Raw genomic sequence first — 141,247 nt, 5'->3', positions numbered from 1 at the left:
GTGAGAGAGATGGGAAGAAAGGCACTGGGGTGAGGGCCCGGAGAACCAGCGAACAGCTGCGGCCAGAGGGACCCATAGCGATGGGTTATACGGGGGGAGCTGTGGCTACCACACTATTCACCAGTTCTGGGAACCACGGCTGATTTTGCCATATCGGTGCCACTAACAGAACAGATTCTCTGTCCTCTCTGATTCTGCAAGGCATGCAAGGCAGAAGTTTCACTGAAGGAAAGGCATACTTGCATACATTTGACCAGCTGTGAGCTAGTGCATCCACTCCCAGGGTAGGAGTACAAGAAGAGAAGAAGGTCTTTCACCAGCCGCAGCAGCGGCCACGAGTTCACACCCCCTTGGTGATTAATAAATGCTACCACCGTCTTGTTGTCCATCCTGATGAGATAGGTGCCGTTGGAGAATTGTCCAGGAGAAAGCACTCGAGCGCTAGGCTGTACAGCAAGGAGCTCCAGACAGTTTATGTGCCACAATCTTCTCCATTTCTAACCATGTCCCAAAAGGCTGGTCTGCGTCCGTGCATACGCCTCCCCAGCCCCTGCTAAATGCATCTGTCATAACAGTCTTTCTCCTTATCACTTGGCCAATAGGAACACCCGGTGATACAGAGTCATATGAGTCAGAGCATCCCAGCAGTCACATGTAACTTTGATGCGCAAGGTGCCCGTGCGATTGAATTCAGCTGAATCAGCTCCACTCCTAAAAAGGAGATGTTCTGGCTCTGTACCAGCATGCTCTTTTGTGTATTCACATTAAGTCCTAAGCTATGAAGATGAGCGGGAGACTGAGCTTGTCACTGAGAAGCGTGCTCTCTGATTGGGCTAAATTAGCCAAATCCATTGATATAGTCCAGGATGCAGATTCTGCTCTGCTTCAGAGGAGAGACAGCAGCATCAAAGTCAAGTCATGTCTGCTTTATTGTCAATTCTTACATATGTACAGTACATGCATACAGAGAATTGAAATTGCGTTACTCTCAGACCCATGGTGCATACAGAATAACACTAACAGTAGAGCCTAAAAAATCTAGATAGATACAGAATCCAGAATACAGCAGATCCATGCACCAGGGATAAACTGAAGGGTAGGACCATGAATTGGTACGCTAATCCCCTCGAATACAAATCTCAGGAATTCCTGTGGTGAGGGGCTACCTGAATGTGAAAAGAGATAATCATGTGTGAGAGGATTTGTCGCAGCACAATTCACGGTCTCAAGTCTAAGATTGGGCAGAGTCCGCCGTCTAACAACTGTACAAGAAAATAACGACATCAGAAACCAGCACTCTCCATACACAACATTCACTTTCTCTACATCACATTTTGCAAGGACGTTGTGTATTTCCTCTCGCAGAACTGAGGCATTCGGCTTCCGTACAGTGGACATTAACACACATTTGAAACAGGGCGGCCTGCAGAAGAACTGAAGCGTGTAGCTGTTCTTTATTGATTTCATAACCCACTCTGATACCCCTGCCTGTGCCTGGCACGCTTCTGTAAACTGTGACAGCAGGCGAGGCGGACTGCACACCGTGAGGGATAATTCGCCATTGGGGGGCGGGGAGTTTAATACCACACGAGTGTGAGAGTGAGTGATGGGGGGAGAGAGAAGTGAGAGGAGGAGAACTGCTCTGATTGTCGAGGTGAGTTTTTGTGTTTTCAACTTTTGCACGGCATAAGGGGAAAAGTCAAAAAATAAACATGACAATTACTTTCTCCACCCGCAACAGACTTCTTCAGTGGCTCGTCTTCGGCGCTGGGTGCAGCTTTCCTCCTCCAAGAGACAGTGTCAGGAACACGGCTTTGATTTCAGTGCCGGTGGCCTGCCGTATCTGTCAGGGCTCTTTGGCAGAACGTGGCTAATGGCCTTCGACTGTTTCTGGCGCCTCAACGAAGTGCGCCGTGAATGTCTCCACTGCCGCTCCGAAGAGTCCTGAGTGCATCCAGAAGGGCCATTTTTAACTCCTTGAGTCCTTTAACTTGGTCAAAGTAAGCCACAGGTGACAATCTAGCACCACAAGATTTCACATGTAGCGGCCAATCGCTCGAGCTGTCACCTTCATCACTCGGAGGGCCAGGGCTGTTAAACACACCCCACTTGGTCAGCGCCGTCCACAGATGACAGAAGGAAGGGAACCGGGTTGTGCACTCGACAACAACGTGAGCGGCGCGTCCATGACTTCAATATCTTATCCCTGCACCTCAGGGAAAAAGGAGGGTCGGGCCTCCGCGGGGTGTCCTTTCGTCCACGGTCCGACTGGAGGTACCACTCGTCCAGATGGCTTCTGGATGGCTCGGCAGGAGGCGCCCACTCCAAACCAAACTCATCAACTGCCTTGGACAGGACACGTAGGAGCTCGACATCACTTTGATGGAGGTCCCCCACATTGCTGCCATGGGGCGCAGTGTAATCCAGCAGGCTGTTGGACCACTTCTCGCACAGACGCTGCCACCGAAATGGCATCATCCTCCTCTTCAGCGCCCTCCATAGCACCAAAGGACACCACATCTTGAGTGATGGGAGAGGGGTGGAGAACAGGGGTCATTAAGCGCACTGGAAGGGTACCTGCAGCAGGGGGGTGAGGAGCACACAGGCTCGTCACCTGACCCTGACAGGACCCCATCAGAAGCTTGGGCACTTTCCTCCTTAGCTCGAAAGAGGCTGCAGAGGAAGAGAGCGGCAGGGCTAGTTGGGCGAGTTCATCGCCTTGGACGATGGCCACATGGAGCCTGAGATTCTGGAGGCTCATATTCGATAGGCTCTATGCAGGAAAGGCAATTGCAAGTCATCCTTGTTGTCCTTGTCCGAAGCTCACCGGAACACAGCAGGGGAAGAGAAGGTGTGTCCGCTGCAGCGTGTAAATCACGATGAGTAGTCTTGTTGATAGGCTTCTTGCTTCTCATAGAAGGTTGGCTGAAGGAAAAGATTCTGAATGGATGACGTAAAAGCGCTGCCTTATATAAGAGTGGGAGCTCCTCATATTGACATATATATCAACGCCACTGGCCAGTTTCACTGGCGATTCAATAAGGCTTTAGTAGTATTTGGAGGAAGGGATATTCCCAAAGCAATGTAGAAGTGACTAAATCAAAAGGGAACCATTTTTGCATTTTAATAAAGACCTATATGTATTTGCTAACCTTGAGCTCACTGCCAGGCAGTGTTCCCACTCCGTCCTTCCAGTCCATCGCCCCGTACACATCAAACTCTGGAGCGGCTGTGCTCGGGCCTGACAACTCCATCACACCCGCACACAGCTAATCTGAAAAACACCACATAATAACCCACACAACCACCAGATATAAGTGACGTGACATTCAGCCAAGTATGGTGACCCATACTCAGAATTAGTGCTCTGCATTTAACCCATCCGAAGTGCACACACACAGAGCAGTGAACACACACACACACTGTGAACACACACCCGGAGCAGTGGGCAGCCATTTTATGCTGCGGCGCCCGGGGAGCAGTTGGGGGGTTCGATGCCTTGCTCAAGGGCACCTAAGTCGTGGTATTGAAGGTGGAGAGAGAACTGTACATGCACTCCCCCCACCCACAATTCCTGCCGGCCCGAGACTCGAACTCACAACCCTTCGATTGGGAGTCCGACTCTCTAACCATTAGGCCACGACTTCCCCTACAATATATGAGCCTTATTCACAATATACCACTAAAGGTCATTAAGAACCACACTGAAACTCTTCTGTGCTCTTTGTACTTCATCTATACACACACGTTGTGTGTTTTTACTACAGAGAAACAAAATTAAATTCTGATTTAGTTATTTAAGGTTTGTATGCACATGTAAACATGCATGTAACTTCAGCATGCACAGTCTGAATCAGAATCCATATCGACTGAATCTTATAATTCACTGGTCACATTTCATACATACATACATATATATATATATATATATACATATACATATACACATACATATATATATACACACACATATATATATACATATACATATATATATACACATACATATATACATACATATACATATATACATATATACATATACATATACATATATATATATACATATACATATATATACATATACATATACATATATATACATATACATATATATATATACATATACATATACATATATATATATATATACTGTTTTGCATACAAATGAAAGCCTTTTTTTTTTTAGATAACTGCATTGTAACATGTCATTTTAATGACAATTAAATCAGCATTAAATGTCTTTTTCTTTAGTTTTTGAAGTAAATATGGCCCAGACATATTCTTAACTGATCAGATTCATCCATATACTAATGTTAAATCATTTAAAACACTCTGAATTATTTTGCAAATTATTTCAAATAACAAAGAACAATTAGAAAGCTTTATCTAAACAAATGAACAGTGAAAAAGTGTCACCTGAAATTTTCTTCTGAAATTAGCATTTTTCTGAGGCTCCTATGTTTATGTTCAGTTATTTCACTTTAATAGCAATGAAAAGAACCCACTCATTGCCATTAAAATGAAACCTACTGAAACTAAACATAGGTCATTTTAGAAGAAAAAGCACTTAGAGGCTTTTGCATCTGAACTCTTCAATTACATTTTTATTCCAGTGCTAGTTTACCAGTTATCATCTAATGAATAGCACTGTTTTGCGCATTAAGACAGTATGCATTTGTAAACTGACTTTAATGCATAATCTATAAAATAAAAACATTAGAAGAAGACTGTTTTCTTATCTGTCCTTCAAATCAATGTCAAACCTTCTTTTGCCTGTGTTACCCTTGGACAACCACGAAGCAGCACAACACAAACACTGTTTAGCACTATAACAAGCTAAACTGGAACACGGCATAATCATTGTATTAACAGGCAATCTTTAGGACACACAAGCAAGTTTCAGGCGAGTGTGTGTCTGTGTGTGCTAGTGCCGCATGAGGCCTAGCGCATGCGTGTCATTCCCGGATCCGCCAGCAGAGAGCGCTGCTGCCTGCCCTTCATCCGCGGCGCTGGAAACTTTCAAGCCCCTGTTCAACAATGAAATCGAAAAAAGAAATGCACGCAATATTGTCACATATTGCAACATTTTGTCAGCGCATCGCGTGTTTTGATTCATTTTAACATGGTTTCGCATGAAATGCATAGGTCAGAGTTGAATAACTGTCGCATATCCGGACGTTAAACGATTTTCGCAGCTGCAGTTGGTATTTATAGGTATTTGTTATGTTACATAATTAAACAAAGTTCATTTTCTCAATAAATATTTGAAATATCCGTGCAAATGCTTTACTTTTCTATGTGAAGTGCAATATTTCGACATCTATTTGAATAACAGTTTTTTTTTTTTTTTAATAATGATTTAGATTAAATTCGAAGACAACGACAGTGATGATAAAATGAAATGCATGTTAATTTTCCACTCTGCGCCGGGTTTTCTTGTTAAACGCGTGTATTTTCAGGTTTGTGTGTATTTCTTGCGTGCAGCTCTATTGTATTAAATAGTTTCCTCTGAATGAGGTGAAATGATTCAGCTCGACGGCGACAGTGCAGTGTTATTTTCCCCTAAACATCGACGACGATGAGCTGCGATGACATATTTCAGACGGCACAGGATCAGATATTAAAACACTTTTCTTTAATGTGTTTTAAAGGCAGTTTCTCAAAATGGCGGAGCAGGAATTATATTCACTATATAATTGAAAGACACGGGCCTGGCGAATCGCGACATTATTGCTGATCAATGACATTTAAAGTGCATGATTGAGCCGATCGCACGAGACGTGTTTTGTTTGGCACGATCAGTTCCTGTCGTTCCCAGCACACAGGAGCGAATGCACTACTGCTTTGCATTATTCTACACAGACTCATAAACACATGCTTTATTCCTGCCATCAGCCGCTCATGTACACTTTGATCCTTTCTATCGACTGCGTCTATTTTGAGTGTCATTCATTCGCGTTATTCTTTATTTCATACTCTCTTCCTGCTGCTCATATTATTGATGACACCACGTCCAGGCGTTTTCTACTTTAAATCTAACTTTCGTTCTGATTCCTTCGCATTAAACCTCCCGCGAAAGTCTGAGACGGTGCATAAAGGTTAAATACAGAGTATAAAATGCGAGACGAGCAGTTTATTCTAGCGTGCGATTGTTTTAATTTGTCTGTTTCTTACCCAAATTCTCCCACGAGTACTGAGAAATTGGCCAGGCGGACTCCAGTGCGCATGCGCAGTGCAGCCGTCGCGCTTCACACTCGCCCGTCATCATGACAATATCGAAAGTTTTGCGCTGAAACAATCGCGACGGATCTCGACGGGTGCCACCGAGCCAGCAGCCTCCTCCGAAACCCGCTTGCGGCTCTCTTAACGAGCGGCCACGGAGTCCGGTGGCGTAAAACATCGCCATTGCTGGTTTGTTACTAAAAATAAATTCCTGCGTGCGACCCAGCCTTCCAAAATGTATAGAAACGTCTCAGTAAACGCGAACGATCAAACTCTTGTGGTTTAGTTGCCCAGAGATGGAGAATTGCGACGCTGTGCTCCAGTCTCAGATATCTATGAATACTGAACTAAACAACACTGCACTGATCCTCAACTACTAAACAACACTAAACCCTGCAGTATAGAGCAACAAAATAACCCCACACTACACAGAAATGTTTGGATTCGGAACTACATAACACTACAAACTATACTGAGCTTCACTGTAAAGAACAACCCTGAGCTGTAGACTACATTTAAACATTAAACTACACCAAAATAAATCACATTAAGCTGTTTAGAGCAACACTAGATACTATTAAACTAAAATATACTGAATTATAGCATACTAAGTTCAGTCTTACAATGAGTGAGTGTTTGCAAACCTTCATCTCTTGAAAGTGTGTTTAAGAGTGTGAATGAAGGCACGTATAAACACCTAACACAGGCTCACAACACACAAATGATGCTGACGAAACAGAATTTATCTTATAGCTATGGATAAAACACTAAATGATGAACAATGATCAAATAAACTGGCAATATACAGTAGGTTGCCCAACCAAGCAGAGCTGGATTTATTTATTTATTATGTCATTTGTGCCGGTTAGGACTGCTGCACTCCTCTTTAGCACTGGATCTAATCAAACTATAACTATATATTGCATGCCTGCAGTAGCTGGTTTTGGTTTTAGTTTTAATTTGGATACTTGAAATGGCTCAGTGTCACGCTAACATAAAGAATTTATGTTGCAAATTGAGTTCAAAGGCCAAAGAGATGTTTGAGGTTTTAATTACAGCATTGTCACGCTATATACATTTCTGCAATCCTCTGTTACCTTGTTTCAGGTTCAGCGCTGGACCTGTCTGCAGTTAGTGCACCTCTACATATTAAAGTCTTCTATTAAACTTCTTATGCTGGTCTTGTAGGATCATAGAAGATCACTATTATCACTGACATTTGAAGCCAGTCAACTAATCTTTTAATATTTCTTAATGTTTAAGCAACTTTTTTCTTTTTCTTACCCTTCGCTCTTAAAGGAATAGTTCACCCCAGAAAAAAACATCTTATGAACATTAACATCTTATGAAGCCAAAAGCCACATGTGTTTGTAAGAAGATTTGTTAAGAGCTGTTTTGGCTTGTAAACGGTGCTTGATCTGTGCAGATTTCTCTCCTGATTCAGACCAGACCACTTTCTCTCTGGAGGAAATGTTAATATGGATTATAGACTCATATTTTGAGTGGATGCAACTGTTTGAAGTTTGAAAAGAACATGTTAATGATTGATTTGTTTCTTGTCAAACTGTTAACTGCTGGACTGGAGTGATGTGGATTATTGTGATGTTTTTATCAGCTGTTTGGACTCTCATTCTGACGGCACCCATCCACATCCATTGGTGAGCAAGTGATGTAATGATGCATTTCTCCAAATCTGATGAAGAAACAAACTCATCCACATCTCGGATGACCTGAGGGTGACAACATTATCAGCTAATTTCCATTTTTAGGTGAACTGCTCCTTTAAAGGTCCTTTATCCATGAAGAAATGCAGTTCTCTAGAGTCTCACACATACGTTTGAATTAAAATGTGGACAAAAATTTCAGTTTTCATTCATTTATTTATTTATTTATTTTTAATCAGAGTATCAAAAGTGAGCATTGAAATGAATAAAGAATAGCAACGTTTGGTAAAATTTCTTTGAGTGAATGTTGCTGTTTTTGCCACAAGAATTTCCAGTAGCACTTATAGGGACCACTTCTCACTATTATCTACTTGCTTATTAGCATGCCTATTATTAACATATTTGCTGTTTATTAATACTTACAAAGCACATATTTTGCATGACCATAATCTATATCCCTAATCCTGCCCAATATCTAAACTTAACAACTACCTTACTAACTATTAATAAGCAAATTAGTAGTGTACTGGGGCAAAAGCCGTAGTTAATGGTTTGTTAATAGCGAGAATCGGACCTTACAATAAAGTGTGAGCGAATTTCCTTTATTTATACAAATAATTATTTAAATTTCAACACAAGCAGGTTCATTTTAATGATTCAAAAGTTGCTTCCTAACAAGAATGACCCAGATTTTATTTTAAACAAGTAGGCCCGGATTGTTTTACCCATGCTTTGCAATTGAAGCACAGTGTTAATCTGAAACCTGCAACATTTCTGAAAAGTGCTCATGAAGTTAGCAGAAACAAACCAATGTCCTTACAGCCAACTGTGCTAGCGGGATGCTAATGAAAGGTATTCTAGTACATACTGTAACCAGGAGTATTTTTAGTGTGTGTGGGTAATTAGTTAGTGTAGCCCGGGCCTGGAGGTGGGCTTTATCCTGCCCAGATTTACAGAAGCGTTTTACAGTGTTGCTAATCTTATTAAGAGCAGCCATGACATCTGCGCAGATCCAGTCTTATGCTACCTGTGAGAGCGCCGATCAGAGAATCGCTGGCCATTCATGTTGTTGGACTACTGCTGCCGGTGCTGTGAGACCACGCTGATCAAACGTCATGCCCAACATCTGCCCATCAACAGCAGGCTGCATGACACCTGGGTAAAGCCTGACGCTCCTGAGGGATCTGCTGAGTCCCTGCAGTTCATTTATAACAGCAGCCATGTTTCTATAGGCCAGACAACTTTTAATGTAAATCTGAAGATTCTCTGCAAGGATTTCTATTGTAAAAGAGTGACCATGTACAGGAATAGTTCAGGCCTCTACAACAATTCAGCGTGTTAAATTAATAATTAAGAGCAACATGTTGTAAATTCCTCTGGTATCTGTGCATCTGCATTTCACTCCTTATAACTGATTGGACATGTTGTATTTATATATGTATTTTAATGTATGTTATTATTGTTGATGAGCTCACCAAGCAAATTCCAAACAAGTAGGTTGTTTGGCAATATATAAATAAATGTATAGATGTTTCCCGAAAGCACTGAGTGTGGTTGTGTTTGTGGCCAGGCTGTTCTTCAGAACCTGCTGATGTGTATGCTGTGCTTCTACTCTCTCTACTATATTGTGGTCAGTCTTTGCATCGGCATTCTCAGGTGAGATTTTCCACCTTGAGCAGCACAACTTCCTCTCTCTCTGTCTGCCTCTTATGTGGTGATGTGTCTACTGACTTCCTGTAGTACAGAAAAAAAAAAATATTCTACGTCAGTATTTCTCAACACTAGTAATATTAGTCACATGGACCGTCATATGCAAATCACTGCTGATGTTCTCTATATGCAATGTATTCACAAAGTTATCAGTTTCATGTTCAACCTATGTACAGTTTATTATGTTGGGCCTGTGCTGTTTTTTTAACAGACTTTTTTTTTCTCACATTTTGTGCTATAGCAAGAATTTTGTAACTGAGAGACTGTTACAAAATATGTTTGTGTGTGTGTGTGTGTGTGTGTGTGTGTGTGTGTGTGTGTGTGTGTGTGTGTGTGTGTGTGTGTGTGTGTGATTTTGTTGTGTTTGTCATTTTTAGTCATTTTTGTTTTTTGTATAATTTTTATTTCAGTTTCAGTTATTGTATTACATCAAATTCAACTAAATTAAAACTAGAAATGTTGCCTTGGTAAGTAAATGAAATATATAGAAATTATTAGGGCTGTCAAATGATTAATCACAAGTTTTGTTTACATAATATATGTGTGTATACTGTGTATATTTATTATGTATATATAAATACACACATGCATGTATATATTTAAGAAGAATATGTTATGTTTATATATTAAATATATTTATATATAATATAAAATATAAGAATATAAATATATAAATGTATATACATGTAAATATTTTCTAAATATATAATTTATGTGTGTGTATTTATATATACATAATAAATATACCCTGTACACATACATATATTATGTAAACAAAACTCTTATTTTGGATGTGATTAATCGTGATTAATCGCTTGCATTACAGAGTATCAATAGATATATATATATATATATATATATATATATATATATATATATATATATATATATCTATATATATATATATATTAATATCAGTTGACACTTATTTATATCCAAAAAAATGAAAAGTTTTTTAATGGTTTTAATTTTTGTTCCAGTTTTAGTTTTAATATAACCCCGGTTTTTCGATCTGCACAAAATGACCATAAGCATAAATCATAAGCATGATATTCACTGTAGTAGAGCAGGATCAGTTTGTTTTGTGTATTGGATTTGACCCGTCATAAGCCATGTGTTTTTTCAACCTGATCTCATGAGAAAATGTTTTATGAGGTGCAATTTTGTATGAATTCATACCATGTAATTTGTATGAAAACATATGATTATTATTTTCTTTTAAGGTTTGTATGAAGCTCTACCCTAAACCTAACTCTTAAGGAAATTGTATGAAAATACAATTGGGATTATATGAATTAAAGAACTAAAAGCAGAAATAATTCAAGCTGTTTGGCCGTTTGTCTGTGTGTTGTTGTCAGGGTGGAGGAGGTGGACAGCTTGTTAGCACCGTTTGACTACACAACTCAACCGTCATGGCAGAGTCCCAAGTATTTAGGTAAGCTGGCTTCAAATGTAAAGTATATACTTTGTGTTGTGTAAAGCTTTAGTCATCTAAATACTGGCTCAAGATTGTCATGTAGAGTCATACAAGCTTTGCATTATGTCTTCTTATTTCACCATTGTGTGCTGATTATAGGCCGATGCTGATTGCTGATGTCTAGAGCAGGATGGCAGACTGCAGATTTATGTTTACAATGTGACAATTCAGTGGTGCTAAAGCACTCATACTGTACATTAACAACTATTGAAACTGGAAGTTAAGAGAGAAAATGGCTTACACTCAATAATAACCAATAAATGGCCAATTATGGGTCTAGTTATGGGTCTATGGATGTGCAGTTCAGTGGTTAAATAAGTTTTGATGTTACATTTAGTCATTTAGCAGACGCTTTTATCCAAAGTGAGTTGAGCAGGTCAGGAGGGAACAGTTCATTTAAGCTTCTAGAGGCACATACCGGTAATAATAATGTTTCTGATCATGTGTGTGCTGTGTGTTGTGCAGTGAGCGTGATCTCCACCGAGGTGACGTATGTTCTGGGCGGTCTGATATTCGCGTGGATCGTGGAGGAGTGTGTGTGGGACTACGCCATCACTGTCACACTGCTGCACGTCGCTCTGACCGTAGCAGGTGAGAAGACTTGAGATTACACATATCTGCTCAGATCAGTTTGATCAGTTAACAGGAACCCCTGATAAAGGAACATTATGAGTGCAAATCAAACAATGCTGTATCATGCTGTCAACAAGCACAGAAAAATAATCTCTCGTCCCACAGTTTGTGAAAATCATGTTTATGGAAACGTCCTTGCAGTGGAAGACTGTGGGCCAATTTTCTTATAATAGAGTTGCATACGGGTCAGTTGTTCCTGGGGTTCGGTAACATTACAACTTGGAATATAATTTTTTTTTAACTACACATGATTCATATTCTAAATACCCCACATCTTTAGGCACATATCTGACCTCCAAAATAAAGCAATAAGCCCCATGAAGCTGTGGTTTACAGTGAATTCATAAAACCCCCTTAGCTGTTATAAATTCACTGTTAACCACGGCTTCACGGGGCTCATTGCTTTTATAAAATGGTTATTCCATATACGTAGTATGGTCTCACAGAATAAAACAGAGCAAATAAAGTGTAATGAAATTAATAAAAACAGTATTCTTCCACCAAACAATGTAGTTCCTCAGAAACAGTTGTGGTTCCAACAAAGTGGTTGCCGAGCAACACACAGAAGTAAACAAAGGTGTATGTTTGTAGAGTAATTAACAACAGCTTCGAACGCAGCTCAGCCAATCAGAATCAAGGACCGGAACTATCCGCTTTATAAATCTTATTTTCCCACCTCAGGCATTAAAGACCTTTTATTTTAATTTTTTTTTTTTCAGACACCTTTTTTCTCATCTCAAAATGGGATTGGTTTAAAAAAGATTTTTACACAGAATATGTTATAAAAGAAACATCTACCTACTGCTCACGTGTCCCTCATAATGATAACAAATGTAACATTTAGCACAATTTTCACATTTTTATAGGACTGAAGCTAAAAATATACAAATTATGTATATATATATATATATATATATATATATTATATATATATATATATATATTAGTCTTTAGATCATTTTAGAACAATTTTATTGTTTTAGTCCATAACATGTCAGATAGTAATCAGCAAGAAATGCTTTCATGTCGTTGTGTGCATCATCCCATGTTTACTGGCTTTACTTGGTCACAACAGTCACTGATCAAACACAGGTCTGCTGATTGAAGGATCAGGTGTGTTGAGCTCCAAGAACTAATTCAATTCAAAGAAGAAGAAAAAGTCAAAATTCTCTTTTGGTTCCTTTGACCATAAAAATGTTTTTGCTTGGATCAAGAGTGAACTTTTCCTGTACTGTGGAGTTTGAGTGAATTAGACAAAAGCGTTGCTCACCAACAGGGCCAATATAATGAATCCTGCCACTGGCCCAAACTTAAAATCTGTAAAAGCCTTGTTGTATTAGCTTCATGTTATTGTGAGTCTGCAGTCAGGCGACAGAGATGTGACAAAAAATACATTGACTTCTATAGACAGTTTTTGTTTTTCTGTTCAGTACTTTATTTGTATGATTTAATAATGAAGGCAAATGTCTGAATGATTGACTGGTGATTGATAGATGTGATTATTGCAATTAATTTGATCTTTTTTATATCTAATTAATTTGTTTACAAAACTTTATCTGGTCTTAGATATTTTCATGGCATGTACTTATAGTATTTGCATTGACGATATGCATGTGTTTGTGATAAATGTTTTGTGAAACAGTATTTCTGAACCTGTTTTGACTGTGATTTTGGTTTCAGTTATGGCTGATTTTCCCTCGACAGAGCACTGGTGGATTGCTCTCGGTAAGTTCTCTCTTATGGAAAAGTTTTGTCACTGAAACACTCGTCATTTTAGCCTTTGTCATACAGTTTACATAAAACCAATTAAACATACAGAATATATAACCCAGAAAATGAATAATTACCAAGAATTCACTGCTGAGTCGGTCCTCTTTTCTCCATGAAAGGTTATGGGTCATCAAATCTGGTAACACTTCAAGGCTTGTGTTTTTGCGCTGCCTGCAGATTACTGTAATAATCATAATAAGCGCACACACTATTTTAGTCCTGACCACGGTTTTGAGTAGTTACTGTCAAAGAGCCTGTCCCAAGATGAAGCGATCTGGGCAATCAAGACTTGTTTCTGTAGAGCAGTGGCTGAATTCTGAATTGAAGTCCACAGTGTTATTAAATGTAGCTAGTGTTATGTTATAATACTTAATTACAACAATTAATTTGAACTCAATAAATTCACAAAATCCTTCTAACCTTTGGGGATTTAAGACAAGTCTGAGGCTATCCTAACTTATCTATGATGACTATTTAAGAAGTTGAATGCAGGTGTGTCGGAGCTCCAGAAGCAGGATTGGACTCTCTGTTAAAGGTCAAAGGGCAGGCGTTTTTTCTGATCATTTGTGTCACGCTTTAGAGACCGGGGCTTTCATCTCGTATTAAACACATGCTCAGTGCGTCCCAGTCTGGTAATAATGTAATGCTGACGGTCTCTTGCAGGCTCTGGGTTGCTGATGATGATTTTTGGGGGGCAGCTCCTGGCTTACAGACTCTTTAGAAGTAATTTTGTGCATCCAGCAGATCTTCAGAATCTCTGACACGCTGTGGAAGATGTACAGCGATGACTTTTCTCAGTTTTGTATTTCTTTTTTTTACATCATGGGTAGTTTGAAATAGTTTTGTTATTCCTACACAATATTTTGTTGTGAAACTGTCTGCTCAGGCTGATGTAATAATTCCAGTAAACCATGTTATTTTGGTGGCCTTTTGGTGAAATGTCACAAGAGTCCAATTGATTTTGACTCAGATGCAAATGTGATTCACATGCAAATTTACATTTGCTTCACTTAATGTATACAGCAATGTCTTATATGTTAAATTATTGGAATTTGGAAGATTTTGGGTATTTAAATCTTGTGCACTGAATTATTTTGGCCATTTGAGACACATTTTTTGAATCCTAAAAGATCCTCCTGACATTCTGTCATCTTCGATTGCTAGTTTGACATGTTCGCCGACAGCTGATTAATGACCATTGCAATTAAATCTTATGAAGTTTTAAGGTACAGTGGCTTCATTTATGATGACATCAAATCAAGAACCACGAGGAGCTCAGAACATTAAAAAAAAAACAGCACTTGCTCCTTTAATACAAGCCATTATCAAAATGAATGCAAGATTTTGAGATTGTTTTTGTTTGCTAGACTTCACTTGACTGTCATACAATCTGACAGCTGAGTACAGTGTGACACGGTTAATAGCTGACATTATGTTTGTACAGTCTGACTAGCAACAATCATCAAGCACTAATATAAACCATATAGTGAGAGACTATTAAAATCTGTCGAGTTCTTTTAAAAAAATTAAAAGTAGGAAGTGACATCATGTTGACCCTTTCTGTAGCATGACAGTGTCAAATCTAAACCTATTTTCTCAAATGAATTATTATTATTATTATTATTATTATTACTATTTTCCAAATCATAGTGTTGACTGCATTCCTCAGTCTCAACCATCAACCCTGTTATTAAAGTTGTGAAGAAAAATTATCCAAAAGAATAATGATATCTACAGTATACTTCTACAGAGAAGCAAAAGCAGTTCAATTTCTGTCGCAATGCCAAAGATCTACAGGCAAAGAAACCGTATCGTTTCTCTCTTGATTTTGTGGTGAAATGAGACCTGGATGTGTTTTAGAAGAGGAACTATGGATGTAGCACAGTTAATCTGAACAGATGCTGTCCTCTAATCGGTTTGGATTAAGTGCATGAAGTATTACCGATTCCTCAGGCACACGTTAGATCGGTCGAAAACGTTGCCAAACTCAAAGTGTGTCCATTATCTGCTTTATTCAGTGATCACGGTGCACACTGAGCACCTAGCAATAGCTATTTGTAAAATGTATGCATTTGGTCACTTTTAGCAACTTTTTAAAAGTGACTCAACTCATAAAAACCACACATAAAGAATAAACTGTTGAACGAAAACTATCTATCAAAATGCAATGTGTAATTTAAAAAACAGGTAAAATGCTGTTGAAAAACGAATACAGAAAATTCCTTCATGTCAACACAGTACACTGTGCCCTGATTTTCTGGACTTTACTTACAGTGTATAGCATTTAAATTACTGCCAATACACTGCTTTAAACTATCACTGTTAATAATGTGTAACTGCTCAAAAATCAGTAACTTTTCAGAAATAAAAAGTATGTAATAAAAATGTGTTTATAGGTCTATTACTTTTACAAATAGTTTATATTAAATGTTTATTTATATTATTTATATTATTTTTACAAACAAGTCAAAATGAACGTATTTCAAATTGTATTCTTTGCTGAGATTTGAGTAATTTCAATGTGTATTCTCTACGCAGTTTTGCGTCATGTTTTCATGATGACATCACCGTCCAATGATGTCACAACGTCATTTAGCAACTAAACCACCTGCCTTTAGCAACCTTACCTGATAATAAGTTGGCAACACTGGACTGATTCAACACAAACGTGGCATGAAGTGCATTAGCGCAGAAGTGTGGTCTGTGTCAGGTTTTCTGGAGGCGTCCTGTGTCTGGGGATTTTCTCCTGGTGTCAAACCTTCATCAATGATTTAATGAGATGATGATGCGCAGGAGGAGAGGAGCGCTCAGTGCTGCTGCTGACCGGCCTGAGGTCATGGTGACCAAACTCGTCTGTTACCTGCAGCTCTGGTAAGTGCTCCGGCTCTTCTCTTCTCTTCTCTTCTCTTCTCTTCTCTTCTCTTCTCTTCTCTTCTCTTCTCTTCTCTTCTCTTCTCTTCTCTTCTCTTCTCTTCTCTTCTCTTCTCTTCTCTTCTCTTCTCTTCTCTTCATTTAGATATTTGAGCCATGCTTAAAAACCAGTGTATTAGACGAAGTGTGTCAGTGTGAGTCAAATGCTGCAGGATCTTTACTCTTTACTGTATTCATTATGTCTGAAGTCTGAGTGTGTTTGAATCTGCTGGTCATTTTTAATGGATGCATGAAGTGTGCAGTTTGACGTTCATAGAGAATGCATTAACAAGCAACATCATACAGTTACTAACCACCCCTAAGGAAAATCAACCATGGTTTTACTGTAGTTAAACTGTAGTAAACATGGCAGTTTTACTACAAATACCATGGTTAAACTATGGTTAATTTGTGGTTACCATGTTTTTTTTGGTTTATTTGTAGTACAACCATGGTTAATTTTCGTAAGGGACAATACTGACGGACTTTAACATCTGTTTTGATTGTTAAGGGTGAAGTGCATCTTTCTTTCCGATCATCAGTGACACTTGTTTTGGTATTTTGTTGCATATTGCAAAGACATTCAGATCCATTCAAATGTGACTCAAGTGTCCAGATACGTAAATTATCTAAATATTACAGAATCCTTCTTTTTCTTTACAGTAGAGGCCGTACACTCTCAGAAAAAAAGGTACAAAAGCTGTCACTGGAGAAGTACCTTTTCAAAAGGTATACTTTTGTGTGTACCTTTAGAAAAGGTACCACCCCAATGTACAGTTTTAAAAATAACAACTTCTCTGCCTAAACCTTAAACAATTGTTGAAATAATTACAAACGTTAATGTGTTTGACAATGCAAACTTCATGATGGTATTTTGTAGATAAAGTGAGCTTCACGAAAGATGCAGCACTTTAGTTTAGGGAGCAATTATTCGCTTATAAGCATGCCTATTACTAGCATATTGTCTGTTTATTAGTACTTATGAAGGACATATCAATGTCTTATTCTGCATGACCATATTTTGTATCCCTTAATACCTAAACTTAACTATTAAGCAGCTAATTAGGAGTTTTCTGAGGCAAAAGTCCTAGTTAATAGTGAATATGTGTTCCTTAATGTAAAGTATTACAAATGTCATACATATCAACAAGAAACGTCTGAAAACAGCAGTCTATAAAAGGCTCACTGAAAACACAAGATCCTAGCATGTGTTGAGCGGCCGCGACACCTCTGCTATGAACAGATAACATTTCAGTCTATTCTTCATCTGGCCTGTATCTGTTTCACCCTGAGAAATGAGAAGAGTAGAGCAGAAAGATATTTCTTTGCATGCAAGTTTGAGCAGCACCATTCTGCATTGGATTATAACCCCCCTACCTTCTGGATTTAAATGCAGACTGGTCTGAGATGTGTTGTATAGATGCACCTTCACTCTTTCGTGATGTTGTGTAACTGGTTGTATCAGGGAAACACTGGACCAGTTTCCACAAGAAGGGTTGTTTTTCCACAAACGCTGCTTCTGCACCCTCTGATTGTTGGGATAAATTATGGGTAGGGATAGGGTTAGGTCTATGCAGTGTGTGCCGTTATAAGTCATCACAGCCTTGTTTTCATCCACATTAAATTCAATATGTCGTCTAACCTGGCTAAAGGAGCGATGCTAGTAATGCTGACGTAAATTGTGTAACCCTGCAGCTCACGCAGTTTCTCAAGAGCTGAGGTTTCCATGCAGATAATGTTGATGATGTTACAGTATCTCCTCTAAATCTGAACATGCTTCCACGTGTCTGCGCTCATCTGCTTCACGAGCCGTTCACAGAAATATTAAAGCCTATTAAAAATGATAAAGACTCAACCCATCATAGATGCACAATTATAATGTTGCTCTCTAGAACTGCCGGTGATGTGCCATCTGACTGATGGTGGTACTGCTGACAGAAGTAGGTGAAGCTGGCTGTAAACTCATGATGTGTTTGTTCTTTGTGTGAAGTCACATGGTCAAACAAAGAGAGGCTAAACTCTAGCAGAGGTGAGTCTGAACACTAGAGGGCAGTATCACAGCTCTGCAGATCGGATGTGTCTTTCCTTCTGTTTAAATCTCCTTCCCATAACTGATAGATTGATGCATGCTGGGTCTTTATCAAAACATTGCTCTGTGTTTGAGTCGCCCAAGATGTCAACTTCTGGCCTAAACAATGCCACTGTATTAAACTTTAAGGATCACATCAGCATCTACTCTGATTGTATGTGATTCTAGACAAAGCAACTCTTTTGACTTGAACCAGGTACTAACCAGCAGCAACACACAGCCCTAGCAGCCATCAGCACAGTGAAAAACACTCAGGAATCACACTGCAACACCCTAAAAACCAAAAATATATATATCACTATTGCTATTATTACAGTGTGTGTCTGTTTTATGCAACCAGTTAAACTTTTTATTCGTTTACCAATGCAACCAAAATATAACACATAAAAATATTTAATTGATTGTAAATTCCAATTGGGACACAGACTACAGTAACCTTTTGATTGATTACATATTATTCACACAATATTAATAAATTATTCTTAATTTATTGATTCTACCTAATTCTCCATTTTCATCTTTTAAATTTTTCCTTTTTTAAAATAGCCTATTGCTTATATACATTCAGACCGTTTTGCCATCGCTCTTTAACTGATGCTTAACTATTAATTAGTAAACTATTTTATGTGCATCTTCATAACTGCTCTTTAAATCCATTATTGATGTTTCAAAAACAGCTATTTATTTTGAAACACGATGAATCCTGTATGAGACTATGTTAGTGTTTTCTGCATGTCGTGAATGTGTCTGATGACAGAGCACTGACATACAGCTGTTGAAATAAACGTGCACTTGTGATCTGGACCGTATCCTCACACATGAAAACAGCTGGCAGGCGTTCGTTCGTACAGAGACAGATGCGCTGAACAAATAGCTGTGATGCTGATGGAAACGTGCAGGCGTGTTCGATTGTGTTCTGACCAGTGTAAGGAACTAAAGTAAATAAATAATGGTTTCCAGTCAGTGTGCCTCGGCTGAACGTCATGTTTCCTTCCCTGCACTCTCGGCTCGGCCTAAAAACAGCCAGCAGCCTCACCTTTACAGAGAGAGGATGTAATTTAATCTGGACCTGGGGCACACTGTTGACACACAAAAGGCAAATTACAGGCAAATGGAGCGGACCTCATAGCTGCTACAAAATACTGACATCCAGCTTTTGGTTTTCAGTGTTGGGTCACGTTATGCATGCGTGTTAATTAACCAAATCATCTGACACACTTGCATCAGTGCTTTTGTTGAATGCTGCTGCATGCCTTTATTGTGTGTATTTGTACAATCACATTAGCAGAAGAATATTTTGGACCGGAAAATCTCTAAACAGGTGTGTCTGAGATCCATTTACACAACCATTTTCTCTCTAGAGAGAAGAAAGTAGAGATAGAGCTTGCCTTATTTTCTGTTTTATCTCATTTATAATTATGAAACTACTGTACTGAAATTCAGCCTCACAGAAAACTGCTTTATTTCAAAGTTATTTTGCACATCAGCTTGACTGTTAGACATGAGGTTAGACATTTAACATGAAGTTGTTAAATTAATACACATGAGTAAGTATCTGAGATACAAGCTGAGGTAAATCACTGGGGGTTAAGAGGTGCTCTGTGCAACAGTGTCAAAATATGATTTAATCTCTGAGGGTATGACTGAAGTTTACTAAAATCACATTTCAAAACGTTATAGATTTATTTTTATTATTATTATTATTTATTTTTTTTTTTTTTTTAGAGAAGCACAACCGGTTAAAGTTTACATGAAAAAAATATAAAAGTAAAATATATAATTCTGTTTCGCTAAAGACGTATCTAATGTATGCATACGTACGTTGCTTAGTAACCTTTCTGGAGCGTCGGGTTATGTAATTATATTCATGAACCAAGCGTGCTCATTTAACAGCGACTGCGTTTCAGCCAATCAGCAAGGCTTGTTGGGTCAGCGTGACATAACCTCATTAATATTCATTAGCCGACTCTTCCCCGCACTAGGATTGGCCATCGTGACGCCGCGGGGGCGGAGATGTATAACTCTGGATATTCATGTTGTTAGGGGAGAGTCGAGCCGTAGTTCGTCCGAAGTTACGCCGAAACTTTCCCGATAATGCGGCGCTAAAGATGAGTCGACAGCAGGACGAGCAGGGCGTCGTGTTAACCGCTTACACCAGCAACAGCGAAGCCTTATCGGCTATCAGCTGCAAAGAGCAAACGGAGTTTCCAGGAGCGAGGTGAGGAATCGCATCAGCGCTTTTATTTATTACTAAGGGCAGTGTGCACTATTTATGGCAACTGTATCCTAGGGCTGTGTTTCGAAACCTATTCAGCTGCCTAACTAGACCTTCTCAGAGTCTGTGTCTACTCTGCATGGGGTTCATCCACAGATCTTATCTTTCTGGAGATGCAGTTTATCAGTTTGTTAAGATGATAATCTAATAATGCTGTTTTAGATGTAGTGATGGTTGTTCAGTTGTAGTTACTAGTTCGTGTTTTGAGGGATCTTGTATTATATTCAAGAGCGTTTGTGTTTTAAGTAGCGACAGACCGATATTAAATTAAATTAAATTAAATTTATATATATGATATTTATATATGATATATCGAATTTATCGAGACTATTCCTTCATGCATTTAAACCTACAACCTTTCAGATATCAGTCCAGCACACCTTTAACCACCAGATTTGTGTACAGCATAATATGGGTTTGTCAGCGGCTGATGATGCTGATATGGTACAGTAGTACAACTGAACTACAATAATGTGATGTACAGTAACGTTACCAGTCAAAAGGTTTTGAACCGTAAGATTTTTTATTTTTTTTTGTAATTCTCTTCTGCTCACCAAGCCTGCATTTATTTGATCCAAAGTACAGCAAAAGCAATAATACTGTGAATTATTTTTAATATTTGAATATATTTTAAAATGTGATTTCTTCCCATGATTTCAAAGTAGAATTTTCAGCATCATTACTCCAGTCTTCAGTGTCACATGATCTTCAGAAATCATTCTAAAATGATGATTTGCTGCTCAAGAAACATTTTTTATTATGATAGACAGCAGAAAAAAAAATATGTTTACAGCCTGATACAAAAAGTGTTTTTGATCTATATGTAAATTTGCCCTTCATGACAACTGATAGGGGGGTGGATTCTTTTATAACTCATCCGTTTAAATTAGAGATGCACCGATTGCAACTTTCTTGGCCGATTCTCGATTTTTTTGTAAATGTGATCTGCCGATTCCAATTTTCTTATAACTATAATTATAATGGACAGCATATACAAACAAAAATGTACTTTTCTTCAAAGCAAAATTGTATTTTTAAAATAATAAAAAAAAATATTAAACATTACAATTTCCCAAGTTACAGGATTTTCTCTCACTCTGTGCTCTGTGTGCTCTGTGACTGGAAAGAAGTAGAAATAACAATTAACTGAAAATTAGTTGCTTTATAAAACAAAACAACTTTATACATTTACCTTTTTCTCTTTTTTACTTGTCTTACAAAACTCAAAAGATCCTATGAATGAACAAAACTGAAGTGTACAATACTCTTCCAAATAATAATAATAATAATAATAATAATAATAATAATAATAATAATAATAATAATAATAACAATAATAGTGCAGTAAGTGGGTAATAAATGTTGCCAGCATATGGATAGGCAAAATGCTACTTGAGCATTAATGGCAAGTGGCTCCCCCGTGGTTTATTTTAGCCTTACAAGTTTCACAAATAGCTAATTCTTCACTCACAGTAAAAAACTTCCACGCCAACAACATGTTTGCATTAGGGCTGGGTTTTGACACAAATTTTACTGTTCGATTCGATTCTCATTCACAAGCTTTCGATTCGATTAGATTACCAATTCAATTCGATTCAATATCAATTATTTTGGATATATATCAGGTACAGTACTTGCCAAATTTTCTCAAGGAAAAAAAAAATGTCTCAACTAATGCTGTAAAATATACATGAGAGTCATTTGGTACTACATTACTATAATATTGAAGGTTAAAACTGACTGATTTATAAGCTATAGTATACAACTGTTAAAATTACACATTAAAGTTTTAAAAATAATAAAGTTACAATTGCATAGTAATATTTCTACTTCAATTCATATTTTTTAAATATAACATTTTTAATGGTGGATGTCATAAAAAAAAATGATTGATTTATTCAAACATAAATTAAACATAAGAACAGTAAAAATGATAATGAATATGTTATATGGTGCATATATTTAGCGAAATACCCCTCTCTACAGTTTATTTTTCTATCTGATTAATGAGTTTATGGTCACCGGATATGTTTCTGAGGTAAATGTGACGTTACGTGACATTGTTTATAAGACTTTACACTTACGTCTTTGCGCGGCTGAAACACTGATTGAGAGATTACATGAGACAGGATACGGATTGGAAAGTTGTACTCTTTCTTTTAACTTACCTTCGGATGTTTAGTCATGTTTATTTTGAGCTGAAGCTGGTATTAATGTGGAGGAGATGATCATGTGCACCTCGCGCTGCTGCGTCTGTTGAACTGAGGCGCTACAGCGATCTGTCACTCCAGATTAAACAGCGTTTATTGTTCGAATACTGCAATACAATGGACATGAATTGAAACCTGAGACTTTGTTTCATATTAAAAGCACCAAAACACAATGCTTATTGCGATTTATTGGATTGGAAGTGCCCTTCAATGTTCTGTCCATTAACTGAAAACAGGTTACACTAATAGATTCTTGGGATTTAAGAATCAATATCGTGCCATAAAAAAGAGAATCGATTAATATCTATATTTTGTACCCAGCCCTAGTTTGCATGCGGATAGGCTCAAAATCGGAAAGACGTGAGAATGATCCCGATCCCTGGCCGATCGATCGGCGCATCTCTAGTTTAAATTATATTAAGCCTTAAAGTTCCGCATAATTAAGGGCGTGGCTACTTGAGTGACAGGTGGATTGCCGCTCTGCTCCAGAGTGTGAAACGGCTTTAAAAATGTCTTTACAAATTTGTATTTGTCCAGAAAAATTAATTATAGGTAGGACACTGGAAATCTGGCAATTAGATGTTTCAATGAAAATGATTTCAAACTTGATTTTTACGGCTATTTTGAAGTTCTTACTCTGCCTTTGCACTGTCTGCAAAAAGTGAGATGTCACGCCAAAGCAACAGTGGCGTGTCCACAAGGGGGGCACGGGGTGGCAACTGCCACCCTAGAAATGAGCTTTGCCACCCCAAAGCAGCGTATGGGATCGAAGTGCATTTAGAGCGGAACAGTGTGATTTTGACAGAAGTAGGGATTTTTTTGAAAGTCTGATAATTCTGGTTTTCGCTCGCTCTCAGAGTGCTCAAGTACCGCTAAATCACTAGCACAATTAATGCTGTAACTATAGCCGTTCTAAACTAGTTCTGCCTACAAGGATTGAACTGCACACACACACACAGACACATAACGGATCGCGCTGTTCGATTTTTGGAGAGGTGCACGTCAGGCTACGCCGTACTACACATAGCCTACGGCGTAGGTGTAAATTGGGCTTTAGAATAATTTCTGAAGGATCATGTGACACTGAAGACTGGAGTACTGAAGCAATCAATTACATTTTACAATATATTCCAATAGAAAGCAGCTATTTTAAATAGTAAAAAATATTTCACAATATTACTGCTTTTGCTGTATTTTGGATGAAATAAGTTCAGGCTTAGTGAGCAGAAGAGAATTCTTTAAAAAAACATTAAAAATCTTGCTGTCTAAATGTTTTTTTTTTTTCATTTAAATAATTTTGTTCCTCCTAGAGCTGCATGGTTCAGTTGAGAATCACATTTTTTTTATGTCTCAATAGAGATCAGGATTCTCCCATGATTCTGAACTAATTAAAATAATGTGTGACAAAATATTATTGCTGCAGTCTATTTAAAAGTGTTTAATTAATTTGAATGAATTATTACACATTTTATAATATATGTATTTAAAGGGATAGTTCACCCAAAAATGAAAATTTGATGTTTATCTGCTTACCCCCAGGGCATCCAAGAGGTAGGTGACTATGTTTCTTCAGTAGAACACAGATTGTGATTTTTATCTCCAGCTGTTACAGTCTCTCAGCAGTACAGTGCTTGTAAATAGTAACAGAATCTATGAGAGAAAAAAAAAACATGCACAGAAAAATCCAAATTAAACCCTGCGGATCGTGACGATACATTGATGTGTAAAGACACAAAGCGATCGGTCTGTGCAAGAAACTGAACAGTATTTATATTGTTTATTACCTCTGATTCCCGCAGTGTCCGAACTGTTAGAACTCTTGTGAATGCGCTTCACAGCAGCCTGCATCATCTTCTTTTTGTTGCTTGACGGCGGATCGCAGACTGATGAGTGCATCCAAGATGTACTTATCTCTCAAGTGGACCATTAACACTCCTGATTGAGATTGTAGATAGAGTGTTAATGGTCCATTTGAGAGATAAGTACATCTTGGATGCTCTGGGGGTGAGCAGATAAACATCAAATTTTCATTTTTGGGTGAACTATCGCTTTAAAATATAAAATATTTAGTACACTATTTTTTTATATTAAAATGATGAAAAAGTGGTTTGAATGAATGATTCAGTGACTCTAAATACTAAATGTGTTTCATTGCTGGAGGAATCAGCGTTTTTGAACGAATCTCTTAGATGAATGATTCAATCACAAATACATTTTTAACACTTGTCACTTGTCTCCACCTAGTGGCGAAACAATGCAATAGCGACAAAGGTTATTTGAAGTGCTAGTTACTTTCAACAGGTGATTTACCCTATTTTGGTCACTACCATAGACATCATAGACAGTATGTCGCTCGTGAAGCGGGAGGCTGGCTGTTATTTGTGTCCTCAGATGGAGCGCAGGCGTCTTCCTCGTACAGCAGCTGTGAGCAGAAGTCCCTCGTGGATTCTGCAGGCCAGAGCTCAGCGGCTCATGCTGCCTGAGGACAAGCTTTCTGAGTGTGTGTGTGTGTGTGTGTGTGTGTGTGTCTTTGTTTAAGTGTTTGTGGGTCTGCTCTGCCAACTGGCCTGCTTGCTCAAGCATCTGCGTTTTGCTGGTTGTTTGCAGACAGAGTGGTTATTCAGATTCAGCATGGAAGAAGCATGTTTAAACAAGACACTTCTATTTTGGATCTAACATTGGACTTTTTGGGTGAATCCCACAAAAAATTGTCTATAGCTATGTTTCCATCACCCTGTTTGTATGCACATTTTTAAGAATGGCATCAGAAATGAGTGATGGAAACACCAAATTAAAAAAAAAAAAAAAAATCCCTTAATTCACAAAAAAATGTTTGTGCTTGCTTGAGGTGGTTTTTGAATTATGCGGAAAAATGTGAATAATAGAAGATGGAAATGCATTTTGCAAATAAAAACCACTGTGCACTTCAAAAAAAGTCATATGACTGCACAATGGGATGGCAAAACCAAAAAAAAAAAAAAAACTAACCAGTGGACTGGTTTCGTTGCACAGCATCTGAAATGTTGTTGTGGTCATTCTGAAATGCCCAAGCAAATCTGTCATCAAAGTACTTCTGTATAATTGTCTTACACAACTGTATTCCCAAACAGCAGGCATCCCTCTCCAAAAGCAATGACCACATTTATTGTATTTTGTCTGCTTGCTCTGAGGTGTAAGTCATTTATTATATATAAAAAATATTATATTCAGTGGCTTCTCCTACTTTTCTTAGTGATATTTAGGGCCAGTTTATCAGGAAGTGACTGTTTTGTTCTCTCTTTTTCGTTGGATGAAAATGGTACTTATTCACAAATGTTTAAAACTTTGGATGGAAACCCGGCTTATGTCAATAGTTCAGCCCAAAATCAAAGGACAACTGATATTTTGCTATTAAACATTTTGTGTGTGTGCGTAGTGAAAGATGAATTAAACTGTTTATGTTTTAGGCCTTCAGTTGATTACTCTAATAAGAAATTTCTATGTAATTATAAACCCTATAAATTATTATTAACGTTCAAATTATATTAATTTAATTGATTAGACAGGTAATTAAAGTATTAAACCGAATCCAGTAAAATTAAAACAGAAATTTAAAACAGAATTTAGTAAGGAAAAAAAAAAGAAATTGTGATTTCATAGGGCCTTAGAACAAAAGACTCTTTCATGGCTGCAATACGCTGTGTTTTCAGCCAACTTGGCTGTGGGCGGAGTCATACAGACCAAAACAAAAACAGACATTCTGACACAAAACACACATTTCAAAGCAGAATAATTGACTGTAGCGTTAAGAAATGTACTGTATCATGTTTCTTAAATGTCTGCAAACATACTATAGTGTTTATATGCTTTCACACAGTCAAATAATTACATACAACACCTGCAGTTGAAAACTATGTAGGGCCCTATGATTTCCACGATGCGAAAAACCCAGACGGAATCGCGGAATCCAGGTATAGGAACTTGCAATATCACGACAGAATTTGTCAAATTTTGAACGATTTAATCAAAAGTAGGTCATTACACTTAAATCAAATTCCAAAATGGACTAGTATCTGAATGTTAAGCCACAAAAAGAATATTTAAATATGACTTCATGTCCTCTGTGCCTCTGTACTTTATTGTTCAAGGAATAATCACACATTTCTTCCATGTTTTAATTTTAATTGTAAATCCCCTTTGTTTGCCAAAAAAGTTAGTTTAATTTTCAATAATTAAAAGATGAATGAAATTAATGTTTTATGCCTTCATTTGATAACCAGAAAAATTGAAATACACAACACAGAATTTCTGAGGGGGAAAAAATTATAAGGCTATTTTAAGAATAAATTTGAATAATTAAGTTGTTTTTATGCATTTAAATATTTAGGCATTCTAAAATACAGAATTTGGTAACAATAAACTTATGCTGAGAAAAATAAAACATTTCATAGAGTCCTAAACATGTAATTTTTATTTTTGTTAAACGTTTAATACATAGATGTGAAATTGTATACGTTTTATGATTTGAATCAATTAGCCATGCTTTCTGATTAATAAAATTAATTTTAACCATCAAAGAAGAGTCGATAAAAATTAAAACGAAGAAAACAAAAACATGGAATCCAGAAAAAACAAACAAACAAACAAACAAACAAACAAACAAAAAAACGGAATTTGAAATTCGGAAAAAAAATAAAACTGATTTCATAGGGCCCTAACTATGTGAGTGGACTTGTGTGTAGTGGGTTTTTTTCACAGCTTGGCGTAGCCAGTGTATACTCATAGCTAACAACGTGTTTTGATTTCAGGACACTCTGTCATTCAGTGTGAGGCATCACTGTAATGAACCTATACAGTATCATCAGGTTATTCTGGTGTCATTGTCAGTCCATGCAGATGTAGTTCATGAGATCTGTAAGGTTAACTGTCCCATGACACTGTGTGTGTGATGCAGATGATGAGGAGTGTGTGTGTTGCTTTGGTGGTGTTGTTTTGATGGTTTAACCTGCGCTGACCTGGTAAACTTCATTAGGCTTTCTGTCTTGTGTAGCTGTACAGTTGCATAATGAATATTTCATTCAGCGTGCGCTGCATGCTTTGTGCTGAGTGTGAGTGATGATGATGTCTCTGATGGGCGCTGGACATTCAGCAGGGTCAGAACCCAATCAGAACTGTGACTGTGAAGACATCTTGTGTACACACTGCGGATACACACTATACAAAATCAACAAGCGTTATCGTAGCCTGGCCTTTATCTCTGCACACAGCTCTTGTGCACCTCCATGTCTGTTTTGGAAAGTTCACCTGAATGTAATAAAAGCTGAGATTACGTGTGATATGACGATGCTCGTATGAAGTGTGTCATGTAAATTAGAATATATAATAAAAATGCTGCATATGCATATCAATTCTTTCATTGAGAATCAGCTTTAAATTCTTCCTGCAGGAAACAGTGGTAGGCAGGAAATAGTTTCCACTCACAGCACTGAGCGTGCTGAGACCTGTAGACTCTCAGACGGCTGTGAGTTTCAGGATGATGTGATAGATGTGATAAACTAAGCTGAGCATCAGATACACGCAGTATAAAGTTCACACTCATGTATCAGCATGAGATCGCTGTGCTCCTCAGCGCAGATCACGCTCTGACTCAAGTCCGGCCAAACTCAGATTCTGAGCCGTTCCTATGGAGACAGCAGCAGGATTTCAGAGTGTGTCCCACAGGATCAGGAAGCCCAACTCATATTCCATAGCCAAAAACAGACTTGTTTCCCATAGAGGAGTGTGAATTCTACAATCGTCTGTGTCCCCAAGAGACCAGCTGCCGAGTCAACCAGTGCTAAACTGCCATTATGTGCAGCTGCGTTGATTATTTATTAAATGTAAATGCACAAGGGAACACAAGGGAAATAAATTGTAAGGACAAGTTTTAATTGAATGTTTCACACACATAGAAAGTGGATTTCTTTAAGCAGACACGCTCTCTAAAAAGTGGGTGAAATATGGACAAACCCAGCAATTGGGTTGTTTTCAAGAGTGCAGCAGTACAAATGTCTGAACTACCCAAATAAACACATGCAAAGAAGGAAAGGGACACAAGCTAGTACTTCTTACTATTAACTAACGAACCTTATTCACTAAAATGTAGAGTGTAACAAAACAATTCACTCTTGTCATGATTTGGTTTGATAAGCGATTCTCTCACAATACTTTTTGAACAAAGCCAAAATAGAGTTAAAATGGTGTGCTTTTTAAGTGATTACTTTTAACATGTGTGACAAACTGTTAACAAAATGGTAAATTTTTATTACATCAGCTGTCAACTTGCTTGCACTCTGTGTGCTTGACTACATAATTATTCATACATTTTTTATTTATTCATGAATAATAATCATAAAAGCTGAAAAGCTGGGCTTACCATATTTGATGCTAAATTAAATGTCTCAACTCTCATTTTGGAAAACTATACATGATACATAATATTTTTGCTACCCACAATTCATATTATGTTTTTGTGTTGCAGAATATTATGAAACGATATTCTGTTACACCCCTATTAAAATGTGAAGTTTGGAATGAGAGTAGCGAGACGTAACAAAAAAGGGAAAGTTGTAGGTTGCATACTGCATATAAATATAAATATTAACACAAAATTACATAACAGATTGGAAATTAAAAATGTACCACCAATGTAGTAACAGTTTCATTGCTTTGAATACCATGGAAAACAGTTATATTGAATTTTTTCACCCACATAATGCATTCAACGATACAAATTCCCTTGTAATTTGTGGAAAAAAGAAGATGAAAATAACACGAATAAGAAAATAAAATGAGAAAATAAACACGTCAAAGAATTAAAAGAGAGCAAAGATAATTTATAACCTCCTTAAGCAATACAGGTTTAAAGTGAAAATAAATTCCATCCTTTATCATCCTCTATCAGTTGTGATGAATGTTCAGTTTGACTTTGAAATGCATTGCATTATGCACGTTAAATGTGATTCAAAAGCTCACTTTTTAGACAGATTTCATCAGTTGAACATGAATGCACACGTCCTCCCTGTCTGAAACACTACATGGCCTCTCACCGTCACCAAGCAGCCACATTCCACAGGTATGCTTTTGGTTGTCATAGCAACAGCCCATACTCCCGCATTGCTTTGCCCCTTGACTCGACTCCATTGAGTCTAACTGCAGAAGTTCAGTCTGTGCGCTGCTGTAGGAACACACATTGTGTTAGTGTTCTGTCTGCTGCTCTGCCCTCTTTTGTTTGTGTATGTAAATGCGAAATACGGTGGTGCTTGACCCTTTTGTCCTCTTTCTCTTTCTTTATCTTTGGCTGAGGGCACGGGTTTCACTGGTTTGTAATTTACATTTACATTTAGCCATTTTGCAGACACTTTTATCCAAAGCGACTTACAATTGGGGAATACATAAAGCGATTCTTCTTAAAGAGGCAAACAGACACAGGAAGGGCTCGTAATACCAAGTTTCAGGCATTGTTCAAATAAGTACAAGCTAGAAAGGGAAGGAATAAATAAAGAAAAAAAATGTGAATGTTCTGGAAAGTGATTTTGAGCCTCTCTGTGAAGGTACCACGAGGCGTCGCTCATTAGCAGATCTCAGACTTCTGGAGGGGATGTAGATTCGTAGTAGTGAGTGGAAGTAGGCGGGTGCTGAGCCTGTTCTATATGCAAGCATCAATATCTTGAATTTGATGCGGGCTGCAACCGGTAGCCAGTGCAAGGAGATAAAGAGAGGTGTAACATGGGCTCTTTTGGGCTCGTTGAAGACCAGACTTGCTGCTGCATTCTGAATCATTTGTAGAGGTTTGATTGTGTTTGATGGAAGTCCAGCCAGAAGAGCATTGCAGTAGTCCAGCCTAGAAATGACAAGGACCTGGACACGAAGTTGTGCCGCATGCTCTGTTAGAAAGGGCCTCATCTTTCTGATGTTGTGCAATGCAAACCTGCAAGATCGAGCAGTCTTTGCAATGTGGTCTATGAAGGTCAGCTGGTCATCAAAGATTACACCAAGATTTCTGACTGAAGTTGATGGGGTAATTGTTGATGGACATAACTGGATGGTAAAGTCATGCTGTAGAGTTGGAGTGGCAGGGAAGACAAGAAGCTCAGTCTTTGCCGGGTTGAGCTGTAGGTGATTTTCCTTCATTCATGCTGAAATGTCTGCCAGGCAGCCTGAGATCCGTGCAGCTACCGTTGGATAATCTGGTTGAAATGAGAGATAGAGCTGTGTGTCATCAGCATAGCAATGGTAGGAGAAGCCATGAGCCTGTATGATGGGACTCAGTGATGTTGTGTATATGGAGAAGAGGAGGGGTCCAAGAACTGATCCCTGAGGAACCCCAGTGACCAATTGATGTACTTTAGATACCTCCCCTCTCCAAGCCACCCTGAAAGACCTACCAGTGAGATAGAATTCAAACCAGCGAAGTGCGATGCCCAGTGATGAGACGGCAGACAGGAGGATCTGATTTGGAATCAGCTTTTGCAATCCGCACGGCTTCCGTGACTGACAGTAGCGCAGTCTCAGTTGAATATCCACTCCTTAAACCTGACTGGTAAGTGTCCAGTTTGTTGTCCTGTGAAAGAAACAGTGATACCTGGTTGAAAACATCTCGTTCAAGGGTTTTCGCTATGAATGGAAGGAGAGAGACAGGTCTGTAGCTGTCTATAAGATAAGTGTTTAATGTAGGTTTCTTGAGCAGTGGGGTTATCCGAGCCTGCTTGAATGCAGTGGGGAAGGTGCCTGTGAGGAGAGATGTGTTGATGATGTGTGTGAGTGCTAGTAACAGTGTAGGAGAGATTGCTTAGAGAAGGTGTGAGGGGATTGGGTCTAGAAGGCGTGTTGTAGGATTGCTGGAGAGGAGAAGTTTTGATACTTCTGCCTCAGTGAGGGAACAGAATGAGAAGATGGGAGTTTTAGCAGTGAATGTGGTTGGTTTGAAGTCCTGTGCACGTGTGGGGCTGAGAATTGACTACTGATTGTTCTGGTTTTGTCGGTGAAGAAAATCATCAGCTGTTATAAAAGTGCTGGGAGGTAGTGGAGGAGGACAGAGGAGAGAATTGAATGTTTTGAAGAGATTACGTGTGTCTGGAGCACTGTTGATCTTGTTTTGGAAATTTGGAGATTTGGCAGTATGGACTTCAGCAAAGAAAGATGAAAGCAAAGACTGATACATACTCAGGTCTGATGGATCTTTAGATTTGCGCCATTTTCTCTCTGCTGCCCTGAGTTTGGTCCGATCCTCACAAAGAACATCAGATAACCAGGGGTTATAAGGGGTAGCCCGTGCTGGCCTGGAGGAGAGAGGACGAATATCGTCTAGACAAGAGGTTGAAGTACAGCATGAAGTGTTAGTTGCTGCTTTCACATCCAGAGATGAGAAATGGGTAGGTGAGGGAAGAGATGAGAATACTACAGAGGAAAGATGGGAGGGTGAAAGGGAGTGTAGGCTTCGTCTAAAAGTAACCGACATAGGGGTTGGTGGCACACAGGGAGCAAAATGTAGTTTAAATGTAATGCGCATACATTTAGTAATGTGCTGTGTGCTGTCTGACCTTTAGCATGTAGAGTCCGCTCCGTTCCCCTTGGTTAATAGCTAAACCATCAACCGAGCATCATCCACATTTATGACAGAGGAACGGTTGTTGAAGAAACGCAAGGGGAAAAAGCAGCCCTCTTGTTTAATTTGAGATCCATGTGTTTACGGTGACTGTTTTCAGATGCCAATATTAGCTACTTTTATTTGACTGGCTGCAAATGCAAATTCAACTCAACCAATGTAAAGAAGTCCGATTTGTTAAAGAGTAAATGTTTGATTTGTTCTGGGTGGATGGCGTCGTCTTCTATTTAAAGACTCAATGTCACATTTGGTAGTTGTTATATGCTAGTGTACTCCTAAAGGGCACATATTAGGGCCTTTCGCACCGCAGGAACCTTTTCATAGTACCAGAAATAGTTGTGGAACTACCCCTTTTTGGCGTTTTCGCACCGCTGGAACTGGGTACAATTTTAGTACCGGACTCCTTTTTTCGAGAATGAAATTAGCTCCTACTCTGGAGCAGGGTCTAACCAGCACAACTGGTACTACTCGTGACGTAAGTATACATTGATTGGCCAAACATGTATGAAAACGCCCTCATTCGCCATGATTTAAAAAGCTGTGTAAACATACTGGAAACATTGTGACAACTTATTTCGCAAGTATGGAGAACAGCGATAGATGGATGGACCCTGAAGTGAAAAATAAAAGTAAATAGGTGTAATCTGGGAAAATGAAACAAAACACTCTTTATATTAAAATACACACACAAAAAAAAACAAAAAAAAATAATAATATATAAAAATAATAAACAAATTAAATAAATTTATTTTACATTTATAGCACAGCAATGATGCAGCAACATATTATAGATAAGACAGAAGAAGAAAGGCTATTAAAAATCTTTCATTGCGAAAAGTATTATGACACGAAAGACTCAATACAGAGCAGCACAAAGCACTTATGCGCATCCCGTGTGCAGAATGATGGGCTTGAAGCAACACGGTAACACGATTTAGAATTAGGACTTAACCCCAGCAAGATAAAGTCCTTTTATGCAAAACCACTGATGTTTATCTACAGATCAAGTATAATAATAGGAACATTGTATCATCCCAGAGAGAATTTCGTCTTCTTGACTGTCGCAAATGAACGCGACGCGCAGTTTGAATGCTGAATGGAGGATGACTGACAGCCACAGCGGAGAGAAGAGTTTGTGAACTTGAATTTAATGACTTAAATATTCATCTGTACCTCACATTTAACTATGGAACACTCTCAGAACACTTGAAATATAGTGCATGGAAAAATTATGGTGCTTTATAATGTTTTGTGCCTTTTGTGGGGCTTAACAATAACACAGAATAGTATACGCACTGTATATCATTTGGATCGGTCTCGACTGACCGATACCACGATCCAGCAGAAAGTGGCAGTATCAGAGCGATACGGATACTGAATATCGGATCGGCGCACCCCTAGCACAAAGTACTCCACAGATAATTTATTACATAATTTTGAAAATGCCCATTTTGAGTGGAAGCAGAAACATGCTGTTTTAGTGCATGTCTCTGTAAATGCACCCTCTTCCAGAATTGGGATGTGCCTTTACAGCTCATACCTCAGATACTCTGCTAAAGAACATCTGCTTGGTTTTTATTATTATGTCTATCATGCTGAAAATGTGTTTTAAAGCCATATCAATTTAAACTTCTAACATACGGTTTCCTGAGCAGACACATCTGAAGCGAACGCACAGAAAGCATCTGTCGCATTGCATGTGAGTACTAAACTAAGTTCTCTTTCATGTCTTATTGTGCTTAAACTGTCAAATACACACACGTTTATGTTAAAAACACTTGAGTCACAAAAACACAGTCTGTTATGTTTGTGATGGGAAACAGCTGGAAATGAAATCACATTTTTATGTTAGATCTGTGTATTAAGTGACAGCAGCGTAATATACAGTACATACTGCTGTCTAGGCTGTTAATATACGTTTACATTTACATAAACTCATTTAGCAGACATTTTTATCCTAAGCGATGTACAAATGAGGACAATGGAAGCAATCAAAATCAACAAAAGAGCAATGATATGCAAGTGCTATAACAAGTCTCAGTTAGCTTAACACAGTACACATAGCAAGGTTTTTTTTTTTAATTATATAATAAATAAAAAAAACAGATAAAATAGAAAATGAATAGAGCAAGCTAGTGTTAGAAGCCTTTTTTGCTTTTGTTAATTGTATAATAAATAAAAAGAAAACAAAGATAGATTACAAAAAGATTAGAAAAGCTAGTGCGTTTTTTAAAGAAAACAAGCAGTAAATGAATAGAGTGTAAGTTTAAAAGTGAAAAGTGTTTTTTTTTTTTTAAAGAAATTAATTATAATAGAGTGCTAGAGTTAGAGGGTAAAAAAAAAACTAACAATAAAATTTTTTTGGAGGAGATGTGTTTTCAGCCAATTCTTGAAGATGACTAAGGACTCAGCTCTGGGACTGAGTTGAGCAGGTCATTCCACTAGGAGGGAACATTTAATTTAGAAGTGACTTTGTGCTTCTTTGGGATGCTACAATAAAGCAACGTTCACTTACAGAACACAAGCTTCTAGAGGGCACATAATTCTGAAGTAATGATTTTAGGGAAAGGGGTGCAGAGCCAGTGGTGTTCTTGCAGGCAAACATTAATGCCTTGAAATTTATGCGAGCAGCTCTTGGTAGCCAGTGCAAATTGATAAAGAGATGTGTGACGTGCGTTCTTTATGGCTCGTTAAACATTAAATTAGTTCTGGATTAATTGTAAAGGTTTGATAGAACTGGCTGGAAGACCTGCCAAGAGAGCATTGCAATAGTCCAGCCTGGACAGAACAAGAGCTTGAACAAAGAGTTGTGCAGCATGTTCCGAAAGAAAAGGCCTGATCTTCTTGATGTTGTATAAAGCAAATCTGCAGGACCAGACAGTTTTAGCAATGTGATCTGAGAAAGTCAGCTGATCATCAATCATAACTCCAAGGTTTCTGGCTGTTTTTGAAGGAGTTATGGTTGATGTGCCTAAATGGATGGTGAAATTATGATGTAATGATGGGTTTGCTGGAACCACAAGCAGTTTTGTCTTGGCAAGGTTGAGTTGAAGGTGATGGTCCTTCATCCAGCAATAAATGTCTGTTAGACAAATTGAATTGAGGATGAAATGAGAGGTAGAGTTAAGTGTCATCAGCATAGCAGTGATAGAAAAGGCATGTTTCTGAATGACAGAACCTAGTGATGCCATGTAGACATAGAAGAGAATTGGTCCAAGAACTGAGCCCTGAGGCACCCCAGTAGTTAGAGGTTGCGACTTGGACACCTCACCTCTCCAAGATACCTTGAAGGACCTATCTGAGAGGTAAGACTCAAACCACTGGAGTGCGGTTCCTGAGATGCCCTTTGCCAATTGATAGCTTTCAGTCACGTGGCCGGCTCGAAGACCTGGAGGGCAAAACATCCATAGAACTGCAGCACAAGCCTCTCAATTTTCCATCTGTTTCACAGCCTCAAATATTTAGATCACCTCTCAAAAGAATAAAACAAAGGTATGTGAACAAAATGCAACTTTTGGCCATTTGCAATCCATATTAAGCACCCGTGGCAATATTTCAATCATTAAACAGTGCGACAAACATTGTAAAAACACTTGAAGTGCCTTAATATATTTAAAACAGTAATGTTAAAAGATCAAAATTCAGTAATCACTATATTAATGATGCATAGTTTACAAAGGAAAGCAGATGAGGTCAGAATATGAACCCAATCTGCTTAATGGTTCAGTGTTTTCCTTATAATGTTTTTTTTTATTTTTTTATGGGAAACCATTTAACGTGAAACTTTGCAAATTGTGTTTATATTCTGGGTTCATATGCTTGCCTGGACAAAATATACACTATCAATAAGGTGTTTACTGTTTTTTTCTACATTACTACTTAATGCAAACTGTGTAAAAATAGCTGGCGGTCAGTGAAGCAAAGCTTTGTTTGCCCTCCAGGTGGGCGTTCCTATGAGTGTGTGACGTCACAACACATCAATAGGGTTAACAGGAGGATCTGGCAAGATAATTATTGAAGATTTGGAATAATATGACCCAAACAATAAAATAAAAACAGAAAAATCACTCCCTGCTCTGGACTGAACAACTTCTATAGCTGGAATAAGAAGACATTTCTTACTTGAATAATGCTAATACACCATTGTCCATCAACAGTCGCGAGAGGGGCCTAGGGCTGGGCGATTAATCAATAACTCTTTCCCCCATCAAAGCATGTACAGTATTTCTCCCTTCTCTAGAATGTATTTCCACCCGTCTTTATTGTGGTCCTGCAGGTGGAGTAGATTTATTAACTGTTTTGTTTTTTGAATGTTAAAATACTTTCTCATATCCGTTCATATGTTGATTTCTCCTGAAAAATAACACTTTGACTGTCACACATTCAAAGTGAGCATTTTGAACATCACAAGCAGCCTCTCACAGCAGCACTGACTTCAGTGGAGAGAGTTTGTGAATGGCAGACTGGAGAGTGTTCATGACATCCAGTAGCTCCTGTGTCCAGCAGCAGTGAAGAGTGCTGAGCTTTGAGCTTTTATTCATTCGCTCATCCTGAGAGGGAATAAAGCAGCCTGTTTAAACCACCCTCCCTCATACAAACAGCCAAACAATCAGCCTGACAATGGCATCTTTATGTCCTCATACCACAGAGGCTTATTTTCTGCACTTCCGGACTCGATCCCTCTGGCGGGGTGAGCAGCGGGACTCTTCATACCTGCTGTGTCATGCATCGAATGAGAAGAATGGCTCAAAGCTCATATGCTGAAGAGTCATATTCTGGACTATTGTAGCATTTCTCCCTGACGTCCACTTACAGTATAATGCTAGTCAAGGTTTCTTAAATACTGGTGTTTTTCTAGAGCAGTAACAGCAAAGGGAGTGATGTAATGGAGTATAAATGTAATATAATTAGTGTTCAGATGAGTGAATATGTTTGTTTCTCCTGCCTTGTATCAGGTAACATTTAGTCTGTGCTTTTGTTTTTCTTTATTATCATTTCTAATGTAGATACAATTTAACGTCTACCTTAAAATGATAAGAAAAAATGGTATAAAAATAAAAATGGTACGTTCACTGTATTTCTTTGCATTGGACATTGTTTGGAGGACAACATTGGGCAGGATGTGGAATAACATTTTAATAAATAATAGAAGAAAATCTTTTATATTTTTTATATTTAAACATTTTTAGATTTTAACCTAAATAAAAAATAAATACATAATTGTTAGTTGCATCCCTAATGCAAACGTATTATTCATATTTAATAATTTTCTTAATTATTTTTAATATTTAGTCTAAGCATCTTTAGTTTTTAAATACATAAATACAAACATAAATGTGTAATAGTTAGATGCGTCTCTAATGCAAACTTTGCTTCACCAAAATTCAGAAATAGGGATAAAAAAGAATGTACACAAATATGAAACAAATAAATTGAGCCTGATGAGCCATGTAATATTTGTCTTGTAAGAAACAAAACACAGATCTAATAAGGCTCTTATAAACATTTGCAATCTTGGTGTTCAATGTTTAAAAATGGCCTTGAGGTCTAGGTGATAATTATCAGTCAACTGAAATAATCATTACAATCATGACGTTAACATCATTAATAATACACTTCCTCCAGACTATAACCAGACGCTGATGATTCATTGAGTCCGGTGCAAACGGAGAAGTTGCTGGTTTTAGAGTGGTCTGTGTTGGGGTTTGAGACAGCAGTGATGGTGTGAACATGAATGCTGACTGCTGGAGTGTGATTAAAGCATCTGAATGTGATGTTGATTTGGTGTATTTCACTCCTCTGTCTCTGTGTTCACGCAGCCGCAGAACCGGCCAGTACAATGTCCAGCGGGGGAAAGCGGCCGGTGCGGCTCTGGGCTCGAGCTCTGGGAAAGCACCGTACCAGCGCTGCAGCTCCCAGGACTCTCTGGACGAGCAGGCCATGGTGGACTACTTTAAAGAGGTGGAGATCATCCAGCGCAGCGGAGACGCAGAGACGCAGGAGGACCTGCAGCTGAAGGTGGCTGATGGTAAGAACCGCTGGCTGCACTGCTTTGAAGTGCCCCTATTGTGGGTAATGAAAGGTTAATATTTTGGTTTTGGGAGTCCCCAACAACAGGTTGATATTCATGCATGGTCAAAAACACTTTCATTGTCTTACTTGCTCAACAACTCCAAAGCGATTCGCGCAACGATTAATTTTTCCAAAAACCTAATTTGCAAGACGCTAATCTGCGGTGATTGGTTCGATTGCATCATGCATGTAACGCAGCGTTTGTGAGCGCAGTGCTTTTTCTGTGTACAGCGTTACCAGGGAAACTGCTGTTTTTACTTGGGCTGGGAAAATAAATCGATGCATCTTGAATCAAGAAATCGATTCTGAAATTTTCTGAATGCATCACGATTCTTTCTCGAGTCGATTCTGAGCTTAGTTTTGAACAGCAGATGGCGCTGCATGCTTTATCCAATCCATTTCAGAGAGAATCAAGATGCATTCACGAATTGATTCTGCATCGATTTATCATCACAGCCCTAATTTTTACCGCTCCAAAAGCGGCACCTAGTGGCAAAGAATTAACTTGCATTTTCATTCAGACCAACGCAAAAAGACCATTATGCCAGTATGTTGTGGGCGGACAATATGTTAATGTTTCATGTTGATGTCAAGACTCGTTTCAATGATTCAGAGTCAGCACTTTCTTTTGAGATAACTTTATACACTTTCAGATTTAAAACTTTGCAGGATGTTTTCATTCACTTAGAGCTGTGTTACACACTGCATTTCAAAAATCCATAATAGGGCACTTTAACTGCAATACAAGAGTCAACTACCAGCTCTGTACAGAAAATAAAACCATTTCTAGGGTCAGATTGAGGGATCTAAAATATGATGCAGAATAAGGCATTAATATGTGCTTTATAAGTACTAATACACAGACAGTTTGCTATATATATGCTATGACAAACCACGTTGTCATTAAAATTAATCACATGAAGAGTATCACATTTAAATTTAAATGATGATTAATCTACACAAAACCCAAAGTTCAGATGTAATAATAATGCTTATAATAATAGTAATAATAAAAATAATGCAGCTGAAATAATGTGTTATTTTAGTATTATTGATATACTATTATAGTTTTTGTTAATATTTTGTATTGTAATATATAGTAAAAACATTATTATAACAATTGCTGAAATGAAATGTATAATGACCGTAATATTCACTAAACTAGAAATAAATATTTTGAAAATAAATAAATATGAAAAACATAATATGAACTGTTTTTATTTTAATATTTATTTTTTTTAAATTATTATTTATTTAGTTATTTAGTTGTATATATAATATCATTTTAAAGTAATTAATTAAATAAAGTTTCCTTTAAAAGTTTTTTCCCCCAAGATTTTTCTGGATTTAGTTTTAGTTAACAATATTAACCCTGTTTTAAATGCCTTAAATCATCTGGATTTAGTCAGATTGACCGTTTAGACAGTTTTTGTGTCTCTGTATGTGGATTAAACCCTACAGACGTATTTAAAAAAAAAAAAAAAAAAAAAAATTCAAACGTGGTGAATCATTCGCACCATTATTTTGCGTTGCTCCATGTAAAAGGCTATATTCAGGGGTGTACATAAGTGGTCCGCAGGTGTGACCAAAATAAAAATGTGCTATATAAATAAGTTCTGGCTGACAGCTGTTAATACACAATTGCCATTTTAGATCGACAAACTGTACTATATAAGATTTCTTTTCAAACCGAAAGCATAAAAGCGGAAAAGCTATCCCATGATGTTTTCAAAGCACAATGCAAAACTGTGACATTCATTCACTGATGCTCAATAAGCAGCAGCGCTATATCCGGAAGCGTGTATACTTACTTGCCGGTGTCGTGCCGAAAATTTATCGTCTGCTGAAAACTGATTGCTGTCTGTAATCACTTTCTGGCAAGTGTAAAACTGCATTTTATGGGTTTTATTGACCATTTGAAGGCATTTCAACAAGTAAAAAGGACTGCATGAGGTAATCTATCAAATATAACAACCATGAATGAAATCAAGTCATTCTGAGGCAGAAAGAACAGTTCACTCAATAAGTACAGTCTGCAATCACTTTTTGGCAAGTGTAAAACTGCATTATGGGTATTTCAACAGGTAAAAAGGACTTATATTTGGAGGGTTATATTTGACAGATTATACCTCATGCAGTCCTTTTTACCCGTTGAAATACATTTAAATGGCAAATGAAACCCATAAAATGCAGTTTTACACTTGCCAGAAAGTGATTACAGACAGCAATCAGTTTTCGGCACGACACCGGCAACCCGCCAAAATAAAAGCCTTCTGATTTTAAGTTTGAAAATGATGAAAACACTTTTATTTATTTATTTTTAGACGCTTTTATCCAAAGCGACTTACAATTGGGGAATACATAAAGAGATTCTTCTTAAAGAGGCAAACAAAGAAAGTAGTAGTAAATATTAGCATTTTATTTTTAAGTTTAGTATAAAATTATTGTATTTGTATTTAATACTAGGGCTTACCTTTTATTTTTAATAATATTATCACACATTATTATTTAGTTTATTATTAAAAAAAATAAATAAATAAAGTGCAATAATATTCTAACTATTATTAATTAATTTTTTATAGTTATATTTAATGGGTCCCTCCATATGCAATGTGAGGACCAAACCGAATCTCCAGGTTTTCTTATGAGAACCAGGCTGAAAAAATGTTGTGCACCCCTGGCTATACTGCAAAAGATTGTGATGCACTGTAAAACCTGACAAGTCACAGTAACTCAAACCGTTTGAGTAAACAGATTGCCTTTACTTAAACCATGTAAGTTTTAAAACTTTGCAATTATGTAATCAAGTGATTAATTAAGTGCTGATTGAGCTTTAGTGATGAACAGCTGCTGTTAACAAACAGCATCACCAGCTCCACTTATTAATAACCAAGACTGACTTTATTTCTGTCAGAAGTCTACAGAAGATCTTATTGAGAATTAACTAAGGTTTAGATGTTGATTTATTGTTTAATTTGAAGTAACCATGTTAGAGATCAGTGTTTGCTTTAGTTGGGCTCTTGACCCTTGATTTCTGTCTTAGATAATTTTTTTTGGACGTTGTAACCCATGTGCGTTTTGAAAACATGTTTGTTATAACTCAAAAACCCCAGAGAAAATATTGATCAGGTATTGGTTGTTATACAGCATATTGGTGATGATAATCATCAATTATGGAGCTGTTCAGAGTCCAAAATCTTACTAAATAAGTGTTCTATAGTTCGTTCAGTTGATTACAGTGAAAGCCATTCAAAAAGTCAGTGGTTTTTTCATAATCATTTAATATAAAGGATTTTCCAAACAGTTTGGTCTTCTATGATGTCAATTAGTCACACACAGACATCAATAATCAGAATATGAACCTCAACAATGGTTACGAAAAAAAAAAAAAAAAACATGCATGCAATGCATGCTGGGTACTATTGTAGTAAAAAAATTAATCCATGGCTCCTAGCATGCTCTGCTGCATTGTTTTTTTTTTTTTTTTTTTTTTTGTTTTTTTTTATGGTCACCATTGTTGAGGTTCATATGCTGATTATTGATGTCTGTGTGTGACTAACTGACACCACAGAAAACCAAACTGTTTGGAAAGTTCTTTATATTAACTGATTATCACAGAACCACTGGCTCTTAGAATCACTTTTACTGTAATCAATCCAACTAATTACAAAACACCTATTTCATCAGAGATTAAACTCCAAACACTTCAATAATCAATGATTATCATCACCAATATACAGTATAACAACCAACATCTAGGTACAGGCTAGATAAAAAAAATGCTAACCTGAATGCACTGTAAGTTGCTTTGGATAAAAGCAGCTTCTAAGAGTGTGAGTGTGTGTATAACACCTAATGATATTTTCTCTGGGCTTTTGAGTTACAACAAATGGTTATAACAGCCAAAGAAAAAACTACTAGACAGAAATCAAGGGTCAAGAGCCCAACTAAAGCAAACACTGATCTCTAACATGGTTACTTCAAATGAAACAATAAATCAACATCTAAACCTTAGATCTTCTGTAAACGTCTGACAGAAATAAAGTCAGTCTGGTTATTAATAAGTGGAGCTGGTGATGCTGTTTGTGGGGTTGTTTAATCAGATCTTGAGAGATTAATGTATTTTATTTATTCAGTTTATTTTATCTAAGGCTGTGTCTGAAGTCAGTTGTAGTTCTTGTGTTTCTCTTTTCTTCAGTAATTCTGTTTGTTAACAGCAGCTATTCATCACTAATGCTCAATTATCACTCAAGTAATCACTTAATTATTTAATTGCAATGTATATCTTCTTTCAGTGAACTCAACAGAATTAAGTTCAGAGTACTCACAACTATTAGTTTTAAAACTTAAATGGTTTAAGGCAATCGGTTTCCTCAAACGGTTTGAGTTAACATAACTTGTCAGGTTTTAGTGAGGCTGTGTCTGAAGTCAGTTGTAGTTCCTTTCTCTCTTTTCTTCAGTAATTCTGTTTGTTAACAGCAGGGGTTCATCACTAATGCTCAATTATCACTCAATTAATCACTTAATTACTAAATTGTAATGTATATCTTCTTTCAGTGAACTCAACTGAATTAAGTTCAGAGTACTCATAACTGTTAAGTTTTAAAACTTAAATGGTTTTAAGGCAATCGGTTTCCTCAAACGGTTTTTGAGTAAACCCAACTTGTCATGTTTTTAAGAATATTTGTTTACACAAAAGGTTTGAGTTACGTTACTTGTCGGGTTTTACAGTGTGTTTATTTTTTAAAACTTAAATGGTTTAAGGCAATCGGTTTCCTCAAACGGTTTGAGTAAACCTAACTTGTCAGGTTTTTAAGGATATCTGTTTACTCAAACGGTTTGAGTTAAGTTACTTGTCGGGTTTTACAGTGTGACTAATGGGTTTCTTGTACATTTCTAACACATTTTCTGCTGAGTACAGCATGCTACGTGAAGACATGACTTGCACTTGGGCTGATGATACACTGGGCAACCAGGTGAGACACAGAGCCCAGGACGGATCTAAAATATCCAAAAAGAAATTTGTTACCCGTTCTCAATGGGAAAGTGCCCAAGCAACGTTGCTCAAAAAAAGTTGCACGGCAAAATTGCTTAAAAAGTTGCTCTGTGTAAAACCAGCTTTAGATATGTCACACCGTTGAATGAATGAAATTATTGAATACTGAAATTGTATCCCTCACTTCTTTATGTAAATGGAGAATTCAGTCATACTGCTTGACCTGGGTAGCCTTATGAAGTGTATACTTTTATACCACAATATTTCATTTGTTCTTGATTTTTGCGTGTCATGAGTGCATGTGTGTTGTGGTACCAGCAGAGACATAGTGTTAAATATATTCAGCATATTTACGCTTTGAAACCGAACACTTTTCAAAGGCACTGCATGTGGCGCTGTGTTTATGTTCCTCCATGTGTGAGAACAACAATAGGCTTAACTTACAGGAAGAGCCTACAGTAAAAACCTCAGACAGAGATCAGTCGGGACATCAGCGGGAATTGTTTGCCCCTAAAGGAACAACAAACTGACTTTCTTGACTTCTGTGAGTGTCTAAATTGTGATGTTACCAGAAAAGGAAGATATTTCTGTTTGGTGTCAGCTGGATAAAACAATACCACATAAAAAAAAACACAATACAACACAATATCACATAAATAAGAATTTCAAAACACCGCTTGTGTGATTAATAAGAGGTTTTAAATCATTAATGAGGAGAATACAATAAAGCGAATGTTGAATCCCAGAGCTGTGTGTCAGAAATGTCCGGACTTAACTTACATACAGTACAGGTCAAAAGTTTGGAAACATTACTATTTTTAGTGTTTTTGAAAGAAGTTTCTTCTGCTCATCAAGCCTGCATTTATTTGATCAAAAATTCAGAAAAAAAAATGTAATATTGTGAAATATTATTACAATTTAAAATAAATTGTTTTTAAATTTATTATACTTTAAATTATCATTTATTTCTGTGATGCAAAGCGGAATTTTTAGGATCATTATCACATGATCCTTTAGAAATCATTCTAATATGATGATTCATTATCAAAGTTGGAAACAGTTCTGCTGCTTAAATTTTTTCAGAACATGTGATACTTTTTTAGGATACTTTGATGAATAAAAAGTAAAAAAAAAAAAAAAAAAAAGCTATGTTTTTAAAATAGTAAAATATTTTGTAATAACAATATACACTACTGGTCAGTAATTTGGGGTCAGTAGTTTTTTTTTTTCTTTCTTTTTTAAAATAAAATCAATACTTTTTATTCCGCAGGATTGTTTTAAATTGATAAAAAGGATAGTAAAGAAAATATATTATTAGAATATATATTATTAGATATATTAGAATTAGAATTTTTTTTTTTTTTTTTGAATAAATGCAGTTCTTTTAACCCTTTTCTTCATCAAATATATTAGACAGCATGAACCTGTTTTCCAACACTCATAATAATATCAGAATATTAGAATGATTTCTAAATGATCATGTGATAGACTGGATGTTACAGTGTGACACTGAAGGCTGGAGTAATGATGCTGAAAATTCAGCTTTGCCCGTCACAGAAAATAAATTATTTTTTAAAGTATATTCAAATAGAAAGAAAAATATTATTTTAAGTTGTAATAATATTTTCACAATATTACCTGTTTTTTTCTGTATTTTTGATCAAATAAATGCAGGCTTGATGACGCAGAAGAGACTTCTTTCAAAAACATTAAAAATAGTAATGTTTCCAAACTTTTGACCTGTACTGTATGTGACCCTGGACCACAAAACCGGTCAAAAGGGTCAATTTTCTGAATAAATAAGCTCTCCATTGATGTATGGTTTGTTAGGAGGACAATATTTCTCGGAGATACAACTATTTGAAAATCTGGAATCTGAGGGTACAAAAAAAAAAAATCTAAATATTGAGAAAATCATCTTTAAAGTTGTCCAAATGAAGTTCTTAGCAATGCATATTACTATTCAAAAAAGTTTTGATATATTTACAGTAGGAAATTTACAAAATATCTTCATGGAACATGATCTTTACTTAATATCCTAATGATTTTTGGCATAAAAGAAAAATGTATAATTTTGACCCATACAATATATTGTTGTTGGCTATTGCTACAAATATACCTGTGCTACTTATGACTGCTTTTGTGCTCACTTATGTTCCTGTTGTGTTGTGTTCTGCAGAGGGTGAGCAGGAGGAGGCGTGGCTGATGGAGGCGGGGCTTGCAACGCTGTTCGACGAATCGGCTTCAGACGGCGAGGACGGCATCGTTCTGCTGTCCACTCTGACACGAACGCAAGCGGCCGCCGTGGAGAGACGCGTGGAGACGCTCAAACAGACGCTACGCAAACGCAACAAACCGTACAGTGTCCCGGATGTTCGAGAGATCTTTAAACCATCACCTGCTTCACAGAGTAAAGTACGTGACTGACCTCAGCACAAGATTTGATGCATCTGTTCTGAGTCACTTCCAAATGTGGTTTTAAATCAGATACATATCCGATATCTGGACATCTGACTGGCGTCTAAACACACATATCTGATTCCCATCAGAATTCCAAGCATCAATGTACCCAAAAGATAACTTTCCTTAATCTCGCATTATGAGTCAGATGTTGCGTGTTTGCACTCACACAAAATCTCAGCTTCTTTTGTTGAGATGGAAACGTAGGTGCACACCTAAACATTCAGGAGCACAGAAGTGGCCCTATAGTTTGACTAATAAATATTACATTATATTTTTACATTTAATCATTTACCAGACACTTTTATCTAAAGCGACTTACAAATGACGACAATGGAAGCAATACAAAACCCGAGGGTCAGTCATGTCACAGTGGAATCGGTTGGGGATTCATGTAAACACATGAATCGTGTCTTAAGTGACTTTAAACAGGTGAGACAAAAAACTGGACATGGTCAGAATATCAGACCTGTGCATTAAGCCTCGTAAACACAGTCTCTCTGACATATTTTGACAGGCTGTTAACAGTGTCACCAAGTACACAGTAGTTCCCTGTTAATAAACATTTCAGCACAGTGTAATGAGTAACCGAGAAAATGTAGAAGTGAAGGGTTATTTCCAGGTTGAAGGATGTAATTTATTGTGCCATATTGAGTGGTTTATTAAGGACAGCTGTAAGTTGTGATTTATGTTTCTGCTAGATGCTTCCCTAAATAATCAATACTGGGAAGACTGAAAGTCAGAGACTCTGAGAAAATCCTCATCAGAACAGAGCTTCAGGAACACAACCTGATGCTCATGTCCTCCAGCATGATCTGAGACGATCCAAAGAGCATCAGCAGCGTCTGACCAAGACTCACATGATCAGTGTCACTGACGTTAGATTATTCACCCAGAAAAGCAGAATCTGAAAGATCTCCAGGATTTAGTGAGGATCCGGCACGGAATGATTGACATAACATCACACTCTCTCCTGTGTGTGTGTGATTCAGTGCTAACTCACTCACAGCACATGCTAACAGTTTGTTTCTGTTGTTTTCCATCGCTGTCTTTTTCTGACAGGATGAGGCTGGATCCACAGAAAGAAGTGGGAGCAGTAAACAGGAAGTGGAAGGACTGGGTATGTGTCATGAGTTAAAGTGTAATGCAGCGGCTTCTGTTTTATGGCATTCCTGAAAATGTTCACATGTAGTGTTTAATATGTAATGGCATTGGTTTCCCTAGTTTTATTACAAAGTACACTTTAAATCCCTTACCATATGTATCACTTAAGACTTACTGATATAACATTTTAATTACATTTTTGGAGCATTGCACAATGCACATTTCTTAATATTAAGCCTAAAATTTGTTTTAATATCACTGTTAATAAGCATTGTATGATCTTTGAATAATATCAGTCTTTAAATGCAAATGCACCTGAAGTATACTTGCAATAGTTCCACTTTTATTATCAAATATACCACAATATCACAATATCAAAATTTACACCACAACAACACCCCCTCCCCACAATTGAAGTGCATTTAGTACAAAATTAGTTGTTCCAATTTTACCATTTTAGTATACTACAAAAACTACAATTGCAGCACACACTTACCACAAAATAAATGTATTGCAAATACATTTTAGTATTTTTGTCATTAGGGTTTGTAACTGAAATGAAACATTTTACTATATATAAAATGTGTCAGTCCGGGCTTCTGCTGACCTTGACATCCAGAGAAGGAGAATCACATAACCTTATGTCTAATCATTACGTTATCATATACGCTGCTGGGTTATCTTGTTTTATGTTTTACAGTGTTCTTATTTTAACCTGGGTTAGTAATCAATCCTGGGTTGTCAAGTTTTGACATTTCACACTGTACATTGTTAAACATTGGGTTACTGTTCTTATTTACCTATTTGCAAAGTCAGTAACATCAGTTTGTGATGTTTCAGATCTATGGAAAAGTAGTCTGCTGGTCTCAAATTGCCAGAAACATGCTTCAACAAAAAAAGACAAAAATAAAAAAAAGAATCCAAACGGCTTCTTAGAATTGGTTTTAAACAGTGCTGTCAATAGATTAAAATAATTAACTAATTAATCATACTTTTTTTTCTTCTGAAATTAATTGGGATTAATCCCACCTAACATTAACATTTTTAAATATACTTTTATATTGCAATAATTTTACATTCAATCTTCAAATGAATGTAAAAAACATAAAGACAGTATATTTTTAATATGTTTACTGGCATTTCTTCACTAATGTTTAACCATTAACTATGTATAATGTCGACTATACTAATGTTACAGTATAATTGAGAGCTATCAAGTAGAAAATATATAGTACAGATATTGTAGAAATGTAGATACTATACAGAAATTGGATAAAGGTGTCAAACACTACATTCTAAATTATATATATATATATATACAGTACAGGTCAAAAGTTTGGAAACATTACTATTTTTAATGTTTTTGAAAGAAGTTTCTTCTGCTCATCAAGCCTGCATTTATTTGATCAAAAATACAGAAAAAAATGTAATATTGTGATATATTATTACAATTTAAAATAATTGTTTTTAAATTTATTCTACTTTAAATTATCATTTATTTCTGTGATGCAAAGCTGAATTTTTAGGATCATTATCACATGATCCTTTAGAAATCATTCTAATATGATCATTCATTATCAAAGTTGGAAACAGTTCTGCTGCTTAATATTTTTTCAGAACATGTGACACTTTTTAAGGATACTTTGATGAATAAAAAGTAAAAAAAAAAAAAAAAAAAAAAAAAAAGAAGAAGAAGCTATGTTTTTTTAAAATATAAATATTTGTAATAACAATATACACTACGGTCAGTAATTTGGGGTCAGTAATTTTTTTTTTCTTTCTTTTTTTTAAATAAAATCAATACTTTTATTCAGCCAAAGGCTGTGTTAAATTGATAAAAAGTGATAGACTAAAGAAAATATATTATTAGAATATATATTATTAGCCATTTTTTTATTTTGAATAAATGCAGTTCTTTTTAACCTTTTATTCATCAAATATATTAGACACCAGAACTGTTTCCAACACTCATAATAAATCAGAATATTAGAATGATTTCTAAATGCATCATGTGCATAGACTGGATTGTTACATGTGACACTGAAGGCTGGAGTAATGATGCTGAAAATTCAGCTTTGCATCACAGGAATAAATTATTTTTTTTTAAAGTATATTCAAATAGAAAACTATTATTTTAAGTTGTAATAATATTTCACAATATCACTGTTTTTTCTGTATTTTTGATCAAATAAATGCCAAGGCTTGATGAGCAGAATGAGGGTTCTTTCTTTCAAAAACATTAAAAATAGTAATGTTTCCAACCTTTTGACCTTACTGTATCCTATAATCTATATATATATATATATATATATATATATATATATATATATATAATATGAATTCTTAAAGCTACAAGAGTGATTGATTTCCTCTTTTTTTCTTTTGTTCATTCGTCAGACATCACAGCAGGTGATTGTTAGTTTTTTTGGCTGCTATTACTTTAAGAGCTGTCGCTGCTGAACTTAACACAAATCATAATTAAGCTTGATTTCGATATTAAATATAATAAATGATACAGTATGTTGGCTGACAGGAAAGGAAAAGCTCCTTGTCATCTGTACGTTTTCTGCACTCGGTTAGTGGAAGCGTGTCTAAAAAGTCTACCATTTGATGTGGTCATAAAAATGTTCTGCCTCTTCATAAATGCAATTCTTGTCAAGAAAAAAGAGACCGAAACAGCAGTTGTGAGTGAGGTGGCCAACCCTAGCTCTGCTCTTGCATTAAATATTTTTAGCATGTTAAACTGGAAAAATTAATCATATGTTAACGCACTAATTTTCACAGAACATTTTTAATCATATTTTTATTCTTCACTTCATTGTAGGTGTTTCCCATTGCTGTGTGAGTTTTTCTCAGTTACTGAAACTAAATAGAGCATGTGAAAATTTTTCCATCTTAAAATAGCACATGAGACAGTGAGTTAATGATTGGTTGTCTGTTGCACTGCTGTGTTTGGCTCTGCTTTGCTCGTAGTGCTGGATGAAATGCAGTACTGAGACTCATTCACAATTACAGGTGTGAGATGTTGCTGGAATCGGGGGGGTCACCTGTTAAAAGTGGCCTGAGTTAAAGACTTCGGGGTTTAGTACAGAGTGAAAGTCCTCCAGACAGATTGTGCTGTTGGTTTGCAGTTGTAGTCTGTGTTTGGGAGCAGAGGTGACTGTGGTTAAGTTGTCACTGACTGCCAAATAATGACGTCTGTGATTGCTGGACTCTGACTAGCCTGATTTAGGTAACTGTTTAATCAGCGAAGAGACACAAGAAGATCGACTACACCAACAAAACAACTCCTCCTGTTCATCAATAATTCCCCCCCTTTCATAACATCAGATGTTGTTGTGTGTGTGTGTGTTTATTGTTTGAGTAGGTAATGGGGCGGGGCCTGACGCTCCAGGGGGCGGAGCTGACTCTGAGACGGACATTAACCTGGAGGTGTCGTTCTCCGAGCAAGCACTCATCTACAAAGAAGGGTTAAAGGTTACCCAGCCCCAGAATGAAGCTGACGACAGGTTACCCGTGAGTCAGACATTCACTCATCAGGTTAACACTTGATTGGCTGCTTGAGGATTAAGGAATGTCAATGTGTATATGGTTATATGAGTGTCACAGAGACCTTTGATCTGACTGAATATGTTTAGAGTGCAAAAATGTCAAACGAAAGTTCTAAAGCATTAGTCGAATCACTGAATGACGTGAATGTGGATCCTCAGTCAGATCAGTGTGTGTGTGTGTGTGCTCTCATTGAGTAAACCTGACCTCTGCTGGACGGTATGTGGCACTGCATCCTGCTCTGGTTTTCTGTATTCTATGCATCATTTCCCTTTTCAGCTTTTCAACATCTGTCACACTTTCGTTGGTGACCAATTTTCACTATCAACTATCAGCGCTGTGCAATTAATCGCATGCGATTGTCACCATCGCATGCTTTCAGATGGAGCAGCATTTAATACACAGAGCCGTAGATCACTGACAAGCTACGCAATATCACGAAACGTCTGCGATTATGAATGCAGTTTTCATAGCTTGTCAGTGAACTACTACTAATCACAGAACTGGCTTTACTGACGAGATGCGTGTGACAATCGCATGCCATTAATTGCACAGCCCTAAATTATTAACTATGCTTTTGCCTCTATAAACTCATAATTTGCTGCTTATTAATAGTTATGGAAGTAGTTGTTAAGTTTATGTATTGGGTCGGAGTAAAGGATCTGCAGATGTTAATATGTGCTTTATAAGTACTAATAAACAGCAAATATGCAAATAATATGCATGCTAGTTAATAGTGAGAATTTGTCTCTAAACTAACGTTACCCAAAAATCACTATTACTGTTATATTACATTACATTTAGTTCTGCAGTCTGAACACAAACACCAGTATTATCTTAAGTTTGTGCATCATCCAGCAGTGTTTGTGCTCCAGACATGAATGGTTCCTCAAATCATGTGTCTTGTTAAAGGGGTCATCCACAAGCTCTGAATACCTCAGCAAACACACAGCTAAATCACACAATAAAGCCAACCTATAGCATTTTAGAAATGCGTCCATGTATTTTGTTTTCTCATTCTGTTTCTCATCTTTCAGGATTTTAAAGTGTCTCAGGATAAGACCGGACAGACAAGAGTAGGCGATCTGTCCGCTGAGGACATGAAGAAGGTTCGCAGGCTTGTTCTGATCGAGATGAGTGCTCTGTTCGACACGTGTGGCATCGAGGTGAAGGCTCATAAAGCTCTCAAGGTCAAAGTGAGAGGTCAGTGCTTCAGAATCAAGTATGTGTTCAGAATCAAAAGACTGGACCTGGAAATGCTCTCAGACCTCTGAGTTCACTGTATGTTTTTCTTGCACACTGTGCTAAACATTTCACATCCATTTTGTTCACACATGTTCATGTTGGAGACAAAGCACTCTATAAAAAGAGCACTTTCTTGTCTGATCTTTAATTGGTTTTGATGATGATTAATGTAATTGTGTGTGAACATATGAGCGCTGTATCTGAAACTGTATCGTTTTGTCTTCGGTAGAGTCGGGTTTGTTTGGTGTTTCTCTCTCTACGCTGCTGGAACAAGACCAGCGGAGGATCCCGGGAACCAAAGTGCCTCTTATCCTGCAACATGTAAGAGAGCAGAGACTTAGAAGTGTAACCAAGCAAAACATGATGGTAGCGCAGACCAGAGGCATTAACTCGGAAACTACTACAACTCTACCTGACATCCTTTGAGACTGGAAGCATGTATATTTCCCAGCAGTAATGGCACCATTATTTTGAGTTCAGTGCAGTACAACTGTCCAGACCTGAATGTCAGAGACTTGGAAGATGGGCTAGAAAACCCTAGCGGTCACTAGGGAGTGTTCTCAGTAAAGCTTCAGTCAGCAAGGCAGGATCCTCTATGTGTTTTGTAATAAAAAAAATTAAAAAATACTACATATTACAGTGTAATTACACAGTTAAGTACTGAGTAATATTTGTTAACTACATGTACTTACTATGGTTAGGATGCTAGGATGAGGGTTTGGCTTAGGTTTAGTTGCATGCCATAATGCATAATTTATTGTTATGTAACAAGGACACCATAAAATGTTATCAATTACTTTTTAGGGTGAGTACATTTTTTAAAAGGAAATAATGTTTATTCAGTAAGGATGGATTAAATTGATCAAGAGTAAATACATTTTTAATGTTACAAAATATTTCTCTTTCAAATAGATGCTGTTCTTTTGAACTTTGATTCATCTGTGAATCCTAAAAAAACAAACAAATGTGTCAGTTTCCACAAAAAATATTGTGCAGCACAACTGTTTTCAACATTGATAATAATCAGAAATGTTTCTTGAGCAGATTGTCAGCATATTAGAATGATTTCTGAAGATTATGTGACACTGAAGACTGGAGGAATGATGCTGAAAATTCAGCTTTGAACAGAAATTGCAAAACAATACAATATATTTACATGGAAAACAGCTGTTTTAAATTGTAATAACATTTCACTGTTTTTACTGTATATTGAGCGTGTAAATGCAGCTTTGGTGAGACTTCTTTCAAAAGCATAAAAAAAAGTCTTACCAACAGCAAACTTTTAAGTAGTAAAATACATAATATATGTGATCTGCTAATTTAAGCTAGCTCCAAAAGCACAAAGTAAGATATTAAACGTTTGTTTGTTTCCAGTTGATCTCTCATATCGAGGAGCAGGGTTTAGACACAGAGGGTGTGCTGCGGATCCCTGGAGCCGCTACTAGAGTGAAGGTGAGGCAGATTCTAGCACACACGATTAACATCATCACATCAGGACGTTACTGAAATGTGTTTGTTGTTTCCCAGGCCGTCTGTCATGAGCTGGAACACAAGTTTTACGAAAGCATGTTCCCGTGGGAGAGTCTCAAACAGCACGACGCGGCCAGCCTCCTGAAGCTGTTCATCAGGGAGCTGCCCTATCCTCTGCTGACCGTCGAGTACTTCAACGCCTTCATCTCTGTGCTGAGTGAGTCCCACTCCACCCTGAACAGTGACAATAAATCACAATCGCAATTAGGCAAAATCTGTGATTGTCATGTGCATCTTGTCAGTGAAACACGGTGCTGTGATCAGCAGTAAATATCCATCCGAAGGCCAGAGAAACTCCAAATACGCCCCGCAGAAGAAACCTAGGAAATCACTATAGCAGTTGCTGAATAAACAGAAGATGTAACTGCTTTCATTGATTTAGCATGATAATAAACACAGGACTACGTAGGAATGGGCGAAACAAACCTTTCTGATGCTTCAAATCAATTGAACCAATCGCCTCACAAAATGATTCACTGTTTCGAAGCGCTCGAAACACCACACACTAGTGACGCCTGCTGATCAAAAGTGTGTAAATGCAACAAAAACTTAGGCTAAATCATGCATAAATTCAGCCCATTGCAAAATGTTTTATTGAAAGTATAATACATTAAATGCAAATTAAAAAAAAAAAAAATACCATTAAGTATGAAGTTTCTATATAATATGTGTCCCTGGACCACAAAACCAGTCTTAAGTGTAAATCTTTCTAAATTGAGATTTATACATCATATGAAAGCTGAACAAAAAATCTCTCCATTGATGTATGGTTTGTTAGGAGGACAATATTTGACTGAGAAAATCTGTAATCTGAGGGTGCAAAAAAATCTAAATATTGAGAAAATCATCTTTAAAGTTGTTCAAATGAATTCTTAGCAATGCATATTACTAATCAAAAATTAAGTTTTTGATATATTTACGGTAGGAAATTTCTAAATATCTTCTCATGGAACATGATCTTTACTTAATATCTTAATGGTTTTTGACATAAAAGAGAAATGTATAATTTTGACCCATACAATGTATTGTTGTCTATTGCTACAAATATACCTGTGCTACTGATGACTGCTTTTGTGCTGCAGGGTCACATATGTGGTTTTTAAAATATTTAATATTAATTTGCAGGACTTGTTTGGTTTGTTTTATGGAGCGCTTGTATATAGCTTGTATATTCTCATCCTTTTAATGACACAAATGTATCGTTAAAAATGTCTACAAATTGATGAAACTGATTGATGAAGAGATCATTGCCAACCCAACGGCAAGCCATATTAATTTCGAAACGTTTCAAAACAGTTATGACGTAATGAAGCCTTGTTTACTGAAATCATGTGACTTGCAATTTGATATGTGCTCCGAACCACTGTTTCGAAACAAATGATTCGCAAAAGTTTCAAGCTTCATGAAGCAGTGCTTTGAAAGAGCCCACCACTACGACGATTTGTGTTTCTTTTGTTTTTTGCATAGCTTGTCAGTAAACCGCCTCTCTTTAGTAAAAAACTCCCCCACATCTAAAAACATGATATAGATATACTACTAATAATCACAACCAGAACCGGCTACTAATGATGATACACACAACAAACGCATTCTACTAAAAATCGCAGCACCGGCCTGAAAGAAAGCGTGTGTGTGATCTGTGTTTCCGGTGCTGTGTGTCAGTGATTGTTGTGATTGTGTTGGTTCTGATCAGAGCTGCCCACTAAGAAACAGCAGCTGCAGGCTCTCAATCTGCTGCTGCTCCTCGAAGCTGCTTGCAAACACACCATAACCCAACATTTCCCGTTGGTGGGGGCTTGGGTTTTCAAAGGGACCAATTTTCCCTACCCAACAGAGACACTCTCAAGGTACGACACACCTTCACTGCGCATTCACACTTCACACATTCACTTCACTTTTCCTTCACTTCACTCAGCATTGACATCTAGTATTTGTGACTATCATTCAACCAATTTTCCCTTAAAACTCATCTTTGATGATCAAAGTGACATTTATACCTTTTTCACCATTTAAGTAATTTCTTTATGCCTTAAAAGGTCTTGAATGTAATTCTACACCCTAAACTCATTTCATATACACAGACTCGTGAATATGCACAATCACCCGCTCCAGATTCACTCAGTTAAGTGTAGCAGTAAATGCTACAGTATAGCAAGTGAAAATATTGGATTCATTGAGATTTATATGATAAAACTAAAAAGAGTGAATTATACAGCATCTCCTACATGTATCAGAATGGTCATGCATTTTATGTGTCGCTCTCTACAACATCAGACATTTATCTGTAATTCCTGTCATAAGTCTTTTGCGAATGTTACTTGAACCATATTCCTGTGGTGTGCTGATGATATGAAAAGCCCTGCAGGTGGACAGGATTGTTTGTGTCAGTAGAAAACGGGCGGTTTCAATCTGTTTTTTTTTTTTTTTTTTTAGATTGTCTTGAGTACACTGCAGTTTTAAGATGCTCAGCAATAGGGGTGTGCGATATTTGTCTGCGATTATATCGTAATTGTCATTTCAACAATATGTGAGCTGATATCGAGTGTGTCACTTAATGTGCAAAAAGCAAACATGTATGCAAACCGTCCAAAAGCATTCACTGTGTGATGAAGACTATTAGAACGCAGTTAGAAAGACTCTGTTATTTAGTTATGAAAGCAAAAATATCCCTCTGTGGGTTTTTGTTTATTTATAAGATGTGATATTTACATTTAGTCATTTAGCAGATGCTTTTATCCAATGAGGACAATGGAATGAGATACAGTAAGTTACGTAATACCACACAAGCTTCAGGGCTGTTTTCCTGAATGCAAATGTGATATTGATTTTAAAAAACAGTTCAACAAACAGTAAGTAAATATTAAGTCTGTTACATTTTAGACACATTTGTCTGTTTTTTTCTGTTTGGTCTGAAGCAAAACATTACTGCTTCCCACCCAAACAAATTGTATTGTTTCCTCCCCAAATTAATTGTTTTTTTAAACAAATCGTTTGAGTCAATGATTCAGTTAAACAATCAAAAAACACATTCATAAATCACTAAACTAAGCTTCTAAATGAAGCTCAAAAAAACACAAACAAAACACAGTGAGTCACTCATTAAGACAGGAACGTGTGGTTTAAGTGTCGTAATTATTTATTTATCCATGTCAGGCCTAAACCAGCCAAGATACCAGCACAAAAACACACTCACAAACCCAACTAAGCCAAAAGTATGGTTTAATTTAGTCTGTTTATCTTGAAAGCCTCTCCCATATTGGTGATATCTATTTATGGTGTGTCAATATTGCACACGAGCATCCCCTACTCAGAGCAATGGTGTTTGGTTTGTGTGAATTTGCACATGGTTTGTCTCTAAGCATATTAAAAACACAGCGCAGCTGGATTGTTTTGAGATGAGCAGCGTTTCTGTTTCTGTCTCTCAGGCTCTGATGGAGTTCTTCCAAAGAGTGATCGACCATAAGGACAGGAATAAGATGACGCTGAACAATGTTGCAGTGGTGATGGCGCCCAACATCTTCATGTGTGTAAGGGCGTTATCGCCGCCGTAAGATTGACGATGAACACAGGCTCTTCGGTTCGCTTCGATGGCCACAGGCACGGCTAAATCGTTCAGGCTGCTCGTTTCCCGCGGTACCTGAGGCCTGCTCTGGACGAGCTACGACTGTACGCGTATACCACACATTACAGTCACTGTGAGACTGAATGATGCTGTTCAGAGAGGTTTTGCCTCTGAGACTCTATCTGTTCTTAAAGGTTTCGTTGTAACTAATGATTCAATAATTCACAATAATAAACAAACTCACTTCACAATATTATTTTTTTAACAAAAAACAAAATTTAAACACAATAAAGAAACAAAAAGAAATTAATTCTAATACTTAAATAATAAACATAACACAAAATAATAAACAAATATTTCCAAAAATGAAATATGTCCAATAACACAACTAAATTGTAATTTTAAAACAAACCCCAAATCAAATGAAAGAAATCTCAATATAAACAAACTAAGGCTTTATCTGTGCACTTTTCATTTAAACTGAGAGGCAACCAGTGCATTTTAATCATGATCCTAACAAAGATTAAGCTCCTCATGCTGCAATGCTGTCTACAGGAGCATGTTTTTAATCTTAATGGTATTGTATAAGGAGCAAAATTCGAGCAAAAACAGAATGCTCTGACTTTAGTTTTGTAAAACTATACTACGTAAAACATCCGAATGGAACGAAAAACAGCAGGCGAGCTGAATGAGACGCAGATTCACTCTCTGCCAGCAGGTGGCTCTTATGGAGCAGCAGCAGTGTTGACAAGTCCGCAGAATTGGGCTACTTTAACACTGTTGCCGCTGGTTGTTGTTCCATGTTCGCGAGTTGAAGCGACCCCAGTAACGTGATATTTAGCCCCTGGAATGCGAATTTTACCCACTCGAAATGTGATTGGGCTAGTTTTGGGTGGGTCTTGTTGTGAACACCTGGCAACCCTAACAGCAGTGATACAGTGTTTCCTTGGTTACTACTGTTACAGCAGCACTGCAGTTATGAACACTAATTTAATATGCATTATACAGAGTAAGATGAAAAGAAAATACCATCGGAACTTTTCTGATGACAGTCAGTTCCCTTCAGAGATAGATTCATATAAACTCACACCCCAGTTGTATCGCAATTCATTTAACATCTCAACTGATTTGAATTGTCACATATTTGTAACATAACTCAAATTTCACCAACACATGCACCAATAAAAACCTAATCTATAAATCAAAATAATCATCTAAAAATAAACTACAAATAAACAAATAGTTGCAATACTCTGCAGTTTAAAAGTTTGGAATTGGCTGCATTTATTTGAACAAATATATTATAAATATTGTGAAATAAATTTTTCTTTTAAAATAGCTGTTTTCTATGTGAATATCTGTTAAACTGTAATTGATTGCATGTAATTTTCAGCATCATTCCTCCAGTCTTCAGTGTCACATGATCTTCAGAAATCATTCTAATATGCTGATCTGCTGCTCAAGAAACATTTATTATTATCAATGTTGAAAACAGTTTGTGGGCTGGCACAATAATGTTTGTGGGAAAACTAATACGTTTGCTATTTTTATCAGGGTATTCACAGACGGAATAGAAAGTTCAAAAAGTTTTTGTTTTTTTGTTAATAGAAACTTTTACGAGAAATGTCGTTACTACTGCTGTTGCTTTAATGTGTCCTTGATTAATAAAATCATTAATTTCTTTAATACTTCAATTAATTTTCTGTGAAATCTCTACTCGTCTACTGTGATGCTGTAGAAATAGTGTCCAACAAAATGTTCTGTTGCTCGAATACCAGAACACATCGTATGTGAAGCTGGAAGATAGAGATGCTCAGATGAGTCTTGTCTTGTGTCTCAGATTCCCAAGTTCATCCTGAATCAGGTGCGCAAACAAAACATGGAGAACCAGCGGAAGATGAACACGAGACACGAGACACACGGTTTTTAAAAACTACTGAAGATGATGTACGACCGCGAGAGAGCCTCTAACAAACAAGAGAGCAATGCTGAGGTGAGAGGAGCCGCACAAACACAGAGCAGCACACTGAGCTGAAGGAGACATAATCAGACATCTTAGACATCTTCACAGTTGTGTGTCAGTGTTTCCCGCCCGCTGAATGAATCAGAGTTTGAGAACGTGAGCAGCCTTCACTCCGACATCTAGTGGACACACTGAGCGCCCGCATGCAGTGACTGTCCTTCATTTGCTGTGAGTGTGACAGAAATGTATGGACATTATGAAATATAAGATACAAGGCTCTCAGAGGGTGTTATTGATATACACAGAAAAAATCCTGCAGATACAGACACTTGATCTGATTATAGGGTTAACCCTATACAACTACTGTTTCATATTTGATTTTTATTTTAAATCAGGCCTCTAAATGATCAGCATGTTTCACACAATCTACTCCAAGCCTTCTGTCATCTGATTACTTTCATTAAGTTAGAAGGCATTTTAGTAAATTGTACAAGCGTCCAGCTTCAGCTGCTGCTTCTGGTGTCAGATCTTGAGTGATTTTGATCAAGTGAAGGTCAGAATAACTGCAGTAATATCTCCAGATGAACTCTTACTGTACTTTACTTGAATTCTCCATCAATCATGTTTTAGAGTCTCAAATCTGATGTCCTCAGGATCTTTGAGGAGCGTTTGTTTCCAGAAGCTTTACTTTCACTGTTCCTCAGCGGAGGAATGATCTTCACAAGCCTCCAGAACATCTCACATCTTCTGAGGAGCCTTCATTTTTCTTCCTCTCTCAATCACTGCATTATATGTTTGATCATTTACATCTCATCTCACTGAGACACATTACTGCAGATATAGAGCACAGACTCATATTTAGATCAGTTTATGTCAGTATCTGCTGCACTGTTATAAAGATCTCACTGATTTACATCACAAGCAGCAGAATCTCATCATATACACATCAGCATCTGCATAAAAGTTTGGGTCTCTGAATAAAACAAAAAAACTTAATATCTTCAAACTCCAAATCATCATCCATCCTATCAGACTATATGAATCATAAAATCCTGATGGATTGAAGGAAATATTATACTCATCAATAAACACACACACAAAGCTTTTTTTAATAATTTGTCAATAGGTTTCATTAAAATGTATTCTTATTAATAATTAATACATTATGCTATACATTACAATATCAAAATCAAAGTTAGTGTTAGGGAAGCCACAGGTGTGTGTGTTTGCAGAGAGAAGTTTGCTCTGTGTGTGTGTGTGTGTGTGTGTGTGTGTTTTGGTCGTTGGGGTGTGTGTTCGATGTGTGTTTATGGTTTGTTTGGTGTGTGTATGTGTTTGGTGTTTATGGTGTGTTTGGTGTGTGTGTGTGTGTGTGTGTGTGTGTGTGTGTGTGTGGGTTCTTTGGTGTGTGGGTGGTGTTTATGGTGTGTTTGGGTGTGTTTGTGGGTGTGGGTTATTAGGTGTGTTTGGTGTTGGTGTGTGTGGGTGTGGTGTGCGTGGGTTGTATGGTGTGTTTGGGTGTGTTTTATTGGTGTGTGTGTGTTTATGGGGTGTTTGGGTGTGGTGTGTTTATGGTCCGGTGTGGTTTTATGGTTGTGTGGTTGTGTTTACCGGTGTGTTCGGTGTGTTTGTGTGTGTGGGGTGTGCGTGTGTTTAGTTGTGTTTGGTGGTGCTGTTGGTATGTGTGTGTGTGTCTGTTTTATGGTGTGTTCGTGTGTGGGTGGTGTGTTAATCGGTGTGTGTGTGTGTTTTGGTTGTGGTTTGGTGTGTGTGTGTATTGGTCTGTGTCGCTGTGGTGTTTGTGTGGTGTGTGTGTTTCTCGGGGTGTGTGTTGTATGGTCTATGTGCGTGGTGTGTGTGTGTGTGTGTGTGTCCGTGTGTTTGTGTGTGTTTATGTGTGCGTGTGTGGGATTGTCCTTATCGGGGTGTGTGTGTTTGATGGTGTGTGTGGGCGGTCTGTGGGGGTGTGGTGGGTGTTTTAACCGGTGTGTGTGCAGTGGGTAGTGTTGGCTGTTGATGGTGTAGGGTGGTGGACTACGGGGCGTTCGGTGGGTGGGTGGGTGGTGGTGTTGTTTATGTGTGGTGGGTTTGGGGTGGGGGTGTTGAAGGTGGGGGGTGGGGTTGTGTATGTGTTGGTGTTGTGCTGTTTCTCGTGCGGGTGGTTGACGGGGTGGGCTCCTTCGGTGGGGTGTGGGTTTAGGTGGAGTGTTGGGGGTGTGACGGTGGTGTTTCGGGGGGGGGGGGGGGTGGGGGGGGGCGGGGGGGGTAGGGTGTTGCTGTTGTGCGTGGTTGGTAGGGTGTGACGTGTGTTGGGGGGGTGTGTTTCTTTGAATTGCGGGGTGGTCTCGGTGTGGGTGGTTAATGGTGGGTTGAGGGTGTTAGGTGTGTGGTGCTGCGCTGTGCGTTACGTGGTGTGTGCGGGGTGATGTGGTTGTGTGTTTATGGGTGTGTGTGTGTGGTAGGGTGGGGCTGTAGTGGGATTATGGCGGGTGTGGTGGGTGTGTGTGGTTGATGGTGTGTATGGGGTGGGAGAGGGTGGTATGTTGCGGTGGGGTGTGGGGGGTTTAGGGTGTGGGGGTGTTTATGGGGGGGTCGTGGGGGGGTGGGTTTATGGTGTGTGGCTGTGTGTATCGCGGAATGGGTGGGTGGGGGGGATGGGGGGGTGGGGGGGTTCTATGGGTGTGTGGGGTGTGGGGGGGTGGGTGTGAGGGTGTGGGGGGTGTGGGGGTGGGTGTGTGGGTGGGTGCGGGGGGGTTTATGTGGCGGAGGTGGTGGTGGGTGTTGTGTTGTGTGGTGCGGGATGGGGACGGCGTGTGTGGGTACGACGGGAGGGTTCGTGGTGTGGGGGTGTTGCTACGTATGGGGTCGGTGTCGGTGTGGGTGGTAGTGTGGGGAGGGCGGTGGGGGTCTGTGTTTATGTGGGCGGGGGCGTCGACGGTGTGTGGGGTGTGTGGGTGTGTGTGGGGGTTGTTTGGTTGTGTGGTTTGGGGTGTGTGTGTCTATGGTAGTGGGTGGTTAATGGGTAGGGGGGTGGGTTGGTTGTGGGTGCGGGGGGGTGTGGGGTGCTGTGTGGGTTTAGGGGCGGCGGGGGGGGTGATTGGTCTGTGTGTGTGGTTATGGTGGTGCACGGCTCGTTTGTGTGGCGGGTGTGGTGTTTCGGCGTACGGGTGGGTGTTTATGGGGGTTGGGCGTTGTGTGGAGGGGGGGTCAGCGGGTGTGGGTGGGGGTCGAGTCGGTGTGTGCCTTGGTTGGCGGTCGGGGTGCGGGGGGCGTGTGTGTGCGGGCAGGGGGTTGTGGTGGAGGGGGGGGGTGGGGCTGCGGGTGGTGAGGGGGGGGGTGTGGGTGTTTTTTATTGGGGGGCGTTGTGTTGTGGGGTGTGCTTGTTTAGGGATGTGTTGCGGGGGTGGGGGGTGGGTTGGGTGGGGGTGTGTGGGTGTGTGTGGGGGGTTTATGGGGTATTGTGTATGTCGGTGGTGTGCTTGTGTGTGTGTGTGGTTACGATGGTTGTAGTGGTGGTGTGTGCTGTTATGGGGTGCTCGTGTGTGTTATAGGGTGTGTGTGTGTGTGTGTGTGGTATGGTGTGTATAAATGGCGTCTGTGTGTGTGTTTACCTGGTGCCGTGTGTGGTGTGTGTGTGTGTTTACGGTGTGTCGCGGCGTGTGTAGTGTGTGTGGTGTGTGTGTGTGTGTGTTTATGGTGTGTGTGTGTGTGTTTATGGTCTGTGTGTGTGTTTATGGTGTGTTCGGTGTGTGTGTGTGTGTGTTGATCGGGTGCTGCGTGTGGTGTCGTGTGTCGGTGTGTGTGGTGTGCTGTGATCGTGTGGTCTTTAGGGTGTATGTGGTGTGTTGGTGTGTGTGTGTGTGTAGTAGTGATCGTGTGTGTGTGCTTTTAGATTCATTCCAGTGTCGTGTGTTCTGGTTTCTATTGGGGTCTTGTGTGGTGTGGGTGGGCTTCTTGGTGGTGTGTTGTGGTGTAGGATTTGTGGTTGTGTGTGTGTGTGTGTGTGGGTGGTGTGTGTGTGTGTGGTGTAATCCGGATGTGTGTGTGTGTTGTATACGGTGTGTGTGTTCGGGGTGTGTTCCGTTGTGTGTGTGTGGGTTATAGGTCCTGATGGGTGTGGTATGGTGGGTGATCGGTGTGTGGGTGGGTTTGATGGTGGGTTCGGGTGTGTGTGTGATGTGTTTATGGGGGGGGTGTGGTGTGTGTGTGTGTGTGTGTGTGGTGTGTTTACGTGGGTCCGGTGGGTGGATGTGTGGGGTGTGTTGAGGTGGTGTGTGTGGTTATGGTGTGTTCGGGGTGGTGGGTGTGTTGAATTATGTGTGTTGTGTGGGTGGAGGGTGTATGGTGTGTGTCGTGGGTTTTATGTGTGTGTGTTACGGGTGGTGTGGGTGTGGTGTAGGTGGGTGTGTTGTGTTCGTGTGTGGTGTCGGTGGTGTTGTGTGTTGTCGGGTGTGTTGGGGGGTGTGTGTGTGTGTGTGTGGTTTATGTGTGTGTCGTGTGTGTGTGTGTGTGTTGTGTATGGTGTGATGTGTGTGTGTGTGGGGTGTGTGTGTGTGTGGTGGCGTAGGGGGTGTGTGGTTACGTGGTGTGTGGCGGTGTGTGGTGTGTGTGGGGGGTGGTGTGTTCGGTGTGTTGGTGTGTAGTGTGTGTGTGTTTTGGGTGTGTGTGGGGTTGATATGGTCTGTGTGTGGGGTTATGATGTGGGTCGGTGTGGGTGGTGTGTGGGTGTGGGTGTTTATGGTGGGTTCGGTGGGTGTGGTGTGTGTGTGTGGTGTGGTTGTGTGGGGTGTGGGTGTGGGTGGGGGTGGTGTGTTTATGTGTGGTGTGTGTGTGATGTGTGTTGTAAGGGTGGTCGGTGGGTTTATGTGTGTGGTGTTGTGTGTGGGGTTTGTGGTGTGGTGGTGTGTGTGTGTGTGGTGGATGTGTGGTGTGGGATGTATGTGTGTATGTTGGTGTGTGTGACGGCGGTGTGTCGGTGTGTGGGTGGGTGTGTTGACGGTGTGTGTGTGTTGTGGTGTGAGCGTTATTGGGTTGTGTGGTGATGTTTGATGGATGTGTTTTTCGGTGGGTGGTGTGGTGGGTGTGGGGGGTGTTTATGGTGTGTTCGGTGTGTGTGTGTGTGTTTATGGTGTGTGTGTGTGTGTGTGTTCGGTGTGTGGTGTGTGTACGGTGTGTATGGTCGTGTGTGGTGTGGATGGTCTGTGTGTGTGTTTACGGTGTGTTCGGTGTGTGTGTGTGTGTTTATGGTGTGTGTGTGTTTATGGTGTGTTCGGTGTGTGTGTGTGTTTATGGTGTGTGTGTTTTCGAATTGTGTTCGTGGGTGTGTGGTGTGTGTTTCGGGTGTGTGTGTTGTGTTATGGTGGGTGTCTGTGTGTGGGTGTTTATGGCTGTGTCGTGTGTGTGTGTGTTTATGGTGTTGTTGTGGGTGTGGCGTAATGGTTGTGTGTGTGTGTGTTCGGGTGGTGTGTGGTGTGTTTTTACGATGTGTTCGGTGTGTTTGTGTGTGTGTGTAGGTTATTGTGTGTTCGGTGTGTATGGTGTGTTTATATGCTCTGTGGTGTGTGTTGATGGTTGCTGTGTGTTGTGTGATTTATGGTGTGTGTGTGGTGTTATGGCGTATGTGTCTGTTCGGTGTGTGTGTCGGTGTGTGGTGTGGATGTTTACGGTGTGTGTTTGTGTGGGTGTGGGTGTGTAAGGTGTGTGTGTGTTTTTATGGGTGTGTGTGGTGTGGTGTGTGTATTGTGGTATGCCTGTGTGGTGTGTTGTTATGATGTGTGTCGTGTGTTTGTGTGTGTGTGTGTGGGTGTTTTGGTGTGTGTCGGTGGTTGTGTGTGTGGTTGTGTGTGTGTTTTTGGTGTGTGTTTGTGTGTGTGTGTGTGTTTAAGCTGTGTGTGTGTTTATGGTGTGTGTGTGTGTGTGTGTATGGTGTGTGTGTGTTTATAGTGTGTGTGTGTGTGTGTGTGTGTGTGTGTGTGTTTATGGTGTATGTGTGTGTTTACGGTGTGTGTGGTGTGGGGGGTGGTGTGTGTGTAACGGTTGTGTGTTGTGGTGTGTGTGTGTGTGTGTTTATGGTGTTTTTTTTTTTATTATGTTTTCTTCGGTGTGTGTGTGTGTGTTTATGGTGTGTTGTTATGGGTGTTATCGGTGTGTGTCGGTGTGTATGGTGGGTGTGGGTGTGTGTGGATGGTGTTCGTTGTGTGTTGTTTACGGTTTGTTTCGGTGTGTGTGTGTGTTTGATGGCCTGTGTGTGGTGTTTATGGGTGGTTTCGTGTGTGTGTGTGTGTTTATGGTGTGTGGGTGTTCGTTGGTGGTGTGTGGTTTGTGTGTGGTTCGTTGTGTGTGGTGTTCGGTGTGTGTGTGTTTACGGTGGGTGTGTGGGTGGGTGTGTGTGTTTGATGGTCTGTGTGTTTATGGTGTATGGTGTGTGTGGTGTGTGTGTGTTTATGGTGTGTGTGTGTTCGGTGTGTGTGTGTGTTTACGGTGTGTTCGGTGTGTGTGTGTGTGTGTGTGTTTATGGTCTGTGTGTGTGTTTATGGTGTGTTCGGTGTGTGTGTGTGTTTATGGTGTGTGTGTGTGGGTTGTTGTATTGGTGGTGTGTGTGTCCTTATGGTGGGTGTGTGTGTTTACTGTGTGGTGTTGGTGTGTTCGGTGTGTGTGTGTGTTTATGGTGTGTGTGTGTGTGTTTATGGTGTGTTCGGTGTGTGTGTGTGTTTATGGTGTGTGTGTGTTCGGTGTGTGTGTGTGTTATAGGGTGTGTTGTGTGTTTAAGTGTGTGTGGTGGTGTGTAACGGTGTGTTTAATGGTGTGTGTGGGTGTGTTTAAATGTGGTGTGTGGTGTGTGTGTGGTGTAGGGTGTGGGTTGTTGGTGTTTATGGTTGTGTGTGTGTTCATAGTGGTTGTGTTGTTTACGTGGTTCGCTGTGTGTGTGTGTGTTTTATGTGTGTGTTCGTTTATGGTGTGTGTGTGTGTTTGGTGTGTGTGTGGTGTTATGTGGTGTGATGTGGTTTATGGTGTGTTCATTGTGTAGGTGTGTTCGGTAACGGTGCTGTGTCGTGTGTGTGTGTTTACGGTGTTATCGGTGTGTTTTGTGTGTTATGGGTGTGTGGGTTCGTTGTGTGTGTGTGTGTGTGTGTGTGTGTTTATGGTGTGTTCGGTGTGTGATTGTGTTTGGGGTGTGTTTGATTGGTGTGTTTGGTGTGTGTGTGGTGTGTTTTATGGTGGTTTCCGGTTGTGTGGGGTTTCATGCTGAAGGAGGCTTCATAAGGGTCCATCTCTCAGTTCTCGTGGTGTCCATGGCTGTACAGCTGACGGAGGATTTAAAGGCCTCAGATGTTCTGACGCGCTTCCTCAGTCAAGAGAGGTGAGCAAACACACTAATGATCTTCAGTGAAACCACTAGTGACTCTCGGGCTCTAATCTATATACTGTATATCCACAATTGTAGTCTTACTGATATGTTGTAGTGGTGCTTGTGAAATGTTGTGCTCAGTGAGACTGTGGTGTGTTGTTACAGGACTCTGTCTGTGAAGAGAGATGATCTGTGTCTCTATGAGATGGGAGGAAACATCAGTGAGTGTCTAATAAGCGTCACATTAATTACAGTCACAGCCACACAGTACACAAGGCATTTCATAACACAGAACTGACCACACAAACCATGTATAGTTGGGATTGTAAAATAGATAGATCTTCAACTTCATTTGTCTCCCAGGGGGCAGTTAGATTTACTGACAAGGAAAAACATTTCCCAGATATTTTGTTTTTTATGTCAAACCCACTAACAGTATTTTGCGTATAGAGTTTATTTGGGATATTTGTGATCTATGCAGCTCATGGTAATATTAATACATTTCAGTTTGATTTTATAGGCAATGAAACATCTTATTAGAATGTATTTTAAACATTCTTAACTTCTTAAGAAGATTTTTGAGTCCGGAGCAGAAGCAGCGTGCTGTTGTCTGATGTGTGTGTGTTGGTGTGTTTGTCTAGAGGAGAGATGTCTGGATGAAGAGACGTACATCAAAGCTCTCCTGGAGCTCAACCCCACTGCAGAGTGGGTCATAAAATCTGTCCAGCACTGACCGAGCCATGCCAATCACCCCATCCCGCTACGCACCTTACAGTCCACCGCAAACAGACCTAACACGAGAGATCTGAACATATCTCACATTCAGCCGTCCTCTAACACTGCTCAAACCAAACGAACCGCACACCTCCAACACTATTACCCACACAGATGTGCTTTTCAGGAGATGCTTGGGTAGCAGTTGTATGAACACCCTTTATAGTAAAAGCCAAAACAGCTCATAGTGTCCATGCTCATTTAGTCTGGTTTGGCACTTCGGCACATTTTAATCGCTTGTGAAGAAAAGGTTGTTTGATAGTACAAAAATCAGAGACCAGTTTACCAGGTCTTCTCGGAAATCTCCAGGTCATGTTCCATCCCAGAAGAAAAAAAGAATAAACTGTATTTTGTAGCTTTTGCATTGCAACATTTTCATCATAATTAAATATTTCCACTCCTAATTCTTCTTAATGTGACACTCAAAAAAAACAAAAAAAACTCATCTGGATTTTTTTTCTTTCTTTTTCTTTTGTAAATCATACTCATCATATTGTCAATACTGTTGAAGGAGTGAATATATATTCAGTATATTGTGTTTTTATCGCTGCAGTCAGCAGTCTTTTTATTAAGGTAATGAGGATCTGGGGATATGCTCAGTTATAACGTACATAACGTTACAATGCAAATAATGATCAGTCAGTTTTATTTTTTTTATTTATACAAATATTCTGTGTTTGTGTAATATATATATATATATATATATATATATATATATATATATATATATAGATATATATATATATATATATATATAAAAACTCAATTAACTTAATTTTTCTTTGGGGGTAAATTATGAGCCAGACATGTTCTTTATAAGTTAACTGAGACACACGCACCCACCCAGCCATAAATCTCATTCATATATAGATTATGTATATTGCATGAAAATTTGGTCTCAGACAAGTGAAGTACTGAGGTACACTTTCATTTCACACGTTTCTTTCTTAAACATTTGATTACATGTGAGTGAGCTCTTAGTGTTTTCTGCTTTAGATCAGTCACATGACTTCAGTCTCACAGTAGCGCACACTGCCAATAAAAGTTCACCGCGCTCTATTACTTCAGTCGTTCCCAGGGATCTTGGATGTACTTTTTTTTTTTTCATGTTGGAGAAAATAATGTAAGTCAGATGATATTGTATATCTGTAAAGGATTCATGACTGAAAACAACAGGAATCAAGTTTCTCAGCTAAACACAGACCTCATAAAGTACTTCAATGGAGGGAAACACTTGGCACTTAAACTTAAACCTTGTCTGTTATTGACAGTGATGCAGATGTCATCTCAGTGAGTAGTTCTGAGCTGTGATTTTTATTTTTTACTGCTACGTCTTTTGCTGATGTCATGCTTTTATTGTGCTGGAAACTGTGAATATGGCGAAAATGACTGTTGATGTAAGGTTTAATGCTTAATAACCACTAAATGTTTTTGTAAATAAATGTGTAATTCCTCATCTCTGTCCACTGGATTGTATTCACTGATCTGATTGTTGGTAATACTGTGTAGTTTAGAGAAGGAGAATCGTTGGTCTTTACCAATTTGCAGTGTTCCCGAAACGCCTTTTAAGACAGGTTAACCCGTAACCCGTTAGACGCCGTATTGAATTTAACGTAGTTATAACGAGGCTGTGAGGAATAGACTTACAGTCTTAACAATGACATACAATGTAGAAAGATCCTAGATCATGTCATTTTCACAACTTAAAACTGTTTTATGGAGTTTCTATGGAGTCTACCGTTTTTGTTTTTTTTTCTTCTGAAAGACATTTCATAAGCTGAACTATTGGTATGATGTTAAACAACAGTACAATCCATTGAGCATGAAAATGGCACTACCCTGACTTTGGAGTTGAAAGGATAACTCTGAGATAAGCTCCATAATGGTGACTTCAATTTTTTAAAACAGGTGAGTGCTAAGTGAGGGCTGCCCATGCAGTGCCGGTGCTTAGGGGCCAACGTTTTGTCAATGAGCAAATTCTCAGGGGCCCTCAGTGGGCACGTAAAGGGCCAGTGCAGGCTTGTTTGCAGGGGCAGCAGCAGAGCAGATGTATTCCACCAAGATCAAACACATTAACATTGGTACGTATATTACCATGCTAAACTTTCAGATGTTTTTAATGATAGAGATGATGTAATAATGCAGTGTTGTCTTTACCCTGTAAATTAAGGATAGTTTTACTAGAGGAAGAAGAAGAAAAAAGGGTCCCCAATCTATTTTGCCATGTTGAAATGAAAAAGTCTCTGTTGATACACTGTTTACTAAAGTGTAGTTTGAAGATGCAAAGATATGAATATAAACAGCGACCAAATGAAAAAATTTCTCCTTTAGGACTGTGATTCCTTCATCCTGAACACCTACTTCACCGTGAATTTACCTTCAAAGCTACCTACTGCTACCCAGTATGGCGCTAAACGAGATACTGTTCTCATTCACCCCTGCCATATTCCATCAAGCAACCTAAGAGCAACTACAAAAAATGACAAATTTCCAGTTAAAAGAGCAAATAATTTGTGACAGTGCGTCTTTATAAAGATCTGCTCCGCTTGTCAGAGACCCATCCAGCCATGTGAATCATGGCACGCATGGCGAGTAAACTGTTTAAAACTGCTTGTGGTGTATTTGACTCTGAGAGATTTTCATACAGATGTGCAGAACTGCCATATTCTTATTTGAACAGACAAACTGTGGCATTAACATGCATTTGTCATCATGGGGTGTCAGATCATGATGGAAGTTGTGCAGTGCATGCTCCTTTTGGACCCATCAACACCTCACCTTGTACAGTAAGATGGTTGAATTACAGCTCAGACCTGTCAAGCCAAGACCTGATACCAGGAGAATGGAGACTGGATCCTCAGACAGTGTTGAGGATATGAAATATTGTCGCCAAAGTGAACATGGACCTGTTTGGCTCCACAGAGACCTCTCATTGTAGTCTTTGTGAGGCGCAGTTTCTTAACATGCTATGTCCAGTACAAGCTTTGTGTATTTTTGTGGACAATCCCACCGGTTCAGACTCTGTTTACAGGGCCACACTAGGGGAATTATAGATGCAATTTCCCTGACTTGTACCTCACAAGGTCAGCAATACCCAGTCGGGGTAAAGCCCACTTCTTTGGAGGCATGGCATCCTCCTAGGCATGGTCAAATGGTGTCTCCATTTATTTAGGACATATACCTGACTGGTTCTCACCAAATACTTTTATAATTTCAATGTTTCCTCTCAGGTATCCCAAGTATCTTCTGTGCAAGAGAGTTAAGCCTGTGTCAGCACTGGCCATTGCAGTGTCATCCTCCCAACCCCTGTCGTGAAGTGCTTGTGCAGCCTCCCTCCCCGGTATACTACCATATTACTGTATACCATGTATGTGTTGGTGCACGCTGGCAATGCCATCGTGAACATCCTGCTGCTTAGTGTTATTTTCCATACCTTAACCACAGGGCCTGGTTAAAGTTCAATGTCAGTAATGTGGTGATTTGACATTGTTTCCCAAAACGTCTGCTATGTACACAATGTTGAATGAACTGTAACTGAAACGTGAACATCTCTGGTCACATATGTATCCTCATATATATGGGAATGAGATATTGCATAGCTTGCCACATTACTGTGTTTAAACTTCAGAACAAGCCTATTGCTCTCAGTAACACAAAAAGATTTGAAGTGAAGTAAGGCCAAGTATGTTGACCCATACTTGGAATTTGTGCTCTGCATTAAACCCATCCAAGTGCACACACACAGTAGTGAACACACACACACCACTTATATTTATACAAAAATGTCAGGTGTGAATGCCGGCATAGGTGTGATTCAATAGGGTGATTGATCAAGAGAAAGTTTCCCCCCATAGCACCAGCTTCTGATGCCGTGTTTCATTCCCTACAGTATATCTTAGGGAAATGGGAAAAAAATTCATAACCAAAGATGTGTATTTGAGTTATATTAAAAATTGTCTTTGATCTCTCAAGCTGTTTAATGGTACTCAGCGGCTTCAATCCAAAAGAAGTTAAATAAAAAGTGCCCATCCTTAATAAAAAATGCCTCACACGGCTCCGGGGGGTGAACAAAGGCCTCCTGTAGCGAACCAATGCGTTTTTAAGAAAAATATGCATATTCAAAACGTAATAGATTTGCTACAGGATGCCTTTGTTCACCCCCCAGAGCCATGTGAGACACTTTTTTTTTTTTTTAATTTTTTTATGGATGATCACTTTTTATTTCACTTCTTTTGAATTGTTTCACAGCAACACCCGCTGAGTGCCATTAAACAGCTTGAAAGATCAAAGACAGTTATTAATAGAACTCCGACTGGATTCGTCTGAAAGAAGAAAGTCATCTACACCTAGCATGAGTATGATGAGGGTGAGTAATATATGGGCTAATTTTCATTTTTGGGTGAACTAACCCTTTAATTCATTGCACTTTAGTCTGAATCTTTATTCAGTGTTGTCACTTTTTTTTTATTTGCAATCTTTTTTTTTTATTTGCAATCCCTGAAAGGACTTTCCTTTGGGACTTATGCCACCAAGAATTCTTACTTATTCAGTTCTCCATGTTCAGCCTACATCACTTCATAGAATAGAATACAATTTCTATATAATAACATAAGATTTAACCATTCCTAGACTGAAAGGATGTAAACAGACATGAAGCTGTATGAGTGGTGACTTTACCCTGGATCATATTCATGTCTGCAGGATTGACAGGTGCTGCAAGCCTCACAGAAGAATGATCACCCACTGGAGACAGCAGCAGCTGCTCCATCCTGAAGACAAATGAAGAGTCAATGAGCGTCATTCCACAAGTGTCCTGCAGTTAATCTAGTGCTTAGCAAAGGGCATGACTTGGAGTCATTGCTACTATGTATATATATATATATATATATATATAATATATATATATATATAAACAGAGAAAGAACACAAATCAAAATTAATTTGATCACAAATTAGTCACATTTACATTATAATAAAGATTATAACGATTTTACAGTATCAAAGTTATGTGTGTGTTCTTTGTAAACTAAAGCTGAGCAGTAGTGAGTAGCTATCCACACTGTAGAGCATTTCTGACTGTTTTTTAGCAGGATCATTCCATCATGGATGACTCTGTGCAACAGACTTCTGATGAGCATGACTTGTTCTCTTCTGTTGTCGTCTGCTATGAGTTAAAAGGTTATCAACTTTTTGTACCCCATTGAAAGTGTACTTTATTTTTTCCATTGTTTTCTACAGTGTGAAGATTTATAGGAAGACAGAAAAATTCTATTCATCATAATTCCTTAATTTTCCAGTGTAAAATCATGGACAGAAGTTTAATCTATATCTGTAGGCCCATCAGACTGTGTGGCGTTTAGAAAAATGATCATTCATTTTATGATGCATGAGAATAAAAGCGGCCTGAGAACCGAACCTTGTGGAACACCATGTGATAAATCATGTTTCCAAAAACAGCCTTTCAGAAAGACCTTAAACTGTTTAAAACACTAAGTAATACTTAACTGATATATTTTATCAAATGCTGCACTCAGCCTAACCTGTCATACAAACCAGCAAATTTTTTTATGAATATTATTTTCATCTTACAGTGCATTTAGCTTGACTTCAACTTTTAAATATTTTAATAAACCTTTAATAAAGCTTTAATGGTTATTTAGACACTGAAAGGAATCACAAAAGACCACATCAAGTGCCAACAGAAGGGATATTTCTTTATTTTGAATATCATTACATCATTACACAGTACATGTAATCACTCCATGCAAAAACACACACTGAGACCTCAGAGAAGTGTCTCACAAGGCCTCTTTCCATGAATTTGTAGTTCATGTCTGTCTTATGATTTCTTTGGCTCTCAGATGAAGTATGTTTCTCATACACTGAAGTGTAGTTTGATAATTTAGGCTACATTTACACCAGATTCACACTGAAATCTGACAATTGGATCTGTTCAACTTTCCTAGATCTGACTTTTAATTTTCATACAGCAAGTCTGTGCATTTTTTTTTTTTTTTTTTTTTTTTTTTTTGGCACTTCATTGTGAACAGGTTGCGTTCCTTAATTTTTATGCCATGGTAGCCTTTCTTATTACATTTTATTAGTGTATTAGAGTTTTTTAAATATTAAAGTAAGGCACAAACATGTTTTTCCCCCCAATATTTCTTGATGTACTGTATCAGGTGTCAAATGTAGTTACAATTAGAAGAATGACAATGTAAGTCCAGTTCTCTCCATGAAATGAAGCATGCTATCGTGTTAAATGATTATGAAGTCTGATGATGATGTTATGATGAATATACTAGGGTGTATTAGTGTTGCCTGTTTGACATTGACATTTGAAATGTCTCAGCAGAAATACATGTCTTACTGGTGTATAAATGTGTCTTTCTGATTGACTGAATCCTGATTTCTCGGGTCATTCACTCTTCAGTGGTTTTGTTAGGATTTGTTAAGATGTAGTTGCACTTTGGAGATTAAAACAAGTTCTTTTACTACAGTTTCTTCAGATCTGCTTTTTTTAGGTCCTTTAACACAAAAATACATAGACAGATTGATAACGAACTACAGCATAAAATGTTGGTAACACTTTACAATAATGTTTCATCTGTTTACATTGGTTAACTACATTAGTTAACAAGAACTAACATTGAAACATACTCTAAAGTATTTATTAATTTTAGTTATTCATTTCAATATTTAATAATACATTAGTAAAATAAAAAGTTGTTTCTGTTCTTTTTAATGGACCAGACCAAACATGGACTAACAATGAACAGTTGTATTTTTATTGACTAACAACACATAATTACATATTGTAGCAGATTTCTCATTGTTCATTCATGTTAGTTAATGTCTAAACTAATGTAACTAACGGGTCCTTATTGAAAAGTGTTACCAAAAGTTATAAAAATTCTATCCTATGGCTGTATTCATTTTATTTTAAAGCAGTTTTTGATCTGGCTTGGTTTGTCTAGCTGTTTGTTTATTAATACTCCTTGTGTTATTTGGTTATAAGCAGCACAGCTAGTACTTCAGTTAGTTCTCTGAATATTTCTTAGTTTGATTCATGAACTGATTCACTCGGAGTAGCAGTTAAATGAATCAGGTGAGTGTGTGTGTGTGTGTGTGTGTTTAACTAGCAGGGCAGGTGAGAGGTTGGACTCCTTTGAGCTCCAGGACTTTGTTCATCTGGACCTCCAGAGTCTTCCCAGCTTTAGTGATCTTCACATTTCTCATGCAGCCTTTAAACGGTGTGTTTATCGTGAGTCCAAACTGCTGCAGACCCTCTGCAACAAACACACACAAACAAGGTTTCAGTCATTTATCTGAAGCTTTCAGAAAACATTCAAACTGATCAAATAATGTGAATGATTTTGTCTGCTTAGATGAGCTAGAAGAAAAACAAACAAGCATTCTAGGTCAGTGTATACATGTTAATAAAAACTGAAACCATTAACTGTCTGTTTCCTAGTTTCATGTTTGGTAAGAAATGTTACATTTTCCAGAACTTCTGTATTTTAGGATTGTCCCCAACTCAGACTTCTAACTCCTCCTCTGTAATGCATTTACAAAGAGTTCAAATCAAAATAATTCTACTTTTCCTCAAAAGCTTAAAAAAAATATATATTTTTATCATATTCATATTTTCAATGTATGTGGTATCAGTAAATGTTGTTTTATTAAGCGAGAAAGAAAAGAAAGTGACGTGACATACAGCCAAGTATGGTGACCCATACTCAGAATTGGTGCTTTGCATTTAACCCATCCAAAGTGCACACACACAGCAGTGAACACACACACACCGTGAACACACACCCAGAGCAGTGGGCAGTGTATTAGCAACTGCTATTCCCAGTACTGCTGTTATGAGCATCCCACTGAGCCTTCCAACAGATTTTTATTTTTGTTTATGATGAGATGATGCAGAATGATGGGTTGAAGACCAGATTTTTTTTTTAAAATGTTATGATTTATCATGATCTGACAGAAGCTTTATGTCCTTATGTGTCATCATTTGAGATTTTTTTCAATTAGATTTTTAATAAAATAATTGTTATTTCTTTCTGTTTTAAATTACTGTTGCCTGTTAGCTTGTTAATAACGCCCACAGCGAGTCATGAATGAATGTTTGAACATTCTTAACTATGACACCATGGCAACAGAGTTTGATTGACATACCTGGGTATCCGCCCACATACACAGGGTCATTGGTATCGACGGAGAGAGAGCGGACGTCTGGACTCACTGCCTCGGACTTCTTGCCGTCCACGATGAGCTCCAGGCGGTGCTTCAGCTTGTGGGCGGAGACAGTGTGCCACTGTCCATCACAAAGCCCCGCCTCCGGATCCGGCTCGTATACGGCTGTGAAGTGCCCCACTCCATTATCAGCATGGAATAAAAGCTACAGCAGCAAACACAGACACTCTTACGGACAAACTCATATAAAGTACAACCATCCCCCCCCAATTTACTTGAGCTCTTCAATGGAACTCTCTCATACCTTTCCGTTGACAAGTTCGATACCCAGTCCGTCCATCTTCTGGCTACTGACTCCTAACAGAACGCCGCTGCTCTGTGCCGTCCTGAACTCCAGATCCACGGACACATCATTACCCACTTGATATGAGTCCACTGTACACACACACACACACACACATTACATTTCTATGTATGTTTAAATATTACAGTTTTTTTGCAGCTGCTTACACACATTTTCAAAACTTTGCCTCTTTTTTTTTTTCCAAAACTTTACACACACAACTCCAAGAAGTGCACACGCAAAATGCAAAATGCCTCACATCTCTTACAAAATGAAGCACTGCATTCAAAATATCACAAACACATCTCAAAAGCAAACATTTGGAAACACCTTTGCCTTAATATTAATTCCTGTTAGATTTTTTTTTTTGTTACATAGAGAACTGTGTTTTGCAAAAATTGCAAGAATTTACATTTAGTCGTTTAGCAGATGCTTTTATCCAAAGCGACTTACAAATGAGGACAATGGAAGCAATCAAAACCAACAGAAGAGCAATGATATGCAAGTGCTATAACAAGACTCAGTTAGCTTAACACAGTACACGTAAAAAGGGTTTTTAAATTATATAATAAATGAAAAGGAATAGATAGAATAGAAAAAGAATAGAGAAGCTAGTGTTGGTTTTTTATTTTTTAAGAAAACAAGCAGTGAATGAATAGAGTGCAAGTCTAAAAGGGGCAAGTTTTTTTTTTTTTTTTATAAAGAATAGAATTAGAATAGAAATTGCTAAATTTAGAGGGTCAAATAAAGATGGAAGAGGTGTGTTTTTAGCCGATTCTTGAAGATGGTTAAGGTATTCAGCTGAGAATTAGCGTATGGTTTTGCAGATTCGGTGTGTGCTTCTGGTGTTTGAGTGTCAGCTTTCAGAAACTGTGTGACAAGTAAAGATTTTGTGTGTGAGCAGTAAAAAAAAAACCTGTAATGCTAGCTGTAAATGACTGAAGTGGATCCTCACCAGCTTTAGCATAGCCTGTGCCATCAAAATAAGTTCCTTTTTCTGGGTTGGCGAAGCAGGAGCCCACGCGGTAGCTGGACGTGGGTTTCTCCATGTCCAGCGGCAGATGCATCATCTTGAAGTTTCTAATGCAAGCGTCGATACTGTACAGCACCTACAAAAGGTGAAGGTGAAGGTGACCTCAAAGAGTATTTGACTCTTCTGAATGTGTGTGTGGCTGTGTGCTCACCGGTCCGATGCGTTTGGTGCTGTAGTTGAGCGGTAAACCTCCCACATACAACATTCCCACCACATTCAGAATATCAGCTTTCTTTGGGCTGGTGGTGTGTTTGGAGTAACGGCCGTCAATCACCAGGAATGCTCTCTGCTTCTCTCTCGTCACACGGATCTACAAACAGAAAGAGAACTAATCAACATTTGCTTGCTTTTACAGTTTTTTTAAAACTGCTTGCACACATTTACAAAACTTTACACACGAACCCAAGAATCGCACACACAAAATGCTAAATCTCCTGCAAAATGAAGCACTGCATTCAAAATATCACAAACACATCTCAAAAGCAAACATTTGTCTTACGTTGCAAGCACCTTTGCCATAATATTATATTTATGGGTATATCATATACACACTCATGCACGCACACACACACACACACACACACACACACACAAAAACACACAAAAACACACACACACACACGTGTACATCAAGCATGTATAGGTTGTGTAGATGTGTGTTTATTGATTGGCTGGTGTTCAGTAAAGCACATGTGATGAATTAGTGTGCCATTTTGATTGGTTGTGTTTGAAAAAGGAACTCAAAATACTTCCTGTTAGATTTTTGTGTTACACAGAGAATTGTGTGTTGTGTTTAGCAAAAAGAGTTTTATGAAATTGAAAACCGAGTCAGAGGCTGAGAATTAGTGTATGATTTTGTAGATTTGGTGTGTGCTTCTGCTGTTTGAGAGTCAACTTCCAGAAATTGAGTAACAAGTAAAGATTTTGTGTATAAGCTGTTGAAAACAACTGTAATGCTCTGACCTTCACACAAACAAAGTTCAAAAGTTCAGAAATCATTCTAATCTACTGATTTGCTGCTCAAGAAACATTTCTGATTATTATCAGTGTTGAAAACTGTTTAGCAGCCCAATGTTTTTGTGGAAACCGTGATGCATTTTATTTTTCAGAAATCTTTTGTTACATTATAAATGTCTTTACTGATCAATTTAATGTGTCCTTGATGAACAAAAGTAAAAAACAAACAACAAAAAAAAAAAACCTAGTTCAATGACAGCATGCTTGATGCTTGTAATGGGCTGGTCAAACATATTTGCATAAATTATGTATCTGGTCTAATTACGACCCATGCATCTTCTCTATTTTCCAGCTCATCACACAATCAAAGCACAGTAATGTTTCCAGATGAGCCAAAAGCTTTAGTTCAAAATTCTGCATGCTGTGAAAGGGGTCAAAGGCCAGACGCTCTGACCTTGTGCCACTGTCCGTCGTTGATGATGCGCGGCACGCTGACGGAGGTGTTGCCGCTGCCCAGATCGTAGCTCAGGTGAGCCATTCCCTCCTTCAGCTGGATGGTGGCGAAAAAAGTCAGCGTGGTTTATCCTGGCCATGTAGAACACCAGCCCAGAGGCTGCTTCTGTGCGCATCTCGAACTCGATGATCAGCCTGAGGAGCAGACACACGCACATCAGGGGGAGGATGAAGATAGCGATGAAGATGATGATGACTAACACTCACCTGTTCTTCACCGTTCTGTCGTCAAACTCAAAGGCCATGTGACTGTTTCTGGACAGACCGAACTGTTTGGCCAGTTCCAGCACGACAGGCTCCGCCTCTGCTGCGCACGGCACCTGTGTGATTGGACAGAGCAGATGTCAATCAAACGCTGCATATTATAGAACTCACTAAGACTTTTCAGTATATAGTAATAAAGCATACAGTACTTATAAATAATTTGCTAACTAGTCAATTCACAATTTAGCAACTGTATTCTATACACTATTAATACTTTAATTCCCCATTCATTCCCAAACAGTGAGTTCTTCATCAGTTGTCACTGTAATATACACATTATTGTTTAATTAGCTAATATGTAAACAGTTAGATCATATTTCTTTTTCTGAAATATAAACTGAAACTATAACTGGTGTAGTTCAGCAAATGTGATCTCAACAGCCCTACAGATGTGCTAATATTTACAAATCTATATTTAATCAATTAATACTGAATTCATGAAATGAATCAGCTGATTCTATTGAATTTGTGACGAGAATCTTTTAATGCTGCTGACTCATTTACTTAAGAGAAGGTGAGAGAAGCTATGGTTTAGAGAAAGGACAGCACAATTATTTATGTAACAGAACACTGTAAACATTTTCCTGCCTCTTATTATTTTATTAAATTTGTTTTTAAAAGTGCTTATATTTAGGTTTGGGAATAGGGTTAAGGGATCTAAAAACATTAAAAATGGATTATTAATAGCAAAGGACTGTAAATAAATGTTTATAACGCACTTGTCAACATTTGAGGAACACTTGCTAATTCATTAGTTAGAGTGAATGAATGAAGAACTTTCTTTTTGTACAGTATATAGGCTATTAATGGATTAACAATGTAGAGACTACAGTTTATAAAACTATGAACTATAAAAGCCTGCAAATTATTTATCAGTGCTTCATTTCTACATTTGGTATAATGTGTTCATGTATATTCTGACCCACCAAAACGTTTAACTCAAGATGGCAAGAGTTGTCTCTAAAAAGTCTGTACAGCAAGCATGAGTTTCAGAAAGGTTTGAGTGCTGTTTTATAAAGTACAGGCAGTAGATGGAGCCAGAGAACAGCTGATGGAGCTCCTGTAGACTCACAACACATTACTGCACTCATTTCATCAGCATTCAGTTCTCATGTGAGAACAATGAGACATACTGTGACTCTGAAATCAAAACTTCCTCCAAAAACGAAGCTGCAGAAACAGCACAAGAGCATAAAGCAGATTAAAGCTCAGATGAAAGGATACATGAGCGTCTGAATGGCAGAACTGCAATATTCACACTATATTGGATGTCTGTGTGTTTGTGTGTGTGTGTGTGTGAGCAGGTTAATACCACAGCTTCTTGGACACTGGTGGGTGTGTCTGGGATGGGTGTGGCCTCGGCGAGGGGCGTGGCCTGAGAGCAGCAGAAAGAGACATCATGAAGACAGAAGAGCTCAGGTGAAGCCAGTGATATGTTCAGCATCAAAGCATTATGAGGCATGAAAGAAACATGGTTTCCTCCAATTTGTTTCAAAGTGTTAAAAATGATGTACAGTAATAGTCAATGTTATTATTTTCGTTTTGTCACAAACCCCATCTTTGACTAATGAAATTCCACAGATGTGTGACTGGCAGAAATTCCTCTTCCTGTCATTTCAGTTCAACATCTGCACAATTCATGAGTTTAAAAGAGAGTCGGTTCTGATATTCTGACAGCTTGTGCACCCATAAACGGAGGGTGACCATACATCCTCTTTTTCATGGACATTTTTCAGACCTCAAAAAGGTGTTTGATCATGATTTCAGCCTAAAACGTCCGAGTTCTGGCTTTCTTTTCTTATAGATGCGCTTTCTACAGTCCTCATCATTATGTGTACGTGTATTTGCATTGCTTTGAACGTTCATGCCTTTGTTCTCCCTCACCACAACTGGATGATTATGTACAATGTCAAACTGCTTTTTTAGTCATTAGCTTTTATTTATTTGGAATAGCACAATATAGTCACCCTACTATAAGTGCCTTTTATAACTCATTAGAATTAATGAAGTGAATGAAGCACCTGTGAGAGTCAGATGTAATGAATGGGGAAGTCTATAGACCGTGACTGCCCAGGAGACTGGCATGATTGCTAATGCAGTTAGCTTTAGCTCTGTCAGCTGAAGAGAAGATCTGTGTTAAGAGTAGCATGCAGTGCATGAACCACTGCTGAACATCTCAGTGCATCATAGTGAAGTGCGGCACTGTGTTCATTTACATGCGAGCAGCTGTCAGTGTTTTCACGTCTCAGAACGTTTTGGTTCACAGTAATTGCCTCTTCACATCAACTTCACCCCTGCAGGCGCTGCACATTTGAGTTGCTTATAATGTGCATTTTGGTTTGCAATATGCACTAACCATTGTCAGACATAAATATTGGGATTTCATTTTTACAGTTTTGTTTTACAGTACTAGAGAATAAAAATATTATTATTAACTACTTGTTTTTATTTTGCCATTAAACATGACAATATTTCTTATTTGTGACCCTAGACCACAAAGTAGCACAGGTATATTTGTAGCAATAGCCAACAATACATTGTATGGGTCAAAATGATCAATTTTTCTTTTATGCCAAAAAATCATTATGATATTAAGTAAAGATTATGTTCGATGAAGATATTTTGTAAATCTTCTACCATAAATATATTAAAACTTAATTTTTGATAAGTAATATGCATTGCTAAGAACTTCATTTGGCCATTTTCTCAATATTTAGATTTTTTTGCACCCTCAGATTTTCAAATAGCTGTATCTAAGTTAAATATTGTCCTATCATAACAAACCATGCATCAGACAGAAAACTTATTTATTCAGCTTTCAGATGCAGATGATGTATAAATCTCAATTTCAAAAAATTGACACTTATTACTGGTTTTGTGGTCCAGGGTCACATTTTTATTTTAATAATAGTAATAATATTTAGTAGATGTAGTATAAATAATTAATTATTATTATTATTAAATATGTATATTTTTGGTCAAATTGTGCAGCCTTACAAACAAGCACAAGCTTAATTTTTTTTTTGCAATTTTTAACACAAATATGTAAGTAAATAAAATGCAATTATTATTATTTTATTTTAATTATTTTTTACAAATCGGGCAGCCCTAAATTTGAGTTAAAGCTGCCTCAGCAACATTGACCCTAAAATGGTCAAAGATAATGAATTTAGCTCTTAGGGCCAGTTTTATTAAACAGGGCAAATTAGCGCTAGTGCCGATGGGAGGGGAAATTTCTAACAAGATTTACTAACAATGCACAAATTAAAGAACACAGACGCACCATCTCATTCACATATCGACCAACGCAATATACCAAGTGCAGCACAAATTAGTGCAAATAAAGAAATAAAGAAGCCACAGTATGTTGAAAAGAACTGAAGTCCAAAAAATGCTAGAAGTTGCAAGAAGTTTTGATAGAGCTGGTATTACGTGACTCCTAGTTGTGGGTTCCAAGTCGTCTTTTGTTTCCTGAAGCAAATTAAAATTAACATGGCTTGGCAAACGATATTTTCGTGTTCTTCTTGCATTCTAAATAAATTACATGTGGAAAAAAAATCCTCTCCCTTCTACCTGTCTCCTCCTTGCAACAAATTGCAGCCATTTCAAGCACAGAATAGTTTAAGACGTTTTTTTGGGGGGGCGTTAAATAATGGCGCAAATGGCAGTAATTTGATGAGCACAACATTAGTAAAATGCGTTGTGTGATTCATTTGAATCCACTTCTCCCATAAATATTGCGTCTGAAAGGGAAACTCCTAGAAATGCATATTTAATAAGGTCAGGCACAAAAATAATTGTGTCCATGTCTTTTCAGCGCTAATTCTTCACTCCGCATCTTTAGTAAATCCTGACAGTATTTTAACGCCAAAAGACGATTTGCACTGGCATAAGCTGTAAGTAAATCTGGCTCCAAGACTACATTGTGTTCCAACATTTTCAACAAACACATCAGTCAAGATTTACCCATCACCAGCAGAGCACAGACTTTCACTGAGTAGTGCAAGTATGGGAACTGGGATGTGGTCAGTCTCAAACTACAGTAATCACACAGGACTCTCTACCCACAATGCATTGGTTAGGACGTACAGTGGAGGCTGGTGGAGGAGGCCGAGCTGCTTCTGTAGGCCTCAGAGCTGGTTTGGGTGGGGTCTCTTCCTCTTCCTTCTCCTCTTCCTCAGGGGTCTGGGGCGGGGCTAGGTCAGGACACTGCCCAATCTCTGCGTTCTCAAAGGCCACGGGCTGAGAGAAATCCACGGGCCTGTTTCATTGACAGACACAACACACAGCCGCTCTTGAGGGAACGATGACACAACGTGACTCCAATCAGGTGAATAATGAACACGCTTATGAGCAAGGACAGACTCATTTAAATGAGTCTGGTAGAGGGCAATGGGGTTCGCTCTAGTGGAAAAGACGCACAGCCCACTGGCAGAGATTCATACTCCTCATTAGAGCAAGAAAAACTGTGATTATTAATGTCATACAGCGTTTAGCTTATGACTGCACCTCAAAACTGCACTGGAAGGAAAACAAGACCTTTAATCTACAGCCACGGGAGGCTGGAAAAAATGGGTCAATGTTTACACCAGTCGCTGGTGTGTACGAGTCACTACAAACAGTCCAGTCGTGGCATATTGCAGTGAATTGTGCTCTGGAGGTCGGCGCATTTATCTTGGGCTGTTAAAGGTGACCTCGAAAAGCTTGGAAGACTTACTAACGTCTCTGCCTTGCTATTATCTGTACAACAGAAAAATGTGACGTGCCAACATTACTGTTAAGTCTGGTGCTACGACAGAACAAAAAACTAGTTTTAAGGTTTTCGTCACAACCAAAAAGGGGTTAAAAGCCTAATGTCACTGAATCCTGAGCAACTGATGGGGCACAGGGTTGCCAGGTCTGCGACACAAAACCAGCCCAATTGCTATTCAAAACAAGCCCAAAACTAGCCCAATTGTATCCATCTAAATCACGTTCCAGCGTGAAAACCACAGACTAGCCAACACTCATTTGGCAGTTTTTAGGGGACATTTTAGTTTTAGTTCATCCAAAAATGAAAATGCAAACCTGTATGACTTACTTTCCTCTGTGGGATACAGATATTTTAAAGAATGTTTCAACAACAAAAAACACTGGATGGACAATAACTTATTACAAGTACGTATCATTTTGGGTGAATTGTTTCTTCTCTTAACTTTCTTCAACAGAAAGGTCACCTTCGTTAGTTTATCTTTTTTTTTTCACCAAAACTATTCAACGATTAAGCATTAATTTGCTTTAAGCCATTTAAAGGTGCAGTATGTAATATTGACAGCTGGCAGCTGAAATTGGTATTGCAGTCCAAATTCAAAATATTGTTTCTCCCGCCCCCCTCCCCAGAGTCAGGTTGCCAGATTGAGGACATGCAACAGGAATGAGTGCCACTGACAATGGAAAGAGATGAGCTTTACACTGACTACGTTTACATGGACATCAGTAATCTAAATTTTTACCTTATTCTAAATAAAACAATATTACATAGATGTATAAACATACAGTATGTCTTCATTATGATGCCATATACAGCTTTGGGTCTTGCATTTTAAAAGTCCTACATGACAGTAATAGTGTGATTAAGGTGTGTAGATGTCTATACTGCACTTCGATAATGCAACAAAAATAGTTATAATTCTTAATTCAATTTAAATTTAAATTATTATAATAATAATAATGTCTTAATTCAATTTTCATTTACTTCGAGTATGACTTCAGCCGGATTAAGGTAATCAAAATTCTGTTTACACAGTAGATTCTTAATCAGAGTATTGTCTTAATCATGTTAAAATTGGAATTTTGTTGTCCATGTAAACGTACTGACTGTAAGTTGATGAGTTGATCTACTCATGTTTTAACGGCTCTGGTCATAGAGATTTTTTGAAGGATGCCAAAACTTTTTAAATCAAGTAGAATCTGTGATCTCTGACCCAATTCAATTTGTTTGCTTCCATGGCTGCAATACGCTGTGTTTTCCACCAACTGGCAACCTGGGGACATGGAACACTCATTTCAAAGTAGAATAACTGGCTGTAGCATTGTTTTTCAAAGTATGTGACCTTAGCATGATGCCTAAATATCTGCAAATTTATTATAGTATTTTTACTCCACCAAAAAACATGCATTTTTAAAAGAGATGTGAGGTCATGAAGGGTAGATGATGAGTTTGTACATACACAGTGTTGATGAGAAGGTTCCAGATGCAGCCCTCAAAAGGCACGTTGGGCCGCTGTACACCTGTTTCTATGTCTGTCGGGATGCCTCCAATGAAGAGCCGATGGATGCTCAGAGGATGATCGTTGGGTAATGTCTGCTGGAAGGTTGGCTCTTCATCCACCTGCACAGTGAAAGATCTACACACACACATGCTCCATTAGTTTCGAAGAGGCCTGCATGGGAAACATGATGAGAGAGACAGAGAGAAAGAGAGAGAGAGGGTGGGCTTACGCTCCCGGGAGTCTCTGGAGTCTCAGTGAGTGTTCTCTCCCATCATGCAGTATTCCCTTATCCACATTTCTGAAAGCTCTGCGTGGATTCCTGCTGCCCATGAACACCAGCACCTCCAGAGCCCCTTTATTCAGTTGCACAGACAGGAAAGGCTGCAGACACACAGACAGATGGGATGAGGGTTAAACTATTACTAATCACTTTTGTTACTAGTCACTACTGTACACTGTGTTAGTGATCTAAACAATCCCACAACTCAAACTAATAAACTTCCATGTGCAATGAATCAGGCATCTGGTTTGTGCTCCAAACATACATAATTTATTTGCCGTACTGTCAGCAATGCAACCACCAGAATACCCTATAACAGACTACACACTACATACCAACATGATAACAAAAACACTTAGAACACTATATGTATGTCCAATAGTACACTGTGTGTACTGACTATATGTATGTGCATATTGCATATTTTCACCTGTTGAAGTCTGTATGGTTATATGTTAACTGTTTATGCAATTTCTGGTGCACGCTCCCAAGAATTTCACTCACCAAGGCACATGTGCTGTGGTGATGTGACAATAAAAGTGACTTGACTTGACTTGACTTAAAGAAAAACACTCAGAACACTATAGCAACCGCATAGCAACACCATAGAATCCAGCTAGAACACCCTAAAACAAACATTCCACCATGAAAACAAATGGTTAATCAACTGTGCTTAAAACTCTCAGACAACCTTAGCAACGTCTTAGCAACCACTCACAACACTCAAGAAACTACATAGCAAAAAACACTAAGAACACCCTATCAACCCCCCAGAACACCCTAGCAACCTAAAATGCCCTAGCAAGAACCAATGTCAAACTCTACTAACTCTACACGTTAGCAATCACTCCGAACACCTTAGCAACTGTAATAGTAAGCCTTAGCAATCGTAATGCTCAAGAAATCACTCAGAATACCCCAGCAACCACCTAGAAATGCCTTAGCAACCAGCCAGAACACATAAACAACCAGCAGTGCAGTGGTAATACCACTGCAGAATAATATCCTAACAACTACCCACAACACCCTGGCAACAGGGTAGCAACTGCGTAACACCCCAAACCACTCAGAATAGCCCAGCAACCACCTAGGAACACCTTAGCAACCAGCCAGGACACATAAACAACCACTAAGCAACACCCTGACAAATTCTTTGTTAACAACTGTGCTAAAAATACTCACAACACCCTAGCAACCACATGACAATGCCCTGGTAACAGAGTAGCGACTGTGTAGCACTCTAAATCACTCAAAAACACCCAAGCATTTTAATGGTGAGCTTTGCAAGTTAAGATAAAACATTTCTTGATTATATATGAAAATGTAGTCTAAAGATAAAAAGCTAAGTATTTTTGATAAGAATGGTACACTGAGATGTACTGAGGTTCAGATTGGCTCACAGTAATATATTCAGTGGGAGTGAGCTGAGGGCTGGTAATCAGACAGACGGCTCTGAGAGCACACACTCATGCTCTCCACACTGCACTGGAATTGAGGAGAGCGATGCAAGAGCAGGATCCTCTCTCCGAGCTGACAGAGATGCGCACGCAGCGCAGGTGACCCTGGACTCGCCGTAAATTGGAGGAATGAATGAGGAGCGGTGCAGAAAACCCTTGGCCTCTCCGAAGCCGCACTCCTGTAAAATGACACCCACTTAATTTACAAGCAATAATGATTTTCAAAAGGTGGCGGTCCGGCACCCTCTCCCAGGAGGGTTATCGCAAATTGGACGCGATCCATCAAAACGGTGGCTTGTAAATCTATTTTTACAAACGGAGCATCACAGGGAGGAGAGAGAGGCGACTGCTTACTATGGATACGCCGCATAATTGATGTGCTGCCCCTGAGCTGGCGAGAGAGAAGGATGATGAAGACGTTACTGACAAAGATGTAGAAAGTCATATTTTAATTAAAATGATCACCATGCCCCTGGCCTTTAGTCCACCTGGTAACAAAAAAAGATCAACTTTTGTTTGCTGAAGGGCAGAGGCAATTACAAACCTGCCTGGATAATAAATCTCTTTTATGGGCTATGAGACCCCTGTAACCCCGTGGATTCATTATGATCTCATACTGAATGCCGCGGCTCCCGGACTTCCACTATTACCTATAATCACCTTCCTAAGCGCTCAGACAGGCAAAAAGAATAGCATTGGAGCGTCTCACACAGTCTCCTGTGTGTCTGTGTTTGCAATCAGCTGGAAAAAAGCTGGATTTCTCAAAACTATGCAATGCAGCTAACACTTAGGTTCAGTCATAACTACTGGAGCTTTGTGTTTTGTTGGGTTTAAAAGACATTTTATATTCAGTAATATTTTTTAACTGCACTGACACTATCAGATGAGACCAAAATCAGAATTGAGCTGAATAATGACACTGACTTTGCAACACTGATACAGTTATTCAAGTGAGCTGAATCAACACTGAACTAAACTGATCTGAAAAATAAAACTACTGTCTTCTCTAAAACTGCTTTACAGCTTAAATTGAATGTGTCATATCTGATGAAATTTCCAACATTAACACTGTTATTTTGTTTATTTGAACTATAGACCTGTTTCAAAATGTCCATTTCTTTCAAAAGTACTATACAAAGCAGGTCTCATTCAGCTGCCTTTTTTTTTTTTTTTTTTTTTGCATAAGAAATCAGTTTTTACAGTACTTCACTCTGGGTTTAGAGAACATGACAGAATCTGCATTTTTTAAAGGTTCTTGATGTCTTGTTAACTGTAGACTCTGGGGATGCTACAATTCTGGTATACATAGCATTTGATACTATAGGCCATAGAATTCTTATTGCACGGCTTGAACAGCTGGTAAGGATTCAAGGTACTGCTTTAAATGGACTTAAGTCCTGTTTAACTAATACAAGTTTTACAATTACTTTAGGTGAATTTGCATCATCTTTAGCCTCTTTTAAGTGTTGGGTTCCTCAAGGATCTATTCTGGGACCCATTATGTTTTCACGATATGCTCCCAATTGGGTTTATAAAAAAAATTATTTAAAAAAATAAATTAAAAAAAGGAGTATCATTTCACTGCCAGTAAAGGAGTGACTTAAAAATGTGGTTGTCATGGGATAACTCGGGAAACAAAATGATCCAAGTGCAGCTTTTAATGATCCAAACATAATCCAGACAATAATCCAAACGGGGAAAAACAAAGCAAAAGCACAAGATAATCTGAGGCATGAACACATAACAGCAACGCAAGACTGAAGCACCGAATGACACAAAACAACCAACATATACCAGCAGGATCATCAAACTAACAAGACACAGCTGAAACCAGCGAAACAATGAGGATGCAGGGGATGACAGGGACAGAGTGAGGGGAACCATGGGAAATGCAGTCCAGTTAAAAACATGAGCTCAAAGTCCAAAAGAGTGCCATCTGATGGGTCTTACAGGCACTACAGCAGATGACTGTGACAGGTTAGCTTTTTGCATGGTTGATTTTTTTTTGTTTTTAAACAAATTGCTCATTTTAAAGTCTTTAAATGGCCTTGCACCATCTTATCTTTTAGATTTACTACAGCTGTGACCAGAATCTCCTGATTGTTCCTAGGTCTAGACACTTTTGCAGTATTAGCCCTGAAGCTCTGGAGCATTTGCATCCAAACATTAGAACTGCCTCCACACTGGTGTCTTTCAAATCTCTTTTAAAATGTCATATCTTCTTCCAGGCTTTTTTTTTCTTTTCTTTTTATTTTTTTTTCTGTACCTGTTTTGAGATATGTTGGAACCTGATGTTTTATGTTTTGTAGTAGCGATGTTTTAGAGATTTGTTGGACCCTCAATGTACTGTATGTGTTGTGTAATAGTGGTGTGTATGTTTATAATTGACCCTTCGCAAAACCCCCCCCCTCAAGTCAGACAAGCCATGCCACTCTCACGTGACACATCACGCCATGCAGTAAAAATCATGAAGCTAAGAGGAAACATGCTGACATACAAGACAAAGCAGGTTACTTCTGGTATGAAGCAAGGTCTCAGTTTTCAAATTTTATTTAAGAAATTTGTACAATAAATACCATTTTGTGGCTCTTTAATCGCCTCAAGTGGTATGTTAAGAGATCGTCTTTTCATATTTACTTAAAGCACGATATAAACATGAATAAACATACAGAACGTATTTTATTTCAATGGAATAAGATGTCAATACACCCAATTTTTCAAGTTTAAGTCCACCGAAGTTAATCTACTCTCCTGTCTGGCAGATGGCGGATTTAGCGTTATTATTGGTCAGATCACCGCTCAGTCAAGCTCTTTGCGAAGGGTCAATACACATTGGTCAACTGACTGTTGTTTGTAATTGTGCTTCATAAATAAATTGCATTGCCTTGCCTTATTTTCATGTTTATTACTGTGAAGCTGCTTTGAAACAATATGTATATAAAGCACTATATAAATAGATGTGACTTGATTTGACCTACAGAATCATTGTTTTATGTGTGTTTCGTTTAATTTGGAAATCATTGGGATTAATCTTCCTTTTTTTTTTTTTTGCAGTTGATGTAATTCATTTAAAGTTCTTGAAATATGTGTCTTTCACAGGGTAGTGCATTCAGTGTGAAACGGCTTATTGGCACATACTGTCTGTGCTGTTTTAGCACTTGATTTCCTAAAGCAGTGGTTCCCAAAATAGAGGATGGAGTTATAAAAAGGGGGGCACCGCAAGGCTAAAGGACAATGCACAGTCAGATTGTGCTGCAAAAGAAACCCCTTCTGGGTGATGCAAGACCTCACTGCAAAATTATCCTGCTTATTATATGGCAACTTGTCACATAAGTAAATAATTGAACACAAATAATAAATTTGACATTTTATTACCTCATGATGTCTTGCCGTACCCACTGAAGTGGTCTGTTATCAGTTGTAGTGGTTGTTGTCATGTAATAACAGACCACTAAATGGCGAATCAGAATTGAGTATTGCAGGGAGTCGTGTAAAAATTACAATGAAAGAGGCATGGTTCTGCACTAAGCATGGATACGTTTTTGAAAAGACTTCCAGTGCCAGGTTAACATAATGCAGATGACAAATCTACTTTAAATCTGCTACAAATACAAAACTTTGGCATCAGACACGAGTGGGGGGATACAACAAATCCAAACAGAACCCATTATAATCAGTGATCCTATATTCGGGATGATTCGACATGACACATTTATGACGGTTAACTGATTCCCTGTTCTGTTCCTGTGAAATTTTTTTTTAATAAATAAATAATAATAATAATAATAATAATAATATTAAATCTACAAATGGGGTTAAGAAAATCTTGCAAGACTGAAAATAATTTGTTTGGAATGCAACAACATATTGCAATTTCCCATCTATTCCACTTCATTGGCAAAGAAAACTTTGTGAAATAATCAGTACTTCAGGACCAAAATTCCAATTACAAAGTCTACACAGATTTCCACTCATTTCATATATGTTCTTTGATGCTGTTTGCTTGTCCCTGCTGGTCTACTGCTGTGATTTTTGATAAACCCGCCTCTAAGTGGAATGTAAAAACAATAATTCTGGCTGCATGAAACTGTTCAAAGCCTCCCTCCAAATCCGGATTTGATTTATAAAGAATTTTCCTCCGTTGTTTACTGATAAATAAGAGTACTGGGACTATGGGGCTGTTGTGTACAGGACTGTTGTGCAGTTAAAATGTCAATCTGTGTAAAAGGGTTTATCAGCGTTAAACACATTTCAGTAATCTCATGACTGAATGAGAGTGTGAGGTGTGTGTGAGCACCTCTCCGGTCTGTCTGCGCGAGCGGCGCGGGATGTGGACGGGCGTCAGGCCCTGCGTCATAGAGGTCAGTCCTCCTCTGCCGAACAGGATGATGCCATTTTCACTCTTCGTGCTGAAGGAGAGAGAGATCTCTGAGCCCACATCAAATGACACAGGCTTCAGCTCCATGTACCCGGGCCTTGGGAAGCTCACGGTGTGCAGGTTCTGACAGAGAGAGAAAGCCAGCGTTTAGTTTGTAGTTTCACACAAAATCCTCCTGTGGTTCATCAGCTGATGGAATCAGACTGGTCATGGGTGTTTCTTCAACTATGGAAACTGTCCTGGAAACTTTGTATCATGCCTTAATTTTTTAAACTTTTCTACTTTTCAAATCGCTTTATGTTCCACATTTTTGCACCTAAATTTCGCACCAGGTCAAAATTGCATTGTTGAGAGAAACAAACAAACAAACAAACAAACAAACAAACAAACAAACAAACAAACAAACAGTTGTGTTCACGTATAAGTCACATATTTACCAGTAAATAAAATAAGATGTTTACAGACATTCTTAACACTGTGAACTTATTTTAGTTTCACTCACTCCACAACAAGTTCTTTAAATTTAACAAAGAACAAGAATAAAAAAATAAATAAAATAAAAAAACTGAATTACTAGCATTAGGGAAATGCACTATGCAAACACAAGCACAAACTTGACCAGTCGTGTTATTTAGTTGATGGGAAAATGCTAAACCCTAGATTTAAAGGGGTCATATGACGTTGCTAAAAGGAACATTATTTGGTGCATTGGGTGTAATGCAATGTGTTTACGTGGTTTAAGGTTCAAAAAACGTCCCAGGTTACGTATGATACCATGGTTCCCCGAAGGGAACGAGACGCTGCGTCCGAAAAAACTATGGGAATGCCCTTCAGCGTGACCGGCTCTGAATAACATGTGTAATCAGTCCCATGAATGGGCGAGACGTCATAGGCGGGTGACGTAGCGACCAGGAAGCTATAAAAGCACGTGAGGTGTAGCGAGCATCAGCTACTAGGAATGAAGCAAGCTCTGGCAGGGATGCCGGACTATGGCCTTGAGATGCAGCATCTCGTTCCCTTCGGGGAACCATGGTTACATACGTTACCTGGGACGTTCCCCTTCAGGAACTCGAGCTGCATCCGAAAACGCTATGGGAATGAGAATGCCCACGCCCCCAGACTTGCAAATCCCTGGCTAGTGTGTATACGAGGAGCACAGCTAAGGAAGAGCCTGGAGTGGCTCGCAGATCTAGACCATAAAATCTGACAAACGTGAGGGGCGTGGTCCATCCAGCTGCGTTGCAGATGTCCTGCATAGACACACCTGACAAGAAGGCCTTGGAGGCCACCATACTTCGGGTCGAGTGAGCCTTGACTCCCAATGGTGAGGGGAGATCAGAGGACTCAAAGTTTTAGGATAGCATCCTGATCAACCGCTTAGCATAAGCTTCTTCTGGCCGGAGGCCTCAGCCTCAGCGCACCGCAGAGGGAACATGTAACCAGAGGGTGTCTGCCCACTGAATGGCCACCAAGAGGGGCGCGGTAGGCTGCAATGGCCACCACGTAGACCTTCAGGGTGGAGTGGGTCAACCCTGCAGAGAGAAGGGCCTGCAGGAACTCCAGAACTGTACCAACTGGGCAATTAACTGGGTCGAGCTGGCAGTCTTCGCACTAGGAGGTGAAAGGTTTCCACCTCAAGGAGTAAAGTTTCCTCGTGGAGAGAGTTCTGGATTGGAGGATGGTCTCAGCAACCTCGGTTGAGAGACCAGAAGCTACGAGATGTGCCCCTTCAGGGGCCACACCCATAACTTCCATAGCTCTGGGTGGGGGTGGAATATCGTGCCCTCCACCTGTGAGAGGAGATCCCTCCTGACGGGAATCTCCCATGGAGCGCCGTCGACGAGAGAAATCAGATCTAAGAAACATACTCAGCCAGGCCAGAACGGGGCTACTATTAGAAGATGGACCCTGTCCCGGCGTACTCTCAGCAGAACTCCTGGGAGCAGAGCGATCGGGGGAAAAGCGTACAGACGAAGCCTCTGCCAAGTCTGGACCATGGCATCCAGCCCCAGTGGAGCCGGATGAGTCAGAGAGAACCAAAGGGGACAGTGCGATATCATCTGAGTCGCAAACAGATCCACCTGACCAAATATTCTCCATATCTGCTTCACCACCTCGGGGTGAAGCCTCTATTCCCCGGGCCTCTGCCCCTGCCTCAACAGGATGTCTGCTCCCATATTCAGATGCCCAGGAATGTGAACTGCTCTCAGCAAGAGGAGTTTTCCCTGGGACCACACAAGGATCTGGTACGCTAGTTTGTACAAACGGCGTGAGCACAGACCCCTTGGTGGTTAATATAAGAGACCACCATTGTGTTGTCGGTGCGCACCAACACATCGTGACCTCTTAGGTCTGGGAGAAAGTGTTTTAATGCTTGAAGCATGGCCAGCATCTCCAAGCAGTTTATATGCCTCCACAAACCGCGGGCAGGGTGGCCACTCATGACCGCACCCCAGCCGGTGAAGGACGCATCCGTCGCTAGCATCACATGGTGACAAGGAGCTCCAAGCACCGGGCCCTGAGACAGGAACCAAGATCTCCTCCACATGTCCAAGGCACGTAGGACCCCTGCGTGACCTTGAGTATGCGAAGCGGGTTTCCCCTCGGGGAGAACCCCTTGGTCTTGAGCCACCACTGTAGGAGTCTCATGTACAGCAGGCCAAGAGTTATCACGTTGGACACAGCTGCCATCAGACCCAGCAGTCTAGAACTGCTTGACAGTGAGTGACCGGCCTTCTCTTACTCTCGCGATGGCGGTGAAGATCGACTCGATCCGAACAGGAGACATCTGTGCCTCCACCGTGGTCGAATCCCACACCATGCCCAGATAAGTGGTTCTCTGTACTGGAGAAAGCACACTTCTTGGCATTAAGTCTTAACCCCAGGTCTTTCGTGTGAGCGAGAACGACATTGATGCTGAACCGCCATCCAGTCTGATTGAGCTAATATCAACCAATCATCGCACCATGTTCTTGAGTTGTGAAAGTGTGGGGTGAGAATGCAAGGCCAAAGGACGAACCGGTATTAGTAGGCTTTTGCCCCCAAAAGCCAACTTCAGGAACTTCCTATGATGGGGAAGGATGGAGTATGCATCTTTCTAGATCGATCGTGAAACCAGTCCTCAGACTTGATCTGAAATACAGCCTGTTTGAGTGCGAGCGTGCTGAACTTCAGTCCCCTGACTGAGCGGTTCAAAGACGCAGATCTAAAATAGGACGCAACTCTTCATCCTTCCTTGGAACAGTGAAGTACTGGCTGTAGGACCAGGACACCACTACGCGAGGAGGGACCACCTCGATGGCCTCTGTCCTCTGAGAGTGTCTACCTCTGTTCCATTACCAGAGCCTGCTCGGGGCCCACCAGATTGAAAAAAGCCCCGTTGAATTGAGGCAGAGGAGAACCGAACTGGATTCTGTGGCCTCTCACTACAGTGTGCAGGACCCACTGAGACATGTTTGGCAGTAGTTTTCACGCTGCTAAATAGTCTACTAAGGGAACCAGTCTCTCGAGACTGACCTCTGGTGTAATCACAGCTGCTGGCTCAGTGCCCTGATGCAGCGAACCAGCAGGGGGCAGTTGAACTAGCTGCTCAAGAGACCTCCGTGGAAGTCACGAGCCTCTAAGCACCGCTACGTTTCCGGGCAGTAACTGAGAGAAGCGCTCGCCGGAGACCGCTGCGCCCTGGAATACAGGCAGGGTTGGCAGATCGATCTCCTGAGGGCACTGAGGAGAGACGGGCCCCGTGTAATGCGGTGTACACCGCTCTTCCCCAGAGAGGCCTGCCCTCCGAGGTCCTGAGCCACAGCATCAGGACTCTCATAGCTGAAGTCTCTTATTAAAAATGACGGGCCTCAGACCCACGTCGTCTGCTAGGAAGACTCGACCAGAGCCTGCTCGGGGCAGGACCCAATGAAGCACACTTGGCAGGATGCAGGATAGACACCATGTAATGTGGAGTACACCGCTCTTCACCAGAGGGAGCAGGCCCTCAAAAAGTCCTAAGCCATTACGACGAAGGCTATCCAATGAAAATGATGGTCCTCAGAACCGCTTTCCGCTAGAAGCCTTCGGCCTGGGAGCGCCACTCTGACTCTAGACTCTGCGGAGTACAAGAAGTGACACCCCTAGAATGAGGAGCTTGAACACGATAGGTTGGGACTGCTCCGCCCAGCAGCCCCTGCTGACCGCCTCAACCTCCTCGGAGGAAGAGAGATAAACATGTGTTCTTACTCAGTTCTTGTTTTTATCCCAAGAGCTCCTGTATATCTAACTTCTCAAAGTGAGATAAATGTCATTATATTCCTCAGAATTAAATGCAATCAAACAATCAGACGAGTGAACACGGTCTGGTGTGATACAATTCATATCGAAAACCGAAACTGATATATCTAACTTCTCATAGTCAGATAAATACTGAATTTAATTCCTCAAAATTAAATGCAGCTAAAAACCCAGACGAGTATACATGGTCTGGTGTGGTAAGATTAATTTCAAGAATCAAAAATGATATATCTAACTTCTCATAGTCAGACAAATGCCTCATTTAATTCCTCATTATTAAATGGAGCCAAACAACCAAACGAGTAAACATGATAAGATCACATCAAAAACTGAAAATGATGTAATACACGCGTTGCCTCGGCAGCGCGCGAGCCGCTTAGTCACACAAACAATATTAATCTCCTCGGAAATAAATAGCGGCAGCAACGAGTTCACAGTCCAAGGGGGAAGAAACCGCTTTTTCTTTTTTAGCGCGGGCTTCCGAGCCTCGAAAACGAGCTCTAGATTTTTTTAGGACCGGAATCGCAAGATTCCAAGCACGGACACACTCCTCGGAGCGTGCCCGGCAAGAGCGGAGAAACACAATCAGCCCCCTTATTTTCCGAGAGCCGACCGTGCGAGCTACGGTCCTCATTAATGCTGCTCGTTATAATATTAGGCATAATATGCTTGTGTAACTGATGTTTGTGCAGCTGATGTTTATGCAACTGTGAGCTCATCGACGCCCTCTGTGTCAATCTCCTCGGTGAAAGACAGGCGGAGTGTCGCGCCCTCTCTTTGCGGGGGGAAGGACCGCAACACGGGCTTCTGAAACCCAGAGAGCGGGCGCCGCGAAAGCGAATCCCGCGAGCACAGCCACTCCTCCGCCTCGGCAAAAGCAGGACCGGCACCACGAGAAACGCTAGTGAAGGCTCCCTCCTCAAAGAGAGCCTTCTGAGAGTGAAACAAAGCAGTAACAGATGGTCGCATCGCGGGCCGTCATCTCCCTCGAGAGCTGATTCCGCGTGCTTCGCTCTCAAGCAGACAACATACTGCGTGTGTCCCTACCCCAATATATTTTTCTCTCGCGGGCAGGGAAAACACACAGCCTGAACGCTGCCTGCTTTAGCCCAAAGAACTTCCTTGACTGAAGTTTGATATAATGGAGCTTATCAGTGGACAAACAACACTAAATAAGACTCCAAACAAAAGCGACTGACACACACACAGAGCTTCGCTGAATGACTAAAAGCTGATGCTTGCTACACCTCACATGCTTTTATAGCTTCCTGGTCGCTACGTCACCTGCCTATGACGTCTCGCCCATTCATGGGACTGATTACACATGTTATTCAGAGCCGGTCATGCTGAAGGGCGTTCCCATAGCGTTTTCGGACGCAGCTCGAGTTCCTGAAGGGGAACACATTATTTTCCACATTCTGTACATTATTGTTGCTCCTCTATGCCCCGCCTTTCTGAAACGTGTCGTTTTTTACAAAGCTCATCGTTCTGAAAAGTGAGGTGTGCTCTGATTGGCCAGCTATCCAGTGCTTTGTGATTGGCTGAATTCCCTTAAGTGTGTGACGGAAATGTTTCGCCCCATAACATAATGTGATGCTGTCTCCCGGCACAACCAGACAAAACCCATTACAAACAAGGCATCCAGTGGGGACATAATTACTGATTATAATGACTTATACTGTCTTTTTATGCGTTGCATTGTGTATTGCACCGTGTAAACATAAAACCATGTCCCGGAAATCCTTTAAATATGAAAAGGTACTTACAGACTGTGAGTAAGTATCTAGGCTAGATCCAAGATTACCAGTGCGGGGCTCAGCGTTTCTCCAGTTTTTGCAAATTACTTCTTATTTTACTAGTTATTTTCAACTCAGTTGTTCGACAAAGCTTCGCATTAACCTCTTACAAACGTCACATACTATTGGATATCAATAAGTGGGTAAGTGGAGCGGCCTGCGGGCTAAGATTAAGCACAACCCGCGTCGTCCAGCGATATCAAGCATCTTCCTCGCTAAAGTATGATCTCTGGCAAACAAGATCAATGAGCTACGACTTCGGATCACTCAGAGAATGTTTATAGACTGCAACGTTATGGTTTTCACAGAAACTTGACTCAATAGGACCATTCCAAATAGCACGATTGCTGCAGTGTATGTACCCCCAGATGCTAATGCTAAACTAGCCATTAAAATCTTCTGCTGTAAGTAAACTGCAAACAACACATCTGGATGGAGTCTTTATTATTGCTGGTGATTTCAATCATGCCAGTCTGAGAACAACTCTCCCCAAATTTTATTAAAATGTTTTTTTTTTTTTTTGCTCGAAAAGAGGAGACAATACTTTTTATCATGATTATACAAACATCCCTGATGCTTACAAAGCAACTCCTCTCCCCCACGTTGGACAATCTGATCACCTCTCCCTGTTCCTGCTACCCAAATACACCCCAATCATCAAACATGTGAAACCCACTGTGAGGGCTGTTAAAGTTTGGCTGGAAGAAGCAGACTCTTCACTACAGCAGGAGTTCCAGAACACAGACTGGAATTTGTTTGCTTCTCGGGCCACACTGTACTCCTACACAGATGTTAATACCTACACCACCTCTGTCCTGCATCATATCAACGAATGTGTTGACAAGGTAACCACCCATAAAGCAATTAAAATGTACCCCAATCAGAAACCCTGGATGAACAAGGAAATACGGCTCCTGCTGAAGGCACGTGACACTGCTTTCAAATCTGGTGACCATGATGCCTACAGCTGGTCCAATCTGAAGAGGGGAATTCAATCTACTAAATACAACTACAAACTGCGCATTGAGGACAGATTTAAAAACAACGACCCTCTGCACATGTGGACAGGCATCCATGCCCTCACAGACTACAAACCAGCAAACAGCACACTCCCAACCCACAATGACACCTTCCCTGATGATCTTAAACCCCTTTCACACTGCACGTTGGACCCGGAAAATTGCCGGAACATTGCCAGGTTGCCTTCTGTGTGAAAGCAAACACGTCCTGGGATTGATTCCGGGTCGGGGACCTAGTAACATTGCCGGGTTCAGTCCCGGAACGAGCGCTGTGTGAACAAAAGCCAGAACTAATGCCGTAAACGGTGTGTCGTAGTGATGTCGCACGTTATCGCGCGACTCTTTTACCAGCTGTTTTGAATCAAGATCAACGTTCGCGAGGAAAAAAATATGTGCAAACTGTAACGAAGCAGAGATCAGTTAGCTCCTCACTTTCTGCGCTGACACTGAGATCATTCGCCAGTTTCAGTGAAAGTTAATGTGCCTAGTGTTTTTGACTCGTACATTACATGTCACACCCTGATGTCATGTGTCTTTTCGGGACCTTTACGGGTTGTGTGTGAACGCACGCACATATTCCGGGTAATCACTGGCAGTGTGAAAGTGCAAAATATAGTGACCCGGGAACAATTGCCGGAACACATTACCCGTGTATTTTCCGGAATCACAGTGTGAAAGGGGCTTAAACTACTTTTATGCTCACTTTGATGGTGGAAACAGAGAACCACCCATCAAAGCTGTGCTCACACCTGACGACCTGCCGTTCACACTTTCCACCAGTGATGTGTGCTCTACCTTGCATAAAGTGAATGCTCATAAAGCTGCCGGCCCTGACGGCATACCCGGCCGAGTGCTTAGCGCCTAACAGCTGGCTGAGGTCTTCACCAACATTTTCAACATCTCTTTGGCCCAAGCCGTTGTTCCCAACTGCTTCAAACTAGCCACCATTGTACCTGTACCAAAACATGCTGGTGCAATGGCCCTCATTGACTTCCGCCCAGTTGCTCTAACTCTCATTATTGAAAAGTGTTTTGAGAGGCTGGTCCTCTCCCATCTGAAAACATGCTTGCCCCAAACACTGGACCCATACCAGTTCGCCTACAAATCCAACAGGTCAACTGAGGATGCCATCGCCTCAGCTCTCCACTCTGCCTTGACGCACCTGGACAGAACCAACACATATGTCAGGATGCTATTCATTGATTTCAGCTCCGCCTTCAATACTGTGATCCCATCCAAGCTGGTCTCCAAGCTCTGTGATCTTGGCATCAGCCCCTTCCTCTGTAACTGGACCCTGGACTTTCTCACCAACAGACCACAGTCTGTTAGGATCAGTAACCACACCTCCTCCGTCCTCACTTTAAACATTGGGGTACCACAGGGCTGTGTGCTGAGTCCAAACCTCTACTCCCTTTTCACCCATACCTGCGCATGGCTCTGACTCCATAATCAAGTTTGCAGATGACACCAAGGTGGTAGGCCTGATCAGCTGCAATGATGAGACAGCCTAAAGGGACAAGGTTCAACATCTAGCAATGTGGTGTGCCAACAATAACCTTGCACTCAACACCCAAAAGACCAAAGAGCTGATTGTAGACCAATGGCGGACTAAGAAGGACCACTGATGGGGCTGAAGTGGAGCACATGGCGAGCTTCAAGTTTTTTGGTGTCCATCTCTCTGAGGATCTTTCCTAGACCCTCAATACCTCCATACTGATTAAAAAGGCTCAACAGCACCTTAACTTCCTTAGGAAACTAAGGGAAGCTCACCTGTCCTCCAACATCCTGCTGAACTTTTACCGCTGCACTATTGAAAGCATTCTCACAAACTGCATCACAGTGTGTTATGGCAACTGCACTGTTTCGGACCAGAAAGCCCTCCAGTGGGTGGTGAAAATTGCCCAATACACCACTGGTGTCGGGCTACCCTCCATCAAAGACGTCATAACAAACGCTGTCTAAGGAGAGTGAGAAGCATCATCAAAGATTCTTCTCACCCCAGTCACAGACTGTTCACTCCTCTCCCATCGGGGAGACGTTATAGGAGTTATAGAAGTGAACTGAACAATAACCTGTCTGCAATCCTCACTCACAATGTTCTTATTATTCCCTCTGTTTTTGCACATTTCTGATTTTTTTGCACATTTCCTTGGACATTTCTGTTATGGTTATTGGCCATATATAAACTTATGCTATTTACATAACTCACCATATAATGCACCTTCTTTTTATACTCACTGTACAATGCATCTTTTGTTTATACTTTCTTTGCACCCTGTGTTGTATTTATATTCATTTGCATTGAGCTGGTCTCTGCCCTCCTACCTCATAACTTGCACTATATGTCATAAAGCTTAATGTATATACACACATTCTATAGTTATTTTATATACTCTGTTATTTGCACTTCTGGTTAGATGCTAACTGCATTTCATTGGCTCTGTACTTACTTGTACTCTGCACAGTGACAATAAAGTTGAATCTAATCTAATCTAATCTAATCTAATCTAGGCTGTCCTTGCAAAATTGGAATTGCTTGTTTAAACAAGGCGTTTTAGGTGGGTGTGGAGTCTTAACTTTTAGAAAGAATATCTCTTTGGGTTTGACACTTTAGTCTTTGCAACTTTAGGAATCCTATCTATGTACAAACAGCTTGTAACACTCCAAAAAAAAAGGAAAACTTGAAATCACATCATATGACCCCTTTAAATGACAAAAATTGTCTAATGTAGAAATGCCATTTGTTCTCATAAAATGATATTAAACATCAGAATTTAACACTGTGATCAATGTTGATACACTGTATCACTAGGGATGCACCGATATGAAAATTCTTGGCCGAAGCCAAACAAAATGAAACACTGGGCCGAATACCGAACACAGTTTTTCCCAATATCTAACCCATATATTTGCCAATTTTTTTTTCCACCATTGCATAAATTAAATAGCCAAAATGTGCTTTTTACTTTTTTGTCTAGCATTTCAATGAAAATAAAAAAAAAACTCATTTACAAAACAACAATTCAAAATTATTTACTTGACACTTTTTTTAACATTCTAGCAGACACTATACCAACAAAGCACAATTTAACTTAAAATTAATAAGCTCATAAAATATTGTTTTTTGGCCATTTTTGAGACCCCCTTCTTGAATCAGTTATATATTTTTTACTGTACAAATAAATGCAGCCTTGCTGAGCAGAAGATTTTTTTTTTTAAACATTGTGTGAGTGTTATAATAAATGTATTAACAGATCAGTTGTAATTATTATTATCATTATTATCATCATTTTATTTTAAAAGTGCATAAAAATGTTACTGAGCAGTTGGTGAATAACACTGTTATACTGCACACACGTGTGCTAAGATGATGATCATTCAGAAGTCAGAAGAATAAAAACATTTGTTAAAGATGATATGAGCAGACCAGGGATCTTTCTATAGTGTTTTTTCCATCAACAGTGTATGAGTAAATTAAGGTCTTTGGAAATCCTTCGTGTTTGGTTTTAAGAACAGAAATTACACAGCTCAAAAGTGAATTCTAACTCTGGAAACTACAGGTCTTTTAATCGCACCCTCATTTTATTACCCTGTTATGACTGACTTTCTTCTGAGGAAAAAGAAGGAAAATATTCTAAAAATATTTTTTTTTCCTTAACTATGATTCTAAAAACCTAGAGAAAAGTTTGGAGGGAACCGATGGCTCAGAAATGCAAATTCTCTTTTGATTTTCCTTTAATATATATATATATATATATATATATATATATATATATATATATATATATATATATATATATATATATAAATTGCTTGTGGAGAAATATTTAAATTGAGCAAATGTTGCCTTTAGTGAAGAGAGACAAAAACAAAGGTAGGAAGGTGCTGTGTTGCTGTACCTCAATGGAGCAGCCTTTGGTCAGTCCTGTGTGGTCTGGGCTGCTCAGCAGATTGTACGGCGTTCGGGAAACTTCAATGTCTTTCATACAGCCAGAGAATCTCTTCAAAAGCACCTCTGACCTGAGGAAACATGTGAAAACAAAAACCTCATCCAGCAACTGCTTTATAAAGCAGATGTAATATTAAACACAGGAGGAACTCGTCTAATAACATCAGAATGCACATATGCACACCTGTAGTTTCAAGTCTTGGGTACACCGCCAAAATACATCCTCTCATCCTCCCTCAGGTTGAGGCCTGTCGCTCCACCTGGAGACACCATCTGCAACTGCTCCTCCTCATTAGCGTCGATGTTCACTATGGCGATATTTGCTAAGCAAATGTAAAAGAGACAGTGTGATCACAGATAGTCAGATGTTCATTTTTCAGACTGGCTCGGCACACTGCTGAAGGTGAGCTGCTCCGTTCTTATGTCTGTACCTTCTTTCTTCATGCGAGACATGGTGAACGACTTCCATTTACCGTCATTATAGAGCTTGTCACTGATGATGGAGCCGGGGCCTGAGCCCAGATCATAACTCACTTTTACCCTCCCATCGCTCAGCTCTGCACTCATGAAGTCCTTCTGCTCAGACAGACAGACAGAGCACAGATATAACCAGCGGAATGCATGCAAATACTGTAAAATGGCTCATTTATATGATTTAAAGGGGTCATCGGATATAAAATTTACTTTTACATGTTGTTTGAACATAAATGTGTGTTGGCAGTGTTTGTACACAACCACCCTATAATGATAAAAATCCACCCAGTGTTTTTTTTATTTAATCCTTAAAAATGATATCCCTTTTCTCAAAGCCGTTCTCAGCTTCTTGTCTGTGTGACATCACATGGACCCAGGCTCGTCACCCCACGGAAAAGAGGGGCGGGGTGAGCAGAGCTCATTAGCATTTAAAGAGACATGCACCGAAACGGGTCGCTGTGAGCAGAGCTGTTTTTGAAGGGGTAAAAAGGGTGTTGTTTTACACTACCATTGAGAAATTTTAACCAAAGTGAATACTGATGTACATTTTGAGGTTATAAAGCATAGGTCGGCAACCTACGGCATGCGTGCCAACAGTGGCATGCAGAGGGATAATCGCTGGCACGCGAGCAGTAGGGAAAACTGCATACTGACATTTTGAGGTAATAACATCTTATAGTCACACAGCCTGTTAGGAGATATAAACTCTATTAAAGTGTGAGAATTAACTTGTGCTAGTCTATGGGTTTGCGCAACCCCTGCATATACTAGGCACTTCAGATCAAAGCCTCAGCGGTCTAACAGCGCTCGTCAATGACAAAATGATTGAGATGACCAATCAAACCAAAGTAGGCGGGGTTTACTGTCCACAGAAGCAGAGCGCGAAGCGTCAGTTTAACAATAAAGAGAGCGCGGTAAGATGAGGCTGTAAATCATTTAATATTAGTCAACTTTTAAAAACACATTTATGATAGAAATGTTAAATGACCGACAGCCATGTCCAGTGATGCAAACTACTATATGGCCATTTAGAGAGAGAGAGAGAGAGAGAGAGAGAGAGAGAGAGAGAGAGAGAGAGAGAGAGAAAGAAAGAGATGTGTAAATTGTCTGCATTTTCTGTCTCTCTACAAACAATGAAGCTGAGTTTAGTTACTCAAAAAACAGCGCTTTTACCCCCCTCCTTGCTGAGAAATATGTAGCGATTCAGTATTGATTAATAAAAGTCGCGTGGCAGCACTGACAACAAGTTTGCTTCTAAATATAACTTTTTGCAAAGCGTGATCTCAGATCTCTGTGTGCTAGTGTGTGTCTGTGTGCGAGTGTGTCTCTGTGTGTGTGTGTGCACATCAATTAAAGCAGTGCATTAATATAGAATGGTGATTAAACTGTACAGTTACAGTGATGTTCAGTACGGTCATACTGTATATCTGTTATTCAAGAAACTTTTGAAAAGTTTAAAAAACAATTTATGGAAAAATCCTCAGAAACTATTTGCATGAAAATCTAATAGGCCTATTGTTTTTAATCGTATCATTTAAAAATGTGTATGTACAGATTGCATTGGGGGGGGGGGGGGGCGCTTTGGCACAGTGGTTAACCAGAAAAATTCTAAATGGCACGTCATGCCGAAAAGGTTGCCGACCTCTGCCCTAAAGAATCATATCAACAAAATGGGCATCCGATGACCCCTTTAAGTGTGGGCAGGCTGTTACCATTTCTTTGGTGGCGAAGTACATCATGAGCGCATCGGTGGAGAACGTGCGAAACTTGAACATGACTGTGGAAATGTTTGGGTTCCATCGGGTGGGTCGGCTGACAGTGGCGTATCCCTCTCCGTCAAACTGAACCGTGCCTTCAGTGTCCGCCGGCTGAGGACTACACACCCACAAACACAGCTGTGAGCTCAGTGTGAGGAGCTCAGTTTAATGTGTGTGTGCGTGTGTGTGTGTTTGCTCACCTGACCACACATCCAGCACAATCCCCGTCTCTCTCTCTGTAGTTCCAGAGGCCGATGGGTTTTCCATCCAGAGACGTCTCTCCCATACAGCCTGAGAATGTGGTGGTTTTTACAGCATCTGCCTTCTACACACACACACACACACACACACACACACACACACACACACACACACACACACACACACACACAAAAGGAGAATGTATTTCACATGATAAAAGAGTTCAGACTTAATATACTGATAAGTTGCACAATAATTCAAAATACATTCTTTCAAAACAAGTCCCATTCAGGCAATCTTTGCCACTGTCGCAGTAATATCATTGATTTCACAGCACTGATACTATTGGATAAGAACAGAACTGAATCAAATTAGTTCACAATTCATGAATTTGGCGACATTGACACTTATACTTGAACTGATTTGAAACAACACTGAATTGACTCGAGCTGAATAACGTCACTACTGTGTTCAGCTGTGTTGGGGGTAATGCTTTACAAGTAACTCCAGTTACTTTGTTTCCCTCCTGACAAAAAGCTCTCATGTTGCCATGTTGATAGAATATGACGCAAACCTGCAACAATTAAATTTTTTAAATATACTTCAAGTAATTAATCCCATTTTATTAACCAGTGTCTTTGCTGCTGACCTTTGATGTGCAACCATACTAAGAAGCAAAATATCTAAATATATAAACATAACATTTGGGTTTCATTTTATTTGTCAAGAGTGTTGAACTTTCTTCTTCTGCGTCATTTTCTTCATGCAATTTGTTTGAGTTGCGCCCTCTACTGTACAGATGTGAATTTACATTTCCTTCAGCCTGAGGCTTATTTATTTCACTTTTGGTGTGAAAGGGCTTTTACATCTGCCAAAATAGAACTTTATATATTAAAAACAAATATGCAATCCCTGCCCAGATTTAAAAAGTAACGCAAAAGAAATGCAATTACTTTCCATAAAAGGTAACTAAGTAATGTAATTAGTTACGTCTTTATGGAGTATTGCAATATTGTAATGCATTACTTTTAAAAGTAACTTTCCCCAAACGATGGTCTTCAGTAGAATTGCTTGTAGCTGAATTTGAACTTGTTTCATACTGAAGGAACTTCTTTGAAAGATGAAGAAAAATGTTTTTTTTTTTTTTTTTTTTTTTTTACTGCTGGTTTTTTTGCTTCTGCCTCATTTTGAAGTTCGCATCACTGATACTGACTATCCTGTTTATAACTGATAGTTGCTTTGAAACAATCCCTGTTGTATAAAGCATTGTAAAAATAAAGGTGACTTGACTGAATTTTGATTCTTAAGCATATTTATCTTGGTTTAAGGCAAGACATTACTGGTGAATATGCGGTTGGTTATTACTTCCGAGATCAATATATATCATCGCGCTAAGCAAGATCTGGTTAATTCGGTTCTTTGAACGCACTTGTTGTTGATGATAAGTATGGCTGGACTGAGTTATCTGAGATAAATGCACATTCATGAGTTGGTTTAACCCTCTGGAGTCTAAGGGTATTTTTGGGGCCTGGAGAAGTTTTTTCATGCCCTGACATTTGTGCTTTTTCAGTTTCTTATAAATATCTAAATGGCTAAAGTCTAATCTCACTGTAATCAGCACAAACTGGGCTATAATAATATGTGAGCAGCAAGTATGTACATGATTGTGTTTTTGAGAAAAAAAAATGTTATGCGTGGTTAGTGAAAAACTAAAAATGTTAAATCACTTGAATAAGACAATAAAACACATACATGTAGCCCAGCTAGGGTTATTTATTATCTCCTAAATGCGTAATTTATATGTAAATGTTTCTGACTTTCAAGGGTTAAACTGTTATAACTGTTATGTGGTAATATATGTGTGCCGCATTTCTCTTGAACTAATGTTATGTAGATTACGGTAAAGTTTATGTGAGGTGTACTCTCTCAACATGTGGGTTTGACCAGCATGTATGTTTTTATTTGTGATTGGATATTGGTTTACTTGCTCCCGCCTATGTGAGGGTATTGATAATTCTGATTGGTAGAGGGAGGGGAGAGATGGAGGCAGATCGGAAAGAGATGTCGTATTTTTTCCTCTGGTGATTCTGAGGGAAAAATATACTCAAATAACTGCTGACTTAGTGGTCAAAGAGTATATTTAGTATACAGAAAGTGTTAAAGAACGTTTCTGTAATTTGTTTTATTTGTTATACTTTCACTAAGAGTTTAAACAGACTTATTTTATTGCTGCTGTGTGCACTGTAATCTTTTCTTTTACGTCGAGTAAAATCTATTCGCGGGATCTGGTTTTTAGATAAATCGTTCCGAGGAAGACGACTACAGTACGAGGAACCAGATAGCGTTCTAAATCCCCTCGTGGTTTAGAATTCCTCTGGCATCGCGGGATTCGTAATCATTCAGCGGACAGCTGGTGAGACTACAGACGCATACGGAGTGTCTAACGTGATCGGTGGACAGCGCGTGTGCCGAAACGGGAAGACACAGGTACATTTGTTGGTTTATTTAGCTCTTTGGAGCGAAGAGGCCATTTGTTGGTTTTCACGGCCACACCGTTCTCAAGCAACGACACAGGCCTGCGACAGGTTGGGGTTTTTTGAAGCTAAGAGTGAGTGTGGGCCCACATTACATATTTGTTGTTTAATTTGCTCATTGATTTACCCTGAGTGTATTCTGCATTTTGAGTTTTGAGATTGTATTATAGATCCAAAGGGGATTATATTACAGATTTTTTGCAGATACAAAATTGAATATTGATATTTGAGTATTATATTGGAATTTCTGATCTAGGAGGATAAAAGGTGATTTTGTGTGAAAGGAAATACACAACAGACATTTAAGAATTTCCTTTAATTCTTTTATTTATTTATTTTTATTATTTTTTTACAATATTTCATTATTTCATCTGTCTTTGTTAAATAAAATCACTTGTTAATTGACAAGAACTTACCCTTTTTTTTTTTCCATATAATAGTGTTGCAGAAAGATAATCACTGAACATCTTCATTTAAGTAGGGTGATCAGGGGGGAAAACAGGAAGGAAGTAAATTAGTTAAGTCGAGAGACACATTATTAGAACCCGGTGCTCCGCCCATCAAGGAAGAGGGTAGGGGGCGCTACATACAGAAATGGAAGCGCAAGCGTAAGTTCTACTAGGAAGACTAAATGGCACGTCACATTCCAATTAAGGTCTAAACCAATCGGATCTCAACACGAGGTATATAAAAACGCACTACTTGCATCTCATTGCGTCTGCAGATACTGCCGCTGTCGTTCCCCTTCATCCTCCCCACCACCACCAGGTCGGCGCTGTCCATGCGGGGGGGTAGGCTCCGCCCTGCCTTCGTCTTCGGCAGGATTAGCTGGTACCTAAAATATTCAGATCCACGCTACGGATGGGGCTTACGCCAAATTAATTCTGTTTTTTGTTGTAAATAAATACTTCAGTCTTATCTACACCTCCTGAGTCTTTCTGGTATAACATTGGTTCCCGGGACTTTTGAGAACTGGAGCTTGTAGCCTAGAATTTTTCTTTCTAAATGATGTGAAAATCATCTTGTTTACTCACTTACAGAAAACAATATATTGATTTAAATTTTCTAAGACACTTTTTGTTGGTAAAAGTCATATGCGAGTAGGCGTCAACTATCATGAATTCACACCTGAGAAGACAAAGGCCTGCATAATGAGCTGCATAATGAGCCATTCAGTCAGCTGTGTCACTGAGAGGGATGAGTTACAAGAAAGAATGTGAGGACAAAAATAAATGTATATAATTTTATGTTTGTAGTTTATTTAGAATATATTTAATTATCCCACAACATAATTTAATATTCACTTGTGAGTGCAGTTAAACAGTTTATTAGGAACAATCAAAGCTGACTTTCAAACTGAATTTTCACTTGTAAACATTTGCACTTGTATCCCTTCGCACTTCTGTGGGAGATAATTAATGTACAAACTAAATAACAAAGGGCCTAATATTGATCCTTGGGGTACGCCCATTGTACAAAACAGTTTAAGTAACCGAATGAACCCCTTTAATTTTTACACATTGCTGTCTATATATTATATTATAGACTACGCTGGATCAGTAGGGTACTCTTGTAATAAAGCAGCAGTGACAGATGTTAAGTATAAATTTTGCTTAAAAAGATGTGATCTAATCCTGTTTACATGACGTAAGCCTGCTCCCAAGCAGGTTTAAGCTTACAGACCTGTTGCCATGACAGCAACTCCGGTATGAGCTTCAAAGAACCAACTGATCCAGCTAACTGTGTTAGCCATGTATGAAGAACGAGCCCCTAGTTTGTGTTACAAGTTTTTTTTTAATGCAATATTTAAATATGCAAATTCTGATTCAGATTCAAGCACTAATGAAGAAAATGCAGTGTTGTGCGGTGGATTGATGAAGCAATCTCTCTCACCTTCACTGAGCCCAGCATGCCGCCAACAAATAGGTAAGCATTCTGGTCCACATCCAGCACGGTGTAACTCTCGGGTGATTTGGCACTTCTGAGGGTCGGTAAGATGCCAGTTTTGGGTCCCTCCAGCGCATGGACAGAGATACTGCCGTTCAGCCCAATACTGGACACCACCAACATGAGAATGAGACCAACACTTGAGTCACTGATAGTCAGCAATACTAAAAAATAGTTACTAATAAACAGCTGTTTTCCTTTTCAGTCATGATTAATAGAAAGATTGTACTGTACACTGTAAATAGTAAACAATGTTCCCCCCACACACTGTTTATCTTTACTGCTATCATTAGATGAACATGTGAACTGAAATAACATTTCAGTTTTGCAAAGAAAATCTAATGTAGGCAAAATTCACATCTGTCTACAGAACTAACATCTGGAAAGGCATCAGAAACATTTAAGCAGAAGCATTTGATAAGAAGTAATGATATTTTACCAGAAATTATGACTTGGTTTTATCGAATTAACGCTTAAAAAAAAAGAAAAGAAAAAAAAGAAAAGAAAAGAAAAAGAAAAAGAAATGTTAAAATACAATTAAATATATATTCTCTGAAAAAAAAGGAACACAGTTTCCACCAAACAATTAAATTAAATAAAACGGTAGTTCAAACTTTTTATCTCACAATTCTGACTTTATTTTTCACCTTTTTCCCTTTTGTTTTTTTCTCTTTGTTTTTTTCTTTTTGTCTGAATTCTGAGTTTAATTCTCTTTTATGGGAGACAGAACTGTGTGGTATTATTTTTATTTATTTATTTTTTTGGAATTACAAGTTTCGAGATATCTCACAATTCTAAAAGATAACAACTGCCAATTCAGATTTATTATTATTATTATTATTATTATTATTATTATTATTATTATATTTCCTGAATATAGTACAAAAAATTAAAGAATAAGAATAAAAACATAATGTAATGTTTTTTTCATTGTGCATTTCAATTAATCTCAATCAAACTGCAGCTGAGTTCTTTTGATTAAGTTAAAAAATGACTAAAAAAATACAGCTAACAAGCATAACATAAAAAACATGAGTTTTTTGAAAATGTAAAAAAACGGAGTTATCTGTTTTTGCAAATAAACTCTTCATATATATATATATATATATTATATATATATACACACATAATTCACAATACAGCACAGCCTCTCGTACCTTATTGCTTACATATAAACTTTCAATTTTGAGAAGAAAGTAACAATAACCTTTTTTTTTTATTCTGTGGTGGAATCTGCCTTCCACAAAACCAGAACATCTTACACAATGTCCTATCTTAAGTAAATTTATCTTGTTTTAAGGATGTGTAAGGGTGACAAAATCTGATCGAAAATGAGAAAATTATTGTTTTTCAGTGTACGTGAACCCTGAATTACCGTGAGGCCTCGATCCGATGCCAGTTTCCATCGTTGATGACGAGATCGGGACATTCGACACGGCCGACCCCTGATCCCACATCCCACAGGAAGTTCACCTTACCCTTCCTCATCTCAATTGCCAAGAAATCCACCTACACACGATTGAGGAAACACAGCCCTCATCAAACATGACATTATATGTGTGTGGAAGAGTAATACACTCTCATTATTTCCCTCGTCATCTCTGTTTCTGACTCAAATGTACATCAGACTGATCGCTTAAGCAGAAGAAATCCAGACAGTTTCTCACTCACATATTTGGCCGATCCGAGGTAGAAGAGCAGGTTATCAGCAGTAACCGTCTTCACATGGAGGATGATGGTGTTATAGCGGCCTTTCTTGATCTCCGGCCGGTAGGTGCGGATACAGTCTCCTCCGGATGACACAGACACCTTAATCTAGGGGTCAAAGGTCATGAGAGGTCAAGCCAGAGAGTGCAGACAGCACACGACGAATGATCTTATTTCTCTTCTTGCAGCTTGTAGCATATTTAAGGAGAAATCAACAAGAACTTCTTAAAATTAAGACCATTCTACAATTATAGATTTTGTGTTCATAGAAATGTGGCAAATTTTGTATGATAAATCAAAAGTAGGTCTGTACACTTAATTAAATGATAAGAACTGGCGTCCATGACATATTGAACTTCTACATTCATTTTACATTTCACAGAGTTACAGTAAATCATTCAGTTAATTAATTAATTTTGGGGAATATATATGGTACTTTCTATATGGAACAGAAATGATTACAAACTGAAAGTAAAGTGATTTTTGCCTTAATACAGTACAACTGCATGGTTTGAATAAAGACTTTAATTTATATAGTTTTCTATAATGTGAAGATTTTTTTTTATCTTCTCGTGCATTTTGTATATCCTTCTCTTTAAATATATATGTTTGTTAACTATTATTACATATGTCAGGAATTGTATATTAAGATGAAAAGTTTCAAAAACATTTGAACACTGAGCAAGGTCCTGCATTGTTGTTTTAAAATGCACTGAGCACTTGATTTGTTTGTAACATGCACTTTGTAACAATAAAGAAGATTGCTTGCATCTCAGCATGCAAATAAATTAGAATTTATTTATGACTTTATATAATGTTACATGTGGATTGAAGAGAGTGCTGGATCCTTTTTTAATGGATAATAACACATTTTGTTTTTATTTAAAAAATAAATAAATAAAGGACTGTTTAATGTTCAGTTGTTTAAAAGATTAATTAAATTTTAATGTTTAATGCCTTAAAATAATAATAATAAAAAAAAAAATACACAACACAAAACATCTGAAATTAAACAGATATAGTTTTTTTTCATAATTAATTAAACCATTAAGAAAGAATCCCAGAAAAATTCAAACAGAAAGCAAATTTCACAGGGCCCTAAAAATGTTATTGCTGTTGAGCTTCAATATTTTATTAAACTGATGTGAAATTGTATACATTTCATGATTTCAATGAATAAAACATGCTTCTCCTGGAGTATGATGGGCAGTACTCACAGAGTTGGCCTGTTTGCGAGCCTGGTTGATGAGCTCTTTGATCTGCGAGATGTTTTTCTTCAGGTTGTCCTGGAGCTCCTGAATGGGCTTCAGTTTCTCCAGCAACCTATCAGCCTCTTTCTCCAGATCCTTGACTTTAGCTCCGGCCGCATGAACTGCAGACACACACGCAGAGGAGCGGCCGTCACCAACATTAACACACGAGAGCGAGACAGAATAAAATCAACACCGCATTAGAAACATGCTGGATAGCGGAGAATGAAAGGCTCTAACATAAGAGCGCAAGAGACTATGAAAGAATTCAGAAACAAAAGAGAAAATGGGAAAAAAGTGGCATGTTATATATCTCTCATTTGCAGCACAGGCAGCGAAAGACATGGAGCTGTTATTCAAAAGAGAAGAGTTTCCATCTGTAATTAGCTAAAGCGCTCATTAGGATAACAAGCTTAGTAAAGCTTTCAAAGGCTACGTTTAATCCTGTTGGGTTGAAACAAAGAACGGAGAAAGGGAGCGATTGGGAAAACACTCTCTCTGTACATGCAGCGCTCCGGATAAAAGCACCATGCTGAAGCCTCGGGGAGCGGAGAGAGCTCTGAAAATCATTCGCACAGATGAAAGAAGAAAATCGTGTATACATACTTATTGCTGTTGACGTTCAAAATCAAATGGGGGGGAAAAAATACCAAATAAGCATTTAAGTGATCTTGTAACACAAATATTTCAATTAAGAAATCAAATCTTCATGATCCATGCAGCTGTTGTCTCTCTAAAGAAGGATTGTTGCTGGAGTTGGATGGGTGTCGTACTGTTTTTCTCCGGGTCTTTGATCAGGTTGTTGGCTTTCTTGACGTCGTCCTCCAGTTTGCTGTGGATCTTCTTCAGGCCCATCAGGTTGAGGGTGATGTCCTTCAGGCGGTGGAGCACGTCTATGGCCGTGTCGTTGGCCTCCGCTGCCTTCAGCTTAGTGGTCTGGATCTTCGCTGCCAGATCTGCCCTCATCCACACAACCAGAAAACACAGCATGCTTAGCTGCTCGTCTCAAACATTGTGTTCACTGAAGAACAGCATTTGTTTGAGGTCATATTCTACACTAGAATCAAAGAAAAACGTTGTAAGATATGTTTAAATGAACCAGTTTAATTAAGAACTATTTATTTAATTATTTTCATGACAATTAAGCACATTTCACTCCAAATTCAGGCATCCTGGCATTTTAATTTTGAGTTTTCATCACATTTCTATTCTTCTCAGTGATTCTCGGTAGACTGAATCAGCATACATTTACATCAGCACTATAAATGCTAACATAATGACGACAAAAAAACAAACAAACAAAAAACTTTCCTGTTTTAATTATATTCATCAATTATTGCTATGGTTATTATTATATTTTCAGTCATTATGGTGGAGACAGGGTTCCCACACCTTGATTAACTTCAAATTCAAGGACCTTTTTAATGACTTTCCAGGTCCAATACCCTCAAATTCAAGGACTTAATGTGGGAACACATTTCAAGTGAGAGCGAGGTTACATCGTGTTATCTTGTAAGATACATTGTTACAGTTTTCATGTCTCAATCACAACTATGCTTTTTTTTGCATTTATTTTTTGCCAGGAGTTTTAAGATATATGAATATGCTCTTAAGTTTTTCTTACCTCATGGGTTTACATTATCTTAACAAGCAAAGCAATTCAACATTAATTTAAATATTAAAATATTAGAATGTTTGTGGGAGCGGGCTGGACTGGACACAAAAATCACAGGAGCGGGCGATAATGGTCAGGGATTAAGAGCTGTCACTTGCGGCGCTCTAATACAAAAACTCAATCATTGACGACTGTAGAAAGTAAAAACGAATCCCCGACATTTTGAGCGGTCCAGAAATCCCGGCCGGAGGCATTTTTTAGATACAAAAAGAGAACATGTCCAGGAAAAAGAGGAAATATGGTCACTCTAACGTCATGGCAACGTACAACACAAAGTACCTTACGCAGGAAACACTTAACGTAACGCGTAAATGCGCGTAACTAATGTAAATCAAGCAAGCTAGTACACACAGACCACGAAGTGTTGGTGAAATAACAGAACAGAAAATTGGCAGAACAGAGGGAATAATATGGATTTTTTCCCTTATAAAACTTCTTGCACAAAATAAATTCAAGCACTTCCAAGGACCTGTGTCAATGTGTGCTTATTTTCAAAAACTTTCCAGGGCCTTGAAAAAATTTGTTCAGATTCACAAACTTTCGAGGATTTCAAGGACCCGTGGGAACCCTGTGGAGAACTGTGTTCTCAATTTCACAATCCTAAACAAACCCTAAACTAACTAGGTTTCAATTTTCTGAAAGAAATATCATTTCTTTTTTTTTCCCCATTATAAAGAAATATGATTTGTAAGACCCACTCATAAACATACATTTCCTGATGATCTGTGACATAGTTATCACCTCTCTAGGTTACGCCTCTTAAATTGACACTTAAATCATTTTAAGAGAATCTTCACTCTTAATTTTTTACTTTTTATTGTTAATTTTATTTTATTGGTTTTCAGACACACACACACACACACACACACACACACACTGCGCTCAGATAACCTGGTCCTGACAGCTCCTGTATTAAATGTGTGGCAAACACACACATGCACACACACCTCTGTGTAACCATAGAAACAGCAAACATCAAACCCTATGAAGGTGTAAAGTGGCAGATTCAGTGTTTTCTGCACTCAAGCTGGTGAGAATGACCCTGACACACACACACACACACACACACACACACACACACACACACACGCACACACACCATCAGGGATGGCGTTGAGTTTCTCCATTGTGTCATTCAGGCCTTTCTGTAAGTCTTTGTTCTTTTTGTTGGCTCCTTTCAGTCTGAGCTGAAGAGCACCCAGATTGTCTCCATTTTCTGAAAAAAAGAAGAAAAAAAAAAAACCCTTGGAAAAACAATAAGGTTGTTCTCGGGAAGATTTGTGAGAAGCCGCAGGACGGTATTAATTCTGCTAATGACGGAAATCTGATGTGGTTTTTCACCTTTCACGTCATTCTGCAGCTCTTTGTTCCACAGACGGTGACTCTTCTGAACCGAAGCCTTGGCCTGCTCTTTCAGAGATCCTTTGGGTCCTGAGGCCTACAGACAGGACACTACACACACATCAGAGCGGGTGTCACTTATGCTTCAGATGACACAAAACCTGCTGCTAAGGAATACATGGTACTATAGGGAGGGACATGTTTTTAACATTTGTTTTTTTGGGGGAAAAAACCTCATTGCAATACAATGCAAGATAGAGGACTGTTATTTTTAAATGAGTATATTTGCTACACATTTAATTCAAAACCTTGAAGATTTTTTTGAATCTATTTGAAAGAAGTCTCTTCAGCTCACCAGGGCTGCATTTATTTGTTCAAAAATACCCAAAAATACCATCAAAACAGTAATATTATGAAATACTATTACTATTTAAATCAGCTGTTTTCTATGTGAATCTCTGTTAAACTGTAATGTATTTCTGTGATGCGCAGCTGTATTTTCAGCATCATTACTCCAGTCTTCAGTGTCACATGATCTTCAGAAATCATTCTTATATGATGATTTGCTGCTCAAGAAACATTTCTGATTATTATCAAGCAATAGAAAGTCACAAAAAACAATGGTCCTGATTGTGGCGATAAACAAAAAATATATTCTATCTGAAATTGAACACACACAAAAAAATGTTGTTGAATGTGATACGACCGGTATGTGCTTGTCATGTAATTGCATGCTGAGCGAGGGAAAGAGGACTGAAAGCTCATTTCTAGTATTGTTGCATAATGTCAGGTTTGACACTCTTGTGTGAAGCACCCTTGTTCAGTCTGAACCTTTTGCCCCGCTGGTTCTGCGTCAGACGTGAGAGGACAGTGAAAGAGGGTGAACGAAAGGAGCGAGGGATGATAACGGGAGAACAGGAGGAAAGCTTTGATCTCTGAAGCAGGACAAATAGAAATGAATTGAACAGCTTTAACACGACCTGCCTGAGGACAGCATCTCTAGACATTACAGTGCGCATCAAAAACAGGCAAAGCAACGAATGAATATTATTCAACATGTCCTAGCTATTTACAGAAAATATTCAAATGTAATCCTATTCGTAACCATTAACATTTTCATAAGTAACAGTAATTTAATTACACATTTTTATTCTCAGTAACTGTAACGGATTACAGTTACATTTATTTTGTAATTAAATTACGTAACCCCGTTACATCCCCAACACTGTATAACGTGCAACCTGTATATAACTATACTGTATAAACAAACAAACAAACAAACAAACAAACAAACAAACAAACAAACTTTGAGCATTTCACATCAGTCACTGATGCAGACAGGAGACACCTGATTGTGTGTGTTTCCTCACCAGCTGTAGAGCATCAATGCTGGCTTTCTTTGCCTCTTTGGCCACTTTATCGGCCTCATCGATGTAGTTCTTGATGTTGGTGTAAGCGTTGAAAGCAGCGGTGGCGTTGAAGGACAGGTTCTTTGCCTCAGCTAGAATGCTACAGAAATCAAAGTTCAGATCAGTGAGAGAAGACAAATTAAATCAACCCAGACTCACTGGAAAAACATGCCTGTGGTTATATTTTCACAAACTGATACTACATTGCTTCTGCACATTTCGTGACAGTTTTTGAAATGAAATGTCCAGTGAGTGGCACTGAAAGCACATTCTATCTGAAACAGAAGAATATGAATCTGGCAGCGTTTTACTATGTGTACATATACAGTAAATAATGTAGCACCTACAGTAAACCCTACACTCACACCAACAAAAGCACGGTATCCTGACGCAACCATGCCATTTGATCTTGTTTCTGCAAGTTTTAAAGCTCATGTATTGTGACCTGTATTTCACGGGACTTTTCACAGGTATCTGAGTGCTTCACATCACAAGCGCAATGCTGCATCGGGTGCGCTACCGAGCAAGTTTACCATGTCAGAAAAATTACACAAAGAGTTGGTTATGTGATGCAAATGAAAAAATCAATTACATTTCACAACTCGTGCACTACGGTAAAAGTATTTTGATCTCACAACATAGTACTGCATGTAAAAAAAGTCTACGTTAATCAATAATCTGCTCTTTGCAATCATGATTAGTTTGAAAAGGAATTACAGTTGTTGGTGTTTTATTGTCTCTAGTGTTCATTTGATCTGGAAACTGCATTAAACACACACACACCTGTCGAGTATGGCAGCAGAATCGTTGAGCTGGCCGGCGTGGTCCTCCGCTCTCAGCAGCAGATCATGGATGGAGTCGTCCAGACCGCGACCCAACCGTCCCACCTTAAAATCCAGCTCATCCTGCAGTGGACCCAGCTCTTTCGCCATGTCCTCCAGCTCCTGCAGACGCCAGTCAGTAAGCCACGGCTCTGAGGATAAGTTATTGTTTAGTAACTTTCCTGCAAGAAACTGACCTCTTTGCCCCGGTTGATGCTGTCTGAGAGAGCGTTAGCTTCGTCCAGCATCTTCTCTCCTTCCGCCAAAATTCCCTCCATTTCCTTTTTCTGCTCACCGGCCACATCCCTCTTTCCCTGCTCAAACATAACAAATCGCTTTAGACACGGCTCAGAGCGTTTTATACAGTAAGTCTTGTGTAAGTGTGCACCTGCAGATGGTCGAGGTTCAGTTGGTTGTTATCAGCCAGTCTTTCGGCCTGTTTGGTTTTGTTGTGCGCATCCTTCAGCAGATCCTGAGCTTCGTCCAGTTTCTGCCTGTAATCGCCCATTTTATCACTGACCTCCTTCTTCAGGTCCTCTGTGGCCTGGTGTGGATCTCCAAACAAACGCTTCACTCGAGCCAAAAGAGCCTCTGCGGCACTGTAAAGATGAAGAGATAGAGCGAGAGAGAGCTCCTTATCTGTGACTCATGACACAAGAAACCCTTTAAGAGACCAAAGCACAGTGACCAACTACACTAGCATTCAAATGTTGGGGATCAGTGAGATTTTGGCTTTTATTCAGCAAGGATGCATTACATTGATCAAAGGTCACAGTAAAGACATTTAATGTCACAAAAGATTTCCATTTCAAACAAATGCTGTTCTTTTGAACTTTCTATTCATCAAACAATCCTGAAAAATACAATTTTCAACATTGATAATAATCAGAAATGTTTTTTGAGCAGCAAATCATCATATTAGAATGATTTCTGAAGATCATGTGACACTGGAGTAATGATGCTGAAAATTCAGCTTTGATCACAGCAATAAACTGTATTTTAACAGATATCCACATACTGTAGTAAACAGCTATTTGAAATGGTAATAATATTTCACAACATTAATGTTTTTACTGTATTTCTGTTCAAATAAATGCAGCCTTGGTAAGCATTAAAAGACTTATACTGTATGGTGATTGACAGATTAATGACACCCACTTTCACTTTGTGTGAATAAATCACAACATGAGTGATGAATTTATGTTTTTGAACTATTCCTTCATAAATAAATTCCTACAACCCTGAATGAAGACATTACAATCAGAGCTGAAGACATCTTTTGTGTTTGCGCTGCGCTCACACTGAATCCACCTGTAAACCACCTAATGAAGTGGAACTGGCCTCTCTTAAACCGGTTCTGTGTGCTCCAGCTTTGCTCCAGCATGGACTCATTCCCTCTGTCCTCCTCTAGGTGTCTCTCTCTGTTCTCTCATGGCCCTACAGATGCTGGAATCCATTACAGAAGTAATTTGATTAGGCTGGAATAACATTCCTCCCCCGCCCAACCTCGGGCAACTTTTAATTAGTTCATTAAGATTTTACATAAGAAAGAGAAACTTTCTTCATTTGAGCTGTGATCCAATGAACCACAAAATACGGCTGAGAAACATAATGGCGCCAAAACAATTATTCCAACCTGTGAGCTTGAATGGCGTCCTCACTGCTGCAGAGCTTTATGTGCTCAGTATGAAGGAGGTTTGTTGTGGTAGTCCAACTGAGCAACTTTCAACCCATATTATTTTAACTTTCTTTTATATATATATATATATATATATATATATATATATATATATATATATATATATATCTATATTATTCCTATTCAACAGCTGAGTTTATGGTGAAAAACTACATTACCCATGATGCTGTACAGAAACGTCCACCAATCAACCAGTTCCAAGCTCCACCCACAATGATATAATCAAGTCAATCTCACTAAGCTGTCATAAAACATACATATTTGTTTACATATGTATATTTTCATGTTACTATATATACAATCAACAACTAAATAAATAAATAAATAAATATCCATTGTTTTGAAGACTTGCTTCCTGGGATTGTAGTTCTTTCCCTCACTAAAGCTGTGAAGTACACAGTCTTATGTCTTTGTATTTTTGTCCGATTTTTGCTTCAAATCAAAATTTGCAATTGAGTGATTCTGCTTGTACCTGGTTGGTTGGGTTCATGGGATACAACTCTTTAAAGGGATAGTTCACCTTCAGTTGGTCCCCATTGACTTGCATAGTGTTTTTTTTTTTTTTCTTTGTTTTTCTCCATACTATGGAAATCAGTGGGGAACTGAAGGTGAACTTTAACGAAAATCCCTATGGGAAAAATGAATGGGGAAAATACTTCCCGGGACCAATGCCACTGAAAAAGTGGGAAGCACTAATATCCAGGACACAGTCTGGTTATTAAAGTGAAATAATCTGGACTGCAGTGTGAACACTTTGTGTGTGTTTTACCCCAGTTCTTCGTCAGCGGTGTTTTTCTTGCTGGAGAGATGGCGTTTGCGTAGTTCTGCGAGCATGGCTTGGATTTCATCGTTCATCTCGTTCACACTCTTCTCAGGAGCCCCATCCCTCGAGCCCAGAGTCGCGTTCAGCTCACGCGCTTTATCCCGTAAAGCTGGACAACACACACACACACACACACACACACACAAGCACGGACACACATAGTCACGCTTGCTTTAATGTGAGAAGCAGATATTTTACACGCACACATAATGCACAAAAACACTGTAATTGTAAATACATTAACTAATGTGAACAGACCATCTCTGAATCTCATTCTAAAAAACTGATGAATGACACATACAGGGGACAATATATACACAGAACACACCTTATTCGTCACATATTTGACACAGCTTCAACCTGCCTCAAGATAACTTCAAAAAACTCTCATCAGATTCAACTCAGCATATTTAAAAAAATCAAAAATCAAATTCTAAAACACAAACCAAAACTCCAATCAATTCTCAAACGGGGGAGTGAAATAAAAGAGCGAGCAAACTTCTCTGCATATTCTAATTTAAATAAAAATCATTAAATTGAGATGAAAATGAGCTATAATTACATGCGTTTGTGAAATTCCTCGAGAGTTCAAACACAAACAGTCGATCGACTATAAAGAGCGCACAGTATAATACCTGCCAAGCGAGCCGAGCTGGAAATAAATGTGCATAGTGAGTTTCAAACGCAGCTCGGGTCTTTTGGGGTGGACAGAATCATTTGATTCCTCCTCGTTTAGCGTGCGAGAGAGGATGAGAGACGAGGCGGTTTACTGGAGCAGGGAGCTCACGCACAGAATGGATAATGAAGCTCTTCCACTCCACGCTGACTGATGTCTGCTCTCCTCCACTTCTGCTAGCAGCTTTTTGGAAGCAGTTTTTGGCTAGTTATCAAAATCCAGAGGACCAAAGTGCAATATGTTGACTCTAAGTGCCAAACACATATCCAAGAAAATAAATTACGCACTTTTTTTTGTATTTATGGTTTTAATCTGCCTGAGAGTGTCCATCAGTGCATACGTCTGATGTTTAGATGTCCAGAGACAACTCCACCTGTCTTGAGTACACCTCTCAGGTGTCAGCTACATTTGGATTCGGGGAATTAAGATTTTCATTTGTCCACAAAAAACACATAATCAGATTTTTTTATTTTTTTTATTTTTATATGTGACTGATAAATATAATGATTAAGAATGCACATGCAGGAAAAAAAAAAAAAAAAAAATCACAGATATGTGCAATGCTGCAAAATATACAGTATCTGTGCTGCACAAACATATTACAAACATACGCACAGGGCATAAATCTAACATTTTAAAACCCCTGTGACTTTATGTGAATATTAACTCTCCATAAATATTTGGGCTACACTTTATTTTAAGATGCCCTTGTTACAGTGCAATTAGACATTTAAATACTGAGTAACATTAATGAACTGCATGTTCTTATTATATGGTTTGGGTTTGGCTTAGGGTTACTTGCATGTAATTATACTGTATATAATGTATTGTCATTATAATAGTAAGTACATGAAATCAAACAACAACACCATCAAAAAAAAAAATTTACAAAATATTTTTGTACCAGCCATGAAACTGTATGTTTATTACTTACAAAAAAACAAACAAAAAGACAGGCAGAACAAATTGGGGAAACATTTATTTGCCTTATATATATATGTGTGTGTGTATATATAATATTATTAAATTAAATTATAATAAATAAATAAATAAATAAATATTAATACAAATATTTATAACAATACTAATATTTATGGAAATTTTTTCTTTGCTTTAAATCGATAACCCATAGAGCTGAAAGCCACAGAGAAAGTTCTCTTTTGAAAGGCTTTTCTTTTGTGAACAACCAATTTATTATCCATTCTCATTACACTCTGGTTTTCAAATGCACAGGAATATATGGAAATACAGCATACAATGATATATATTTACACAGAACCCAAGCTTCTTCTTCTCATGGGACACTATTAGCGATGCTTGTTCGGCTTTTATTGGCAGATCAGAGCAGAGATGCTGTAATTTGTAACTTTTATTAAGATCCCAAGAGATGATTTTTACATGTGAACTTCTTTTTATCCAAAACAAAAATGCTGTGCTCAAGGCGCGAGACACTGAAAAACAGCAAGAAACATCAAATAACCTGTGCATGTTTATACAGAAAATAGTCTAGATGGACACAAATAAACAAGTGCATCAAGAATCATTTTGGAGTCATAAGAGTCCCTGAATCTGGTCATAATGAATGAAGATGTTTCATAGTTGAACTGAATCAACACTGAAATAAATTGTTATGAATACTGAAACTATTGTTTCGAATTTGAGTTTGTTTCATAATTTATGATTTTTACTGTTCTGTTTAATAACCTGAAGCTGATTTGAAACTGAATCTGCATTGTATAAAGTGCTACACAAATAAAAAAAAAACTGCACATATACACACAGTCCGTGAGTGGAGTCTGTGTTTAAGTGATTATTTTTCCAGTAATTAATTTGGTCTCTTTTAATTAAGGCATCACATAGTGTTAGCTGAACCTTCATTAACTAAAGCAGCTTCTCATTTAAAGCCATGTACAATGATACAAACACACTCATTTATCAGAAAGCATCAGGCCTCACACACACACACACACAAACACACACACACACACGCGAGTGCATACAAGACATTTAAGAGCGGAAAGTGAGTGTTCAACAAGCAGTAAATAAAAAATAAGGGCCACGCACGCACACACACACACGCACGCACGCACGCACACACAACACACACACACACACACACAACACATACACACACACACACACACACGCACACGTGCACATGCACGCACACACACACACACACACACACACAAGCCCAAAGTAAAGCAGTAATTCATTAATTCAAATGTAATTCATTACATTACACATTTAAGCTAATATAATCAGACTACTTTTGACCTACTGTAACTTATCAAATTGATTTAAATAGGATAATCTTGTACCATATTGATATAAAAATGCAAAGAAAAAGAAAATATATTACTATAAAATACATTATTGACAACATGAAGTGCATTAAATATTACATTACGTCAAGGTTTCACAAACTGGGGTTCGAAAATGAACCAAAGGAGGTTCGTGAGTTTAATGAAAAGCAAATAATAATAATAATAATAATAATAAAAATTAAATAAATTAAATCAAATAAATTATATATATATAGAACATCAAAATAAAAATAAAATAAAAATTAATCAGTTACTAAAAGAAATAGTAAATATTTTAGATATTTTATTTGTTTTCTTGCGTGTCATGTGTCATGTTTTAAAACCTTCAAGTAAATATATTAGGTGAAAGAGGTTCGGCTAACAAAAAAAGTTGGGGAATCCCTGCATCACATAAGAAATAAGAAATATTGTGAATGTGTGCATTTTAATGTGTTTGAAAGACAAAAGTCTTCCAAAGACAAAGTAAGTTTTTTTCTGTGATCATCAGTAGCTGATGTAATAATGTTGAAATGCTATGAACATTTTTCTCAAAATTGAAATGATTTTTGTAAATCCAGTGGTCAAATGCTGTGTGGCCCCTCAAATTTCTGTGTAATTCTATCCACCTGACAAATGACTGATGTCAGGACTTTCTCAATATATAAGCAGTAGGCGATTTTAGAAAGAAACTTGTAAAAGATGAAAAAGAAAAGAGGGAGAATCAATAAAGTACACTCTTAAAAATAAAGGTGCTTCACGATGCCATAGATTTAAGAACCTTCTCATCTAAATGGTTTCATAAAGAACCTTTAACATCTGAATAACCTTTCTGTTTCACAAAAGCTTCTTTGTGGCGAAAGAAGGTTCTTCAGATTATAAAAAGGTAAGAAAGAGATGCTTCTTTCAAGAACCTTTGATTGAATGGTTCTTTTTAAGAGTGTATGAATAATATGTAATCATGTAATCAATAAAAAAGTAACTGTAGTCTGATTCAGAGTACTTTAAAAGTAATTTAATTTACTAACAAGTACTACCTTTGAGGAATCTGATTATGTAATCCAGATTAGATGTGAACAGTGAGCTGGAGCAGCCACATCCTTCTCCTCAGTTTGTCATGTGTTGGTACCTTCAGCAGCCAGCAGTGTGTTCCTGACGTAAAGCTGCAGGTCCTCGGCTCCTTTACGGCTCCGCTCTGCATCTGCTGCCGTCTGCTCCCCATCAGCAGACACTTTAGTCGCCTGCATGTACAGAGAGAAAAGCCCAGTGAAAGCGCAGATCAGCCTCAATGCTCTTCTGCAGCCGTGTGAAGAAGAAACCAGCCTCAGGATAAAAACAACAAGACACATTAGATCTGACGCCTCTGGGGCCAACATGAACAAAAATGACTTAATACCACAATACTTCCAGTTTGACAGAAATGTTTGTAAGGTCAACGTTAAGCGAAGCCAACAGAACAAAAGAAGAGAGCAGAGGTTTTCTATTGAACTGGTTCTTGAACGTCTGCTCTCTGAAAAAGCTGCTTTAGAGCTGAACTCTAATGAGTTTATCAAGGACTTCTGTGAGAAGAAGGTGAAAGTTTCCCTTCTGCACAAATGAGCAGAACGCTTCAGACTAAGAACAAGTTGAAAGATCAGGGTCTTACAGGAGTGATTTAGATGGTATATGTTAAATACAGATTTACACAAGAACATGAAGCCCAGCTTCAGAAAACATGCACATTCATTTAGCTGTAGAAGTATAAACTTAGGAATAATAATAATAAAAATATAAAAAGTCTGCATTCATAGATGTACAGTACAGTCTATACGACTGTCTTATGATTTTTATAACCAGTAGACAACAAAATGTGTGAATTTATCTATTTATAGAAATATTCTTGCAATTTAAAATAACTGTTTTCTATGTGAATGTAATTTTCAGCATCATTACTCCAGTCTTCAGTGTCACATGATCTTCAGAAATCATTCTAATATGATGATTTGTTGCTCAAGAAACATTTCTGATTATTATCAATGTTGAAAACAGTTGTAAAGCCCAAATAAATAAATATACATACATTGGAAATTTAATTTATTTTTTATTTTGTTATCTTACTTTTGAATGGTAGTGTATCTTGGTTTCCACAAAGATATGAAGCAGCACAGCTGTGTTCAACACTGATAATAATCAGAAATGTTTCTTGACCATTAATTTAGTATATTAGAATGATTTCTGAAGATCATGTGACACTGAAGACTGGAGTAATGATGCTGAAAATTCAGCTGCACATCACAGAAATAAACTACAGTTTAACAGAGATTCACATAGAAAACAGCTGTTTTAAATTACAATAATATTTCAAATTTGTATAGTATTTTTGACCAAATAAACAAATTCTAGGTGAGCAGAAGAGACTCTGTGCCCCAAATGTCTCTTTTATGTTACAGTGAAATAAAACTTAATGTAGAGTCACATGGTTCAATTCCTAATAATACCAATGTTTAAAAAACCCACACATTTAGACTCAACGAAGGCCACCAGGAGATGTTTGCATGCATGCACTTTCAGTTGGCACTAAACTTGATGCTGAATTTAGATGGTTTACGGTTAGTGAAGGAGTCATTACTGTAAGGACTGAATAGATCAGGGTCCGTATTCACAAAACATTTTATCTTGCCACTAAGAGTTCTCCTAAATAGCAGTAAAAGCTTTTAGCTAAGAGATTTCTCTTAAAACCTATTCACAAAGCTGCAAAGACAAACTTTTAATAAGGAATAGAGAGAAGTCTTAAGCTCAGAGTAAGGGCAGGTGGATGATGTCAGCGTGCTTATTAACTATGCACACAGTGATTGGCTGATAGTCTCTGCCAGAGATTTATTCATAGAAATATTGTGCAATATTATGTCGCCACATTCAAATAAAGATTTTAAAATGCAGGCTAAGAGTCACTAATTAAACAAGTATATGTTCAGCTAATTGTCAGCCTCTTACATCTGTGCTAATAATAAAATAAACAACCTAATATAAATAACAAACAACATATAAACAAACTAAAGCATAAAAAACGTAAAAGAAAACCAAACTGTACACGAGCACAGCTGTTACTTCTTGCTCAGCTGGACTTCTGCTCAGGCTGGTTAATGAAAACAAGGCACTATAATTCAAAGGAGAATCTGGAGTTGGGATAACCTCCAAAACCAAAGGCGATATCTTTATAAAAGCTCATTATTGTCGAATGCTTCTAAAATGTTTACGTTCAGAGACAGATTGCTAGACAGCTATTTTAGGAAAGTTTGTGACTTAGGACTCCTCTTCACTGCTCCTAACCTTTCACAGATTTAGGAGCTAGTTTTAGCGCTCAAACACTTTCAGGACTGACACGCCCATTACTTTTAAGATTTTCTCCTAAATCAGTAAGTAATGAGCTACTTTTAGCCTTAAGATATTTTGTGAATATGGACCCTGTTTTTTATATTGTCAGCTGGATGGTCTGATTTTTGATCTCTTAAGACTGGACTCTGTCAAAACTAACCACTCAAATACACAGAAGGTGTCTTCTGATTGACATGTACGACAACCAACCACAGCTCATGTTTTCGGTGTGAGAGACTCACCCTGCTGAGCAGCTCGTTCATCTCAGTGACCAGACTGCCCAGGTTACTGTTGGCCAGCTGCAGCAGTCTCTCCGGGGCTCTCTGAGGGGACAGCATGTGCTGCAAACACACGTCACGGCCATCAACACACCACTGACCCACACAGACACACTCACACTCATTTGACATCACGCAATCATGAATCATGCCATGAATGATTCCAGCTATACGTGCAAAACTTTACTGTAAACAACTCAAATATAGATGCTAAGTGGCAGCAGATGAGTGCGTTTGACGTAATTAGAGCTTCTCCAAATAACCCCTCCAAATTACTCCAGCTTCAACACCAGAGAACAAAACACAAGTACAGCACAATTACTGCTATAGTTACTGTATTCAAGACTTTATACTTTACTTTCTATACTTTCTAGTGCTGACTTTAACTCTTTTTCAGCTTCTCTGTGTCACTACCCAGGTGCAAAAAAGTACATTTCCATATACTAAAAGTGCTCTATTTTTGCGCACTATTTTTTTGTAATTAATATACTAAAAATGATTCTTTAGCACTTCTTAAGATAAACTTAAGATCATCTAAGTGTACTCAACTGTGCTATTTTGGGACACCATGAACATGAAGTAAAATGTGCTTTTAACATACTATCTCTGTATTTGAAAAATGTACTTAGTCACCGCTTGTTGTACACTTGAGTGTACTAGTGTATGCAAGATGGTTCAAGTGTACTACAAGTGTACTGCAACTTCATATTCATGGTGTCCCAAAATAGCACAGTTAAGTACACTTAGATGATCTTAAGTTTATTTTAAGAAGTACTAAAGAATAATTTTAGTATATTAAGTACAAAATTAGTGCGTGCTCCTGGGTGATTGCAATATTTTCATGTGGCTTATTTCAAGTACAACTTTTTTTTTCACCTGGGTATTCAGATGGAGCATGCAACCAATCAAAGTTGCACCAGAAAACACCTTACAGACAGTTTTTTCACGTGTATGTTGTAAATGAAATCTAAAAAATTAGGACTGACAACTGATTAAAAAGTTTTAACTCAAAAACATGATGTGCAGATTAATTCATCACAATTAATTGCAAATATCTATTTCTGCGGAGAAGTCCTCAAATGAAAATAATTAGCTGAAATTACTGTGTAAATTAAATAAATAATAAAACAACAAACTACTACTAATCACACCACTCCTCCTTTTCGACATATCATTCTATCAAATTATATCAAATTCCAACACAAGCCTATTCAACATAAACTACATAATTCAATAAAATTAATGAACATCACTTAACATAACAAAACATAATAAAAAATACTGTAAACCATCGAACCACCCCCAAATACTCCCTCATATTACACATAACTATACAGCACTTTATACGGCAGGGGGAGGGGCAGAGTGAGACTGATGCTGCCAATCAAATGCAGAAGAGTCCCGCGCAGTCATCGTCACACACACACACATTAAACACATGGCAACACATCAGACTCATATGGTAACACATGCACACACACCCCACAGGCAGTACTTCATCACACTGCACACATCCTCCAGATGCCACCTTACAAGGTCACACAGAAAAGAAAAAACTAACAAAAACTCAGATATGCATATGCATGCTCAAGGTCAATGGTCAAAGGTCAGGCACCAGCCTCAGGGCAAACAGTAAACAGTACATGTGAACATTAGTGGACAGTAACAAAGTATTTCCATCTTGACAAAATGTTACTTTTACTTTTTATGCAAACACACTCTTCTGCATTATTTCAGGGCAAAATGAATAATAATGACATCTGATTAGTGAAAGAAACAAAACAAAAAGCCAAAGCCAGCTCTTTTCATCAGGCTTATTAACTAAAACTAAACCATTAAAAAAAAAAACAGTTTTGTTATTTGAAATGTTAGCTGAAATAAAATACAAAACACTTACATTTGCATCCATTTGTTTTTTGTTTTTTAACCATGAAGAAAAAAAAAGAAAAAAAAAAAATGGTTATTGTATTTTTAAATGCTATGCTGAAAACCAAAATTTAAATTAGAACCGTATAAACAAAATGCTGGCCGAAAATACTGACTTCTTTTCAGATTTTTGTTGATGAATTTTTGCACTTTTAATAAACATTTGAACAAAAAAACAAATTAATATAGAAAAATGTCGATTTTAACTAGTTTTCTTTGGCCAAATTTAGTAATGCTTCTCCTGCACATTCAGTTGAGAACTAGAGCCGTCTTTGGAACAATGCAGAGCCTTAATACAAATATGATTTTTAAAATAGACGTTGCAGAATCCTGGGAAATCTATCATCATGAAATTACATATTGGGATATAATTTTGTCGTAATTTTGTGTGCAATCTGGGTACGTTATCTGGGAGCGTGGTTGCTCAATGCATGTACAGGCTACATTGTGTAAGAGCACTACACATGGTTTAATATGGGGTAAATATACTCAGAACAAAAATTATATAACGCAACACTTCTGTTTTTGCCCCCATTTTTATTGAGGCCAGCCTAAGGCACACCTGTGCAATAATCATGCTGTCTAATCAGCATCTTGATATGCCACACCTGTGAGGTGGATGGATTATCTCAGCAAAGGAGAAGTGCTCACTAACACAGATTTAGACAGATTTGAGAACAATATTTGAGAGAAATAGGCCTTTTGTGTACATAGAAAAAGTCTTAGATCATTGAGTTCAGCTCATGAAAAATAGGGACATAAGTGTTTATAATTTTGTTCAGTGTATATATATATATATATATATATATATATATATATATATATATATATATATATATATATATATATATATATATATATATATATAAATAAACATATAAAGTTATAATCTCCAGATATAGGCAGGACCAGTTCCTGAATCAAATCACTGAGGGTGCTTCTCTTTTGCGCTGTTCATTCATGGTCACAAATGTGACCATTTTGGTCACAGTCTATAAGCAGATGTCAATCCCGAAACTTAGCAGCTTGCAGCTGTCACTGGTCCAATAGCATCAGGAAAGACTCAATTTATTGAAATTCTGAATGGATTAGCCAAGAAAGAGTGCAGCGCTAATAATTATAAAGCTGTCATTTATTTCAGTTTATCGCGATCTCACAAAAATCTGTAATTCAATAAGGCTCTACACTGCATAATGAATCTCTTATTTACATCATGTATATAATGAGAGACTCTCGAGCATGCAACATTGAACAAATCTTTGGCTTGGAGTTGATTCTAGCTTCAAACTTGGCCATTCAGGAAATCAACATTTAATGTCAGTGATGGCTATTGATCAGTGCTACAAAACACATTGAAAAAAGAAAACTCCAGGGTTCAAACACAAATACACACTGGAGCATTCAGAAAATATGTTTCGCCAGTATCCCATTTCTAGCTTTAACTACAATCTCTTGCTTTCGTTTTGTTCCCAAAGATGCGCAACATTGCGACAAGACCACAGCTTAGAACTGGCCCAGGATACAGTTATTTGCAAAGAAATTAGTATTTCATAGGCTACATGTTTTAGGCATGAAAAATTAAAAATTACAAAAAAAAAAAAAATATAAAAGCTAAAATAAATCAAAAAGCAGTTATGGTAGGCACATTACGTCAGCTAGCGTCTGTATAGAGATGCTAAAAAAGGTAGAAATTAAATTGAGCAGCTATACACATTAAAAAAACAAGCTTTGTATAATTTTTACGATTTTAAATGAAATACAAATTTTGAATAATGAAAATTAGTTTGTGTCTGCTTATTCTATTTATCAGTGTTTGAACCATTTAAGGAGAAACCACATTTTCTGCATTACATTTCTGGGTTAAAAAAAACGAAAAACGAATGGACGCAAAAGTACACAGACCGTTTTTTTTTTTTTTTTTTTTTTTCAGCTAGGTGCCAAACAACATTTCTCATTTCCATTTAGTTTAACTTGATGTACTAAAATATCTAAAACTAAAAATAAATAAATAAAAACACTTGAAAAAACAGCTAATAAAACCTTAACTAATTCAAAAATAACTAATAAAAATGACAAAACACAACAAAATGACTAAAATTAACAAATTAAAAGGAAAACAGAACATACAGAATAAAACTAGGGAAAAAATTATAATAACAATAATTTAAAAAAAAAATCATTGTATCTGAGTGATGCTAAAATACTAGTTGATGGATCTGCTAGTTTGAGTGTCATGACAAACAGAGACACTGACTCAACCAATAGAGGGAGTTTGGGGCGGAGCTATCTGATTGATTGACAGAAGGGGAAAGTGTTTAGTAAACCAGTCATTATTCTTGCAGCCCTATTTTTAAGGCCTTAGTCACATAGGAATTACACACTGAGCTACACTAGCAGACCATTTGTATGTTTACTCAAAATTAAAAAGGAGTGCACATACTTGAAGACAGTGTTGGGCAGTAATACATAGTAATGCATTACTGTAATTTGATTACTTTTTCAGTAACGGAGTAATAATTTTCAAAATAGTAATAAGAGTATAGTAACAAACCTGAAATCTCCATACGTTACTGCCGCATTGCATTGCTGACAGAATACAGCGTTTTATCATCTAGATTGTAAAAAGGATTTAGCTCATGCACTGTGGAGTAATAAATATTTATCAGGAGCTTTTATGCTGGGATTTCATGTAAATGTCATGGATGTAGCCACAGAAAAAAAGTAATGTAACTAGTAATGTAACTAATTACTTTTGAAATAAAGTAATCAGAACAGTAACGTGATTACTTTTAAAAGGAGTAATCAGTAATTAGTCATTTAATTACATTTTCAGAGTAACTTGCCCAACACTTCATGTAGAGCATTCATATTTGATCAGGCGTACGTACAGGATGCGTGTGTGTGTTTGTGTGTGTGTGTGTGTATGTGTGTGTGTGTGTGTGTGTATGTGTGTGTGTGTGTGTGTGTGTGTGTGAGAGAGAGAGAGAGAGAGAGGGCACACGCTGTCTGAAAGGACAACCATGTTAACGGCCAAGGATGGACAGGTCCTGGGGCAAGCATGCAGTTAAACGAATGTTACTAGCCTCTTTTGTCTCTGCTATCACAACAGCAGTCATCCAGCATCCCTCCATCATCTCCATCACCTGCTCGGAGGGAGAGCCGTGTCCCCGAGCACTTCTCTCTCTCTAATGTAGATTAAACGTGAGTGCGGTGGAAACTCAGGGGAGCAGGACTTCTCAAGCGTGAAATTTAACAGTGAGTGTGAAACAGCTCCTGGCAGCCTATTATGAGTGTTTGACATGCCACGAGCGATAGCGGGAGCAAAAAAGACACCGACAGGCGTGTGGCTTTCGCCGCGGACGCAAAACGCCGCTCAATTTAACCTCTTGAAAAAATAGAGCTATTAAGACTTCCTGTGAAGAAACCTTTTCATGCCAAAGACAGAACAAGTGAAGGTGCGGAAAGACCTGGAAGGAAAAGAGCTGCACTGAAGAGTTCATGAAAGCCAAATCTCAATTGTCAATCCTTACATATTAATAGCCTCCATATTAAACAAAGTATTTTCACTCATTCCTCAATCTATTTTACACACACACACACACACACACACACACACACACACACACACACACACACACACACACACACACACACACACACACACACACACACACACACACAAAAGTATTTAATGCACTAGCAATGAAAGTTAAATTAAGACTAAATTAACTAGATACATACTAATTTATGAAGCATACAGGATTCCTTATTATATTATATTCTATTATATTATATTATATTATATTATATTATATTATATTATATTATATTATACATTTTTATACTTTCCTTTGATTATTTTTTATTGATCTGTTTCATTTTTATTAAGCAGAGGAATAAAGATTTTATTGAAAAACTACATTGAAATAATATTATACTGTGAAATAAATAAACTAATAAAAAAATCAGTATCAATAATCAATAATATCAAGAATAATAATCATCATCATCTCTCACACAAATGTGCACACACAGAAAAAAATAATAATTTAAATTATTAAAAAAATTAAATAAATTAACATAAGAATATATTACTATTGCAACAACAGACTGTAAAAAATGTAGTTTGTACAGTTAATTATATTGTACAGTAATTATTTTAAATAGATAAAATAAATTATTATTATTATTATTATTATTTATTTTCTTATTTTACAGAACAATAAATTACTTTACTAATATAGTCACGTTGGTCATGCTTCTCAGGACGGAAAATACACACACACAAAAAAATTTAAATAAATTATATCCCTGATACATTTGATGCTGGATTATGAAGCAACACACATCACACATACACAGACACATGCATTATTTCCCAGTCTGCCCAGTCAACCAATACAATTATGATAAAACACATAACTGCTAAAAGACATGATTTCAAACCGTGTGGTGAGGAGCAGGTGTCTGGCGCAGCAATGCAATCTGATCTCTCCACGCTGAGAAAATGATCAGTCAACAATTATACGAAAAGTAAACAGTAATTTTGTGAGGGGAAAATCTGAGCATGTCTAATTAAATGTTTTTTGTTTTGGCTGCATCTCTTCTCTGTTATTAGTGGCTGTTTATGGCAAAAGAAACAAAGACACAGAGGAATAAATCAGATTGACCTTACTTAGTCAATCATATGTGACCCATGCTGGCAAAATGAGTCGGACTTCACAGGGTCTAATTTTGAGCTACAGGCAAAAAAAAAAAAAAAAAAAAAAAATTAAAAATAAAAAGGGAAAATTTTGATTTTGTATACGAACATAATCAGTTATTATAGGTCTTAAAAGGCTGTCTGTCTCAATGTTAGTCTAACAATAAAAGAAAAGAACTGCTTTTGTAGTTTTAATAATCAATTTATTAATGAACACACTAAATGGATTTTTAAATTTGATTATTATTATTATTTATCTTTTTTTTTTTTTTACTTAAATGCTTTTGTTTAGATGTAAAAGGAAGAAAGTAATGAACTACACTTGTTTCTTTCTTATATTTTTTCTCTTTTTGCATCTTTTCTTAAATAAAAAAAAAGCTGTATTGTGATTATTATGATTATTAAGAAAAGAACTGCTGGAAAAGATACAATGTTGCTAGGTGATTTTGCTTTGGAACCTTCAGAAAACTTTAATTAATTTTTTCTTGAAATGGAGATGCTGACTCTATCAACTTCAAATGTAGCTCAGTCATTTTCTGTCCAATTCCAACAACTCACATGACCACAAAACCAGTCATAAGGGTAATTTAAAAAAAAAAAAAAAATTATACATCATCTGAAAGCTGAATAAATAAGGTTGGCTACAATTTATTTGAAGGTGTCCTTGTTACAGTATAATTATGCATTTAAGTACTGAGTAATATTAATTAACTACACGTAATTACTATATGGTTAGGGTTTGGTTTAGGGTTACTTGCATGCAATTATGCATAATGTATTGTAATTATAATAGTAAGAACATGTAACATGTGTAACAAGGACACCTTAAAATAAAGTGTTACCATAAGCTTTTTTTACTGATGTATGGTTTGTTTGAAAATCTGTAATCTGAGGGTGCAAAAAAATCAAAATATTGAGAAAATCGCCTTTAAAGTTGTCCAAATGAAGTTCTTAGCAATGCATATTACTAATCAGTAATTAGGTTTTGATATATTTACGGTAGGACATTCACAAAATATCTTCATGGAACATGATGTTTAATTAATATCCTAATGATTTTTGGCATAAAAGAAAAATTAATAATTTTGACCCATACAATGTATTGTTGGCTATTGCTACAAATATACCTGTGCTACTTATGACTGCTTTGTGGTCCAAGGTCACACATATAATTTTTAACTCTTTTATTTGAGAAGGTAAAGGGAGAAGGGACGGTAGCAGAGAAGGCTTAGCCAAAGAGTGGCTCGTGTTTTGTGTCATACAGTAGGTGGCCAACCAAAATGATGGTTCTACCGCTGCGCGTGCCGCCGCCGCATATTTTGACAGATAACTTCTTAAGAAATTGTTGCATGTTTTATGAATTATTCTCTTTATTTTAGAAAAACGTGAGGCACTGTATAATTTCGCTCCCATTATTTAGGCCTAATTAAAACAAGAAACGAATAAATTAAACCTGCACGATTTAGCTAAATCATTGAACCTCTAAAACTCAAGTTCTCAGAATCAGAATCAGAATCAGAATGAGCTTTATTGCCAGGTATGTTTACACATACAGTACGAGGAATTTGTTTTCGTGACAGAAGCTCCGCAGTGCAACAGAATGACAGCGACAGAACAAAAAACACACAATAAAAGAATAAAAAATACAAAAAATACAAATAAGTAGGTAAGGAATGACAATATACAAATTGACAATTGTATGGCAGATATATTACAATGAGCAGTTATGTATGTTCAGGTATATTATGTGCAAAAGAAAAAAAAATTAAGTGTACACTAAGTATGTGTGTTAGATAATAAGTGTATGTGTCTGTAGATATAAATAGTGTAATGTGTTCCACCGTTATTATCAAGTGTTCATTAGATGGATTGCCTGGGGGAAGAAACTGTTCCTGTGTCTGGTCGTTCTGATGCTCAGAGCTCTGTAGTGTCGACCAGATGGCAACAGTTCAAACAGGGAGTGTGCTGGATGTGAGGGGTCCAGAGTGGTTTTGCCAGCCCTTTTGCTCACTCTGGATAAGTACAGTTCTTGAACAGACGGGAGGGTTGTACCGATGATTCTCTCAGCAGTCCGGACTACCCTCTGTAGTCTTCTGAGGTCAGATTTGGTAGCTGAGCTGAACCAGACAGTTACTGAAGTGCAGAGAACGTATTCAATGATGGTGGAGTAGAACTGTTTCAGCAGCTCCTGTGGCAGGTTAAACTTCCTCAGCTGGCGAAGGAAGTACAACATCTGCTGGGCCTTTTTTACAATGGACTCAATGGGATTGTCCAACTTCAGGTCCTGAGAGATAGTGGTGCCCAGGAACCTGAATGACTCCACTGCAGCCACACTGCTGTCTATGATGGTGAGTGGGGGGAGAGCAGGGGGGTTTCTCCTGAAGTCCACAATCATCTCCACTGTTTTGAGCGTGTTAAGCTCCAGGTTGTTGAGAGTACACCAGACAGCCAGCTCTTTAACCTCCTGTCTGTAAGCAGACTCGTCACCGTCCTGAATGAGGCCGCTGAGTGTGGTGTCATCTGCAAACTTCAGGAGCATGACAGAGGGGTCCTTAGATGTGCAATCATTAGTGTACAGGGAGAAGAGAAGTGGGGAGAGAACGCAGCCCTGGGGAGCTCCGGTGCTGATTGTACGGGTGCTGGATGTGTATTTTCCCAGCCTCACTAGCTGTTGCCTGTCTGTCAGGAAGCTGTTGATCCACTGAGAGACGGAGGTGGGCACGGAGAGCTGAGTTAGTTTGGGCAGGAGGAGGTTTGGGATTATTCTCTCATTATAATCAACAAAATACACATGATGTAAATAAGAGCTTCATTCATTGACAACTTCAGTGATTTTAAAGGGGGCCTTCTTTACTTGCTTTCATATAATTTAAGTAAAGTAAAAAATTAAATAAATAAATAAATTGCAGCCGCATTTGAATGCAGGTGTGTAAAACATTAGAGTGCATGATTTGTGCGGTGCGCTTGATGCTGAGTGGACGCGCAGCATTTATTCTTATTAAAATTGGGTTTTCTCACAAACATGAGAAATATATCTACAGAAAGCTTGAAATGTCTACTTTTAAACGAATCAATTCAAAATGAAAGCATTATGTAATCTGTGAAGGTTGTATTTCTCTTTAAAGGCGTGTCCATGTGGAGAGAGCCAGCACTGTGAATTTCATCTTGCAGCCAACAAGAAAACATTTGTTTCTTAATAAATAATTAAAATGTCTAATTTTTCACAATTATTGGGCTACTTCTGCCTGTGCTTTGTGGCAAACTTAATGCATGTGCTTGAGCGCGGAATATATTAAGGCTGGATTATAGATGTAAATTTAATTTAAACCTGCGATTAGTTAAATAATGACAAATGAACGACTAGTAACTAGAAAAATCTTACGTGGGGGCAGACCTATTAAATACCCTCTAGACATCTCTGTTAAAGTTTTTAAAGCATTTTTACACATTTGCATAAATTCTGCTTTCAGAACGGTCTGTAATGGAGAGATGCCTTAACATTGATTTTTCCTCTGAAACACAAAAACCAAAATTGAAATAAAATTGATATTTCATGTTTTGAGAATGGCCAACCCTTCTCTGCAGATATTCTTGCTTCTGGTTTGTGCATTGTAAATACAACAAAAACAAACAAACAAACAAATTTATATATATATTTGTTTGTTTATTTGTTTTTGTTGTATTTACAATGCACAAACCAGAAGCAAGAATATCTGCAGAGAACATTTTACTAAATGTTTTTTGTCATGTCTATAACGCATATGTATTTCCCAAATCTAAAACAACCTATAAAACATGTTCATAGACGGATCATACTGATGTCTGGACTCTGTTTGGGATTTAGAAAAACATAAAGATATATTGGTAATGAATAAACTACATTCTGATAGAATTTATATTTCACAGTCTAAAAAATATTGTATGTACACAACAAATAAAATTAATGTTTGCATTTTTTTTTTTTTGAGTTAAGGCAACTTCCTCTGAAATTAAGTTATAATAACTAATAAACTATATTGCGCTATACAGTAGTCAACATTTGAAGTGGATCAAAACCTTTCTTCAAAGTTGTCCTAAAACCAAAATGACGAGGCATTTGTCCTATCTAAACCTGCTCTGCAAGTTTGAAACCCTCATAAGACACTGTGCATATGAAAGACCAAGAGATTCACACATTTATATCAACCCCCACAAACTATACAGAACTACCCCCAAAAAAACCCAACCCCCTCCAGCTGGACTGAATTCGGTCTGTTTTTTGACTGAAAGGAACGGTGTGTTGTCATGTTACTGGGTTAAAACATGCCTGCACTCACAGCAGCCGTACTCTTTGTATTCATTATTTTCTCGCAGCCCATATTATTATTTTCACAAGATCATAATAATAACAAATGATCGAAATATAATTAATCATTATTTTTGCAAAAATCATTGTTATTTGTGAACGTAGGCGTTTGAGGAAGGCTTTAAGACCAAGCGGAGTCCTCCGTCAGCTGCTCCCGCTTCACAGCGAGCTTCACCGTCCGCGATTTGATTTTACTAAATCAGTGTGAGCGAATACAACTCATTGATCATGAGGCCAACATTTAGCAAGGCAGGAAAACATTCAGCCTACCTGAAGGAAGACGTATTTCATTGTAAGTTCATGCTGTTAAATAGAGAGTAAAAAAAAAAAAAAAAAAAAAAAAAAAAAAAAAAAAAAAACTAGTGTAGGCTATTCTTAAACTTGAAACTCATTATATTGAAGTACAAATCCAAACACCAGAAGCAACCTACACTCTCTAAGTGTTCTTTCATTGAAAAGTATGGTTTTTGTTTATTCACAGGCTATATGTTTGAAGTAATATTTTAGTTGAAAACTTAAGTGCCATTGTTTAAAAAAATGCTTTATTGACTAACATTTCATAGACCTTCAGTTGTTATTAGGGATGTCCCGATCTGATCCACGACATCAGTATCGTTCAGATACTGGCCCAGAACACTAGATCGGAGATCGGAGGTGAGAAAAAAATATGATCCAATACCTATCCAACACAAACCATGGGAAAACCGAGCTTAAACCATTGCCTAAATGCTTGAATTCTAACATTTCCCTTGCTGCCACATCCAGTTAAGCGTGCAGCCTGTCACGTGATAACAGTAGTAGCCGGTTATAGTCGCATGAGTATGAGAGTTAGCTAACTTACAGAATAGCCATGTCAGCGGTGTGGAAGTATTTTAACCTTAAAGAGGAAAAAAGTCCAACGGTCGAATGAGTCGTTTTCCGTTTGAGCCCCTATCCCATGAGGTCCAACGCTAAAGTGCCCTTGCGGTCCGGTTTGCCCTCAGTCTGCAATTTCTTCCGAGGGAAGGGGTGTGTGATATGAATATTTTTGATCGTGGACGATAAAAATGTCCCCATGATCTGCTTTTGAAGAAAGCCCTACTGGTTATTTAAATGTTTCATTTGTGTGCTGTTCTGAAATGCGTTTTTTTTCTGAGCACACAAAGCGTGCACATGAAAATGAAAAACCCTTCAAACAATGCCTGATTACTGAACTAAGATATGTGTTGTGTTAATACTGGCAAAAAAAAAAAAAAAAAAGTTTTATGTATAGCCTCAGTTGGTTATGTCTAAAATGAAAGTAAACAACTGAAATTAACAGATGCATGTCTGTATATTAGATCCGTGCAGGTCTTTAAGGGACAGTAGGCTACATGCTGTCGACTGTAATTTCTGTCACTGTTTATTCACTCACATGTTGTCCCAAACCTACAGTATATTAATTTCTTTCTTGTGCTGCACACAAAAGAAGATATTTTGAAGAAGCTGATAAGCAAACAGTTGGTGGTCCACATTAACTTTGATAGTAGGGGGAAAAAATACAATTGCAGCATATGATGCTTAGTTATAATATAATAATAATAATAATAAAAATAAAAATAAAAATAATAATAATAATAATTTAAAGGAAACATTAGGTAAGGTTGGGCTCTCTCATTCTGGAGAAATCCAAACGTTTCCATATTCGTGATGCTGCCCATTTGATAATAAGCTTTGTAGCTCACGCGTTTCAGTATTCGACGGAAAAAAATCATAATGAACAAAAATATGCCAAAGTGGACCGCTGCTCGCGCCGGATGTCACGGTGAACGGCTGTGCTGTTTCCAATGAATATGTGCGCGTGAGGCACCAGCGCGATCAAACAGCTGAAACAGAAAATACTGAATTTTTGGTCACACATAATGCATAATTCGAAAATGCAAACTGTTAGCAGTTAGAAAAATCAAGAATAATAACAGAGTTAATAAGAATTATTTCTAAATGCTGGACCGTTCTCATTTCGCTCTGCATATGGAACCTGAAGACTTTTTTTTTTTTTAACCAAGAATGACTATCCCACTATCCCACGTTTTCCAGTGCACGCGGCGATAATACCCATTCTGGTTGTCCACCTACTGTACGTACACACGATGCCCTGAGGGCCACACACATGCCTCTCCATGCACAGGTCACACCTCAGGCCGCTGGCGCCGGGACGGCACTGGCAGTGTCCGGAGTGCGGGTCACATGCGGAGGGAAATGCACCATAAGCATTGCACTTACACTCCTCGCACCGGCCGCCCAACATGCTTGGGTTACCATGGAAACCAGCAGCGCACCTGCACAGAGCGCAATCACATTATCAGGCCAAGATTTGACTCGCATTCAACACTGCAGAGGGAAACACACGCTCATTTTCAACACTTTATTGACAGATTCGGCCATGTAAGTAATGACTTGTTTTACATCATTTAGAAATATGTTTTCACCTTTCACAGTGTTTTCCCTCATAGCCTTCAGGACAGGCGGTGCAGCGGTAGTCATTAAAACCCTCCGTCTGACAGGTGGGACTAAAGCTGAGAGAAATACTGCAAAAGTTAGACTTTGTGTGTATAATTGTTTATGCTACATTGTAAGGACCAAATGTCAAATAAAGAAGTGTGAAGTCTGCACACTAAAAATTACTGCTCCAGAGGAATTTATTCAAGCAACGTTTCGACCCTCAGGTCTTCATCAGGCACAATATCAATGCAAAGTGAAGTCAACTTTAAATAGACACAGGTGATCACCTTAATTAGGCACACCCAAGAAATCATGTGACAAATACAAGTCATGTGACACATACAAGCTACAATTTTTTTTTTTTATCACTATAAAAATGGCTTAATATCAAAATCCTCATTCCACCCTAAAGGTGACAAAGTATTTAAGGTATAAATCCAAAAACATTCCCTCTGAAAGCCGGAGCCCAATACGTCCCATCAGAATCGGGCTGCTACTGCGAGATTTCTGATCCTGTTGTACGACGGCGAAATGGTTCTACTTTTTTAGGCCGTACTCAGCCCGACAGTCAGCGAATGTATCGAAGGACAAACCAATCAAGAAGAGGTGCAGAAGGGGCAAGCGAAAAAGGCTTTGCCCTACCTCCACGGATGACAAGGAGCAACCAGGGGATACGCTAATGAACTTCTCAGATAAGTCACTTTCAAGTTCTTGTATGACTGCTCTGAGCAAGGGACTTTCCTTTGTTCCTAATGCTGAGGCTAATGATTTTGACACTATGATTGACTTTCGCAAATTTTTCAGAACCCTGAGACTTCGGGAGTTCTTTGGCACAAATGAATGTCGTTTCCTTCTGATGTTTCGCCCATTACCACACAGGGCAGTGTTACTCTTGAACAGCCCATTACTCGCCTCCCTTTCGATAGAAAAGCTACCTTTATTCCATCTAAGAATAGAAATTCATCTTTAGATACTTACTGTAGACTTGTGGAATTTGATATAAAAAATGTACTTAAGAATAAAAGGCAATATAAAGTCTACAATAACTTATAGAAAATGGAGAGGGATGCTTTACTTGATTTTAGTAAAGGCAATACGGTGATAGTGCGTCCTGCAGATAAGGGTGGAGCGACTGTACTTCAACGAGTTTCAGATTATAAAAAAAAAAATCAGCAGATAGTTGAATGATCATGCTTTTTATAAATTCATACCTGCTGATCCTACTAACAAATTAAAAGCATGTATTGATTCAAAGTTACTGTCACACTTTGAAAACGGTGAGTTTAGTAAAAATGAATATGAATTTCTTAAAGTAGATTTTCCAATTACACCTATTATATACACTTTGCCTAAGGTTCACAAAGGACTACACTGTAAAAAATTTACCGTAAAATTTACAGTAACTTACTGGCAACAATTAGCCAGTAAGTTACTGTGAATACGTTTTACAGTAAGGGTACAGTAATTCTATTTACAGTATTTTATGTATACACTGTGAAATCAAAAACAATTAAATACTGTGATTTTAGTTGTATTTACAGTAACTTACTGGCTAATTGTTGCCAGTAAGTTACTGTGAATATGTTTTACAGTAAGGGTACTGTACTTCCATTTACAGTATTTTGTGTATACACTGTAAAATAAAAAACAATTA

At 38.4% G+C, this 141,247-nt stretch overlaps 3 protein-coding genes and 1 long non-coding RNA gene across 4 annotated transcripts; 3 read left to right on the top strand and 1 right to left on the bottom strand.

The window, feature by feature from the left end:
* The first annotated feature begins 8,952 nt into the window (after window positions 1–8,952).
* Window positions 8,953–14,499, top strand: LOC109073861 (transmembrane protein 244-like). The gene is made up of 6 exons (XM_019089931.2): window positions 8,953–9,048; window positions 9,460–9,545; window positions 10,958–11,034; window positions 11,542–11,667; window positions 13,390–13,434; window positions 14,143–14,499. Exons 1-6 carry the CDS (start codon window positions 8,953–8,955, stop codon window positions 14,238–14,240), a joined length of 528 nt encoding a protein of 175 aa, XP_018945476.2. The 3' UTR covers window positions 14,241–14,499.
* Window positions 14,500–20,482: 5,983 nt separating this feature from the next.
* LOC109073852 (rho GTPase-activating protein 18-like) lies at window positions 20,483–68,647 on the top strand. Its single transcript, XM_042726835.1, has 17 exons — window positions 20,483–20,696; window positions 38,408–38,616; window positions 45,836–46,071; window positions 47,179–47,236; window positions 50,585–50,736; window positions 51,807–51,972; window positions 52,244–52,335; window positions 53,389–53,466; window positions 53,542–53,701; window positions 55,238–55,289; window positions 55,367–55,391; window positions 56,970–57,071; window positions 58,947–58,970; window positions 59,040–59,099; window positions 66,314–66,429; window positions 66,583–66,638; window positions 67,059–68,647. The coding sequence occupies exons 1-17, from the start codon at window positions 20,512–20,514 to the stop codon at window positions 67,148–67,150; spliced, it is 1,863 nt and encodes a 620-aa protein (XP_042582769.1). The 5' UTR covers window positions 20,483–20,511; the 3' UTR covers window positions 67,151–68,647.
* A 4,232-nt stretch (window positions 68,648–72,879) lies between these two features.
* Window positions 72,880–126,362, bottom strand: LOC109058228 (laminin subunit alpha-2-like). The gene is given in 32 exon segments (XM_042728133.1): window positions 72,880–74,480; window positions 75,373–75,595; window positions 75,695–75,825; window positions 76,689–76,842; window positions 76,918–77,076; window positions 78,178–78,291; window positions 78,293–78,371; window positions 78,444–78,556; window positions 79,813–79,875; window positions 82,590–82,761; window positions 84,710–84,886; window positions 84,981–85,132; window positions 90,786–90,989; window positions 101,862–101,982; window positions 102,096–102,234; window positions 102,343–102,487; window positions 104,098–104,260; window positions 104,343–104,467; window positions 108,771–108,930; window positions 110,200–110,333; window positions 110,496–110,639; window positions 111,749–111,903; window positions 112,555–112,737; window positions 114,556–114,672; window positions 114,798–114,894; window positions 116,168–116,306; window positions 116,990–117,150; window positions 117,225–117,341; window positions 117,416–117,626; window positions 119,496–119,658; window positions 123,658–123,769; window positions 126,125–126,362. Coding segments are annotated over 32 exon segments (4,668 nt in total). The 5' UTR covers window positions 126,311–126,362; the 3' UTR covers window positions 72,880–74,325.
* On the top strand, window positions 106,151–111,306 carry LOC122137991. Its single transcript, XR_006155211.1, has 3 exons — window positions 106,151–106,951; window positions 108,708–108,803; window positions 110,179–111,306. It is a non-coding gene; the product is annotated as an uncharacterized LOC122137991 (long non-coding RNA).
* Window positions 126,363–141,247: the final 14,885 nt, after the last annotated feature.

This window comes from Cyprinus carpio, chromosome B7 (assembly GCF_018340385.1).
Source record: "Cyprinus carpio isolate SPL01 chromosome B7, ASM1834038v1, whole genome shotgun sequence".
Taxonomy (NCBI): domain Eukaryota; kingdom Metazoa; phylum Chordata; class Actinopteri; order Cypriniformes; family Cyprinidae; genus Cyprinus; species Cyprinus carpio.
The sequence above is the reverse complement of the archived record's forward strand: the minus strand, read 5'-3'. Positions and strand labels throughout refer to the sequence as shown.

Excerpts from the sequence above, each read along its gene's own strand:
- LOC109073861 (XM_019089931.2), top strand. The coding sequence starts at position 8,953 with ATGTTGTTGGACTACTGCTGCCGGTGCTGTGAGACCACGCTGATCAAA. Across the intron at positions 11,035-11,541 it reads GCAGAGTCCCAAGTATTTAG|TGAGCGTGATCTCCACCGAG; the intron begins GTAAGCTGGCTT and ends TGTGTTGTGCAG. Across the intron at positions 11,668-13,389 it reads CGTCGCTCTGACCGTAGCAG|TTATGGCTGATTTTCCCTCG; the intron begins GTGAGAAGACTT and ends TTTTGGTTTCAG.
- LOC109073852 (XM_042726835.1), top strand. The coding sequence starts at position 20,512 with ATGTTGTTAGGGGAGAGTCGAGCCGTAGTTCGTCCGAAGTTACGCCGA. Across the intron at positions 46,072-47,178 it reads CACCTGCTTCACAGAGTAAA|GATGAGGCTGGATCCACAGA; the intron begins GTACGTGACTGA and ends TTTTTCTGACAG. Across the intron at positions 50,737-51,806 it reads AAGCTGACGACAGGTTACCC|GATTTTAAAGTGTCTCAGGA; the intron begins GTGAGTCAGACA and ends CTCATCTTTCAG.